This window comes from Miniopterus natalensis, chromosome 4, assembly GCF_054644295.1.
Source record: "Miniopterus natalensis isolate mMinNat1 chromosome 4, mMinNat1.hap1, whole genome shotgun sequence".
Classification (NCBI taxonomy): domain Eukaryota; kingdom Metazoa; phylum Chordata; class Mammalia; order Chiroptera; family Miniopteridae; genus Miniopterus; species Miniopterus natalensis.
In genome coordinates, this window is record NC_142084.1 from 16,113,229 (window position 1) to 16,215,469 (window position 102,241).

A 102,241-nucleotide genomic window follows, 5' to 3' on the forward strand; every position below is an offset into this window, starting at 1 on the left:
CTCAAATCAATAAACTAAACTTCCACCTTAAGATACTAAAGGGAAAAAAGAAAAGCAAACTAAATCCAAAGTAAACAGAAGGAAGAAAATAATAAGAATTAGAGTGGATATTGATAAACTAGAATATAGAATAAAGTAAATAATGATGAAACCAAATGTTAGTTCTTTGAAAAGATCAATAAGATTGACAAACCTTTAGCTAGACTGACAAAGAAAAAAAGAGAGAAGAATCAAATTACTAAGATCAGAAATAAAAGAGGAGACATTAGTCAGTTGTATTTATTTTCTATCTTATAGAATTATAAGATTATATTATAAACAACTGCAGGCCAACAAATTATATAAGGAAGATGAAATTTTAAAACTCCTGGAAAACACAAACTACCAAATTGTGTCACGAAGAAGTGTAAAAATATTAATAGACCTATAACAAACGAAGAGATTAAAGTACTAATAAAAAACTTCCCACAAGGAAAAGCCTAGGACTACATAGTTATTTAAGGAAGAATTAATATCAATTCCTCACAAAACCTTCCAAAGAATAAAGGAGGATGGAACACTCCAACTCATTTTGTGAGGCTACTGATATTTTTAAAGACCATGAATCATGGCCAGTGGTGAGTTACCCCGATAATACAAGTTTGTTTTATCATCTGAAAATCAATTAGTGTAATATCAATAAAAGATAAAAATCACATCATCCTACTGGTAGACATTTTTCTGTTTTCTTTTTGGGATATGGTGTGTTAAAAGAAAGGTAAAGGAACCCTAGCCAGTTTTGCTCAGTGGTTAGAGCATCAGCTTGTGGACTGAAGGGTTCCAGGTTCGATTCCAGCCAAGGGCACATACCTCAGTTGCAGGCTCAATCCCCAGCCACAGTCGGGGCACGAGCAAGAGGCAACAAATTGATGTCTCTCACATCGATGTTTCTCTCCCTGTCTCTCCCTCTCTCTCCCCCTTCCACTCTCTCTGGGAAAAAAAGGTGAATGACCAGTAAAGGTAAGAAATCAGTGAGAGCTGAACAAAGTCCTGCAAGTGAAGGAGGGTTAAGGAAAGAATAAAAGAGATAGGGAAAGGAATGTAATGGTTTTTTGTGGGTCTAGAAATAAGGCAAGTCTAAGTTTCTCATATTTTTAATTTGCTTTAGCTAAGGAATTATTTAGCCAGGCAATTTTAAGTTGGAAATACTCTACCAATTAAAGAAAGCCTATCATTGGCAAGCAAAAATAATATTTATTTTTTGTTCTAAGGTGCCTGAAAATGTACAATCTAGTCCACATCAAATGTTCTCCAAAGGAACCACTGTAATACCATATTGTACCTGGTAAAAACGTGCCACAGATATATGATCTTAAATTATCATGCAGAATTTCTGTATTCTCCAATTTTTTCTAAAATAGATATTCTTATATTCTACAAACAAAAGTATAAAACACGAAGGCTCTCTTAGTTAAATTATATTATAAATTCTCCTATGCTGACAAAGATGTAAATGTTGCCTAAAGGCCTTCCTACATTCCTTAAATTTGTTCTTACCAGAATTACTTATTTGATAAAAACTCAGATCTCTAACATGAATAAAGTTCTTCCCACATACCTTACACTTATAGCATTCCTCCCCTGTATGAATTCTCTGAGGTGAGTAATTTGATAGCCACTGCTTAAGGTTTCTTCACATATCTTATATTTATAAAGTTTTCATCAGTGTGATTCTCTTTTACATATTATGTATGTCTTCCTTACTAATGACTTTCTCACATTCCCTACATCCATTATAATTCACACCAGTATAAATTCTTCAACATATATTAAGGTTTGATGTCTCTCTCACACATCAATGTTTCTCACCCTCTCTCTCTTTCTCTCTCCCTCTCTCTCCCCTTTCCACTCTCTCTGGGGAAAAAAAGAAAGGTGAATGACCAGTAAAGGTAAGAAATCAATGAGAGCTGAACAAAGTCCTGCAAGTGAAGGAGGGGTAAGGAAAGAGTAAAAGAGATAGGGAAAGGAATGTATCTAAAATCCTTCATTCTTTGCAAAGAGTTCCTTACCAATATAAACACTCTCTTCTCCAGTAACTTGTTGATATATAGTAATTCTTTCCCCACTTTGATTACATTCATAGGGGTTTTTTTAACCAATATTACTTGATCTGATGTTGAATAAGTTGTCCATACAGTAAAGGCATTATTGAACTTCTTATGTTTGTATTCAGCAGTATGAATTCTCTAATATATAGTAAGTCTAAATATCTAACTACATTTACTATATTAATCAAGTTTCTCACCAGTATGAATTCTCTGATAATGAGTAACGTGTCCACATATCATAAAAGCTTTCCCACATTCCTTACATTCATAATTATTATCATCAGTATGAATTCTCTGGTTTGAGGAAAGAACTCAATTATGTCTAAAGGCCTTCCCACATTCTTTATATTTCTGTGAGTTCTCATCTGTATGAATCCTCTGATGTTTATTAATTTGTCCATACACAGTAAAGGCTTCCGTTCATTCTTTACATTCATAAAATTTGTAGCCAGTATGAATTCTCTGGTTTGAAGAAATAACACAATCAGGTCTAAAGACAATTCCACACTCTTTATATTACTATGGTTTCTCACCTGTTTGAATACTCTGATGTGAATAAATTGTGCACATGCAATAAAGGCTTCATTGCATTTCTAATATTTATAAGCATCTCACCAGTATAAATTCTCTAACATATAGTAAGAACTGAATTAAGCCTAAATGTCTTTCCACATTTCATACATTCATCAGGTTTTTCATCAGTATAAATTCTTGATGTTAAGTAACTTGTCCTCACACTATAAAGGCTTTCCTACATTGCTAATATTCATAAAGCTTATCAAACATGTAAATTCTATGGTTTGCGGAAAGAACTCAATTAGTTTTAAAAATATTCCTACTACTTATGTTCACAGGATTTCTCATCAGTATAAATTTTCTGGTGTTCACTAAATTACCCACGTAATGACTTTCTCACATTAACATTCATAAAATTTCTCACCAGTATGAATTCTCTATGGCGTAGTAAGGATTGAATTAAATTTATTTATCTACTTACTTACTTATTCTTTCATTCATTTTTTTAGAGAGAGGAAGAGAGAGAGAGAGAGAGAGAGAGAGAGAGAGAGAAACATTAATTAGTTACCTCTCATTCTGACCGAGATGGAACATGCAACCTAGGTATGTACTCTGACTAGAAATTGAACCCGCAACCTTTTGGTGTACAGGACAACACTCCAACCAACTGAACCATCCACCGAGGGCACGACTGAATTAAATTTAAACATCTGTTTACATTTCTTACATTCATTGTTTTTCCCAACCAGTATGAGTTCTCTGATGTTGACTAAATTGATATTCATCACTGAAGGTCAGTACACATTCTTTATGATTATATCATTTCTACTTAGAGCAAATTTTTTTTCTCAAATTTGAAAAAGATTATATTTATGATATTGGTTACAGAGTTTCTGTTATAAATTATGTGTTATAAAATGAGAGAATTCTATAAGCGGTCATTTTTAGAGATAATAATTTGGATTAAAAATTCTTTTGAGATACCTGACACCTTTCAAACATGCTCTCACACTTTCAGTCATTTCAAAAAATAGAGGCCTTAACTGAAGTGTATTACTTCTTAATCTGATTCCTTAATTCCTAGATAACATATTCAGTGTTCACTCTCCTTAATTCTGAGTCCAAAGGCTGTTGTGGAGATATAAGTTCCAGAACTAGAGTGGTATATCTCATACAGCATTCTCAGAGGAAAAAGTTTTACTAGTAAGTTAGTTTTGTGCAGCTTACTACTTACAACTTTCCAATAATCTCTTTTTTTAAAGGTTTTTAAATTGAATTTTAGAGAGAGGAAGTGAGAGGGAGAGAAAAAGAAGCATTGATGTGAAAGCAAACACCAATCACCTGCTTCCTGCACGCCCCCTACCTGGGACTGAGCCAGCAACCCAGGCATGTGCCATGATCATGTATAGAACTGGCAACCTTTTGATGCACAGGATGACACCCAACCCACTGAGCCACCCTGGCTGGAGCTCCAATAATCTTGTAAGCATAAAATTTCCCATATGAATATCCTCCCAATCAAAAATGCCTGCAATTGTTGGATTCTGACCCTGAACACTGACTAGGTGGACTACATAAATAAACTGAAAAGTAAAATCAAATAAGGTGGAAAAGCATTTTTATTGATTTGCTAGGGTAAATTAATAATTTGTTACCACAAATTACCACAAGCTTGATGGGTTAAAGCAAAAGAAATGTATTCTCTCACAGTTCTAGAGGCCAGATTATGATGTCAAGTTGTTAGTAGGCTCTAGGGGAGGGTCCACAGGGTGGGGGTGGTGACATTCAACTGACTTTCCACCCTAGAACCATGGCCTGATTTGTCTGTAACCTCACAGAGAAAACTTTCACATTTGTAAACACTACTGTGACTAGATAATCTTAATCTAATATTTAACAAAAAATATTTAAAGCTATCAATTTATTTAAATCAACACAAATAAATAGGAATTACCTCATGTGATTATGGAGGTTGAGAAGTCCCAAGATCTGCAGTCTGAAGGCCCTGGGAACCAGGAGAGCTGCTAATGGTGTGAGTTCCCGTCTGACTCTGAAGGCAGAAGAAAACTAATCAAAGACCAAGAGACAAAGAGAGTGAATTCTCTCTAGTTTAGCCTTTTATTTTATTTTGACCTTCAACAGATTGGATAACGCCCACCCACACTGAGGAAGACAATCTTTATTCACTCTACGAATTCAAATGTTAATCTCATCCTGAAACACCCTCAAAGACACACATAGAATAATGTTTAACCAAATATCTTGGCACCCCATGGACCAGGCAAGTTGGTACACAAAAATGACCAAGACAGTATGTCTTTGTTCTTAGAAGACAGGTACCTGAAGTATTTCAGTATGAGTGTTATGTGTTTAACTGACTGTTAAATGATTTAACATTTGTAATATTTATCTAACATTGTAAAAATCATTTAACATTTAATCTCTCTCATATATATATACATATATGTGTGTGTGTGTGTATATATATATATATACTATATAGCAAGTGTTAACAATTAGTGAACCTTAAGTGAAAGATATATAAATGTTCATTGTCTTATTCTTGCAAGTTTTCTGTAGATTTCATATTTGCAACAGTTGAAAAAGTATTGAGAATCTGACTTTTATTTTCCCCACTGTTACCCTGGTCAAAGTCATCATAATCTCTCATGAGGATTACTGAACTAGGCTTTTATCGTATCTTCCCGCTTTTACCCTTTCCTCCCTACATTTATTTTCAACATGCAGACAGATTGACTTTAACCATATCACTTCTGTCCTGAAAAAAGAAGTTCTAGCTCACTGTTTCACTCAGAGCACAAGGCAAAGCCTTACTGTAACACAGACCAAATTGTCTGGTTCTCCCACCCTTACCTCATTTCCTACAGCTCTCCTTACTATCTTTCTCTGCTTCAACCACACCAACATCAGTGCTGTTCCTTGAACACACCAAGCACACATCTTCCTTAGGGCCTTTGCTTTAGATTTTCTGTCTTCCTGGAATGTGTTCCCCCAGAAAACCACTTGGGTAACTTCCTCACTCTGCTTCAAGTCTTTGCTTAAATTGAACTTCCTAATGAGACCTACCATGATTATCCTATTTAGCTATTTAATATTGCAAGGTGTACCTCCCATCCCACACAGATTCTTGATCCTCTTAATTAGTTCTACCCTTTCTTTCTACCAAAACATATATTATCTTCATCTTATTAATTATAATTCACTTTTTATTGTCTTATTTGTTGTTTGTCTCTCCTTATAATAAAATTTCCTCAAGGGTTTGGCTTTTTGTCTACTCTATTCAGTGGTATATACCCAATTCCTAGAAGGGTGCCTAGTATAGAGTATATACTCAATACATATCTATTGATGAAGACAAATTATTATAATGAAATTTATATATTAATTTTGACCTGATATTTAAAAGGAAGTGAGCCAAGCCCTGGCCAGTGTAGCTCAGTTGGTTGAGCATCGTTCCTTGCATGGTAAAGTGCCCAGTTTGATTGCCCATCAGGGCACATGCCTAGGTTGTGGGTCTGATCCCCAGTTGGGGTGCATGCAGGAGGCAACTGATCGATGTTTCTCTCTTTCCCTTCCTCTCTCTCTAAAATCAATAAAGACATTTTTTTAAAAAAAAGAAAGTGAGCCAAGAATGACTCAACAGTTTATTGCTTTAGCAACAAAAACAGTAAAGTTGTCTTCAATTCAAATAGGAAAGACTGTGAGAAGAGCAAATTTGTGGGACAAAAATCAAGTGTGTGATTCAGATATATTAAATTATAGATGTAGCCCGGCCGGGCATGGCTCAGCGGTTGAGCATCGACCTAGGATCCAGGTGATCCAGGTTCGATTCCCAGTCAGGGCACATGCCCAGGTTGTGGGCTCAATCAATGACTCTGTCATCATTGATGTTTCTATCTCTCTCTCTCTCTCTCTCTCCTTTCCTCTCTCTGAATCAATAAAGATATATTTTTTAAAAAAAAATTTTTTTTAATTACAGATGTATATCAGTCATTCCTCATGGAAATGTCTAGTATGCAGTTGGATGTATGAGTCTGCACTTTGAGAAAATATTTAAATTGAAGTTATAAATTTGGAAATTGTTGGCAAATAATTTTAAATACCATTTAAATAATTTTTTTATTTTAAATTGCATTTCTTTTTTAAATTATTTATTTTTTACAAATATCCCTCTTTTCCCCCATTGATCCCTTCCACCCTGCATCCACTCCACCACCAGACCTTCTCCATACCAATGTCTAGGTCCACAGGTTATGCATTAAGCATATAAGTTCTTTGATTAATCTCTCCCCACCCACTCCCCCATCCCTGTCTTCTGTCTGAGATCCCTCAGTCTGTTCATGCTTCTGTGTCTCTGGATCTATTTTGTTCATCAGTTTATTTTGTTCATTATATTTGACATGAGTGAGATCATGTGGTACTGGCTTATTTTGCTTACAATAATACTCTCCAGTTCCATCCATGCTGTCCCAAAGAGTAAGAGATCCTTCTTTTTTACAGCTGCATAGTAGTCCATGGTGTAAATGTAACACAGCTTTTTTATCCACTCATCTACTGATGGGCACTTGGGCTATTTCCAGATCTTAGCTATTGTAAATTGTGCTATGAACATAGGGGTGCATAAGTTCTTTGCGATTGGTGTTTTGGGTTCCTTCTAGGATATATTCCTAGAATTGGGATCACTGGGTCAAATGGCAGTTCCATTTTTAAATTTTTGAGGAAACTCCACACTGTTTTCCATAGTGGCTGCACCAGTCTGCATTCCCACCAGCAGCGTACTAGGGTGCCCCTTTCTCCACATCCTCACCAGCACTTGTTTTTTGATTTGATGGTAGCCATTCTGACAAGTGTGAAGTGATAACTCGTGGTAATTTGCATCTCTCTGATGATTAGTAACTAAGCATTTTTTCATGTCTCTTAGCCATCTGTATGTCCTCTTTGGAGAAGTGTCTATTTAGGTTCTTTGCCCATTTTTTAATTGAATTTTCTTCCTTTTGTTAAGTTGTATGAGTTCCTTATATATTTTGGATATTAACCCTTTATCAGATGTGTCCTTGGCAAGCATCTTCTCCCATACAGTGGGCTCCTTTTTCATTTTGTTGATGGTTTCTTTTGCTGTGCAGAAGTTTTTATTTTGATGTAGTCTCATTTGTTTATTTACTCCTTTGTTTTTCTTGCCCTAGATGTATCAGCAAACATATTGCTACAAGAGATGTCTGAGATATTGCTGCTTACGTTTTCTTCTAGGATTTTTATGGTTTCATGCCTTACATTTAAGTGTTTTATACATTTTGAGTTTATTTTTGTGTATGGTGTAAGTTGGTGGTCTAGTTCATTTTTTTGCATGTACCTGTCCAATTTTCCCAACACTATTGAAGAGACTGTCTTTACTTCATTGTATGTTCTTGCCTCCTTTGTCAAATATTAATTGAGCGTAATGGCTTAGGTCGATTTCTGGGTTCTCTGTTCTGTTCCACTGGTCTATATGTCTGTTCTTGTGCCAGTACCAGGCTGATTTGATTACAGTGGCTTTGTAGTATAACTTGATATCTGGTATTGTGATCCTTCCAATTTTGTTCTTCTTTCTCAAGATGACCATGGCTATTTAGGGTCTTTTTTAGTTCATATAAATTTTTGAAGTGTTTGCTCTAGATCTGCGAAATATGCTGTTGGTATTTTAATAGGGATTGCATTGAATTTATAGATTGCTTTGGGTAGTATGGACATTTTAATGATGTTAATTTTTCCACTCCATGAACACGGTATATTCTTCCACTTGTTTATATCTTCCTCTATCTCTTTTTGTGACGTCCTGTAGTTTTCTGAGTACAGGTCTTTTACTTTTTTGGTTAAGTTTATTCCTAAGTATCTTGATTTTTTTTTTTTTTTTTTGCAATGAAAAATAGGATTTTTTTTTTTTTCAGTTTCTCTTTCTAAAAGTACATTATTGGTGTATAAAAATGCCATTGATTTCTTGGTGTTAATTTTGTATCCTGCTTCCTTGTCAAATTCATTTATTAAATCTAGTAGTTTTTTGGTGGAGTCTTTAGGATTTTTCTAAATACAATAACATGTCATCTGCAAATAATGACATTTTTACTTCCTCCTTTCCAATTTGGATGCTTTTTATGTTTTCTTCTTGTCTGATCACTGTGGCTAGGACTTCCAGTACTATGTTGAATAAGAGGGGTGAAAGTGGACACCCCTGTCTTGTTCCTGTTCTTAGGGGAAATGCTTTTAGGTTTTGCCCACTGAGTATGATGTTGGCTGTAGCTTTGTCATATATGGCCTTATTATGTTGAAGTATGATCCCTCTATTCCCACTTTGCTGAGAGTTTTTATTAGAACTGGGTGTTGGATTTTGTCGAATGCTTTTTCTGTGTCTATTAATATGATCATGTGATTTTTTTCTTTCAATTAGTTTATGTGATATATCACGTTTATGAATTTGTGAATATTGTATCAGCCTTGCATCCCTGGAATAAATCCCCTTGGTCATGGTGTATGATCTTCTTAATATATTGCTGGATGCGATTTGCTAAAATTTTGTTGAGGATTTTAGCATCTATGTTCATCAGGCTTATTGGCCTGTAATTTTCTTTCTTTGTAGTGTCTTTATCTGGTTTTGGAATTAGACTAATGCTAGCCTCATAAAAATAGCTTGGAATTGTTCCTTCCTCTTTGATTTTTTGGAATAGTTTGAGGAGGATAGGTGTTAGTTCTTCTTTGAATGTTTGGTAAAACTCCCTTGTGAAGCCTTCTGGACCAGGTTTTTTGTGTGCTGGGAATTTTTTTATTATTGCTTCAACTTCATCAGCAGTTATCAGTCTATTCAGATTTTCTGGCTCTTCCTGACTGAGTTTTGGAAGGTTGTATTTTTCTAGGAATTTGTCCATTTCATCCAGGTTGTCCAGCTTGCTGGTGTATAGTTGTTCATAGTATTTTCTTACAATCCTTTGTATTTCTGTTGGGTCAGTTGTTACTTTACCTGTTTCATTTTTTATGTTGTTTATTTGGGGCCTCTCTCTTTGTTTCTTTACGAGTCTGGCTAACGTTTCATCAGTCTTGTTTATCTTTTCTTTTTTTTATTCATTTATCATAATTGTTGAAAGTGTTACAGATATCCCCCCTTTTTCTCCCATTGATCCCCTCCCCCACACACACCCGCCCTCCTCCTAGGTCTTCACCACATTATTGTCTGTGTCCATGGGTTATGCATATATGCATATAAGTTTTTTGATTATCTCTCCTCACCCACTCACTCACCCATCCCTGCCTTCCCACTGAGATTCATCATTCTGTTCCATGCTTCTATGTCTCTGGATCTATTTTGTTCCTCAGTCTATTTTGTTTATTAGATTCCACATATGAGTGAGATCATGTAAAATTAAATCATGAAGAATCGGAAAACCTGAATAGGCCAATACAAACTGATGAAATTGAAGGAGTAATTTAAAAAAATTCCCAGCAAGCAAAAGCCCTGGTCCAGACGGCTTTACAGGAGACCTTTCTAATTCTTTAAATTGTAGGGTTAGATAGTGTTGATTTTTTTGTCTGGAAGATCTATTCAGTGAAGTCAGTGGGGTGTTAAAGTCCACGACTGACTGTATTGCTGTTGATTTCTCCCTTAAAGTCCTTAAGGTTATTACTGATAGGTCCTTATTTATTGCCATTTTAATTCTTTATGCCTATATTTCTCTCTCTATTTCTTATTATTATTACAGCAGTCCCTTTAACATTTCCTGCAATGTTGATGTGGTGGTGATAAACTCCTTTGGCCTTTTTTGTCTGGGAAGCTCTTTATTTCACCATCTATTTTGAATGATAGCCTTGCTGGATAGAGTAGTCTTGGTTTCAGATCCTTGTTTTGCATTACCTTGAATACTTCATGCCATTCCCTTCTGGCCTGTAGAGTTTCTCATGTGAGCTCCTTTGTAGATAACAAATTGCTTTTCTCTTGCTAGCTTTAATATTCTTTCTTTGTTTTGAATTTTTGGCATTTTAATTATGATGTGTGGGTGTGATCCTCTTTGGATTCTTCTTGCTTGGGACTCTCTGTGCCTCCTGAACTTGTGTGAGTTTTTCCTTCACCAGGTTAGGGAAGTTTTCTGCCATTATTTCTTCAAACAGGTTCTCTAACTCTTGCTTACTTTTGACCTCCTCTGACACTCCAATAATGTGAATATTGTTATGTTTCATGTTGTTTCATAGCTCCCTTAGACTGTCCTCTTGTTTTTTTAATTGTGTTTTCTTTTTGGTTCTCTGATTGAGTGATTTTTTCTACCTTGTCCTCTAATTCACTGATCCTGTCCTTAGCTTCCTCTAATCTGCTGTTTATTCCTTCCAATGTATTCTTTATTTCTGCTATGTTATTCTTCATTTCCTTCATAGTTTTTATATCCTTCTTCATTCTGTTGAGCATCCTTACAATCAGTATTCTGAACTCTTTCTGATAGATTGCTTATCTCCATTTCATTTAGCTCTTTTTCTGATGACTTCTCTTGTTCTTTCATTTGGGGCTTGTTTTTTTGTCTCTCCATTTTTGCTGCTTATTTGGGTTTGTTTCTATGTATAAGGAAGGCCTGCTAGGACTCTCAGTCTTTTTGGAAGGTCTCTGGTGCAGGCCAATGTCAGAGGCTGTTTGTAACTGGCCTTGAGTACCCTGTTTGGAGTTATCAACAACCCATGGCTTGAGGTCCCTTCTGTTAGGGCTGGGTGCATTTGAACACAACCAAGGTGCCCACCAAATTCTGCTTTTCCAAGGCTCATGTCCAGAAGCAGATCAGGCAAAGACTCAAAGCACTTTGAAGTCTACCTCTGCCTGAAGGCTGATTAATCTGATTCCTTAATGAGCCTCAGGCTATAGAAACTCCACGGGGTAGGGCAAGCAGTTTTCCAGTGGGGTGGGGCAATTGCTTCCCCCTCAAGCAAAAGCTGCTTGGAAGGTAAATGTCTGCCTCTGTAATAAGGAGGAATGACTCAGGGTGCCCTCTGAGCTCTATCTCCAGAGCCTATAACCCTAGATTCTCTTCACAGGGCTCCAGTCCACTCTGCCCTCTCTCTGCTATGGCCCAAGGTGAATGGCTGCATACAAAACTTTGTGTGTTGTCTCTTTAAGAGGGTGCCTGCATTTCCAGCCATCTCTCCCTGGCAGACAGAAACCCCTATGCTTTTCACAGCCAGATGTTATGTGGGCACCTTTCTCAGTTCTTGTGCTCTTGGCTGGGAAGCCCAGCCTGGGGTTTAGGCCCCAGAGTCCTCAGTGGGAAACCCCACAGCTGAGATATCCCTCTGGACCTTCAGCTACTGCCTGTGGGAGCCCAACCGGCCCTCTCCCACCTCTGCGCTTCCTACCAGTCTCTATGTGGTCTCCAGTTTTCCTCCTTGGTTATGAGGGTGCTCTCCGGCTCATCTTCTGTTGCAGTTGATTATTCAGGATGGTTTTTCTGTATTTTAGTTGTAATTCCAGTTTGGTCCCAGAAGAGTGTCAGCGTAGCTTCCATGCATCAGCCACCATCTGTAATCTCCCTTGTTTATCTTTTCAAAGCACCAGCTCTTGGTTTTATTGATCTTTTGTATTGTTTATTTTAGCTTCTATGTTATTATTTTCTGTTCTGATCTTTATTATTTCCTTCCTTCTACTTACTCTGGGCTTTTCTTGTTGTTCTCTTTCTAAGTCTTTAAGCTGTAGGGTTAGACATTTAAATAATTTTAAATACTATTTGAAATAATGACACTAAATTATACTACCACAGGAGCAGACTAAGTACCAAGTCCTGGAATACACATTAATGAAGGATTTTGTTCTATGAAAAACCATGGCAGGCTCTCTGCTCCTCTTGTTCATCAGACAGTTGAGTCTTCCCGTGCAGTACCAGCCGCAAACCAGTAATGTGATGGTGAAGATTGGAGTGAACGGATTTGGCCATATTGGGTACCTGGTTACCAGGGCTGCTTTTAACTTTGGCAAAGGGGATATTGTTGCCATCATTGACCTCAACTACATGGTCTACATGTTCCAGTATGACTCTACTCATGGCAAGTTCAAAGGCACAGTCAAGGCTGAGAACGGGAAGCTTGTCATCAATGAAAAGTCCATCTCCATCTTCCAGGAGTGAGATTCCACCAACATCAAATGGGGTGATGCTGGTGCTGAGTATGTTGTGGAGTCTACCGGTGTCTTCACTGCCATGGAGAAGGCTGGGGCTCACTTGAAGGGTGGAGCCAAGAGGGTCATCATCTCGGCCCCTTCTCTGGATGCTCCCATGTTTGTGATGGGTGTGAACAATTACAAGTATGACAACCCCATCAAGGTTGTCAGCAATGCCTCCTGCACCACCAACTGTTTGGCCCCTCTGGCCAAGGTCATCCATGACAACTATGGCATCATGGAGGGACTCATGACCACAGTGCTTGCCATCACTACCACCCAGGCGGCCATGGATGGCCCCTCTGGGAGGCTGTAGCATGATGGCTGAGGGGCTGCCCAGAACATTATTCCTGCTTCTACTAGAGCTTCCAAGACTGTGGGCAAGGTCATCCCTGAGCTGAATGGGAAGTTCACTGGCATGGCCTTCCATGTCCCCACCCCCAACGTGTCAGTTGTGGATCTGACCTGCTGCCTGGAGAAAGCTGCCAAATACGATGACATCAAGAAGGTAGTGAAGCAGGCATCAGAGGGCTCCCTCAAGGGCATCCTGGGCTACACTGAGGACCAGGTTGTCTCCTGTGACTTTAACAGTGACACCCACTCTTCCACCTTTAATGCTGGGGCTGGCATTGCCCTCAATGACCACTTTGTCAAGCTCGTTTCCTGGTATGACAATGAATTTGGCTACAGCAACAGGGTGGTGGACCTTATGGTCCACATGGCCTCCAAGGAGTAAGAGCCCCCTGGACCACCAGCCCCTGTGAGAGAAAGAGGCCCTCAGCTGCTGGGGAGTTCTTGCCCCAAATCGATCCCCCAACACAGAACGCCTGACCTCCATGGTTTCCATCCCAGACCCCCTGAAGAAGTTGAGGGGCTTAGGGAGCCCTACCTTGTCATGTGCCATCAATAAAGTTCACTGTACCCCCGCCACCCCAAAAAAGAAAAACCATGGCAAAGTGAACAGACAACAGCTAAAGAGAATATAGTTGCAATGTCTGAAAAAACAAACAACTAATATCTGGAAAATAAAGGAAATCAACAACAAAAAGACAGGAATCACAATGACAATACAGTCCACTGACCAAAATGGAAAATCAAAAGAAAAGATATACTATAAAAGAACGTCTCCCCAAATTAATCCTCATTATTAATATTTGTTGATAATCACAGGCATGAAATTAAAAGAAAGTGATATAACACTTCACATCAAAATGATATAACATTTATATCAAAATGCGAAAGACATGTGGAAAAGAATAGGGAAATAAAGGAAATCGCATGCATTGTTGTGGGGAGTGTAGTCTGATGCAGCCCTTCTGGAGACCAACTAGAGCTACTTAATCAAATTAAGTAGAATACTCTACAAACTATTAGTTTTATTCCAGTGTTGTATTCAAAAGAAATTTTTATACAGGTGCAGACAGGGATACAGGTATGAGGGTGTTGTTAATTTCTGCATTTTGTCAAAGAATGATTTTCAAAATATTAAAAACATAATTCTCATACAAATAGACAGTGAACTGGTCAATTTTACTTAGCTCATTGATAATGGAATTAGAAAAATGACAAAACTGGCCAAAAATAATACAATAAATGTGAATTTTAAAATTGGGGGATGGGAAGAATGCTAAAATATGATTGCTAAATTAAATTTTAAAATGATTAATGTTCACCAGGACAACAAAACTTTGATGGTTAATTGCTCTACTTGACAGATAAACCATCACCACATAGCAATCAGTTTTACAGAACTAAAAAAACTCTGGATCCTAATCAACTACGCAAACTAAGTTATGCCCCTGTCTAGTATAAGATATTTCTTAGAGAAGCTTGTAGAAAATGTCTTAAAATTATTTTGAACAGTCATACAGTTAACTTTTTGCTTCACTTCCATGTTTTGGATATTTTCTTAATCCCTCTGACTATGAATAATTCCAAAATATTATTCTTCATTATTAAAAGACTGTATTATGCAGGTTTTGTTGTGGTGATGGTTTGACTAGATTTATAGATGAAACAAAGGGTATTCACTAACATATAAGCCTTTGTATGGTCAATAAATCCAGAGCTATACAGTGCTGAGCCACTACTGGTCCATAGAATTAGCAGCTGTCAAAGTATCATGTAAGGAATCTAAATTGCATTTTCAATAGCCTCTGTCTTTCAGAGCTGTTGTCTTGTTTGTCATCTATTCCAATGTTAGAAAACCCAAACCAAGATATTCATCTCAATCAGGTTCTGTCTTCAGCACTAGTAAATGTGAATGATATATTCTTTTTGCTAGGTTTCCAAAATTTGCTAGAACTCCTGCCTGCTGATAAGTCACATTCCTTATTCTTTGTAAGGCTGATATCCATAAGCCCCAAAGAATAGATACCAGATGAGATTCTTAGATGAGCATCTTAGGCATTGGTTCCACATATGAAATACAATTCAAGCTTCTTGATGATGGGATTGTTATACTTAATAAAATTAAATCTGTTCTTAAATATTATACTTGTGGTCTTGGTTGCACAAATGATGAGTCAGATTATTGGACAATTTTTATCTGTGTGTGTGTGTGTGTGTGTGTGTGTTTTAAAGGGAAGATTCTGAATACAACAGAGAACATGGCAGGCCCTCGTGGTGGTTATAGTCTAGTGGGGGAAACAGACAATAGAAGATGAAATGAAACTACTAGTTATCATAGTTGATACCAACCCAGTTTGGTGGGGAAAGCAAGCATTAAAGGAATCAAAATGCATAGATGCACTAATAGTGCTAGGAAATTCTCATTTTCATGAACTGTTCCAACAAACTTGCTGTGATAGCAAGCCACATTCAAGAAATTCAATTCTTATATCCTGGAAAGAATGGCAAACTTGGAGACTTCTCCTGGGACCCTGGCAACCCTCCTTTTGAATTCAATCCTTCAGGGAGTAAAGATGGACAGTAGGAGTTAACAGCAACAAATGAAGTTATTGTTGAAGAGATTAAAGATTTAATGACTAAGATTGACATAAAAGGTCAACATATAGTAACTCTGCTGGCAAGATCCCATGCCAAAGCTCTTCGCTACATTCACAGAATGAACAAGGAGGTTAAAGATAATCAGGAAAAAAAGCCCTGGCTGTGTGGCTCAGCAGTTAACATAGGCCCAAGCCCTGAAGGGTCACTGGTTTGACTCCCATCCATGTACCTGAGTTGCAGATTTGATCCCCATTGCATGCAGGAGGCAATCAATGGGTGTGTCTCTCTCATATCAATGTTTCTCTCTCCCTCCCACCCTCCCTTCCACCCTCTCTAAAAATATCAATGTAAAAAATCCTCAGATGAAGATTAACCAAAATAAAAATAAAAATCAGGAAATGAAGTCAAGGATATTGGTGATTAAGGCTGCAGAAGACAGTGCATGTTATCATCTTTGCAGCACAGAAACAATATTTTGACTGATTCCTGTGTATTAGACTCTGATCCAGGACTCCTCCAATACACTTGTAACATCACAGGGGGACTGTAGTTGAAGGTGCCTCAGATGCCCTCCCTTCTGCAGTATTTACAGAGGGTTTTTCTTCCTTATCAGGATCAGAGATATTAGTTAATCCTCCAACCCACAATTCATGAGCTGTGTGCTTCTGTCACGCAAACCTTGTTGAAATTGGCTATGTCTGTTCTGTCTGCTTGTCAGTATTCTGCGATTTCAGCCCTATATGCACTACCTGTGAGACTGCCTTTAAGATTTCTCTAACTCCTGTATTAAAGGCCAAGAAAAAGAAACTAAAAGTGCCTGCATGATGATACAACTTTTCCCCATCTTTTGAGCTTTTATAAAAATTGTGTGTGGGGCAGTCTTTGTAGGAAGGCTCTGAAATAAATACAGATACACACACACACACACATATATATGTATATATATACATATATACATATATATGTGTGTATATATATATGAATTTTTAATGAAGTTTCTTAGAGCATATTATTCTTTAAAAATGATCCTCATCCTGTACTTCTGGGTGACTGATTTATATAAGGGAGTCATTCTATGCAGTATACATAACCTAAAATGTTTTCAGACTGATTTTTGTCCAGAAAAGGGGAAGAAAGCACACATTTGTGACTTTTTAAAATAGGGACAATCATTTGTCAAATCAGTAATTGATTATAGGCTTAAGAACTTATTACCCAAGTCTAGGTTCTGTCTGAAATGTTACATCTGAAATTTGAACACAGTGTTAAAAAAAGGGAAGTAACAGCATTAATCAACATGGAACATCTTATCTGAATCAACTGTTAACTTTGACAATAGTCATGTTAATAAAATCCTTATTGTCTAAATTGAGATTTAGCTTCAGATATTAGAAGTTATTTATTATTTTGTGTAACATTAGTACATGTTTAGACAAAGATATCCAAATAATAATAATAGCCGGTCACCGAATCACTTAGAAAATCTCATTTTAAATGAGTAAGGCGAGTGAGTACAGTAGCCTGGTAGCAGTTCCTTCTTCAAAAACAGTTGTGTGAAGCGCTCACTTGTGAAAGTTAATGTCTGGATTGTGAGGGGTACTTCCAGGGCAGGGGACAGGAGGACATTGGATTCTTTATAGTTAAGTGTCATCTACAAACTGAATTATTTCCTTTTTAACAGAGGAAAAGGAAAAAAAGCATTAATATTGGAGAACTGTTCTCTAGAAGCTTTGGACTAAATACTGAAAAGTTCTTTCAATTCAAAAGAAAAATTATTTGTAATTTCAACCCTAAAAAACATTTTTCTATGTAACCTTGAAGTTATTAAAAGTTCTTTTGAATTCCAGCATAGTGTAGGAAGGGTTCTCAGAAACAGTGGCTAGTTTGGTTTGTTTTTAAAAGTATGTTGAGAGGAACAAGATGGCAGCATAGATCCCTGCGGTCCCCGCACCTCCTACAACCACATCAAAATTACAACTAAAATACAGAACAACCATCACTCAGAACCTCCTGAAATCTGGCTGAACAGAAGCCCTACAACCAGGGAACTGAAGGAGCACCGAGACCAGGAAGAGGGGCAGAGACGCGGGTGGATTGGGGTGAATCTTGGAGACGGAGATGCGGCCGCGGGCCCACACCCGGTGCCACAGGGTTAAGCCCGGGTGGGAATCTCGGCAGTGGAGGCTTCCCGGAGGAGTGAGGGCTCCCAGCCCCACATCGGGCCCCCAGCCCAGGGTTCCAGTGCTGGGAAGAGAAGTCCCCACAACTTCGGTCTGTAAAACCAGCAGGGACTGTCTGTGAGGGTTGCGGAGGCTGCGGGAGTCCCGGTGAGCTCCTCTTAAAGGGCCGCGCATGGACTCACTCAGACACGCTCCCTCTGAGCCCAGCGCCAGGCAGCAGCCTGAAAGGACCTGGGACATTTGGGGGGGGGGGGGAACTAACCTGCCTGAAATCCGGGAGAGAGCTGGAGGGGCAGCTTCCTCCCAGGCAGAAGAGCTGGCAGAGGCCATTGCTCCTTTGGCAAGTCCTCCCTGCACACAGCTGGCAGGCAGGTGCCATGTTTGAATCTCCGGCACATGACTCACCCCTTTGGCCCCACCCCTGATTCCTGGAGGCCCTGCCCCTCCCTACTTGCAAGCTCATCCAGGCCATTTCCAGTGGCTTTTCTATGCTAGTGGCCTCTCGAGCCTCATGCTTAGGACTTTCCTAAAATCTCTTGAACAAATAGCAGCGTGCTCCATATGGCTTGATAAGTGGCCCCAGGCCTGGCACTAGTGGCAGCCTGCATTGGCTCATAGCTTGGCCTCTCCTGGATACCACCAAGCCCCGCACAAGTAGCAGCCAACTACGGTTTTCTGTGTAGCTCATGCTGGGTGGCCCTGGGCAAGGCACCGGCAGAGGCTGTCTTTGCACCTCCTGGGAGGCCTCAGAGACAGTGCACCTGGTGGGCAGACTTGACCATGCTGGATTACAACCCTACCACATCCACAAGTGACACACTCAAGGGGTGCACTTGGTGAACACCAAAGCTCCACTGAAGTAAATCCTGCTCCCTAGAGGTGTCTCCAGCACAGCATCTCTCTGGCTGTAGTTGCAGCTAGTCCTCACAGCCAATTGGCCTGAGGGTCAATTTCTCCAAGTGACACCAACAGCAACCAAGGCTCAACTACAATAGGACAGTGCACACAGCCCACACAGGGGAGCACCTAGAAAGCCCAGCTCAGGTGACTGGGGAGACTGAGCCACTGGACCCTATAGAACACCTACTACACAAAGCCACTCTACAAATTCCAGGAGACATAGCAGCTCTACCTAATACATAGAAACAAGCAACTGGAAGCAGCCAAAATGTGGAGGCAAAAGAAACATGTCACAAAGGAAAGAACAGAAGAAATCTCCTAAATGAAATAGAGCCAAGCAAGCTACTGGATACAGAGTTCAGAATAATGGTTATAAGGATATTCAAGGATCTTAGTAAGACTATTAAGAAAACAAATGAGGCCATCAATGACATAATAAAGTACCAATCAGAAATGAAGGCTACACAAACTGAAATGAAGAATAATTGAGAGGGAATCAACAATAGAGTAGAGGATGCTGAGAATCAAATCAGCTATTTGAAATATGAGGAAACAAAAAACACCCAACCAGAAGAGCAAAAAGAAAAAGAATCCAGAAATAGGAAGATAGTGTACAGAGTCTCTGGGACAACTTCAAGAGGTCCAACATTCATTTTATGGGGGTGCCAGAAGGAAAAGAAAGAGAGCAAGAAATTTAAAACCTATTTGAAAAAATAATGACAGAAAACTTCCCCTACCTGGTAAAAGAAATCGACTTACAAGTCCAGGAAGCACAGAGGGTCCCAAACAAGAGGAACCCAAAGAGGCCCACACCAAGACACATCATATTAAAATGCCAAACGTTAAAGATAAAGAGAGAATTTTAAAAGCAGCAAGAGAAAAGCAATTAGTTACCTACAAGGGAGCACCCATACAACTGTCAGCTGATTTCTCAATAGAAATCTTGCAGGCCAGAAGGGAGTGGCAAGAAATATTCAAAGTGATGAAAAACAAGAACCTACAACCAAGATTACTCTACCCAGCAAAGCTATCATTTAGAATTGAAGGTCAGATAAAGAGCTTCTCAAACAAGGAAAAGCTAAAGGAGTTCATCACCACCAGACCAGTACCACATGAAATGTTGAAGGGTCTTCCTTAAGAAGAAGCTAATGAACAAAAGAATCTGATAAACTAAATAGATCCAGAGACATTGATGCATGCAGCAGATGATCACATTTCAGAGGGAAGAGGAAAGGGGGGTGGAGGGTGGAAAGAGATTAACCAAAGAAGTTATATGCATATATGCATAACCCATGGACACAGACAATAACGGGGTGAAGGCCTGGGGAGGGGGTGGGAGCGAGGTGGAGGGGCTCAATTGGGGGGGGAAATGGGACACCCATAATACTTTCAACAATAAAGATAAATTAAAATTAATTAATTAAATTAAAAATAAAGTACGTTAAAAAATTGTGTATCCAATCTTGTACGTAAGTAAGATTTAAATTTCCTCTTTATACCATCTCAGAAGCTGAGTCTCATTTAAGTAACTTGGTAGTGTTTGGTTAGATTATTTTAGAAAAATTTTATATTATGGATTTACAATTTTATTAAATACACAAAGATTTTGGTGATAACTTTGCAAGTATTTGTTTATCCTTGAGCTTGAGAATCTGTGGCTTTTAAAAATAATATTTTGTATTTCATAGCCTAATTAAGCATAATGGAAATCACTATTTTAAGTCTAGGAAAGAAAGCATCATGTATCTAAAAGATAAATAATTTCAAGCAATTTGATAAGGTTATTTTTTATTGGAAATGTTTTATATATTTTCTTAGTTACGTTTGTTTTAACTGTTGTGTTTATGGTTTATTTTATACACATATTTATAATAAAACAATTTAAATTTTAAAATAAAAGTAAAATAAAAAATTTAAAAAGTCAGATTCTGATGGAACTTATTACATAAAAAATAAAAAGGAAGTTCTTGTTCCAAGGAAAATGGAGCAGTTACACTCCACCCTGTAGTTACATCCTTCCAGCAAACACAATTAGAAGTGCTAGATAGAATACATGGAGCAGCTATCTGAGATCTCTAAAAAGTTAATGTAGCATGCAGATTTGTGAAGGAGACCAAAATTTGAAATTCCACTAAACCAGCACTGCTTTCCTCTTCTGATACTGCCCAGCCCAAACTCAAAGGCAACCTGAAACCCAGAAGTGCACACCAGCTGAAGACAAGAGTTCTGATAGAATCTTTCTCTTTCTGGTCTTGGAACCAGAAAGAAGAGTATCAGAGTTCAAAGGTGGTTGTGGGGAGTTCTCTTTTTTTTCTTTTTTCCCTTTTATCCTGCCAAATCCCCAGGTACCAGGCAGGTGCCTAAAATTCTGAGGAAGGAGAACCCTTCTTTCTGACCAGAGGATCCATGGTCTCAAAAACATTGAACAAATTCCTGTTGCTTTTTAAATATCTTTCTATTATCTGTCTACTTGATCCTTAATGCAGACACCATCATGAGAAGTTCGTGGCAGAGAAGGGAAACTGAAGCCTCAGCTTTCAGACAGAAGCACCAGAAATAGAAGCCCCAGGGACTCATGAAGAACAAGGGAGATCAGAAGGGTGATCCCATAAAGTTGTGTATGAACTAATAGGCTTACCTCTAAGATGTGTACCCCTCACTCTAAACACCATGTCACAGACTTAAAGAGCTGAGGTCCAGCTGCTGTGGCCCAGCTGCCATGGCTCAGCGGTTGAGCATCGACCTATGATCCAGGAGATCGTGGTTCAATTCTTGGTCAGGGTATATGCCTGGGTTGCAGGCTCAATCCCCAGAAGGGGTGTGCAGGAGGCAGCCAATCAATGACTCTCTCTCATCATTGATGTTTCTATCTCTCTCTCCCTTTCTCTCTCCAAAATCAATACAAACATGTTTTTAAAAAATTATTTATTGAACACCCTCTATTTGCCAGGCATTTTTTTAGATCCTGGGTTTATAGGGATGAACAAAACAGACATAAACCCATGCTGCCTTTTTTTTTTTTTTCTTACATACTAGGATTTATATCCTTTGTCCATTATCTGCTGAGCTGCTTGTATGTATGTTATTTATTTCCAGTAAGTGTTAATATGTACTTGTTATAAATTTTCCATATTTTGAGATATTGCTTATGGTAATTAAACTATTATTTATATAGTGAAAGAAACCCAAAAATATCATGGGCTAGTGTGGAAATTTTTCTGAATTTTTACCATATTTCACTACATAATAAATTGGGTTCCAACCCAGACCACCTAAGGTACAGTATCACTTTCTGTCATTGAGATACTGCCTTGGAAAATCTGAGCAGCTCATGCTTTTCCATGCTGTACATAAACAACATGTCCTTTGTGAGGGAGATTCAGGGAAAGCTGAGTCTTTGTGATTGCCCTAAGCCTCCAAGCCTTGATCTTCTCCAGAACAGACACCATACCCTCTCACCTGCTCCTCACTCAACAGTTTCCAAGGCCATTAGTAGAGATTAGGATTCATATAGTTTTAAAAGGAGTCCACTGTAATTTCAGTAAGTTGTAAACAAGGTGGATTCTCTCAATTTTCAAAGTAATCTGAAAGGTATAGGGGACCTCATGGAAACTTTCTGGGTCTGCTTGGCTTGTGCCAGCAGTGACCTAACAAAAGCCCCTGGTGGATAGAAAGTATATTGCTAATCAAAGTGTGGTTCCCAAACCAGTTGACCTGGCTTCACCAGGGAACTTGTTACAAATGAAGAACCTTAGGCCTACCCAGACCTACTCTTCTGAATCTGTATTTTAAGAAGATTCTCAGGTGAATCATTGGTCCATTAAAAAAAATTTTTAATTTTTTAAATCCTCACCTGACGATATTTTTCCATTTCTTTTTCAGAGAAAGTAGAAGAGGGGGAGGGGGGAGAGAGAGAGAGAGAAAGAGAGAGAGAGAGAGAAACTTTGATGTGAGAGAGCCACATCAACTGGTTGCCTCCTGTACTCGTCCAGACTGGGGCAGGGGGCAAACCCAGAACCCAAGTATGTGCCCTTACCCAGAATTGAACCTGAGACCCTTTGGTGCATGGGCCAATGCTCTAACCACTGAACCACACCAGCCAGATGGTTCATTAAAATTTGACAAATACTTGTGTAATGGTAAAAAGCAAAGACTCTAGAGCCAGCTGGGACCCACCATTCACTTGCTGTTTAACCCTGGGCAGTTTTCTGTGCTTCAATTTCTCCTTCTACAAAATGGGACTAATAATACTACTGCACCTATGCTATAGATTTGTTATTTGGGTTAATACATGTAGCTAAGAACAATGTCTGGCACTTAATAAGCCTAATAATTATTAGGGGGGTGTTTTTTGGGGGGTGACTAAATTATTTTTATTTTTTATTTACAGTTGGCATACAATATTAGTTTCAGGTATGCAACCCAATGATTGGACATTATATAACTTACTAAATGATCACCCTGATAAATCTAGAACCCATCTGACACCATTCATAGTTATTACACTATTATTGACTAAATTCCCTATGCTGTACTTTACATCCCCATCACTATTCTGTAACTACCATTTTGTACTTCTTAATTCCTTCACCTTTTCACCCATCCCCTCAATCCCCCTTCCATCTTTCACCCAGTCTCCAAACCCCCTTCCTCTCTAGCAACCACCATTTCTCACTCGGTGTCTATGAGTCTGTTTCAGTTTTCTTTGTTCATTTTTTGTTCATTAGATTCCACATATAAGTGAAATCATATGGTATTTGTCTTTCTCTGGCCAACTTATTTCACTGAGCATAATACTCTCTAGGTCCATCCATGCTGTCACAAATGGTAAGATTTCATTCTTTTTTATGGCTACATAATATTCCATTGTACATATGTACCATAGCTTTTTTATCCACTCATCTATTGATGGACACTTGGGTTACTTATAAAGCTTGGCTATTGCTGCAATGAACATAAGGATGCATATATTCTTTTGATTTAGTGTTTTGGGTTTCTTCAGATAAATCCCCAGAAGTGGAATCACTGGATCATAAGGCAGATCCATTTTTTTTTTTGAGGAAACTCCATACTGTTTTCCATAGTGGCTACACCAATCTGCATCCCCACCAATAGTGCACAAGGGTTCCCCTTTCTCTACAGCCTTGTCAACACTTGTCAATTGTAGATTTATCAATAATAACCATTCTGATGGCTGTGAGGTGATACCTCATTGTGGTTTTAATTTGCATTTCTCTGACAGTAATGTTGAGCATCTTTTCATATGTTTATTGGCTTTCTGTATGTCCTCTTTAAAGAAGTGTCTATTCAGGTCCTCTGCCCACTTTTTAATTAAATTGTTTGGGTTTTGGTGTTGAGTAGTATGAGTTCCTTATAACTTTTGGATATTAAGCTCTTATTAGCTGTATCATTGGCAAATATGCTCCTCCATTTAGTAGGTTGTCTTTCATTTTTTGATGATTTCCTTTGCTGTGCAAAAACTTTTTAGTTTGATATAGTCCCATTTGTTTATTTTCTTTTTTTCCCTTATAAGAAGAGATATAGCAGAAAAAAATATTGCTACGAGAAATGTCTGAAATTTTACTGCCTATGTTTTCTTCTAGGATTTTTATGGTTTAAAGATTTATACTTAAGTAAGTCTTTCTTTGTGGATTTTTATACTTCATTTTGTTTATATGATGTATCACATTAATTGATTTGCAAATATTGTACCAACCTTGCATCCCAGGAATAAATCCCACTTGATCATGGTGTATGATCTTTTTAATGTATTGCTGGATCAGGTTTGCTTATATTTTGTTGAGAATTTTTGCATCTATGTTAATCAGGGATATTGGCCTATAATTTTCTTTCTTAGTAGTGTCTTTATCTGGTTTTGGAATTAAAATAAATCAGTTTGGGAAGATTGTATGTTTCTAGGAATTTATCCATTTCTACCAGGTTGTCCAATTTTTTGGCATTTGTTTGCAATATTTTCTTACAATCCTTTGTATTTCTGTGGTGTCAGTTTGTACTTCCCCTCTTTCATTTCTGATTTTATTTATTTGGGTTTTCTCTCTTTTTTCTTTATGAATCTGAGTAAGTTTGTCAATCTTGTTTATATTTTCAAAGAACCGGCTCTTGATTTCAGTGATCTTTTATGTTTGTTTTTTAGTCTCTGTTATTTATCTCCTCTCTATTAGGTTTGTTATACTGAACTGTTTTCAGAGCTTTGACAACCTGACTGCATCCATTCAACAAACTTTCCTGAGCTTTGCCTAGAGGGAGCTAGAAGGAGCATTAAATTCCAGAAAGTATCAGCCCAGTATGTCAGATTTCTACAGCCCTAGACTTGAGACCTTCTACCTCTGTTTCTTCCCCAAAAAAGTTCCTGCCTCACTTTTGCTTCTTCAGGCAAGTACTATGCAGAAATCTCTGCCTTTTCAGATTCAATTCATATCTACCCATAATGTTACTCTGGGTCCTCTAAGAAGCAAGAAGCAAGATGGAATTGAGCCCTAGCTGGCTCAGTTGGTTGGAACATCGTCCCTTACACTAAAAAGTTGCAGATGCAATTCTCAGACAGTGCACGTACCTTGGTTGTAGGTTCCACCCCATCAGGAGGCTAGAGGAGGCAGCCAATGAATGAAACATTCTCTCTCTCTCTCTCTCTCTCTCTCTCTCTCTCTCTCTCGCTCTCTTTCTCTCTCTCTCTCTCTCTCTCTCTCTCTCTCTCTCATTTCTCCTTCCTCTCTCTAAAAACAATAAACATATCCTTGGGTGAGGATTAAAAAAAAAAAAAAAAAGATGGAATTGAATGTCCAAGTGTTTTTAGAGAAAATGCCTATGAGAGAAACTAGAGAGTAAGGAAAGTTTGAGAGGAAAGCTGTGAGAACACAATGCAACTCTGACTTCAATGAAGGAGAGAGGAGAAAGGTTTGGTGGAAAGATCCAATATTCCCCAGCTGTCTAAGGAAGGTTCATCAGGGTGGTAGGGGAATCCTCAAACCAAAGTTTGCCATAGAGGAGCTCCATATCTCCCAGGGATGGACTTGCTTGAGTATCCTTGCTCTGCTCAATTCTTGACTGGTAACAACCTATGCAAAGCATGGCTTCTGCCTGAAAATTTGGTGGTGGATTTCAGAGCACAAGAGCTGGGGCCCTTGGTCAATTATTCTTCTTGTATTTGGAGATCCAAGAGCTTATTCTCATGGCTACTACAATCTCTAACTCATTCTCTTAGAGAATATAGTAAAAGTGTCCCCCCAGGTTTGGAACTGCCTCAAGAAAAAGTTATATATCCTTATGATCAGGTTTTTCAAAGGAAGTGACTGATACTGAGCCAAAAGTTCCTGTGATTCTAGCCTCTAGTCAAGGAGTAAGGGGAGGCATCAATGCCCTAGCCATTCATAGACCCAGCATCAAGGTTCTCACTGTAGTTTAGAGAGAAATTCCAGCAGTGGCACTCCATTCCATCTGTTTCATTCTATCAATGTCTATATTGTACCAGGCAAAATGCTGAGTTCCAGGGAATCACAGAGAATAAGAGAAAACAGACATATACACTGAAGATTCCTCTTTAAATTTTCCAGATCATATAACAAAGTAAACTTCCAATTTTTTAAATTTGAAACAAGTATGAGAAGACAGGATAAAAACAGCACCAACAAAGAAACTTCTGCAGTCTGCACTGGCATCTACACAGCTTGAAATCAATCTATCACTCCCTAACAACAAAACTACAGCTGCACAAACCAAAAACCAACTCTTCTTAGATCTCTCAGAGAACTGACGTCACAGGGCAAGTTGTTGGCCCCAAAACTGGGGAGAAAAGTGGATACAGAGAATCACAGCTTATCTGGAGAAGCTCAGGAGCAGAAGCCCTTGCTGGAGACAGTAGCTAGGACACTTGAATTATAATTGACAAATTGCTGGAGGCTCAGTATGCACTGGATTGAGAATTTAAATTCTGGGGCTCCTGTTTTAAGGGAACCCCACAGTTTCCTGAGTTCTATCTCCAGGAAAATCCCATTATGTTGCCAAGAGGAGGAGGGGGAAAGTAACCATTTAGAAATATATCCAGAGGGATCTGTTCTTTTTAACAAAGGTCTGCCCTCAAAAGAAATTATTTTACCAGAGCCTAACCCAGGGGGGAAGAAAAATATCCAACTCTAGTTCCTTCTAGTCTTTGACATGGAGGAAGGGTAATACTTCAATCCAGCTCCTCTAGCATTTTTGTCTACCTAAGAGAGGGGAAAAGTGATGTCACCAAGATCCCAGCCTCTATCCTTCCACTAAAATGAGTAATTAGATAGCTATCCACATATAAAAAAACCTCTGGGAACCCGGCCGGGCATGGCTCAGCAGTTGAGCAGTGACCTATGATCCAGGAGATTGAAGTTCAATTCCCGGTCAGGGCACATGCCTGGGTTGTGGGCTCAATCTCCAGTCGGGGGTGTGCAGGAGGCAGCCAATCAATGACTCTCTCATCATTGATGTTTCTATCTCTCTCTCCCCCTCTCCCTTCCTCTCTCTGAAATCAATAAAGATATATTTACCAAAAAAAAAAAAAAAAAAAGAAAGAAAAGAAAAAAAAAGCTCTGGAAGAGCTCTGGAGTCCACTTAAGAAACTCAGCAACAAAAAAGAACAAAAACAACTCAAGAGAAAGCACACAAAAGGGGAAAGAATACTCAGGGCCACAGCGAGCTCCAGCATACCCCCCCCCCCCGCTGGTGAAGATCATTCCTTGCTAAAGTGGGTCCATCAAATCTGGAAGAGGTGACTGCTTCTTCAAATGTGTAGACACCTGCACAAGGCTGCAGAGATTGTGAAGAAACAAGGAAATGTGACTCCACCAAAGGAGCATAGTCAACTTCTAGTAACTGACCCCAGAGAAATGAAGATACAGTAGTTGCCCAACAAAGAATTCAAAATAACAAATGCTGGCAAGAATGTGGAGAAAAGAGAACACTGGGTCACTCTTGGTAGGAATGTAAACGGGTGCAGCTACTATGGAAAACAATATGGAGGTTCCTCAAAAAATTTAAAAAAGAAGTACCATATGATCCAGTAATCCCACTTCTGGGTATATTTCTGAAGGAGATGAAATCACTATCTCAAAGAGATACCTGAATTCCCATGTTTATTGTGGCATTATTCACAATAACCAAGACAGAAACAACCTAAACATCAACAGATGAATTTATGTACATATCAATGTTATTCGGTCATAAAAAAGAAAATCTTGCCACTTGAGACAACATGGACAGAACTTGAGGGCATTAAGCTTAGTGAAATAAGTCAGACAAAGAAAGACAAATACTGAATAATCTCTTTTATATGTGGAATCTAAAAACATTGAACTCATAGAAACAAAGTAGAATGGTGGTTCTCAAAGGCTGAGGGGTGGGGGGAAGGGGCATATATTGGTCAAAGGGCACAAACTCAGTTTTAAGATAAGTCCTGAGGATCTAATGTATAGCATGGGGACTATAGTTAACAACAGTGTACTGTATACTGAAAGTTGCCATGAAAGTACAGCTTTAATGCTCTCACCATAAAAAGCTCTCACAGCACAATAAAATTAATCTAGAAATTGGTAACAGACAGGTGTAAAATCCCAAAATATGTAGATATTAAACAACAGATGTCTAAATAACATATGGGTCAAAAAAGGAGTCACAAAAGAAACTTTAAAATACTTTGAACTAAATGAAAATAAAAATATTATGTATCAAAGTTTGTGGGATAAAGCAAAAGCATTGCTTAGAGGGAAATTTATAGCATTAAATACATATACTAGAAAAGAAGAAAGATCTAGGATAAATAATCTATGTTTCCACATTAGGAAACAAGAACAAAAGAAGAGCAAATTAAATCCAAAGTAAGCAGACTAAAATTAAGCAAACTAAAATTAGAGTAGAAGTCAATGAAATTATAAACAGGAAAACAATAAATAAAATAAATAAAACCAAAATCTGATTCTTCAAAAATATAAATTAGATTGATAAACCTCTAACCTAATGAACTGAGAGAGAGAAAAGAGAAGGCACAGATTACTAACATTTAATATTGGAAATGAGACACCATCACTACTGATTCCATGGACATAAAAAGGAAAATAAAAGAATATTATGAACAACTCTACATCAACAAATTTGATAACTTAGATTAAATAGTTCAATTTCTTGAAAGATACAATCTGTCAAAACTCACACAAAGAGAAATAGGTAATTTGGATAAGTCTATACTTAGTAAATAATTTGAATCAGCAATCAATAACCTTCCAAAATAAAACATACCTGACCCAAATGGTTTCAAATTCTACCAAACACTTAAAGAGGAAATAAGAACCCTGGCTGGGTGGCTCAGTTGGTTGGAGCATCCTCCCATGCATCAAAAAGTTGTGGGTTTGATTCCCGTTAGGGCACATACCTAGGTTACCAGTTCAGTCCCCTGTGGGGGTGTGTGCATGAGGCAACCAATGGATGTTTCTCTCTCACACTGATGTTCCTCTCTCTCTAAAAATCAATAAAGAGGAAATGATAGCAATTCCGTAAATCTCTTCCAGAATAGAAGCAGAACATTCCTAATTTTATGAGGCTAGCATAACCCACATACCAAAATCAGACAAAGATATTATAAGAAAGGAAAATTACAGATTAATATCTCTTATGAACATAAGTGCAAAAACTTCAACAGAATTTTAGCAATCAAATGAAACAATGTATTAAAAAATTACACACTATGACCCAGTGGGATTCATTCCAGGTATGCAAGGGTGATTCAACATTTGAAAATCAATTAATGTAATCTATCACATCAATAAGCTAAAGTAGAAAAATTATATGATCATAACAAAAGATGCAGAAAAAAGCATCTCACAAAATCCAACATCCATTCCTAAAAAAAAAAAAAAAAAAAAAAAAAAAAAAAAACTTTTAGAAAACTAGGAATAGAGAGAAATTTCCTCAGCTTGGTGGAAAAAAAAAAAAAAGTCTAGGGAAAGTATACAGCTAATGTCATCTTTAATGATGAGAAACTAGATGCTTTTTCCTTAAGATTGGGTACAAGACAATGATGTCCCCTCTCACCACTTCCATTCAAAATCATACTGGATGTCCTAGCTAATTCAGCAAAACAAGGAAAGGAAATACAATACATACATATTGGGAAGGAAGAAATAAAACTACGTGTGCAGATGATATGATTGAGTGTATATGTAGAAAATCCCAAAGAATCAACAAAAAACTTCTGGATTTAATAAGCAACTATAGCAATTATTTGCAGGATACAAAATTAATATACAAAAGTCTATTGTTCTCTTATGTACCAGCAATAAACAATTGGAATTTTTTTTTTTTTAATCCTCACCTGAGGAGATTTTTCCCATTGCTTTTAAGAGAGAGAGAGATTGAGTTATGAGAGAGACACATCCATTGGTTGCCTCCTGCACTGCAACTGAGGTAGGTGCCCTTGGCCAGAATCACACCCAGGACCCTTCAGTCTGAGGACTGGCGCTCCAACCACTGAGGCAAACTGGCTAGGGCAAACAATTGGAATTTGAAATTTAAAACATAATGCCATTTACATTAGAACCAAAATAACTGAAATACTTAGGTACAAATCTAACAAAATATGCAAAGGCTCTCTATGTGAGGAAAACTACAAAACTCTGATGAAAGAAATCAAAGAAGATCTAAATAAATAGATATTTTATGTTCATTGATAGGAAAATTCATATTATTAAGATGTCAGTTCCTCCCAATATAATCTATAGATTCAATGCAATCCCAATCAAAATCCAAGCAAGTTATTTTGTGGACATTGACAAACTCACTCTAAAGTTTCTATGAAGAAGCAAAATAACATTGAAGGAGAAGAACAATGCCAGAGCAATGACACTGCCTGACTTCAAGGCTTAGTAGACAGCTACAGTAATACAGACAGTGTGGTATCAATGAAATACCATCTCAAACCTGTTTGAATAGCTATTATCAATAAAACAAGAAATAGCAAGTGTTGGAGAGGATGTGGAGAAAACGGAACCCTCGTGCACTGCTAGTGGGAAAGCAAATTGGTGCAGTCTCTATGGAAAACAGTAGGGAGGTTCCTCGAAAAATTAAGAATAGAGCTACCATATGACTAAGCAATCCCTGATCTGGGCATCTACCTGAAAATTTTGAAAACACTTATTTGTAAAAAATATATGTACCCCTATGTTCATTGCAGCATTATTCACAAAAGCCAAGACATGGGAACAATCTAAGTGTCCTTTGACAGGTAAATGGATAAAAAAGATGTAGTACATATATAAAATGAAGTGCTACTCAACCATTGAAAAAATGGAATATTGCCATTCGCAACAACATGAATAGGTCTTGAGAGTATCATGCTGTGATAAGTCGGGTGGAAGAGGACAAGAACCACATGATTTCACTCATATGTAAGATATAAAACAAAAAAAGCAAATGGAAAAACGAAACAAACTCAGACAGACCACAGCATGGTGGTTACCAGAGGGGAAGGAGGGGAGCGGGATGATGAAGAGGGGAAAGTGGGGCAAATGCTGTACATGGTGATGGAAGGAGACTAGACTCTTACTGGTGAGCCCACAATGGAATATACAGGTGTTGGATTATAAAGTTGTGTACCTGAAACTTACATAATGTTATTAACCAATGTTACCCCAATAAATTTAACTTTTAAAAGAATGTTAAAAAAGCCCGGCCAGACATGGCTCAGCGGTTGAAAGTCGACCTAGGATCCAGGAGATTGGGGTTTGATTCTGGTCAGGGCACATGCCCGGGTTGCGGGCTCGATCCCCAGTTGGGGGCGTGCAGGAGGCAGCCGATCAATGGCTCTCTCATCATTGATGTTTCTCTCTCTCTCTCTCCCTCTCCCTTCCTCTCTCTGAAATCAATAAAAAAATAATTTATTTTTTTTTAAAAAGGAGAAAATAAAAACCACAACACATATCAACTTGGGTTCCACCCCTCAAAAAGTGCCTTCTAATTGGAAAAAAATACACTTCATTCTACTGTTCTACCAACGATAGAGAGCACTCTTGAACTAAGAAACCTGCTAAAGCATCCAACAGCCTGCTTCATTTGCAATCGCCAAAAATGGAAAATAAAGACACTTCAAAATGAACAGAAAATGGCAGGCATAATATTACATAAAGACAACAAAAAATGAGAATAAATATTTAAAAAACCACAAAACAGGAAAACTGAAACACAACACTCCAGCCTGAATCAAATAACCTTAAACAGTCATTTGGTGATATGAAAAAATACTGTGAATCAAAAAAAAAAACACACCAAAAACAAAAGAGAAAGATCAAAGACAAGAGTTCATCAAATCGGGAGAAATGAAGAAAAAGACAAATCATATCAGGAAAATAATAGACTAAATTATAAGATGTCCAAGGGGAAGAGATTTTACTTAAAATATAATCACTGGTATTGAGGAAAGATATTGAAACAGCCAGAAAAATAAAATCAAGAAAGCAGAAAGAAGGATCAGATAGAAAATGCTAGGTACAGAGAAGATCCAACATATATTATATAGTCTCTGAAGAAAAACAAAATAATGGAACAAATGTAATATTAAAAATTATAATGCAAGAAAACTTTCTGGAAATAAAATTTGAATCTACACATCCAAAGGGTCTTCCATGAACCCAGGAAAATTGATATGGAATGGTCAACTCTGAGAAATATCTTAGAAAATCAATTAGATTTGAAAGAAAAATCCTCTGGGCCTTGGGCAAAAAGACAAAATCATTCATGAAAGAACAAAAATCAGGTTGGCATCAAGTTCCACAACAATAACAAAAGGCAACAAAAACAGTTTTTAAAAACTCAAGGAAAAGAAATGTGAACCAAGATTTTATATCCAGACAATCTGTCCTTCAATTACCGACGCTATAGAAAATTAGTTTTAAATATGCAAGAACTAACCCAGAAATAAATCCTCACTTATACAGTCAATCAATCTATAACAAAGGAGGCAAAGATATACAGTGGGGTAAAGACAGCCTCTTCAATAAGTGGTGCTGGGAAAATTGAAAAGATATATGCAAAAATAATGAAATTGAATCACTTTCTTATATCATATACAAAAATAAACTCAAAATGCATTAGAGGTTTAAATGTAAGACCTAAAACCATAAAACTCCTAGAAAAAGACAGGCAGTAAGCTCTCTGAAGTCTATCTTAGCAGTATCTTTTTGGATATGTCTCCTCGGGCAAGGGAAACAAAAGCAAAAACAAATGGGACTACATCAAACTAAAAGGTTTTTGCACATTGAAGGAAACTAGCAACAAAAGAAAAAAGACAACCTAATAAATGGGAGAAGATATTTCCAAATGATTTATCGATAAGGGGTTAATATCCAAAATATGTAAAAAACTCATACAATTTAACACCAAAAAATCAATTCAATTTAAAAATGTACAGAGGACCTGAATAGGCATTTCTCCAAAGAGGACATACAGATGGCCAAAAGACATGAAAAGATGCTCAACATCATTAATCATCAGGGAAATGCAAGTTAAAGCCACAATGAGATATCACCTTACACTCGTCAGAATGGCTGCCATCAACAAATCAACAGGCGCTCTCCCTCCCAGGAGCACCCTGGTGCCTTTGCTCTCCTCCTCCTCTCCCCGCAACCACCCCAGGCCTGTTATCTTTTCCTTTCTCTCTCCTAAGCTCCAAGGGCCCCCTTCTTTTGCCTCTATAACTTGTTTCCGGAACCCATTTCTTCTACTACCCACTTCTATCTCTGTGGCTTTCTAAATAAACTTTCTCTTACAGTTTGAAAATCAGCCAATCAATTAATTAATAAGTAAGTGCTGGCGAGGACATGTAGAAAAGGAAACTCTCATACACTGTTGGTGGACTTACAAATTAGTTCAGCCCTATGGAAAACAGTATGGCTATTTCTCAAAAAATTTAAAATAGAACTGCCATACAGTCCAGCAATCTCACTTCTGGATTTATTCTCACTTTAGATTTATTTTCTAAAGAAAATAACACTAATTTGAAAAGATAGATTATGCACCCCTGTGTTCATTGCTGCATTATTTACAATAACCAAGACATGGAAGCAACCTAGATGAATGGATGAAGATATGGTGCATATATACAATGGAACATTACTCAGCAGTAAAAGAGAATGGAATCATAAAAATGTTTTTTAAAAGACATGAAATCTTGTTATTTGCAACATGGATGGACCTTTGAGGGTATTATGCTAAGTGAAGTCAGATCAAAACACAAACACCGTATGATTTCCCTTATAGGTGGAATCTAAAAAAACACCACCAAAGCAAGTGAATAAACAAAATGAAGCCAAAACAGAACCATAGATATAGAGAGCAAGCTGGGTGATCACCGAAGGGGCAAGAGGTGGGGAAGGGGTAAAATGAATTAATTTTCTTCTTCTTCTTTTTTTACAAAAGCCTGTCCCAAAATTGTGCTAAAAACAAAAACAAAACCCAAGAGCAGAGTGTAGTGGTTAATGGATGGAAAGTTACTAGGGAATTTGATTAAATATCAAAGGGGGTAGAGGGACAATAAATAAACAAACAAACAAATAAATATTTCAGGAACTCAAATACTGTACTCAGAAGACTCTCTTGAGGAGCTGACTAGAGCATGAGCTCATCCAACTAAGAAATAAATGGGGAAAAGGCAAAAACTCAGAAAGCATTATGATGGTGAGCATTAAATATATTAAGTTGTAGATCTCCAACTAAAATAAAGGTAATTACAAGGATGGAAAAATAGTATGAATCTTTTTTTGGAAAAAACAATATGACTAAAAAATAGAAGTGATGAGAGAAGGGAAATTAATAAAATGACTGCATATAAGTAATAGAAGGGAGCCAAGATACAGCTGACAAACAAAAGAATACAGCCCAAGTAAGGAAAAGGAATTTGAGGACATTAAAAAAGATACAAGCATACAGTAACTATTGGAACAAAACCACAAGGATTACTAAACATCATAAAATTAATTTTAAAAGTTTTGTTTTGAGTTTTGTTTGTTTTCTAGCACTTCCATATTTTCTGGCACTACAAGATAATCTGGGGTTCATGTCTGTATTTCCTGCCCCAATATTAGCATTTCTCCAAGGAGTCCTGGTTCCTGGTCGAAAGAGAACTGAAAATCGGCTGGAAACACAGTCGCTTTGGAGTGTTGGGCAGGGGAGGAAATCTTAAAACAAAAGTAATCAAGGATGATTACTAAGAAAATGAAGAAAGCTGTGACAGCGGCAAAAGGGCTGGGGAGCGCCCGCGGGTCTCGAACCACTCCGCAGGGAGCGACAAGTAAGCTCACGCTCAGACGAAGGAACCGCTGGGCTAAAGCCAGCCCAGGGTAAGGGTTAACATTACATTCTCTTGACTGCTCAGAAAGACTTGACGTCACAATAAATCGACCACAGTAGCAGTAACCCGGAATGATTCACCACCCGAAAACTTGTCCAATCAGCTCTCCCCGCAAACCCCCCCCCCCCGCCCGTCGCCCCCGTTAGACACTTGGTGAGTGCCCATCTGAGAACACACAGCAATGACTCAGGTCCCCCTAGCCCCCGCCTTCGGGAGCTCTTCCATAGTAGCTTCCGGGATTATTCCTTCCTACCATGCAGCGGTCACCTGGTCCACCACCAATCTCCAGCCTCTGCGCTCCCGCACACAACCACACGGCGTCACTCTGTGATCAAATCAACTTTCACAGTGCCTAATAGGAGTGAAATCTTCACAAGCTACAAAATGTGTTTCAGGCCTTTTCTTGAACTTTGCAGCTAAATCCGATATATCATATAGCTCCTCTCCCAGGTGTTATATAGCATTACTTGTTCTGCTAGTTTTTAAAATTATTTTAAATCCCACATGAAAACCTTTTTATGTATAAGTAGCTAACCCTTTTCTTCCCACAATTCCTACTTTTCTCCAGTTAACCAGTTAGGATTTCAGTGTATATTCCTCCAGTCCTTTTCCTCAATCTCTGTACTTAACTATACATAATTTAGTTTTTGTTTTTTTAAAAAGTGTCTTTATTGATTTCAGAGAGAGGAAGGGAGAGGGAGAGAAACAACAATGAGGTTTTGATTGGCTGCCTCCCACAGGTCCCCCGCCTGGGGTGGAGCCCGCAACCCAGGCATGTGTCCTGACCAGGAATCCATCCAAGCTGGAAGCTCAGAACTCCTGAATCATAGGTCAATGCTCAATCACTGAGCCATGCTGGCAGGGCATACAAGTTTTTTGACTGGGGAGTGCTAATTGGGGATCAGTTTGTTGAGTAGTTTGTGTTTGTTTACTTAACAGTATGTTTTGGAGATCTCACCAGTAAATATTTATATATATATATATAGCAATGACAGCTTTATAGCCAAGTATAAACGTGCCAGTTTTATCTTAAATGTTTTGCTATTATAGAAAACAAAGCTGCAGTAAACATCCTTGTATGTATATATGTACACATAAGCAAGTATGTTAGGATACTTAAGAGTAGAATTGCTGGATTAAGATTCTTCACATTTAAATTTTTTGGAGGGGGTTATGGGAGGTGACTGAAGCCACAGAATCATCTGAAGCAATACTGATCTTTGTTCCCCAAATACTGTAAATGGCCATTTTACCAGAATGTAAAGTTCCACAATAGTTGGGGCCTCAATGCCTTGCCCTAGAAGATACTATGAGCCTAGACATGCTCAGCATCTCAGCACGCACTGAATAAGTGAACATATGTAGGCCAGTCACAGGCATATTCCTCAACCAGAATGAAGTTTCCATGAATTTCAGGGGGACCACAAACATCAATGAAGTTTCTCTTCTAGAGATTTGAGCTCTCTGGGATTGCTCTGTGCTCCTAAATTTCCATCCCACCGCCTTCCTCTGTTTTTCCAACTTACCAAGTTGAGTCCCTCCAAATACCCATGACCTAGAGAGGCCTCTTGGAGACTCAGACCACTTGCCAGTCCCAAGAGAATTTAAGAGAATCTGGAATTTAGAATTGCTTTTTAGTAGAGGTGGCCAGAGGTAATATTCCACTGTGCCAGAGATGATTTGAAGCCAACTTAGTTTCCTGAAAAATGAATACTGAACAATGGAACTCAGCTCACTGGAAACCTTCTCCAGCCTGCCCTGAGTGGGGGAGCAAAAGGACCCAGTTCACTAAGATCAATTCTTACCCAAGGACCTGTACAGCACATAATCATGACAAGGAAGGCACACACTAATCAGTCCGCATTTGGGCAACAAAAACCGTATGTCAAACTTTCAGCCAGGCCTTGAGACACATTCACAGCTCCCAATGGCAAGATTCAGCATTAGAAATAATATAGGCAAAAGACATGCCCAACAGCAAGGGAATTTTGTATGAAAGTCCAAAGGAATGAGTACTGTACTTTGGGGGACCAACAGGTGTTTTAGATGCTACATAAAGGATTTCAAAAAACTACATGGGGCAGAGAATGTAATCAAGCCATATGGTGACAGCCTTGTTAACCCAAATAGAGCCTGCTTTCCAGGGTACAGAACCTAAACAGCAAAAGTTATTACAGAATTCACCTGCTTGACGTTTTGTTTTAAAGGACTTTGTTTCCCCTTTGCATCTGTGGGACCTGGCACAGTACCCAATCCAAGGAATATCAAAGTTGTTTCTCCTTTAGTTAACCAGTCTATGCCATCTAATTCTCAAGTTAAACCAAAGTAGGGAAGACAGCTTCTCAGTGTTTTCCAATGGAGCTGGCTGGGAGGAAGGATATCACCCCTACTCCTCCTGGGAACATCTTTAATTATCATAATTTGGTGAAAGGTGCTATTGGCATCTGAGTAGAGGCTAGAAATACTGCTAAACATCCTACAATGCATAAGGGAGCCCACACAACAAAGAACTGTACAGCCCAAAATGTATACAGTGCCAAGAGTAACCCTGTGCCTAGCCTAACTGCAGTAGTAAGGAAATACTCAGTTCAACATGGAGCTCTGCTGTTCCTAAAACAAGATCAGCCTGGCTGGTGTTGCTCAGTGGTTGAGTGTCAACCTATGAACCAGGAGGTGAAGGCTCGATCCCTAGTCAGGGCACCTACCCAGGTTGTGGCCTCGACCTCAGTAGGGGGTGTGTAGGAGGCAGCCAACTGATGATTCTCTCATCATTGATGTTTCTCTCTCTCTCTGAAATCAATAAAAACATATTAAAAAAACATTTTTAAAAATACAATAAAACAAGATCAAAGGAGGCTAAAATTATAGGGAAAGTTTTGTTCAGACTCCTCTGGACTGAGATCCCATCAGAGGAAAATACAACTCATGCTGAAGGAACCAAGGGAAAAAGAGTGACAGGGCTCAAATAAAGGGAGAAAAAACTCTATATGGAAATCCTCAGTGTGGGAAGAAAAAAAATACACAGGGAAAAATATGGAGTGTTCCCACCAAATGTGAAATAGGCCCATCAATGCCATTTATTATACATGTTGAACAGCCTCTGAGACCCAAGGGCTCCCATATGAGGGTATTTTTCCCCCATTATCTTTTTTGCATCAAACAGGTTCTTCCAAGAGCCTGCTCACAAGGAAGACAAAAACAGAGTAATCCTCAATCAAATAAAACAAACAGGAATAGCTGAACAGTCTACATATGAAAAACAAAGGTTAAAAAACTCAGCAGACAAAAACCACACCAAGCACTCATCCCATTTAGTTTCCTGTTACATGCACTGAGGAAACCAAGAACATCAGGCCTCAAGGCGGTAATGCTCTGAGGTTTTAGTTCAGGCTCCCTCTATGTGACAGATTTCATGCACACACACCCACACATACTACTGACCCGGGCAGAAGTACACATGCATGCACAGGTGGCCAGAGGACCACAGTGGGGAATGAGGGAAGTGGGGGAGGTGGCTGGTCAAGAATATGGTATCAACTGGAAACAGGACCCAGAGAACCTTTCCGCTGCAGGCCAAGCAAGAGTCAAAATTAAAGGCAGAACACAGAATAAATGTAGGATGCTCAGAGAAGACTGGATAGATGAAGAGGGAAAGATGCAGGGAAAGTTTTGGGAAAGTAGCCTCAGAAGAGGTTTATCTTTATTGGGAACTCAGATGGGCAGAGGTCCTGTGACTCGAGCGATATACTGAGGCTGAAGGAACATGCCACAGCATTCCCTCTGCGTCCTGTGCTCTCTCTCTCCAGGTAGAAGGAAATCACAAACACCAGCCCTCCCCAGCCATCCCCACTGCCACTCTGAAGAACTTTCCCAAGTACTCCCCTCAAAAAATGACACCCCCCCACTCAAAGTTAAGCCCAGCAAAGGGCCAAGCACACAAGGCCTCAGTAACTCTTCTTGGTGGAACCAAAGCCAGAGAAGCCCATCACAGCTGCCATCTCATCATCCTCCTCAAATGTCAAGTCCTCCTCAGCCCTCCTTTTCTTCTCCTTCTGTTTCTCCTTCTTGTAGGCTTTGGCCTTTTCCTCCTGGGGGGGAAATCACTCAGAATCAGTTCAGACTCCTGAGCCAAACATTGTTGAAAGAGACAGATAAGCTTCAAGATTCCTTCTATTTTTAGGAGAAAATAGTTAAAGACAAGTAAAATTTCAAAAGCAAAGGAAAAGTCACAGTAAGGAGTATAAAGAACAAGAAAGAGAAGTTTTAGCCCGTGGAGAGCACGTCTCAATCCTACATTCCAGTTCATTTCTAGTTCTTAACAAGGTTGTAGGAGCAAAACCAATTAATAGCAACCAACATTCTGGGGAATGTAGCACATGCCAGGAACTGGTCTAAGTGCTTTAAGTATATTATATACTAAGATCTCTAATATGAGGAAACTCAGGTACAGACAGTTTATATAACTTGCCCAAGATTCACAGCCAGTAAGTGGAGAAAACAGATTTCTGATCCAGCCAGCCTAGTCCACTAGCCTCTTGGGGACTGGGTACATTTTTAATCGCCCCTGTAGTAAAAAATTTGGCTCAGGGAATCCAGGAAAAAAAGAAAGGTTTAGAGCCATTTCCTTCAACTCAAGAGAGTCCCAAACAAGGGCAATAAATGTTTCCCCTAATATACAGAAATTCAGAAGACAGAACTGTACTCTGGGAGCAGCAGTGGAATGAGAAAGTCAGCCTCTCCCTGGCCAGGTGACTCAGATGGTTGGAGTATTGTTCCGTACACCAAAAGGTCTTGGTTTGATTCCCCGGGCAAGGCACATACTGGGTCAGGAGGCAACGGATCGATATTTCTCTCACACTGATGTTTCTCTCTCTCCCCCTCCCTTTCCCTTCCTCCTCTCTCTCTAGAATCAATTAAAAAAAGATTTGATAATAAATACCAGTTCCTGATTTTTAAAAAAGTGAAAGTTAGCCTCCCTGTGCTCCCTAACATAAAATTCCAGGCTGAGGGAAGGAAGAGGGGAGGACGGGAGAGCCTTACTTCTTCTCTGAGCTCCTTCATCCTTTCCTCAAAATCATAATCCTTCTGCTTTTCTTCCATCTTCTTCTTATTGACTTCAAAACGTTTCTTCACCTGATCCAAGGTAGAACGTTCCACACGCATAGACATGCCCAGGTTTCGCTGATCTGGGTGGGGTCAACAATGAAGTTACGGTCATCAAAATATCCTCAGCACCTTCAAAGTCTTTTCCTGACTTTTTTTTTTTTGAGAAATTTTCAAAGAGTTTCTTTAGGCCGAACTGACAACATATGCCAGGAATCAAGATCTCAAATGATTCCTGCTGACATTTTCCTTTTAAACACCTTCTTATAAAACATATAGCAAAAATAATTATAGATTTTAAAAAATTTCCCTTGGCTTTACTTTTTCTCAGAACCAGCAGCCCCAGATTAATGGGATACAAATGGCTTTAAACTTCCCTTACTGAGGAGATGCATGTCAGTGGGGATAGCTTAGCCCAGGAGACCATGGTTTGGGCTTGTTGAGCACCTAAAACAGTGTCTCACTTCATAGCCTCTAGAAACATTAGATAATGAAGTAAAGGATGGCTTGTGCGCCCAGCCAGTGTGGCTAAGTGGTTGAGGATCAACCCATGAACCAAGAGGTGAACAGTTCGATTCCCGGCTGGGGCACATGCCTAGGTTATGGGCTTGATCCCCAGTGGAAGGCGTGCAGGAGGCAACCAATCGACGTTTCTCTCTCATCTATGTTTTTTATCTCTCTGCCTCCCCCCACCCCAAAAGGCTTGTGCTGAAACAACTGAAGAATTCCCCAGGCATTAAAGAAAGGGCCCCCAAAAAAACCACCCTTACCTCCACCCCCCACTCCAAAGCCTGATCCCAGCCCCCGTCACAAACTACCTCCAAGCCTTACGTTTCTTTCCATTAATGTGATCCAGGAAGTTGATGGAGTCCTTCACAACACAGTCACAGACATTGCAATAATATCTAGCAAACAGAAAGAAATAGCACTTGAGTCAAATCTGGTTGTAAAGATTGTACTGTTTTCAACCAAGAAACTCCTATTTTTAGGTAAAAAGTCTTTTTAGAAGGAGGTACTTCTCATTTCCATAAAGCCTTAACTCTTGGAAAATTGTGGCAACTAACATCCCAGACGGCCCACAATGATCCCCACCCTCTAATATTTCTACTGTGTGTAGTCCCCTCCCAATTTGTACCAGGGCTAGTCTGTGTAATCAACAATATGTCGAAAGTGATGCTGCCCTGGCTGGTGTGGCTCAGTTGGTTGAGTGTCTCCCATGCATAGAAAAGTCATCAGTTCAAAACTCAGTCATGGTATATACCCAGGTTGCGGGTTCTATCCTATCAGAGTATGGGAGGCAAATGATCCATGTTTCTCTCCAACATCGATGTTTTTCTCTCTCTTCCCCTCTCCTTTCCTCTCTCTCTAAAAAGTGATGCTATTTCACTTCCAAGATTAGGTTATAAAAAATTTTTTAAAATATGGCTTCTGTCTCAGTCTGTCCAATGTGGATCACTCACTCTGGGGAAACCATTTGCTTTGTTCTAAGGACTATGGAGAGGCCCATGGAACAGAGAACTGAGGCTGCCAAGCCATAGCCATGTGGCAGAGGCTGGAAGCAGATCCTCCAGCTCCACTTATATCTCAGATGAACACAGACCCAGCAGCCACCTTGACTGCACCTTTGCGAGAGACCCTGAGTCAGAACCACCTAGGTAAGCCTTTCTCAGATTCCTTACCCACAGAAATTATAAGCTATTTGTTGTTTTATGCTGCTAAGTTTTGGTTTAATTTGTTAATTTACATAACAATAGATTACTTCTAGAGAGGGGAATGACAACAGAACTGTCAGAGAACTGTCACTCTGCTCTCTGTGTTGCCCTCCTGCTGGAAAACCTAACTACAAAAGAACGGGCAGAACAATGAAGAGTTCTTGTGGGACTCCTCTCCCTATAGGTTATAGTCTTGGTCTAGGAAGGAAGTGCACAACTAAGCAATCCATAACTAACTGCCTTTACAGCCAGTCTGGAACCTCAACTGCCTTATTCATCATCAATAGCTCCTAGGATCCCATTCAAGCTCCACCTAATTTCTCCTCAGTAGTCCTTTCCTTCTGGCAGGAGAACAAATTAACCCTTTTAAGATATTAAGTAAAACTTACAGTGCTAATATGAAGAAGCCTACAGAGTGAACCCTCCCCTAGAAATATTATAATGTTAACCTGAGACATTGGGAGGCAAGGCAAAATAAATCTAAGGATGGAATTACAGGCAACAATGTTGTTACCTTGAAGCCAGGAACCCTCCTCAACACTTCCTAAAACCCACACAGTCTATTAGACCTACTCCTGGCTACAGTGAAAGATGAAAAGCCACTCACCCTCCCATCTCAGACTGTGGTGTGGTCTTGGTAATGACAATTGTCTTCCCAAGCTTGGATTCCAGGTCCACTTTGTAGTCCCTATGCCGGAGAAGCTCCCGCTTGACTGGCTGCACTGGTTTTCCTGAAATATAATGGGGAAGGAAGTCTCTTCAATATTGCAGTTCCTTAACCAGAAAGGAAAAGATATGAATGAAACCCCAAATCCAGAGGTTTACTCTCATTTCTTTTTTGAAACCTGAAGCAAAGGACACAACAGGTACTTCTAGCAGCAGATAATCTGAACAGGAAAAATTATAAGCAATCCTTAACTCACTAGAGCGTTTCTCCACTTTAAAGCCAACAAGTCTAAAAGCAATGTTTTCTACTCATTGATAAAGTGAATTGAAGGGAGAAGTTCTGAATTTTTACAAAAAGCAACCTTTTAAAAAAAGAGCAAGGACACTCAATAATGTTTTCAGATATTCCAAACATAACACAGAATGGAATCTTCTGAGACCTGGGGAAGTTTTTAAAAAGGGGACTAACACTTAGGAATTACCTGTTACATGCCAAACACGATTATTATATAACTTACATGAAAACCAAAAGGGCTCTTGTGTGCAAAGTGGCATGGAAGTAAAGTGAAAGAAGAATGTATAAGTTTGAAAACAAATGAGAAAAATCCAGTATTTCTTTTTGTATAGTGCAATATCTATCTTGGAGAGGTGCACCAACTCCCTGACATTGTACAAGGCACAGAAAACAGCACTACTAAACACTAGCAAGAAACAATCAAACCTTCCCTGTCCAGTATCCTTACTCATCTCAGACTACAGGAGAAGGTTGGCCCAGCAATGTTTTTCTCCCCATTAAGTAATTTCAAGACCGAGATTCTTCAATAACAGTAATGCGCAGCAGCAAAATACTCCTCTTGACTTCTCTGTCACTACTAAGGATCCCACTCTTTTCAGGAAAGTACTAAAACGAGCCAAGCAAAGGGAGGGCAAGGAAGCACAGCACAACAGAGCTGGAATACACCTCAAAATCACTTCAGTCCATCTCCTTGCTTTTATACATTAAAAAAAAAAAAAAAAATCGAGGACCAGGAAGGCTGCGCTCTGCCACAGGTTACACAGCTTTTAAGAGGAAAATGCATTTCGACTCCCCACCGCCTCTCCAAGCACTGAAACGCCTCTACGATACCCTTAGCCCTTGATGGAGCAGGCACCCACCATCCTTCTTTTCTCTCTCCTCCGTGAGCCTCTTCTCAGCAAGCTTCTCATATTCATCTTTGTCCCACTTGCGGCGAAAGTCCAAGTTTTTTGTCTGTGGAGATAAGAAGCGCTCAGGAGTCGTCGCTAGTCGTGGCCAACGCCTGAAGAAACCGCATCATCCCCGGCAAGGCGGCCCCGGGACCTGTCGAGAGCGAAGCCTCCCCGGACCGCACCAGGAGAATGAAGTGGCCTCAGGACCCCCAACCCGGGAAACCTCCGCGATTCTACCGACCCTGCGCCAGAGCGTTATGGGGCCCCAGAACCGCAAGGAGGTATCGGGAAGCCAGTCCGGTGTAGGATATTCCGCGCGGAGAAACCACCCCCTACCCTCCACCCGCTTCAAGCCTCTTCCTACACACATAACACCTACCCCACTGCCCGACGCCATCTTCACCGCGAAGTGAATGGGAAGCCGGAAAATGTCGTAAAAAGCAACCTTAAGCCGTAAAGCAAGGTTATCCTCCAATAAGCTGTGAGTCTCGTGTTCTAAGCGAGCTAAAGACTGGAGGGCTACAAAAACAGACTAGTCAGACCCGCCTCTGCTCCAAGAAACTGGCGCATGCGCAGGGAGAGTATGAAGCAACACGGAAGTAAGGGCGCCTGCAAACATTTATTGCCCCAGCCTTCGGAAATAACCATGGAAGAGCTGTTAAACTCATCTATTTTACAAACGAGGAACAGTGCCCTCTAGTCTAATTAATTTTGCGTATATTGCCGAGAGTTCCTAAACCTTATTTAAGGCTGAGCGCTGTTATTAAGGCTTCAGGTGCCCCATTTACCAGAATGCAATAAAGATATGCCCCCACATTTTCAACACCGAAGTGTTTGCAAAGGCTGCAGCCTTCCCAACCCATACTGGAGACGCTTTTTGCACTTTCGTCTCTTTATCTTGAAGCAACGCTATCACTCTATGGTTAACTCACTAGGGAAGGCCAGTTATCAGCAACACTCTAGAGTGAACTCTGGCAGATGGCTCACTATATGTTGATTTAGTGACATGAGTGTATCTCCAAGTTGGGGTTAGGGTGGAGGAAACTCTGCAGGGAAAACTATGGCTGCTTCCTTCACTGAATACAGAGCATCACCCCAGGGAGGTTACTCCTCCTTGCTCAAGATTAGAATTCTCCAGTGTATACTCGAGCATTTTCTATGGCCTATGCAAAACAATCCCTTGATAACAAACTACCCAAACTACTACATTAAATATTTTATTTAATATATTATCCAACCACTTCTAGAACAGCAATCTCCATGGCAGGACATGAAATAGAGCAGAGATTCTGGCACAGAAAATGGTCTCCAAAATCTCAAAAGATCAATCTTGGTCAGGTCACCTATTAAGTTCAAAATTCAAGATTATTAAACAGCCTTACCCTGCTATTAACAGTGGGTGGGCTAGAGACATTCCACATCAATATGGGCACTGCTATGCCCTTGAGATAGCATCTCTGTCCTCAAACAAAGCAGATAGCAGCCACTGCCGCGCCTTGTTGTCTCCCCAAAACTTGGACAGGCCAACAGCAGGTTGTGGACAAATTCCCCAGAATTTGATTCAGAAGCCACAGTGGAAGGCTAAGTATCTAACTTCTGATCTCAATAGTTCAGAATCCTCTCAGCCTGAAGTGACTTTCCCAGAGCCTTGCTCATGGCAAGCATTTTAGCACCTCTTGGCAGCATTCAATGGCACATGAAATCTGTCATCAGTCTCTGCAGTTATAGCATGTCTCTTTCACATACCAGCCATCTGCACCCATGCAGAACAGCTGCTCAGAATAGCCCAGGAGTCCTCAGGGCTTTCTACAGTTCTTTACCCAGGAAGGATGGAGGAGACAGAAGCACTTGTCACCCATCCTGGCCAGCAGTTGTGAAGCCCATCAGGAACTCAGTCCTAGATGAAACATTTTCTACAAAGAGCAGCAGATGACAATAAGAAAAGGATCAAGACTCGAACAGTCGCTTCTGAATTTCAGCCACAAGATTTTCCCGTTTAATGGCCACCTGAAACATAAGAGAACCCTCATGTGACCAACTAGAAAGTGATACTAGCTACTTAGCCATTGCTTTTCCAGATTCATTTTATTCTGTATCGCTCCCACTACTTATGCAACCAGTAGGGAGTAGTGTGGGCTACAAGCTGACCTGAAGAATGTACGTCTTCAAGACTAAAGGAATTCAAAGGCCTAATCTGTCTATTTTGTTAATTAGTCTCAAAATACCCATTGAAATTTCATGTCCTTTTTCTGCCCACCCAGCCAGTATCATTGACTACAATGGTTGCCTAGGGTGGGTCTTCATTCATCTTTATCACTATTAATTCTAGAGATATTTCCTCAGCCAGAAACATATTTCTTAAAGAATCTTAAAAAGGTAGAAACGACAGTTCAGCAATGGCTCAGTGGTTGAGTATCGACCTATGATCCAGGAGATCTCGATTAAATTCCCAGTCAGGGCACATGCCCCAGTTGCAGGCTGGAGCCCCAGTGGGGTTGTGCAGGAGGCAGCCAATAAATGACTTTCTCATCGTTGATGTTTCTCTCTCTCTCTCTCCCCCTCTCCCTTACTCTCTCTGAAATCAATAAAAACATAATTTAAATTAAAAAAAGGTAGAAACACTTGGTCCCTTCTATTTTTGCCCCACTCACCTCCTCCCTGCTGGCCACTGAACGGAGCTTGATGACACCTTCCTTCAGTTCTTGCTCACCAATAATGACTGCCAGTGGAATGCCCATGTTCTCACAGTAGTGTAGTTGCGTTAGTAATTTAGGGTTTTTCTTATATAGCAGCTCTGCCTGAAAAAGATAAAGGTAGAGTAGGGGATTTAGAAGTGACTACACCACTCCAGCCCCAGAAGTGAGCATTTCCAAAGAAACAAGTAGCTAGCCCTCCTACCCAAAGAAGACACTCTAGTGAAGAGTTGAAAGATCTTGAGTTCCACCCTAGGCATAAAGTAGAAATGGGCCTGGTGCCTAAACTCCACATATACCTACATTGCACGAATATTAGCTCCACCATACCTTGATCCCAGCATCCCAAAGCTCTGCAATTAGCTTCATCCGTTCTTGGAGAAAATTCTTCTGTGGAGTGGCCACAAACACTTGGGTCTCTGTGGTCCGTATCTTCTCACCAAAAGTCTGATAAAAGAGAAAGAAGTAAAATAAAAACTTCCTTTGCACCAGTTAACTCCAAAAAAACAGGACAAAAAGAATCCTAAGAAACAGTCTAGCCATGAACAGTGTGGCTCAGTGGTTAGAGTGTTAGCCCACGAACTCAAGTGTTGAGGGTTTGATTCCCAGCCAAGGGCACATATCTGCGTTGCAGATTTGATCCCTAATCCTGGTAGGGGTGCATGAGGAAGGCAACCAATTGACATGTGTCTCTCACATCAATGTTTCTCTCTTTCCTCCTTCCCCTCCCTGCCTCCCTTCCACTTTGTCTCAAAAAGCAATGGAAAAAATATCCTTGGGTGAGGATTAAAAAGAAAAAAAAGAAAAGAAAAACAGTCCAACCACACCTCCAGAAACATGAGAGTTTTTAGGCCTCCAGTCCCACTCCATCCCTACCTAGGACCTACCTTCATCCTCTGCTCCATGATGGAGAAGATTCGCTCTACTCCAATGCTTAGCCCCACACACGGCACCTTATGGCCCTTGGCGTTAAACATGCCCACTAGCCCATCGTAGCGCCCACCAGCAGCCACACTGCCCACATTCAGAGGCTCTTCCTTAGCCTGAGTTGGGGTCTGTAGCAGCACTGCCTCATAGATCACTCCTGTATAGTAGTCCAGACCCCGAGCCAGGCTTAAATCAAAGGAGATCTGTGTGAACAAGGCTACAGTCAGTCCCAGACAAGACTCAAGACCCTGAGAAGCCCAGAGCTCAGCAGGAGGTCCATATTCAACTCAGCTTACCTTCTCTGCAATTCCAAATACAGTCAGATATTCAAAGAGCAGCTTCAGGTCCCTCAGGCCCTCTAGGGCCTGCTTGCTCTGAGACAGTCTGGGATCCTGGAACATTTGCTCTACCAAGGACAGCCCACCTGGGAGACATGTGGGGAGAAATAAAGCCTGTGCTATTCACCCAGATGTGTTTCATCCAAATTTAACTTTAGTGTGTTCCAGGTAGTCCTCATTTTCTTAAAAGAAAGAAAAGAAAAAAAGCCCAGCTGGTGTGGCTCAGTGGTCGAGCTTTACCCCATGAACCAAGAAGTCACAGGTTCAATTTCTGGTAAGGGCACATGCCTGGGTTGCAGGTTCAGTCCCTAGTAGGAGGGGTGCAGGAGGCAGCTGATGGATGTTTCTCTCTTTTTGCACAGCTACAGAAAGGAACAGCTTCAGAGGTAGAAGTTGTACACATATTACCCTTATTCTGGTTCTGTCATATAGCTTTAAAACTCTGGTTCTTACCATGACATTGGACATAGTCCCCAATTCGGTCAGCCACTTCAGGAGCCAGGCCTTTCTTTGCCACCATCTCATGTCTCACATCTTTCCAAGATATCTGCACAATTATTCAAACATTAGCCCTACCCTACAATCCTTCTTTCTCTACTCAGAAAAAGATATCTTACTTTCATTCAGTATGTATGTCATGAGTAGCTAAAACTAAACTCAGTAAAGGCACCAAAGTCATAGGCAGCTTAGGAAATCCAGCCACAATCCCCACTGCATAGCAAATCTCAGATCTTGCTTCAGAATATCTCCCTACCTCCCTCACTTCCAGCCACCATCTCCTTATTTTTCCTCTAAGGGTATAGATTTGAAGGCAGGGCAGGGCAGAAACTCTGATGGAGTCTACTGAAGCATGTCTTCTTTCTTACCTTGTCGAGTTTGTCGATGGAGGAGCAGACGGCACGGAACTTGCTTTCAGGAACACCACAGATGGCAAACATCCCATCCAAAATCCGTCGGTCATTGACCTGTGAACTCAATGGAAGTAACCCAGTGCCTTGTCAATGCTCTTTCTCTCAAAACAATGACAGTCCTTACTCTCCTGAGTCATAAAAGAGATAGAAAGGAAATTCTACAGGATGACTGTTTATATATATATAAAATGCAACACGTGTACTAAGAAAGTCCTAGAGCTGCAGGCTTAAAGGCTGAGCCATCTGTTTAAGGACAGCATCAGGCCAAACCCACTCTTCTCCCCTAAGACCTCAGCCCTGACCTCACCTTAATAAGAAAGTCCCCAAGCTGCAATCCATTTAGGATTTCACAGATGATCTTCAAACACTCTGCATCAGGAATCATAGGGTCAAAATCACCAGCAATGTCAAAATCCTATAGCAAAGAAAAAGACAGGAAAAAAGTCTCCACTGAGCAGCCAGTTCTCAGGTTGTGGCCCTCAGAACTGTCAAGCCATGCTGCCTCCTTCAGGTCACTTACACACTGGCAGAACTCCCTGTAGCGGCCTTGGACTATGGTTGGGCTCTCCCGTCGCCACACCTTTCCAACATGGTAGCGTTTCATCTTCTTCAGTTTATTCATGGCCATATAACGTGCAAAAGGGACCTCACATAAATAGGTTAAGGAGGAAGGACACTGCACCCAAAGCTTAGGCCCAGCGTAAAGACATTAGGGAAGACTGGGCCCTTATCAACTGGATCCTGTTGACTAGGCTGAGAACAAGCACCCTGTCTTATTTCCCACTGTCCCCAAGGCTTAGCAGTACTTGGCAGTCAATATATGGGGAGGGCAAAAATAGGTTTACAGTTGTGAGTATGCAAAACAGTTTATTCTTGTATTATTATTTATTAACTATTATATTATTTATTTGTACTATAACTGTAAAACCACTTTTGCCCACCCTTGTATACTGAATAGCGTCAAATGAAGGAATCCCACCTGACAAAACTACAAGTTCAGTAGAAGGTAGGGGAAGCAAGAGATAGAAATCACCCAGGAACTTCAAGTCTGGGCCATTCCCTCCCATTCAGATCAATTCTCTACCATCTCAAAATAGTCAAGCTTTAGAACCTCGATTTGCCTACAACTTCTATGTCAATATTTCTTAAAGTGTAGGTCAAGGACCATCTGCATTTTAATTACCCAGGTGCCTGTTAAGAAATGCAGACTGATGAACCCCACTCCAGCTACAGAAGTAGGAATAGTTGGAGCTGGAGGCCAGAAACCTATGTTTCTATAAGTTTCCCTAAGGGATTCTGATACACATTAAAGTTAAATGACAGTGCTCCAGGCCAGGCTCTGCTGGCAGAATTGCCTTCTGGTTTAAAACTAGAAGTAAACCCTGTTGCCAATAGAACTATAAAGTCCCAGAGTCATTCTTGTCCCTTTTGTCAGACAAACCCCTCTGGGTTTGGAAAGGGATAAATCAGGCTCCAGCACTCAGAAGGATACAGTAAGATCATAGCGCAGAGACAATAGCTCTCCACCCTGATCCTTCAGATCATAGATGAGCCCAGAATCCTCTCCATACTTCTCAGTGAGCATTTCCTGCAGGAGTCAAACAGAAAGTACCACAGTTCAAAGGAGGACTCCAGAATACAGGCTAGAAGCCCTTTGGGAAACTGAAGGCAGGTGAAAAAATGGAGTTCCGGCACTTTTTCTCCACTTACTTTTAGCTCAAATGCTGGGGTATCCAACCCTTTTGCTCCATGACGTTTAAAGCAGCTAACAATTATATTAAGTATTTTCTCCCTCACAACCATCTGCTGGGGACTAAGATCTCTGGTGCCCTAAAAACCAAAAGTAGCCACAGTGAGAACAAGTCCATTTAAGACAAAGAGTTAAACTACATCAATAATCTAAGGTGTGGAGTAGAAATCTCTTTAAGTTTAGATAACTCTTAGTGCCAGTACCACAAGAATAGTGAAAATGTTTTTTTCTTTTAATTAGTCTAAAAGGACTTTCAAAGGGGTCAAGAAAAGACAAGCAGAACAGAGGGCAGCCCTCCAAGGCACTCTAACGGGACAGGGTGGGGCAAATCAAATTACCTTTGGGGTCTTGATAATAAAATTTGATTTCTCTTGATGTGGTTTCTGTTGGGATGTTAACACAGCCTCTGCAATCTGGCAAAAGAAGAAATGTGAGCTCTGGTTCCTCTCAAGACTAGCCAGCCCTATGATGTCATTATTCCTGTGGACCACCAACCTGCAAAGAGCTTTGGCCCTGAACAACAGGAAGCCTGAACACTATTTTATCTACCCCAATCTCAACCTCTTTTCAAAGACCCGTGTTGTAGCTGCAATATATATGTAATAAGCATGAGGTCAGGTCTTTACTATACAAACTTTGTCTGAAAAAGTTTAAGTATCCAAAAACAATGAAGACAAAGATCAACCCACCACTACCACCACCCACCGTCTAGGGGTAGGGATTAGTATATCTTTTCCAGGTCTCAGTTCCTATTCAAAGAGTGAAAATAACTTTTAATAACGTAACATTAGGCTTGGAGGCAGGGGAAAAGTAACCTGAAGACAGAAGAGAGCCTGCCCAAGGACACAGAACATGTCTTAGAATGAACAGGAATAGATTACCCAATTGAACTAAAAAAACAGATTGGTACGATGCTGTGACTCAAAATTAACAGATCCAAGCCCTGTTGCTCATGACAGCACAGAGCATCTGTTATAAAGACAAAAGGGTCTTCCTACCATGAAACAGAATCAGTGATTTTGTTTATTACCAGCAGGCTGTATGCCCTTCCAGAAATATAGAGGATGTGGTAGTTCTATACTTTGGTGGATTCTCTCCTCCAAAGGTAGGCAATTCAAGTCCACAATCCAAAATCAAAAAAATCTCTGAAAACCGAAAATGGTGTGGGTTGTTTGTGTGTTTGAGACTCATTCTGAGGTAAATTCTAATGTGAACTGTCTACTTATGGTCGTTAATTATCTCTGTGGAAATATTCATATATTTTGCTTAAGAATTTTTGTTTTTGACCCCAACACGTTCAAATAAGGATCTGTGCACCTATATTAAAATGGTCCCTTTACGATATCCATAGGTAGATCATCTGAGCATGCAGTTTCTGTTTCCTCAACTGTAAATGGAAATAATAACCCCAAACTCTCAGGAGTACTAAGAGGATTAAATGACAAGGCATCTAAAACGCTAAGCTCAGTATAGTGGGCATTCAGTAAAAAACCAATTGTATTGCTATTGGAGTACAGGCCGCGAGTTCATCCTTCAGACCTGGAGATCCTGCCCCGACAGACAGGAGCTATCTCAGGCTGGCTCACCTGGCTATGAGAACGGACCGCCCCGATGCACACAACACGCGGAGGCCTCAGGATCTGGCCAAGCAGCGCAGCCCAGGCCCTCCCATGCAGGAGTCCGAACTGGGGCATTGTGCAGCAAGAGGCCGGCTTTCCGCGACAGCAGGCAAATGACCTAGGAACGAGGCCGGTCGGACCCCAGGAAGAGTGCACAGCGTGGTGGAGGTAAAGCCCGAGCTCCACGGAAGCAAACGAGCGATTCCAAACCCCGCAAAGTAGGTCCCGTCATATCAGGTATCCTTCTCAGCTTCCGCACTTCCTGTAGAAGCCGGAAGTGGCTGTTGCGCTCTGCGGAGGCTCTCTAGGCATGCGGGCCAGCGTCTCGGTAGCCGGAACTCATCCGAGCTGAGGCTGTGGCGAGGCTCGCGGACCCAGGCGTCGGTCCTCTCCAGTTAGCAGCCAGTATGGCAGAGCGCGCGGCCCTGGAGGAGCTGGTGCGACTTCAGGGAGAGCGTGTACGGGGACTAAAACAGCAGAAGGCCAGCGCTGAGCAGGTGCGACCCAGGCGGCCGGGGAGGGGCCAAACCCTGACAGGGAGGACATAGAGCTGGGGCGGTCTGCACAGAGGACACGGATGTGATGGAGAAGAGATCCGGCTGGTAGGGAGGACGAGTAAGGTGGTGAGGTAGCCGGGGTAGGACTCGAGAGAAGCAGAGCTGGGCCTGGGGACAGAGAGATGTTCCAGATCCTGATGGAGCTATACTGAATGGATGGCTGAGGGGGGAGGGGAGCAGTAGATGTGATAGCCCAGCGCCTACTTTTTCTTCACAGATCGAGGAGGAGGTGGCAAAACTACTGAAACTGAAAGCACAGCTGGGCCCTGATGAAGGGAAACAGAAGTTTGTGCTCAAAACCCCCAAGGTAAATATCATTCCTTTAGGGAGCCTCTGAGAGAGTCCCAAATTTCACTCAAGGACGCATGTGCCTGCTTCTCTGAACCATGTCACTAGATACCTGAAATGCTGCAGAGAAAAAAACAGTTGCTGTGGGCACCAGGCTGAGTTGGACTCTACCTGTGTCATTCTGGGGTGGCAAAGTAATGGCAGAAACTAAGCCTTCTGGGTGCTTAGGGGAGTCTGCCTGCTACTGCTACTCCTTCTTTCATTCAGTAAATACTTATTGAATGTTTACTGTGTGCCTGGCACTGTACAAGTCAATGAGTGTAGCACGATTAACAATATAGCCTGCCTTCATGGAGCTTACATTCTACTGAAGGAAACAGACAAATAATAATACAAATAATCTCACACGTGGGTATGTAATTACAAGTTGTGATTAAATGATCTAAAGAAATAGTAAAGATATCCTGAGCAAAAATAAGGGAAAACTGGGGAGTCTGAGAAAGCCTGACCTAATAGATGAGTGGGAGATATCCAAACGGAAGAGTATGAGAAAATAGGTCCAGGTAGAGTAGGGAAATTCTGAAGCAGGAAAGAACTTTGGTAGTTTCCAAGAACTAGAAAAAAACCTGTATGACTAGACCCAAATAGAGGAGAGTAGAATTGGGTTGGAGATTTCTAGCTCAGACTGAAGGATTTAAGTTCAGATGCTACTTTCTATAACTTATATAAAAAGAACTATTTACCCCTTAATCTGGGTTCCCTTGCACTTTACATATATATATCTCTATTATTGCATTTATTGCTGACTTACTATTTTTAAAATGTTTTTATTTATTTCAGAGAGGAAGGGAGAAGGAGGGAGAGATAGAAACACTAATGATGAGAGAGAGTCATTGATCGGCCTCCTGCACGCCCCCTACTGGGGGATCCAGCCCAAAACCTGGGCATGTGTCCTGGCAGGGAATCTAAGGGTCACCTCCTGGTTCACAGGTAGTGGCTCAACCACTGAACCATGGTGGCCAGGATATTGCTGACTTTTAGTTATTCACATAGTTTATGATGAGAGGCTGTGACCAGGGGCCTGGAACTAAATAGGTCTTCAGTGAATGTGTGTGAAATTGAACTTCAAAGGAGAGGGAAAATGATCTGTCTTCCTTATGTTGAGGTGTCCCCTTTTAAGATTAATTCTTTGGGCTCCTAAATTCATTGAGCTGTTCCTCATTTCAAAGGTTAAGGAGGCAGTGTAAAATCCCAAGGAAGTGATCATCAATAGTTATTCAAACTATTAGGTGAAAAGACAAATGGGGAATTTATAATAGGGCAGGCTGGCCTCACCTAAATCCAATGATTAACCTTAACGTCGCTAAAAGTAGGACAAGACATCCTCCTCATGTGATGCAATAAGAAGTACACAATAGTACCTATGAAGTATTCTTGCTAAGAAAATCTGAACCTGAATCTAATCAGGTCTTCACACCTAACTACCAGTTTGCTGGAAATATGGGAGATGGACAAACATGTTCAATGACACATTGAGTATATTGTTAACTAAATCTAGAATGTGAACAATTCCTTAAGACAAAGGACTCAATTTCCTCAAAAAATAAATGACATTTTTTAAAAGGAAAGGAAACTGTTGTAGATTAAATAGACATGAGCTATATCAACCAAATACAATGCATGGACTTCATTTAGAATCTGACTCAAACAAGACAACCATAAGACGATATTGAGGTAATCGGGGAAAATTAAACATGGATGGGGCATTAGATAACATTAAAGGGTTGGTGTTAGGTATTTTTTGGCTGTATTAAAGGTATTGTAATGTTTGGGGTTTTTTGGGTTTTTTTATTGATTTTTTTTAAAGATGCCAATTTCAGAGAGAGGAAGAGAGAGAAACATCAATGATGAGAGAGTTATTGGTCAGCTGCCTCCTGCACGCCCCCTACTGGAAATCGAGCCTGCAACCCCAGGCATGTGCCCTGACTGGGAATCAAACCACGATCTCCTGCATCATAGGTTGATGCTCAATCGCTGAGCCACGCCAGCCGGGCTTAACTGATTTTTTAGGGAGAGGGAGAAGAGAAAGAGAAATATTAGTCGGCTGCGTCCTGCACTCCCCGTACTGGGGATCCAGCCAGAAGCCCAGGCTTGTGCCCTGCCGGGAATCAACCAGGGACCTATTGGTGCATGGGGCATTGCTCAACCAACTGGGCCACACTGGCCAGGGCAAGTTTTTTTTTTATTCTTTATGTGTTAAAGAATCACGCTGAAATATTTATGGGTGAAATGATAAGATTGATGTCTGGGATTTACTTTAAAATTCCAGAGGAAAAAAAATGTTGAGGCTTGGATAAAATAAAAATGACAGATGTTTATGGTAGATGAAGCTGGGTAATAGATACATGGTGGTCTATTGTACTAGTCTCTGTAATTTAGTTTGAAATTTCCCATAATATGATGTTAAAAGAAAATGAGATGATAGTGGAGAGTTGATATCCAGTTTAGTTTGTTGAAACACATTTCTTGACATGTAATTTATATTAATAACAGAAAACTCAGTATCACGGGGACAGTACTCTTTCAAGTGCTCTTCATGGTCAAAATTATTTGCATAATGTTATTTGCCATATTTTACTTCATTTGCAACAAAGATGCAAAAGCACCAGTAAATGGAGCTGCTGGTGCTGTCTTAGCACAAATCACTGGCAACAAATTGTACTAATAGCCATATGTTCTTTACTTTAATGCACTCACAGTAAAAAAAAAAAAATCAAATCCGTTTCACTTAACGTCCTTGATAAAACAGTAAACATTATTAACTTTATTTAATCTCAATCCTTGAGTACACTTTTTAAATACTCTGTGATGAAATAGGAAGTCCATACAAAGTACTTCCACTGCACTCCAAAACAGGGAAATACTGGTTCCATTGGGTGAGTTGTAAGCTGAACTAGCTACTTTCTTTAGCCGACACCTTTTTTATTTGAAGGAAGAACTGAAAGATAAACTATTACTTTAAAGATTAGGGGTATTTGGAAGACATTTGCACAAAAATGAACAAAGTGAGCCTTGTCACTTCTAGGAAAACATTTCATAATATTTGTTGCAAGTGATAAAATTCAAGCAATCAAGTGAAATAATTTTAGAAAACTTCTATCTTCCACTTCGAGCTTGACAGCTTCCCAATACTTACAGACTTTCCTGGTAAGATCTATGGTGATATTAACAAATCTGGTTTTCTGATATTATATAATGAAGTGAGTGAAGATCTGTGTAACTGTTATCAATGAACCAATATTTTCCAATAACCAGTGTATGATGTTATAAAATCATGCATGGATAAAAGATCCATTCAAAGTACAAGATAGAGTAGTAGATACTTTTTTAATTGTGGTAAAATATACATAACATAAAATTTGCCATTTTAACCATTTTTAGGTATACAGTTCATGGCAGTAAGCACATTCGCATTGTTGTACAATCATCACCAGTATTTATCCCCAGAGCTTTTTTATTTCTTAATCCTCATCCAAGGATATGTTTTTTTATTGGTTCTAGAGAAAGAGGAAGGGAGAGGGAGAGAGAGAGAAACATCGATGTGAGAGAGAAACATTGATCAGTTACCTCCTGTATGCACCCCAACTAGCAATTGAACCTGAAACGTAGGTACATGCCCTGACCAAGAATCGAACCACAGCCCTTTGGTGCATGGGACCACGCTCTAACCAACTGAGCCACACTGGCCAGGGCCCCAGGATTTTTTCGTCATACCAACCAGATTCTGTGCCTATTAATCTGTAACTCCCCGTTCCTTCCTCCCTCCAGCCCCTGGTGACTACTGTCCTACTTTCTGTCTCTGTAAATTTTGGGTACCTCATGTAAGTAATGGATTTTAACATAATTGTATGAAAAGTTCATTGATGTAGTTTTGATTCCACATTGCAACCCATCTTTAAGAAACTACCACCTGTTCGGGTGTACTTTGAGAAGAATATCTATAGTTAGCTGAAAAGTTTATTAAAGTATTCATTCCTCTTTTTACTATTACACATCTGTGTAAGACTAGATTTTCCTTATATAGTCGACCAGAACGATATTTCACAACAGCATTGAATGCAAAGAGCATATATGAGAATCCAGCTGTCTTCTATTAAGCCACACATTAAAGATTTGCAAAAATGTAAGTTAATGCCAGTCTTCTCACCAGTTTGTTTTTTTGTTTTGGAAAGTAGTTACATTTTCCTAAAATATTATTTATGTTACCATGTAGTGGATTTACTGTTAGAGGAATTAATGAATATTTTTTACATATTTGCAGTTTTAATTTCTAATACAATAAATATTGATCGGCATAATCCACTTTGGGGTCCTTAATAAATAGTACAAATGTAAAGAGATCCCGAGACCAAAGACTTAGGAGTAAAATCCCAACCTAAAAGCTATTATCTGGAAGAATAGAGCTCTAGTGCTGATTCCCATGAGCCTGCTAAGTGGCCTTAAGTAATGATTTAACTTCTCAACATCCTCTGATTCACCTATAAAATGTATCTGCCCAGCCCAAGTCGTAGGGCTATTAGAAAAAATGAGAGAACAAATAGTATTCATTAGGATTTTTTTTTAAGTTAGATTGGGAAAGGATGTTACTTGTAATTTGGAGTTAAACTAGTTAAACCCGTTTGAGTTGGCTATGTGCCTGTCATCTGGTAGGTGTTTCCTATTAGGCAGAGAGATGTGTTACTTTAGAAAAAGAGTTTTAGGAAAATTTCTCAGAGAATAGAGTTGTAAAAATTCTAGAGAACAGAACCAGTCTTAAAAGGGAAGGGAACTTAGAAGGATGATAGCAAACGAATGTGGTGATTAATACGGAATGTGCTTGTTTTACACCTTGGTGGCCTGTAGGGAAATCGAAGTTTGGGGCAAGATCTGTATTCATCATTGCTGAGGTCATGCTTTTATATTTATAGACCTTAATTCTTTTTTTCAAAAATTCCACCCCGGTTCTTCGGCTGATTTGACTCCAAGGGCACAAGAGACTACAATCCTCGGCAGATGGCAGTTCGGGAGAAGGTGTTTGACATAATCATCAGCTGCTTCAAGCGCCATGGTGCAGAAGTTATTGATACACCTGTGTTTGAACTGAAGGTGAGGGATGGGTGAAGAATTGCATGGTGGAAGAGTGGATATGTGAGCAAGAGGGTGACAAGAGAGTGAGGGCCCAAAGGTTTCTCTCCTGTTTGGGACAAAGACCAGTATTTTCTCCAATGAGAAAGGTGATGGGACTGGGTTAGAGGGCAAGGTCCTGGCTTTTCATTTACCTTGCTTATGACCAGCGGCTTTCAAAAGAGAGTCCTTCTTAGGAGTAGAAGTTGTTTCTGCTTCCATATATTGAATTCCATGGCAACTATATTGAGATGTTTTCTAGACACATGCAAACCATATATATAAAGTATAAATACGCAGCCAGTCTCCTATTAAATGGACCCTGAGATTGTTTCCAGTTCTTTAATAAAAGACCAGATGCATCACTCCCTGCTTAAACCCCAGAGACTCCCATTACATTTATAAAAAAAATCCAAACTCTACTCAGGCTTACAAGGCTCTACATGATCTGGCCACCGCCTACCTGTCCCACCTCATCTCATGCTATTCTTCCCCTTGCCCACTATGCGCCTTTAGTCTTCTTTCTATTCATGGCACATACCAAATATGTTTCTGTCTCAGGGCCTTTGTTCTTACTCTCCCCCTTTTGTACCTGAACTCTCTCTTCCCCTAACTCTTTGCATGATTTTAATTTCATATTAAATTAGAGATTGCAAGCCCTGGTCGGGCAGATCATTTGGTTAGAGCATCATTCTGATACACCAAGGTTGTGGGTTCAATCCCCAGTCTGGGCCCATAAAAGAATCAACCAGTGGCCCTACCTGGTTTAACTCAGTGGTTAGAGCATCGGCCCTCGGACTGAACGGTCCCGGGTTCGATTCCGGCCAAGGGCACGTACCTGAGTTACAGGCTCAGTCCTCAACTCAGCCCCCGTTGGCACACAAGCAGGAGGCAACCAATGGATGTGTGTCTCTTACATCAGTGTTTCTATCTCTCTTTCCCCTTTCCACTCTCCCTGAAAAGCAATGTAAAATATAGCCTTGGGTGAGAATTTAAAAAAAAAGAATCAACCAATGAATGCATAAATAAGTGGAACAACAAATCTTTCTCTCTCCCTCTTTCCCTCTCTTCCTCCCTTTCTCTCTCTCTCAAATCAGTTTTTTTAAAAAATACATGATATATCGGTGTTTTAAAGAAATTAGAGATTGCAGATTTTTATTTTCAGATCACAGCTAAAATGCCATTCCTCAAATAATTCTCTCCAACTGCCCTGTCTAAAGTAGCCCTGATCTCTCCTATCAAACTTTTGATTTCCTTTAGAGCAGCTTTCACTCTCTGAAATTACCTGTTAATGTTTTCTTGCATTAACATATTACCTGTCTCTTCTCACTAGTGTAGGTGATCCATGAGGACATGGACTGCCTTTGTCTGATTCACTGACATATATTCAGTGCTTAGAATAGACATTAGTGGTGGGCATTTATCTGCAGGCTAAATTCATAGAAATGGAATTGCTGGGTCAAAAGATTGTACTCATTTATATTTTTACCAACTGTATTAGTTTTCTAGGGCTGCCATGACAAAGTACCATACATTGGGTGGGTTAAAAAACATAAATTTATTGTCTAGGAGCTAGAAGTATAAGATAAAGTGTCAGCAGTGTTGTTTCCTTCTGAAGGTTAGAGCATCATTCTGATACACCAAGGTTGTGGGTTCGATCCCCAGTCTGGGCCCATAAAAGGGATCTGAGAGAAGGATCTGTTCCAGGCCTCTCCATGGCTTGTAGATGTGTCTTCACATCACCTTCCCTCCGTCTGTGTCCACATTTCCTCTTTTCTTTTCAATCCTCACCTGAGGATATTTTTTCCATTGCTTTTCAGAGAGAGTGGAAGGGGGGAGAGGAGAGAGAGAGACTCATCGATGAGAGAGAGAGGCACCGATTGGTTGCCTCCTGCACTCTGGGATCAAGCCTGCAACCGAGGTACGTGCTCTTGGTTGGAATCAAACCCGGGACTCTTCAGTCCGAAGGCTGACACTCTAACCGCTGAGCCAAACCAGCCAGAGCTCACATTTCCTCTTCTTTCTTTTTTTTAACAGATTTTTCAATTTTACTTTATATTTTTATTGATTTCAAAGAGAGGAAGGGAGTTGGGGGAGAGAGAGAGAGAAACATCAAGGATGAGAGAGTCATTGATCGGCTGCCTCCTGCACGCCCCCGACTGGGGGTTGAGCCCGCAACCAGGGCACGTGCGCTGACCAGGAATGGAACCTCGATCTCCTGGATCGTAGGTCGTTGCTCAACTGTTGAGCCACACCCTTCCAGGCACATTTCCTCTTTTTATATGGACACCTATTATATTGGATTAGAGCCCACGCTAATGACTTCATTTTAACTTAATACCTCTTTAAAGACCGGTCTCCAAATACATTCATACTCTGAGGTTACTAGGGATTAGGGCTTTAAGATATGAATTTTGTGGAGGACTAACTTGGCCTGTAACACCAACCAATGTATGAGTTTCTGCTTCTACACATTGGGGCTTTTCAGGCTTTTTAAACTTTCCCAACTAGTAGGTGAAATAAGTTACCATCTTGTTGAACACATCACAGTAAGGACTGCTTTTGACATTGTTCAAATTTCATTTGTTATAAAAACATTTATGTTTATTGATCTAATCCACTCCTAGGAGTTGTCCCTCAGAAAAGATATTCAAAAGAAAAATATATGTTCCCAAATATATTTATTGAAATGTTATAGAACATATTAAAAAATTGGAATAACTTAATCGTATAACTGTAATCCTAGGAAGGAAGGAGATACAGAGCTGCTTCTCACTGGAATATTATGCAGTGAAATATTATTTAAAAATAATATTTCAACTCTGTCACAAAATTAAAATAGCGATAAGCAGAAAACAAAATTGGTGTTTCCTTTTGATTATAACTAAATTTAATACATAAGCATTGGAATAGAAAGCAGAGAAAATATAGACAAGTAGATTTTTGTTTTCAAAACTTCCTTTTAAATTGTTGTATTTATCATTGTGACCACGTTTCTTTGTTTTCTTCAGGAAACACTAACTGGAAAGTATGGGGAAGACTCTAAGCTTATTTATGACCTGAAGGACCAGGGTGGGGAGCTGCTGTCTCTTCGCTATGACCTCACTGTATCTTTCTAAACGTGGGCTCTTGACGATTTGGATTGATTGGCCTTCACTGGGCTGGGGCTATTTCTAGCTCAGGTTTGGGGATAGCCACATATGAGTGGGATCAAACCTGATGCCTTTGGCAATCAGGGAATTATTTCTCTAAACCAGGAGTGGGACTTCAGTTAAACAGAGCATAGTCTTAAAAGTTTTCTGAAATCTGAGTGAGACCTCAGCTTTATGTCAGGGCCCAGTTCCCACTCTACCAGCAATGCCCTGGTTCCAGAATACCTCTCCTTCCCCACCCAGTGCACAAGGTTCTCAACTGACCAACAGCGTTTCCTTTATCTCCAAGCTATGCCAGAAGATATCTGCCCACAGATCCCACACATGGGGCCCTTTTTCCGCTCCCTGGCCAATGTGCCCAGCCCCCTGCTGTGCTCAGCATAGCCCAGGGTGGAGACACTACCAAAGTGAAAGGAGCCTTAATCTTTTTTGAGACTTCAGCTGCCTGTGATAACAAAGTTGATTTTTTTTTTTCTGATGTTAAAAAATGCTATTAATCTTATGGGTGTTGGTTTAACCTGTGCAGGGAGGGGCTAGACCCTAGTTTCTGCTGGTGATAATCACCTTCCAGACTGTGCCAGAAAGGGCTTTCCCCTTAACTGTTTGTCATCAGGTTCCTTTTGCTCGGTATGTGGCAATGAATAAACTGACCAACATCAAGCGCTACCACATAGCAAAAGTGTATCGGCGGGATAACCCAGCCATGACCCGCGGCCGATACCGCGAATTCTACCAGTGTGTGAGTATGTGGGTAACTTGGCTCTCCCTCAAGCCGGTAGAATCTACGGAGTGCTCATGCTGTCCTGAGTAAACTGAGTGCCCCAGAGAATGCTAACCCTTAGGTTTCTTTGATATTTTCATATAGATTCCACAAAGGCTCCGTGGGAAGGGGAGATGATTCTCCCCATTTTACATATCAGTAAACTGGATTCTCAGGATGAAGAGATCATAGGGATAGGAAAGGCAAAGTCAGCACTAGAAGTCTTGGTCCAGTGCTCTTTATATTAAACCACAGTGATAGGATGACAGTAAAGGATGAGGAAATTGGATTTGAGATATCCAGTCATCCAGACTGGTGGGCAGAGCTTCTGAACAAACAGAAAATGACCAAGGACTAAGGCTGTATATTTGCCTCCCCCCCCCCCCCCCATGTGGAAGGAGGAAATAGGGAAAGTAGATGAGTGAGAAGATGAAGGAATAGCCCAGTAGAGGGAAAGGAAAGCAGAACTAGAAAGAGACCCAAGAATGCTGGGGTTTTCCTCTGGGCACTTGGTCACAGAATGAAGAACGGGGTCTGTGCCTAAGTACAAACTGGCCTTCAGAGAGAGAGCAGAGCTCCCAGGAATCCCCCCTTAAGAAACCCCCAAGGACCTCTACCTACCTCTCCCCCTGCAGGATTTTGACATTGCTGGGCAGTTTGACCCCATGATCCCTGATGCAGAGTGCCTGAAAATCATGTGTGAGATCCTGAATTCACTTCAAATTGGCGACTTCCTGGTCAAGGTCAGTGCTGAACAAGGCTAGGAGGGCAGAGTTGGGCCTGTCCTCTCACAGAAGGGCTTTTGCAGAGGGACCAGTAGCCTAAGTGGCCAAGGCTATTGAGGGTCATGTAAAGAGATTCTCTCCTCCCTATGCCTTGGGTCCGTGCAGGTGAATGATCGGCGCATTCTCGATGGGATGTTTGCAGTCTGTGGGGTTCCTGATAGCAAGTTCCGCACCATCTGCTCATCAGTGGACAAGTTAGACAAGGTAATAACCCAAACACCAGACTCTTATTCCCAGATCCCTCCCTGCCTTGAGAAATGGAAAACAGGAGTGGAGGGGGCCTGCCTCTGTGGCCACCAGGGAAAAATTAGCCTCAGGATGTGGGTTGAAGGGCGGCTTCTGCTCCAAGACTGCACCCAGAGGAGGGCCCATACTTGTTCTGTGGTGGGGAAGGTGCCCAGAGGTCCCTGACTGGTATCTGTCTGCCCAGATGTCCTGGAAAGAGGTAAAGAACGAGATGGTGGGAGAGAAAGGCCTCGCACCTGAGGTGGCCGAGCGCATTGGGGCCTACGTCCAGCAGCATGGTGAGGAATGAGCCCTGCCTCCCCAGCAGCCACCCTACTACCCTAAAGCGTAAAGTTGAAACTCTTCTTGCCATGTGCATATATGTGTAGGAGAGAGACAGAGAAGTGGGCGGGGGCAGGGGGCACACATGTGCAATCCAGGCAAAAAGATATAGAATCCCCACCTTTTTCTGCCTGTCATTCTGGCTCACAAATCTGTCTCTCCAGGTGGGGTATCCCTGGTGGAACAGCTGCTCCAGGATCCTAAACTGTCCCAAAACAAGCAGGCCTTGGAGGGCCTGGGCGACCTGAAGCTGCTGTTTGAGTATTTGACCCTGTTTGGCATTGCTGACAAGGTGAGGCAGGTTGGGGATGGGAGCCCCAGCTGAGTTCTGGGGCTTCGGGTCCTTGGTCCTCATCTGGTACTGACCATGTTCCTGTCCCCACAGATCTCCTTTGACCTGAGCCTGGCTCGGGGCCTGGACTACTATACTGGAGTGATCTATGAGGCAGTGCTGCTACAGACCCCAGCCCAGGCAGGGGAAGAGCCCCTGGGTGTGGGCAGTGTGGCTGCTGGAGGACGCTATGATGGGCTGGTGGGCATGTTTGATGCCAAAGGGCGCAAGGTGCCATGTGTGGGGCTCAGCATTGGAGTGGAGCGGATCTTCTCCATCGTGGAACAGAGGCTGGAGGTGAGTACAAGATAGCCTGGCAGGTGGTGGCACCCGAGCCATCCTTGATTCCCAAGGGGCCCACTTTGGGCAAGGAATGTCTTTGCAGAGAAATGGAGAAAAGATGGGCACTGCTTCATAGACTCCCACCCCATTAAAGGCCAGCTTTATGGATCTTTGATCATTCCTTTTGTCACAAAATACCTTGTTCTGGATCTCTACTTCCCTCAGAGCTGTGAGGAATCGAGGCTGTATATCCAACAACCCAGTTCCTCCTCACAATACAGAATACTTAATATTTTACTATCGTGTGCCAGGCACTGAGTTTAGTGCTTTTAGTGCATTATCTAAGAAAATTCTTACAACAGCCCTCTGAGAGTAGCTACTTTTACTATTTACATTTTTCAGATGAGAGAACTGAAGATTATAGATTAAATATTTTATCCAAAGTCATGAATCTTTTAAGTGGCTGAGTCCATTTGAATCCCGGCAGTCTTAACTGCGAAGTCTTGTTCCTGACCATGCTGTGATAGTCTCTGAGGGGGAAGCATGTGCCTAAGGCCCTGAGATCCCTCAGATGGCTGTCCTGACTCTTGCACCCAGAGTAACCCCAGGGAAACCCCTCATGGCTTCAAGTGCTCTCTTGCTGCTGCTGCTCTTGCCTGGCTGGTTGCATTTCATCCCCTGGAAAGTGCTTTGGCAGTAACCTTCCCACTGCTTCATCCTTTTCTCTAGACTAGAAACCACCATGTTTCTCAATTGGCATCTTACGTTGTAAAAACTGTGAAAACAGTTTTCCAAAAGACAAGGGGCAGCAGCAGCATCCTCCCTCCCCCCATCCACACACACCCTGGGTTGTACCCTATGGGCTATACCCTCTTGACTGGGTGGATAGTAAGTGGGAACTAGACATGCCAGGGGTGATTGGGGTGCCTGATGGGCTCACAGTATCACTTCTGTGTTACTGTTCTTGTGGGCCTTTAAGGTAGATGGAGATAAGCTAGAAGTTACTGTAAATAACCTATCTTTGCCTTAGCCCTAGGTAATTTATCCTGGAACGTCATATGTACAAGCCAGTCAGTTTATTTCTTATATCATCTAAGAGCTACCGTATGCCCAGTTCCTAGATGAGAAGACTGGGTCCCTGCCCTAATAGAGCTGGCTGAGTTGGGTCTGGTATTAGAATCCTGACACGGGCTTGCTCTCTTTGCTCCTTGAAGGTGTTATAAAGGGTAGCCCAGCTCTCTGACTCTTATTTGCACCTTTCCCAGGCATTGGAGGAGAAGGTACGGACCACAGAGACACAGGTGCTTGTGGCATCCGCACAGAAGAAGCTGCTGGAAGAGAGACTGAAGCTCATCTCAGAGCTGTGGGATGCCGGGATCAAGGTACAGGAGGCAAGCCCCTGGGTGGCAGCAAGCAGGAATGCTGGGCACAGACTAAATAAAAGCTCACCCATAGTCACCCTGCTATTCTGTGATTTCTTGGGGTGGAACTAAGAGGAAGGTAACAGCTTGGGCCCCCAGGAGGTTATCCCTGAGGACAGCAGGAGTCCACCTTCATCTTCTGCCTGGATCCCCTGCAGGCCGAGCTGCTTTATAAGAAAAACCCAAAGTTACTGAACCAGCTGCAGTACTGTGAGGAGGCAGGCATCCCACTGGTGGCCATCATCGGTGAGCAGGAGCTCAAGGACGGGGTCATCAAGCTCCGTTCAGTGGCCAGCAGAGAAGAGGTAAGTAGGTGGGCAGGAAGGCTGAGGGGCAGGGAATGAATGCCATTTCAGCAGGCCAATGCCTATTCAAGACCTGAGCGAAGGCCTGGCATTCTTATTAGTAACCACTTGTAAAGGACATAAGGGCTTTTAACCTGTTACTAGGGTCCTGGTAGGGTAAGATCTCCATCCCCACGAATACCCTGTGTCTCTGGCTCCCCCAAGAAGCACTATTGGGTTCCTGCTCTCCGCTGAGCCAAGCCTGATGACCAGAGGAAGGAGTGGGCACTCAGGGAGCAGTGGAGTGGAAGATACTTATACCACTTTCTTCCCCCATCCTGGCCAGGTTGATATCCGAAGAGAAGACCTTGTGAAGGAGATCAAAAGGCGAACAAGCCAGCCCCTTTGCATCCGCTGAATTGAGCAGACTGTCCGAAGAAAGTGGATGGGCACTATTTAAGGCTAAGACAAAACTCTGCATGTGTACTTCAACAGCTTTGTACACTTCCAGCGGGGGAACCTGAAGAGTAGTCAAAAAAGACTTTTTATTCTTATTATGACTATTCACAAGCAAAAATGGCCATGTACTGCTCCATTTTCCATAGGAGGCCCTGGGGGCTCAGTCCAGTCTGGCTCCTGGGAAACAAGGACCGGGCCTGAGATAGCCTCCTCTGCAGGGCACTACACCAGGTGAAGGGACTGCTCCCCACAACCAGTCGCCAAAGATGCAATAAAATATCTCAACCACTGGAGCCTGTGTCGCTATTGCCTAGCCCTGCCTTCCCTGTCAGACAGAGCCTGATGGCTTTAGTGGTGGAAAATGGGGAGAAAGACACAGCAGGCCCTTGCCGCGAGGTGAAGGGTGCCCCCTGCTTCCCTCCTTGCCGGTTTGCCCCCCGTCTCTTAGGAGCTGAGGTTGCCTGCAAACTCTACCGCTAGGGTTTCTAGCTTTCACCTGAGGGTCGCGGCGCACGTGCGGCCGATGCCCCCACCCCCCTATGGGAGGCGGGGTCGTGCTCAGAGCCAATGAGAGTTTGGTGGGTGGAGGGGTAGGGAAGCTTCCAGAGGCAGATAGGGAGGAGGTTATAAAAGGGAGCACCGACGGACCAACAGTAGAGCCATGCAGTCCAAGCGGGAGTATGAGGTAAGTGGCAACGAGGGGTGAACGAGCCCCACCTGCGCAGGGATTGGGGGTGCCTGGGGCCGCAGCACAACAGGCGAGTGGGGGCGGGTGCTGCGATCCGCCATTCCAACCTGCCTCTCCCCTTCAGCTGTGGTGTGAGAGGGTGAATCCAGAGAACAAGGCGGCGCTGGAGGCGTGGGTCAGGGAGACGGGCATCCGCCTGGTGCAAGTGAACGGGCAGAGGAAGTATGGCGGGCCACCCCCAGGTACACTAGTCCCAGCCCTATGCCTGCTGGGGGGCTACGCCAGCCTCGACGGCCCCGACCAGCCCTTTGGGGGAGGCGCCTACTCCGAGTCTACATAGTCAGAAACCCGTAACTGCGCGTTACCCCCTCCCCCAGCAGCCGTGGAAACGTCTATGGCTTTCCACCCACCCGCCCCCTCGGGAAAGGCAGCCAGTCTTAAGGCACACACCTTCTCCATGCCAGCCCCGTTTTTGTTGTTACCTAATTATGCGAAGGACTCGGGGTGTGGGTGTGGTACCCATTTCACAGACGTGTGCTCTCGTGGTCCCTGGGCCCCAAACCCGGAAAGTCCCGGTGGATGACGGCGCCCCCTCCTTCCCCCAGGCTGGGTGGGCAGCCCGCCGCCGCCCGGGTCGGAGGTATTTATCGGTAGGCTGCCCCAGGACGTGTACGAGCACCAACTGATCCCACTGTTCCAGCGTGTGGGCCGCCTCTACGAGTTCCGCCTGATGATGACTTTCAGCGGCCTGAACCGCGGCTTCGCCTACGCCCGCTACAGCTCGCGGCGCGGGGCCCAGGCCGCCATCTCCACGCTGCACAACCACCCCCTGCGGCCGTCCTGCCCGCTGCTCGTGTGCCTGAGCACCGAGAAGTGCGAGCTGAGCGTGGACGGGCTGCCGCCGTCTCTGACCCGCCGCGCGCTGCTGCTCGCGCTGCAGCCGCTGGGTCCAGGCCTTCAGGAGGCGCTGCTACTGCCCAGCCCCGGGCTGGCGCTCGCGCAGATCGCGCTGCTCAAGTTCTGCTCGCACCGTGCAGCCGCCATGGCCAAAAAGGCCCTGATGGAAGGTAGGCGTGGAGGCTGCTGGGGGCCCGCTGGTTGGGGCAACAGTGTTCTGCCAGAGACTTGACCTCTACAGTCAGCAGGGCGGGTAAAGTCGAAAGATCTTAGGGTCAAGAATGCCCGAATTTGCGACCTTATACTATTTGAACTTAGGTTTTATAATTTCCAATGCCACTGCCTAAACTTAATACTTCCTCATATTATCTCCTTAGTCCTTAACATGCCAATGAAAAATACACACAATGATCTCCCTCTTTAGGGAAGAGAATGTTTTAAGAGAAGGGGACTTGCCCAAGGCAGTCATGTCTGTTGTGAGAATTGAGTACTTAGCACATTCCTTGATTCTTGGCAAGTATTCACAGTAAAGGTTATCAGTGTTATGGTTATGTGGTAAAGCCAGCATCAACCAGTACCCCTCCAAGAAATTTTAGAAGGTAGCTGTTATTACACCCCCTTTACAAATACAATGAAGCCTTAAGTTATTTTGCCAGCAGTCACACCACCTGGAAATGAGGTGGCTAGAAATTAAAACAGGCTTGTGTGACTTGACTCCTAAAGACACACAGGGACAGGGGGCTTGGGCCCAGGGCTAAGACCTGTCCTTGTCTCTGCCTTTTTCCTGCAGGGCAGTCACGCCTCTGTGGGGAGCAGGTGGCTGTGGAGTGGCTCAAGCCAGACCTGAAGCAGCGACTCCGCCAGCAGCTTGGCCAGCAGCTTGTGGGTCCCTCACTGAGGTGCCTACAGCCAGAAGGCAGCCGATTGGCCCTGGCTAGGGACAAGCTAGAGTCCCAAGGGGCTCGAGCTGCCTTGCAGCTACTGTGCCAACAGATGAAGCTAGGTAGCCCAGTGTTCCTCACCAAGTGCTTGGGCACAGGTCCTGCTGGCTGGCACCACTTCTGGTACCAGGTGGTGATCCCTGGGCATCCGGTGCCCTTCAGCGGCCTCATCTGGGTTGTGCTGACCTCAGAAGGGCAGGATGGGCATGAGGTGGCCAAGGATGCTGTGTCTGCACGGCTGCTGGAGGCACTGAGTGAGTCTGGGGCCAGCCTCCTCTCGTCTGCTGGGGCACTGAGTGAGTCTGGGGCCAGCCTCCTGTGGTCTGCTGGAGCTGAGGCAGGTACCATGGTTAAGCAGTAACCTCATCCTCTCCACAGGCAGCCTGAACAAATAGGCAGAGCCTGAGTCCTCAACCCAGCAGGCCTGGGCAGCCACCACCTGATCCCCAAAAAAGGAGGAGCATGGGCCCTGCCCTAGGCCTGACACAGCCTCCCAGCTGGGGCACAGCCCCAGGGCACTTGGGGACAGCTCAGATTTGGCTAAGTTGTGGTGAGGAACCTTGCCCTCCCTCTCCCAGCTGAGTATTCCTTGGCCTTTCTCTGTGTGACACACACAGTCTCCTCCCACAGCTTAGCATGAATCTTTGCTTATTTTCTTGATTTGTCTTTCTTGGTTTTTATTTGGGGGATGGCTGAGCCAAAGGATCAGAAATCTGCCTTTTGTCCCCACCACTTGGCATTTTGGTTTTGGTGTATGTGTACTGTTGGTTTTTCTATGCTAGTTGTATTTATATTAAACCCCTGGTTGGTGTACACCTGTGTCCGTGCTATCTTGCCCCCTCTGTGGGCTTGTCTTACACGCGGAGAGTGAGTAGCTCTCCTTCCCCACAGTCCCGACCCTCTGTTTGCCCATCACCTTATGCTATACAAGAGGGTATAATAAATTCATAGCCTCTGGCGATCCAGTCCAGGAAGCGAGACTCTTGCCCAGTGAGGACCTGTCTTGAGATTCAGCTCATCCCCTCAGTCACTGTCGTCCTCACTCTCCTCTTCCTCCCTTTCCTCTTCCTCTTCCCGCAGTCCCGCAAAGAAGTCATCCGTGCTCCAAGCCTTGCTACTCAGCGCCCGAAGCGGCCCTCCCTTTTTTTTGCGCCGACGGTAGTCATCCACTACCACAGCCCGCAACTGGGCCATGTCCCAAAATTTGAGGCACTGGTCATGGCCACTGCTGGCCAGGAAGCGGCCGCAGTGGGAGAGGGCCAGCTCCTCCACAGGCTCCCCGGCGTGCTGGCCCACGCTGCCCACCACTCGGTTCGGCAGGATGTTCACAGCCCTGGGCAGAGAAAAGAGTGCTGGGTATTGGCTGGTTGGGCCTACCCTTCCCGTGACGCTAAGGGCCCGGCTTCTCTCTCACCTGATGACTCCATCGGTGGACCCAGTGCACAGCAGACTGTCAGTGACTGGAACCATGCAGTCAATGGACTCGGCTCTCAGGGCAAAGCGGTCACTTGTGGCCCCAAAGCCATTCCAATTGAAGAGGTAGATGGTACCTTCACTAGAGCCACAGACCACCTTCCTCCCACACTACAAGGAAATAGGACAAGTCATGTTTGTGGAGCCATGTCAGACCACATCCCTAGCACACCGCCATCCCACCACACTCAGCTGTACTTTCATGATTGTGACAGAGGTCAGGTCTCCAGACTGAGGTTCTGAAAGCAACTCAAACCGGCGTCGCTTAATATTGAAGACACCAAGGCAGCCATCCCCACTATAGAGAAAGCAGAGCAGCAGGATTGGCCAGAGGCTCCCACTGAGCGAGACACTTAATGAAGGGAAGGGAGGGAGGCAGCTTTGAGGCTGTACCTGGCTGTCAGCAGCAGCTTCTTGGCGGGGTCCAGAGCCATATCAGCAATGTACTCCTCATGCTGCCGCATATCCATTAAGGGGCCATCCTTCCGCTGGTCCCAGAGCCGGATGCCACCTGTGTCATCCCCAGTGGCCAAAACATTCTTATCCACCAGCAGCAGACTGTTGATAGGGGCACTAGAGATACAGATGCAGAAGTTCTTGGAGCATCTTTGTCCCAGTAGGGAGGTACAAGTCTTGCCCCCTCACCTCAACACACAATTGGCTTCCCTTACCCATGAGCCTTGGAAATGCGTCTTTCCAGTCGGCCCTGCTCCACATCTAGAACATGGATGGCTTTGTCCTTGGAGACAGTAACAAGTTCTGGGGGGAAAGGTCCAGGTCATGGTGCTGCTCACTGCTTATTTCCCACCACCACACTGCTGGCTACCTTCCCTAAATACTCACTCTCCCCATCTTCAGAGAAGACCACAGCACGGCAGGACTTGAGGTGGTGACCTGAGGACCAGAGCTCCTTGGTTTCTCCCTCTTGACAGGAGTAGGAAAAGCTGGGGAGAGGTGGAAGGGAGTGAATGACCCCAGATCCTGCTTGGGATACATGGAATGTACCAGCTAGCCGACCTTCCACCTACCTAGGAGTTCCTGCTAATCTACGTCTAAGCCCAAGGAGCTAATCATCCCATTTTTACATTTTCAATGAGCTTCAAATATTAGGTCTTGTTCTCATTTGATAGACATTAATTCAAAGTACATGTGCTTGGGACTTTGTGAAATCACCACCCCCCTTCTTCATCCTTGCAAGCCCCCGCTGGGGAAAAGATTAGGTCTGGACCACTGTGAAGTCCCAGAAATATTTGTTAAATTTATGACAGAAGGACAGCCCTAGAAGTTGGAAATGCAAAGATTAGTAAGACAGGGCTCTTGCACTCCAGTTCTGCAGGAGCTAGAGTCACCATAAATTATGGCACATTGTGACCACATACTGAAAAAGAGCCAGGATCAAAATGGAGGTGGAATAGAGAGGCACTCAGCAAGGCAAGCACCTGTCCAGAGCGTATCCCAAGTGCCTGCCTCAGAGCAGATCTTCAAAAGCGCTGAATGAATTAAGTGCTTAACTGCCAGGGAGTTCCAGGTGGGCAGAACAGGGTCTACTTATCGTCTGCTCTATCCCACTGCCCAGCATGAAAAAGCTGCTTAATAAACATTCACTTTTTTTTTAATCCTCAATCAAGGATATTTTTTTCCATTGCTTTTCAGAGAGAGTGGAAGAGAGAGAGAGAAACATCAACTGGTGGCCTCCCGAATGCCCCTCAACCCCCTTAGCACGGCCAGGGATAGAGCCTGCAACTGAGGTACGTGCCGTTGGCCGGAATCGAACCCAGGACTCTTCAGTCCTCAGGCTAACACACTAACCACTGAGCCAAACTGGCCAGGGACAATCATTCATATATTTTAGTGGATGAGACAAGCATTCAAATAAGTATACAAACCAATGTATGATTACAAGCCATTATGAACTTCATGAGGAAAAGACATCTGGTGCCAAGGCAGCACCTAATTTAGTCTATAATTCAGTAATCTAATTTAGTTTGGGGCAAGGAGAAAGAGTGAAGAGATGCTGAGAACTTAGGAGGTACAAGTAAGGGGAAAGGAGTTTCAGGCAGAAAGAGTAACATGCAAAGGAGCTGAGGCTCAAGATACATTATATAATCAAAGAACTTACATGCTTAATGCATCATCTATGGACAAGCATTGGTACAGGGAAGGCCTGGGCGGGTGGATGTGGGGTGGAGGGGATCAATAGAGGGGGAAAGGGGATATCTGTAATACTTTCAACAACAAAGACAAATTTAAAAATATATGTAATAAAAAAAGATACATTATAAAGGTAAGGATAAGTGAGCACTGAAAGAAAGCAAAGGGGAAAGCAAGCAAGGGCCGGAGGGTCAAGCAGTTTAGACTTAATCCTAAAAGCAAAGGTAAGCTATTGAAGGGTTTTAATCAAGGACATGAGGTGGTCGGATTTGTGTTTTCTAAAGATCAATTAAAGCAAACACAAGCAGGAAGCCCTGTTGAGCTTGTTTCAGGCTCAGTATAATAATCGGTGGGAAATGGTGCCCTGAAAGCCGCCTTGTTCTGCTCCTTACTGTCTCTGGGCTCCGAGACATTACAGCCACTTCGTCTCCCTTTCGGTTCTTTCAAGAGATTTGTGTGGTAACTTGTTGAAAGCCGAAAGAACGAATCAGACCAGATGAGTCTTGCAAAATTTCTCTCCCTGCACTCTCCTCTCCCCGCCCAGCTCCATTCCTGGGTAGTTCCCAGCCCCCGCAGCCCCCGCAGCTCCCACGTCCGCTGCCCCGCGGCACTTACACAAACACGTCCCCGTCCACGTCCCCCGCCGCCAGGAGGTCGCGGGACGGGTGGAACGCCAGCCCGCTTGCAGGCGCTTCCAAAACGATGTCTTCAGGGGTGTCCCGGATCCGGGCCGGGACTTCCGTGGAGTCGGAGTCCTCCTGGTCGTCCCCATCCTCCGCCGACCTCTCCTCACACGTGTGATCCATGCACCCGAGGACTCCGAGTGGCGCAGCGGCTGACCGGTGAACCCCAGCACCAGTCACCCGGCAGAAGTAAGCGGCTCAGCGCACAGCTTCCGCCCGGGCGGGGCGGGGCGGGAAGTGGCGCCAGGGCGTCCGCGTAACCCGGAAAAGGCGATGGCGCAGCTGGTGTGGGTGGAGCCGACCTCAGTGCCAGACCCGCATGGTCTGCGGTGTTCCTGTATCAACACCGTTGATACCTGGACTAAACGGCGGACGCAGGAGTTTGTCCTTTCCCCTCATCCTGACTGATGCTAAATTTGGTAGACAGCCTCCCTGTCTACCTAAGAAACATCCAAACTTAGAGAATTTTTACGAGTTTGAGCCAAACTGAGGACGTGGGGGAGCAAGATCTCAACTGCTGTAGAGAGTAAGAGTTTTGCAGCAGCTTTTATGCATTTGAAATTAAGGAGGGAATGTAAGGAAGATTACATGAAGGTGGGAGAGAGCAAGGTGGGGATGGGATTATGGGATTGTTAGATTATGTGTGCTCTTGAGGGTGGTTATTTCAAAGGTGTATTAACCTAGATGCACAGAAACAATGGATAGTGCTTCCTTAAGGTAAAGATAAACCTTTTACTAAAAAATTATACGCCCAGGCAGTGACTACCCATCATGACCTGCCCATTTGAGAATTTATGATCAGATGACACTGAGGCTACTTTTAATAGAGCCCCATTTTTTAGTTCCCATCCCACAACCAGTAATGAGGATTTAATGGCCTCAGGATCTGAGAGAGGGACACCAGTCGTTCATGGCTTGGTGAAATCCAAGACCATGACAAGCCTCAGCCAGGTTGGTCAGGAAGCAGCAAAAGCCCATGCCACAAGAATTTCACACAGTGGGTGGTGGAGGGCAGGCAGCCCTCATATGCATGTGCTGAAGTTGCTGCCCTCTATGCACAACCCCTTTATGGCTGAAGAAACAGCACCCTACAGTTAGGCTGCAGACTCTCAGCAAGCCAGGCCAGCAGTACTCAGCGCTAGCAAGGAGCTGAAGAGGAAAATGGGCACAGCAGTTGTTTTGGACATTCCAGTTAACAGAGGTTCCACAAGTAGGTGCACCCTGTATGGTGGGGCAGACGAGGAGCTCCTGTGGCTGAAGAGAACCTTCTCACATCACTGTGGTACTAAGCTAAGACATCTTATATGCTGACTCCCAGCCTCCTACATGAGAGCTTAAAGTGAGCGAGGTTCGGGACCTCAGAGAGGCTATATGCCCTCTGTGTGACTGGAAAAGTTGCTGTGTGTTGGGAGGCCTTGTCACAGTGCTATCAACCAGAGGGTCTTAGTCACTTCCACAAGGATTTGGTGGTACTTGCAGAAAGTGATTTTAAACTGGCAGTCAATCTCCAGGTCTCGATCTTTTTTTTCAATCCTCACTCAATATTTTTTCCACTGCTTTTCAGAGTTGGGGAGACAGAAACACTGATGTGACAGAGACACATGGACTGGTCGCACAGGGCGACTGGGGCCGGGGATTGAGCCTAAAACCAAGGTATGGTGTCCTTGGCCAGAATCGAACCCAGTACCCTTCAGTTCACGGGCCGATGCTCTAACCACTGAGCAAACTGGCCAGGGCCCAGGTCTTGATCTTAGAGTCAGTTCTCTGTGACCTTTTTCCTAATTGGGACCACTGCCTACAACCATGAAACTTGGGTGTCATTTACTGTCTGAAATCAGCCATTCTAGGTGCTCTTGCAGACAAGACTCAATTTCAGCCTTCTTAAGTGCCCCTGCCCTATCAAGATTAAAGTGACAAAAGGCAATGGCTGAGGTGACCCTTTAGCTTTCTTTGATCTGGTGAGCCCACAGGTTTTAGGCTCAGAACAGGCAGTGGCAGCTAGGGATCCAGTCAGAAAATGGTGACCTTTATTTATGAGTACCAGACAAAAGTGTTGGCAATGAGCAGATAGCAGGGAAAAAGCGGGGATGGAGTCATCAGGGAGCCCACCTGGGCATTAGTAAACTTTTCAGGGTGTTGAAGGGCACACCAATATCTTCGGGCCTAGCACAGGGGTTCCCCAAGGCACGTCCCCAAGGTATCCCTTCAACCGGGGAAGCAGTGACGTGTTTGGAATTACTAAGCTCCCAGGAGGGCATAAATACATAAACGGTTTCTGTTCTCACAAATGATTTTCATCAGGTATCTTCATCTAGCACTCAGTTGTGCACAACTTGGGAATCAGACTGGCAGCCACTGGACTGATCCTAATTCCCAGGGAATCTCTGCCCTAAGAGTAGGGCCCCAAATGGGCCTGAATGAGTCTGAAATTTGAGACCAACCATCCTTACATTACTCTACCCATCTCTTGCCTATCAGTGAGGGTCATTCTATTCTCTCCTGGCTAAACATCCTTACTATCTAAATATCTAGAACCATAGCTCAGGAAAGGACTGAGCTGACTTTCTGCATTTGATTTTATACAATCAGTAATTAATATTGCTCAGGGGCTCTGAGTCAGGGGTGCTCAATCTAGAAAAGACAACAGGTTAACCAATTTTAATGGAACCAAGTGATTATATGGTAATATTTTATATACATACACACACAAACCACCTTGCAACTTTTTTGGGAATTGTAGAAAGCAAGCAGTGGGGAGCATGTCCTTGTAAAGACTCTTCTTGGAGTTGTAACTGGAGATTAGTATTTTGGCCTTTTCACTTCAACCCTGAAATAATAGGAGAAATGGGTCAGCATAAGATCAATAAACTAAGCAATTACCCAGTCCCATAGAGGATGAATAAGGCCACTCACCCATCAGCTTCCATCTTCTTCCTCTTCTCAATGATCTGCAAGAAGTAGTTATATCGATAGTTATGCTGCCAGTCTAAGCTCACCTGAGGCCCAAGGCTGATCTCTCTCCTTCCATAGCTCTCCAACCCCTTGCCTGTTCCTGGATTGGTGGACCAGTGTCTACTCCCAGCCAAAGCTCTCCCACCAGAGAGGCAGTCCCACTTACTGCACTGATCTTTTTCCACTGGCGATCAAGCTCTGCTTTGTCATTGGTTTCCTTGAAGCGCCTGGTTTTCCGCCCTTCAGACATTTTTATGCCATATTGGAATGCAGCCCTGAGGGGAAAAAAGGGGAGTTGAGGGAAGAAGACACCAGTTTGCATAGTAGTAACAAGGTGTTCCCAGAGGGCCCTGTAAGCAGAGAAGCTATTTGGAAATGTCTCAGCCAGACTACACCCTCTAACCTGGTGTGGGCTAGCCCACCCATCGCCATCCCTCTCCACACACCCTGGCCATATTTAGTACCAACTCACTTGGGCAAAGCTTCCTTGTTGTTCATATACTCGCTGTATTCTTCCTGGGTATCAAAGTCCCAGCGGCCTAAGGGGCCCTTCTTGTTACCCTGTTGCAGGACAGAATGAGAGACAGGGAAGGGAGAGATGTCAGTGGAAATGGAATTTTAACCCTTGATTAAAGCCAGGCTCTTTCACAATCCTAGATTTCATCATTTATAAATCCTACTCTAACAAATAATAAATGCTTACTATATACTGATTATGTGCCAGGCATTATTCTGAATACTAAATACCTATCTTATTTAATTCTCTCAAAAACTCTATTAAGAGAAAATATATTTCTCTCCATTGTCCTGATGATGAAACTGAGGCATAAGCAGTAAAACAAGTTGGCATGGTCACAAAACTAATAAATGGCAGAGCCAATGTTAAACAAGGTTCCAAGATGGAATTAAACCACACTCTTAACCACTGCAATGCAGGGAGAACAAGGAAAAAGTAGATGGAATTCCTTTACCATTAGTGGTGTGTTTGCTGGGTTTTAAGAGTTGGAAGAAAATTCCAATAGTGGCTGGCGAGACTAAAATTCAGTTATTTTTCAAAAGACTGAATTTCCTTTTGCCCTTTCTTATGCACTGAAGACTTACTGTCTAGAATAGAAATCAAAGCCTGGCACTTTGTAGGAAATAAAAAGAAATATATTTTTGGCTCTATCTCATTTGAGTTTTGTACAAACACTTTGAAATAGTTAAGCTGTCCATGACCCCACAATGTCTCTGATCCCATTACTGCAGCTGAGAGAAGCTGAGGACCAGTTAATGAGACACAGATCTTTCGGGTGGTGGGGAAAGGGATACGTACTAGAGAGCAACTGCCCAAGAGACCCTCCCATGCTTCCAACTCCATACCTGGTCCATTTTGCTGTAATCAACCTCCTCATCACTGTCAACAGCCATGTCATCCATCCTAAAGAGAAGCAACAATTGAACAGATGATGCAGATCTAGACTCCTACGCTTCATCAGGAAACCTACCAAATAAGACTACATGCCTAGGAATGACGACCCCCCTAGACCTACCACTGAGAGCCTAACAGAATAGTTAATCCAATAAGAAGTACCCCTGGATCCCAGCAAATCAAATTTCCACCTCACCCAACTCCCTCCACCCCAACTTGTCCTCTAATCACCCCAGCCTCCCTTAACAGTCTCACATACGTGGCTGGGTAGCACTCAGCATAACTGTTGGACATGCCAAAGAAATCTCCCAGCTGCTTCTTGTCCTCTGGCTTCTTCAGCATATGCTATGTTAAAGAAAATAATTCTGCCTGTAGCAGAAAAGCTTCAAGCAGGAAGGACCAAGGGCTAAAAGCTCCAACATGAAAACTCTAAGGAGCCCTAGACAGTTTTTCTCACTGGTTAGAGCATCAGCCCTCAGACTGAGGGTATCGGGTTTGATTCTGGTCAAGGACATGTACCTCGGTTGCAGGCTCGATCCCCAGCCCTGGTTGGGGCACATGCAGGAGGCAACCAGTTGATATGGTTGTTCATCTAGCATGGATGTTCCTTGCTCTCTCTCCCCCTTCCACTATCTCTCCGAAAAGCAATGGAAAAAATATCCTTGGGTGAGGATTAAAAAAACCCCCAAAAACTCTAAGGAGATGACTGGGAACTTGAATGGCTCCCTGAACAAGGAAAAAGTCACAGTGACTTCATTTGGGTCAAAATTCAACACAAAAGGGGAGGAGCGGGGTTGTGGGAAAGCAGGGAGGCAGCTAGAGTTGGAATGAAAAGATAACAATTCTCTAGAACCCAGAAACATATTGAAATAAAGGATATGATTCCGTGCCTTCCCAGCCAGCGGAACCAGCAAACTTTTCATTGATCGATTTGATCAACTCCTTGGCAGATCCAGGTCCTGAGGGAAAGAGAACTCTATTAAGACACTGAAATGAGAAATTTACCTCTTCCCTTCCAACCTGTAGCTTTCATAAAAACATTTTTTAAGCAATAGAATTTTCATTAACAAAATTTTAATCAAATCTCAACTACTAATGCACTACTCTGGTTGATGTGGGGTAGTGTGCTCAGAATATTGCCCACTCAACCTGCCTCACATCATCAAGACTCTACAGCAGAAGAATTTATATCTAACAGAGCAAAGATGCCCTGTCACTGCCCAGGTAGAGGGAACTCCAGACTTACCTTCTGTCTACTCCATAGAGCAAGACATGGATCTTGTGAGAGCTCAGAACCAAGAACTCCCCCAATCCCACCCTTGCCAGCTCTGAGCTCTAGGTGAGACTCTCAGCCCAGGGGAAAGCAGGACTGCTAGAGCTAATACAAGATGCGTTGGATACAACTCACCTTTGTCAACATCCATGGGCTAGAAAGAAAACAGAAACTGAAGTCAGTATCACCATGAGGGATTCTCAATCATTCTCTACCCCCCAAGTCTGAATCAGTTCCCTACCCTCCGTTGTCCCCCTTTCCAGGATGGTTCCTATTCTGGGTTAGTTGACCCAGTTGCTTTTATGGAGCCATGAGGTGCCTATATAACTGTACCTGGCTGGGCCGGCACAGAGACAGGCAAAGCTCTACCACCTGGTATCAGGGGCCGCATCTCACCTCATCATCCACTTTGGGCTTCTCAAAGTAGCTGTGCCTCTTCTTCTCTTCCTCTCTCTCTCTGTCCCGTTCCCGCTCCCGATCTCGTTCTCGTTCCCGCTCTCTGTCACGGTCTCTGTCTCTATCCCGATCACGCTCCCGTTCCCGGTATCTTTCCCGCTCCTTGTCCCGAGGTGTCTTGGTTGTGGAGGGCACATAATCCCCAATGTCTTCAAATATACTAAGAAGACAGAAATCACTAGCTGTCAAAGTCACACAAACTACCCCTGGACATTTCTCTAGATTTTCATAACAAGGCCTCCCCAAAATGCTGAAGACAAGAAACACAGAGCCCCCTTCCTCCCTCATATCAGGTCACAGGCTAGGATACGTACTTCATATCAGCTTCAGGGGGTTTCTTCTCTTCCAGCTTCCCTAAAATGTGAAGAGAGGAATGAGGAAAACTCATTAATTCCCACTCAGCCTCACCATCTCTCTTATTCTTAATGCCCACCCACCCCTTTTTTTAATCTTCACCCTAGGATATTTTTTCCATTGCTTTACAGAGAAAGTGGAAGGGGGTGAGAGAGAGAGACATAGATTGGTTGCCTCCTGCACACACCCTGATCGGGGCCAGAGATGGAACCCAAAACTGAGGTACCTGCCCTTGGCCGGAAGAGCCTGGGATCCTTCAGTCCCAGGGCCGACACTCTAACCACTGAGCCAAACCGGCTAGGGTTTCAATTCCCTTTTCAACACCTGTTCAGAAGATGGGACAACAAAAGCTACCCATACTTTCCCTTCTCATGTCTCAAAATTAACCACTGCCTCCTGGGTGGGTCAAACAGACAGAAACTAGATATAACCATCCTTGCCATGCTCCATTGCTCTCATTTTTCTCTGTTCCCCAGGAGCCTCCCAGTGTTCTGGAGACAGAAGGCTCCAGGAGACTTTGGCTCCATCCTCAAATGCCCCTCCAGGGCTAAGGTTTATCTCCCTAACCCCCAGGTTACCTTTGTCCTTCTTCTTGAGCTTCTTGTTGCGGGTACCCTGCCTCAGGTAGGAAAGAATCTGGGTGAGCTTGCTGATGACAATGTCATTTGTAGTCAGTGTGGTCTGAGCCTGAAAACCCCAAGAAGCAAGAATGTTATCCCACTGAGCAGGAATCTCTTCATTTTTCATTCATTCACTAAACAAATTGAAGGATGAGTTAGAATTAGCTAGGTAAAGACTAGGAAAGGAAGTGTTGTGGAAGGACATTCCAAAGAGATGAAACAGCATGCAAAAAGGCCTGGGTCAAAAGTGATTCTAGCACATTCAAGAAAACCAGGATGACTGGAGAACAACCAAGAGGGAACCATGGTGAAAAAAGGCTGGAGAGACCAAGAGATGCAGAGGTTCATAGGCCACAATCAAAATTTTGCTTTTTTTTCAAATAGTGAGAAACTAATGAAAGCTTCTAAACTATGGTGAGACAAAAATTCCTGTTTTGAAACTAGGGTAGTGGAAGGTAATGACTAAAAAGTACAGGGTTTCTTTTAGGGGTGATTAAGAAAAATTTTAATATATTTTTATTGATTTTCAGAGAGAGGGAGGGAGAGGGAGAGAAAGAGAAACATCAATGATGAGAGAGAGTCAATGATCAGCTGCCTCCTACACATCCCCTTCTGGCAATCGAACCCACAACCCAGGCAAGTGCCCTGACCGGGAATTGAACCGCGATCTCCTGGATCACAGCTCGATGCTCAACCACTGAGCCAAAACATTTTAAAATTGTTTTAAAACTGATTGCAATAATGGTCACACAATTATATGAATATACTAAAAGCCATTGAATTATACACTTTAAAAGGGCAAGTTGTATGGCATTTGAATTACATCTCAGTAATAATTAAAAACAAAATATTAGAAGGGAACCAGCGTGGAAGTGGAGAAACCAATTAGGAACCTTTTTTAAAAAAATTCTCACCTGAGGATGTTTATTGATTTTAGAGAGAGAGGAAGAGAAGGAGAAATATCGATGTGAAAGAGAAACATTGATCGGCTGCCTCCCATATGCACCCTGACTAGGGAAATCAGACCCACAACCTAGGTAGGTGCCTTGACCAGGAACTGAACCCACAATCTTTTGGTGTGTGAGACAACGCTCCAACCAACTGAGCACCCACCAAGGGCAGAAGCCACTTTTAATAGTTCCAGCAAGAGATGATGGCTTAGACTAGAATGTTATTGGTGGAGATGAAGAAAAGTGAATGGATTCTACTGAGATTTAGATGAAAAGTGGACAGGACTTGGTAATGGGTTAAATGTGGTCAAGGAGGCCGTGCAGAATTGAAGCTGTTTTCTAGGTTTGAGACTCATGTGAAAGGATTTCAAGATTCGGGTTACTCACCTCCATGGTGGGGCAATCCGCTTTGCTGCGGATAAGAGTGGTGGGAATGTCTGTGTCAGCATACTCATCATCCAGGTCTACCACATAGGCCATGCGACCCGGCAGAAATAGCTCATTCCGCTCATATGCCTTGCTTTTGAAGAGCATGCGGTAAACATTGCGGCCTATGAAGAGGAAGAGTAGCAAACAGCTAATGAGAACCTTCTGTAACAGCAGCTGCCATTTACTGAGTGCTTACTCTGTGCCAGTTATCATGCCAAGTGTTATGCATGCTTTGCTATGCTTCATTCAGTCTTCACAACAGCCCCGTGAGGTGAGCATTATCATCTCCTTCTAAGAATACTAAAGCTGAGAGTTAAGTTGATACCTAAAGTCATATAGCTACCAAGTGACAAAACAAAGAATGAGGCCCAGGCAGTCTAACTCCAAAGCCTGAGCTCCTATCCACTCTTCTCCACTGCCTTCTCAAGGGTAAGAAGACAGAGAAAAATCAGTTGAGAGAAAGGGGAAGCATATCCTGCCCAGAGCATTAAATTCCCTACAATTCACCTAAATGCAGAGCCACTAGTGTAGAAACTCTGTACTCACCCAAACGTGTTTTAAATTCAATTTTATTTTCAGGATCTTCGTCTTTCCTGAAAAGACAAAAAAAATATTTTTGCTAAGTATGTTCCTACTTTATGTCCCACCTATCTAAACCCTCAAGTTCTCCCTAATATTTACATACTTGGTTTCCTTCTGGGGCTTTTCCATTAGCTCTTCCTCTTCTTTCTCTTTGCTGGCAATCTCAGCTCGTACCTAAGAGGAAAATGATAGGGATGTAATCGTTTTACACATATTTACTGAATACCACTATACCACACTGTGCCAGGAACTAAAAATTCAATACTAAACAAGACAATATAATCCTTACCCTAATGCAGGTAAAGCAGGACAAACAAATTAAACAATTAAACAACAAAGTGTGATAACTGCAGTAATAAGTGAAATAGCAGAGGTATACAAGAGTGCAGGAAGTGGGAGGTGAGGAGTGGAGGGACTTAACCACACCTTGGTGATCAAGGAAGGTTTCCCCAAGAAAATAAAATTGAAGCTGAGACTTGAAGAATGAGTAGCAATTAGTCCTACAGAGGATCCACCGTTAGCCCTTGTAGATAGTCTGAACTAACAGCAGTTTCCCTTCCCACCTTGGAAGGCCCCTACAAGAGCATTCACCATTCTAGTATTACTCTCCACTCACTCACACCAAGACTCACCTTTTGAAGCAAAGCAAAATCCAAGCCTTTCACCAAATGGGTGTGTTCCATGTCACCACCCAAGAATTTGGACTCCTGGATCAACTGTCTTCTCTTCTCTGCAGCTGACTTGTCCCTGTGTAATGAAAGAGGCCATGTTAGAACAGTCCTGTGTGGGTGGCAAATGCCTCCTGAAATGGCTTGATGTGGGCTCAAGGGAAGAGAAAGTGTGAGGAAGCATTTGTATTGCATTTGTATGACTCTGGGATGCTGAGGAAACCATGCCCTGGCCCCCTCAGTACTCACGCCTCAGCAGTGGGGCCCACAGCCCTGTAGTTAGCCGTGGTGCTGATCAGCTCAGTTTCCTCATAGTCTTTATTCACACCATCTCGCCGTTCCTTGGCTCGGTCCCGGTACTTCTCTGCTAGTTCTCTCTCTCTCTCAATTTCTTGTTGGCGAAGCTTGGCATAATAACTATGACCAGAGAAAAGGAAATGTGTAAAGCTTATCAGCTGCTATCCGAAGATAAAAGAACTATTCCTGTTTCCCCATACCTTCATCCAACTCTCTATGGTGAAAGCTCATATGTGTCCTGATAAAACTGCTAGTCACCTCTTGATAGTCCTCAAAATCAGTCCTTGATAGTCTTATAGCATCTTCCAGTTCACATATAACATTGTTCCATCTGCCACCTCAGGATACTCCATCTGTCACTTTAGAAGTCTTTAATGCCACCCAACTCCACATCACTGAGTCTCTGTAGGTATGAGACTTTTCTATACAGCAACCATGAAGTCATTCGAATTATTATCACCTTCCAGATTTCAACAGAAAATCATTCCTTGCCAGTCCTCCCCCAGAAGAGAGGAAAGCAAAGTACAGAACCAGAAAGTTTAGTATCATATAAATAATGATGATGATGATGACAGCAGCAAAGATTTATTGGGTGGTTACTATATGCCAGGCACTGGTATTAAGTATTTACATGTACTATCACAGTAGATCCTCATGAAAACCTGATAAAAGTTTTTATTACTATCTCCATTCTATTCTTGATAATATTGAGGATTAGAAAAATTAAACAAAATGCTAAGGTTACTTTGCTAGAAACTGGTAAAGAGATTAAAACACCACAGGTTGACGACTCCAAACCGCTAAACTACCACTCACATATCACTCCTCTCTACTATGAAAGCAGAGAGCGTTGTGACAATAAAGGAAATCCTCAGTCTCTAGTCTAACTAGTCGTCCCCCCCCCCCCCCAAACACTATCCAAATTAAAACCCAACACTACCCTGGCCAGTGTGGCTCAGTGGATAGAGCATCAGCCTGCACACTGAAGGTTCAAGGGTTAGATTCCCAGTCAAGGTCATGTACCTGGGTTGCAGGTTCCATCCCAGGCCCCAGTTGGGACAAATGCAAGAGGCAACCAATCAATGGCTATCTCTCAATCTCTCTCTTCACCCCCCTCCCTTCCACTCTCTCTAAAAATCAATGGAAAAAGATATCCTCGGGTGAAGATTTACCAAAAAACAAAACAAAAAACCCAACACTCCGCCAGCCTTCCTTCACCTTTTCTTTTTTCTCCTTCGTGCAGCTGGGTCTTCATCCTCATTGTACTCCCTTGGCATCCTAGAAGAGAAAGAAATTCACTGATAGCAAAATATTGCCATAGCCCCAGAAACCCTAAGTGGTCTTGAGGACTGAATAAAGGTCTAGAACACTGACCAAAGCAACAGCTTCAATCAGGCAGAGATCCAAGTTAATATTTGTGCTGAGTGGTTCTTACTTTAGAGAACATCACAACCACCTGAAGGACTAACAAAATTATGTACCCCCAAATATCTGCCCCAAAATATCTGCCCATTCTGCTCCATGGGGCGAGAATGGGCCCAGAAATTTGCCAATTTAAGCACCAGCAGCAACTCTAGTGCAAGTGGGTCAAGGAACATACTCTGAGAAAAACTGAGATACCAGAACATCCCAGGCTCCACTGGAGCTTCAATCTCCAAAGAGAAAGAATCAGAACCACAGGCTTCAAAAAGAACTACCCTTCCACTTCCTAAGACATCTAGACCAGGAGATTTTCTGTAGGAAGGAGATGGAAGACAGACTGGATCATCCCAGAACTTACTCATGGTGACGTGACTTGGAGGGTGGTGCAGAAGTAGGTGCAGCCCTTGGGGTCATAAGAAGTTTCCTGAAGTCTTCATTGGTAAGTTTTGATCTAGAAAGAAAAGATTTTAAACATTAGTACCCAATAAGAACTGGAAAAGAAATATGCAAAAAACATGGTTCATTTTACTGGAACTGAGGGAAATACAACTTAAAACAAAAACACATGGCCCGGGCCCAGTAGCTCAGTTGATCAGAGCATCATCCTGATATGCCAAGGTTTTGGGTTCTATCCCCAGTCAGGGCACATACAAGAATCAACCAATGAATGCATAAATAAGTTGAACAACAAATCAATGTTTTTCTCTCTCAAATCAGTATTAAAAAAATAAAATAAAATGCCATGCTCTGGCCAGTGTGTTCAGTGGTTAGAGCACTGGCCCTCAATCCCCAGCCCATCAGGGTGTATACTGGAGGCAACCAACCAATCAATGTGTCTCTCTCACATCCATGTTTCTCTTTCTGCCTCCCTTCCTTCCACTCTCTCTAAAAATCAATGGAAAAATATCCCCAAATGAGGAGTAACAAAACAAACACACACATGCCACCTCTAATGCATCAGTGTTAATTTTTAAAGTTTGATAAATTAACTGAGTGAGAATTTAAGAAGTGGATATTCTCATATACCACTGATGGAATTTAAGTTAGTAGAACCTATCTGGAGGGCAATCTGGCAGTATCTATTAAAATTTAAGTGCGTACATCCTATGACCAAGCAATTCTATTCATCTATATATGGCCAATTATTGACTAACATGTATAAAAAGGTCTGTAAAGACCCTGGCCAGATAGCTCAGTTGGACAGAGTATCATCCTGATACTCCAAGGTTGTGGGTTTGACCCCTGGTCAGGGCACTCTCTGTCTCTCTCCCTCCTTCCTCTCTCTAAAACCAATCAATAAATAAGACAAATAAAAAGGTCTGTAAAGAAGGTTCAGTTACAACTTTGAAAATAAAAACTTGTCAACAGCCCTGACCAGTGTGCATTACCCCACACACAGAAGGGTCAAGTGTTCAATTCAGGGTCAAGGGCATGTACTTGAGTTGAAGATTCGATCCCCAGCCCTGGCAGAAGGCAACCAATCTCTCTCATATCGATGTTTCTCTCTCTCTCCACCCCCCTCCCTCCCTCCCTTCCACCTCCCTCCCTTCCACTGTCTCTAAAAATCAATGGAAAAAATATCCTCGGGTGAGGATTAAAAAAATAATAAAAACAAAAAACTTGCAAACAACCTAAATGGCCATTAACTAGAAACTAACTAAATGGTGACACTGTTTCCCAAATGTAGAAAAGATAGCACTGATGGTACAAGAGATCATTTTAATTGGTACAGTGACAAATTTTAGTCAGGTACCTTTTGAGCCCTCTTCCAACTAGGGCTCTTTCTTAGACTGCTGAGCCCAGTTTTAGCAATGGAAAAAAGCAAGTAGAATGGTGTTACACTATATAATACCATTTAACTTAAATATTTTAACTCACAAAGCAATGACATATTTTCCTCAGATATACATATATGTATATAAATGTTCTTTAAAAAAAGTAGGGGGGGGGAAAATACACATATGCCCAGCCAGTGTGGCTCAGCAACTGACCATTGACCTACGATCCAGGAGACTGAGGTTTGATTCCATGTCAGGGCACATGCCAGGGCTGCGGGCAGGATCCCCAGCAGGGGGCATGCAGGAGGCAGCCAATCAGTGACTTTAATCATTCATCATTGATGTTTCTATCTCTCCCTCGCCCTTCCTCTCTCTGAAGTCAATAAAGATATATTTTAAAAAAGATACACATAAAAAACAAACACGGTGGTTACCTCTAAAAAAGGGACTGGAACTGGGGATTTTATCAAAGAAAATTTTACACTTATTTCTGATGGTTTAATTTTCTATAAAAATTCCTATGTAATGTGTAATTTAAACATCAGCTTTAAAAACTAGCACCCTCGCTGCCAGAATTTCCCATCTAATACTCTTATGAAGTTGACCTGATCCAGTTAAAGGGGTAAGTGGTACAATTTTTTGACCATCCTTGCTGACAAGACATTCAGAATTCCTTTATCATCACCACCACCACCACCCTACTCATTACCCAGCTTATTCCCATGGTCCTAGATCAAAACACTCACTGGTGGAAGGAGTGAGGATCATCCACATCGTGGCCATCTGGGGCCAAAGGGTTGGAGAACGGCTCACCTAAGAAAAACAATTAGTATAAATTTAATCAATCTCTTCTGTGTCAGGTCCTGTGTAAAAGTTGGGGATTTAACAGTGAACAAGGCAAATGTGCCTTCCTGTCAAACTGCTCACAATCTAGTGAGGAAGAAAGGCAAAAACAGCGACAGTGACGATCCAATGTAGCAAACACTGAAGTGGAAAAAAACAGTTGTGGGAGCCGAGAGGAGGGGACCACCCTAAACCAGCGCTGGATCAGCAAAGGCTTCCTCAGGATGACACCTAAGATACCACGTGAAGGATAAATTAGCGCAACCCAAGATTAAGTGGTACGGGGCGGGGGGAAGGGGAGTAAAGTTGACAGATCAACCCCATCTGTCGTCATTCGGGGCAAAGACGAGAATTACAGTCTGGGACTGCCCGGCGTCACTTGGGGCCCAAAGGCTTCGCCAGGCTCTAAGCGTCACTCCGGCCCGCCTCGACCCTCACACTCACGCGCACGATTTAAGGCCAAAATAACGCTCCAAAAGTCCCGAGTCCCTCAAAGAAGAAAGGGCAGACGACCCGAAACTTACTATCCCGCTCCGGCATATTGCCCGCGGTGTCTTAACGCCACCAAGGCCCGCGGCTCCAACAACAACAAAGTAGCTATAGCCTTTTCCCCACAATGCACCTCCAGAAACAACCCACAGTGCCTTGCGTTCCGCAGTCTTCCGCCCGGAAACTGGAAGAGACACAGCTGGTGCCCTACGGAGTATTTCTTAGCATTTGCTAAGCTTGACCCCGCCCCCTTGCGACAGCCAAGCTATCGCGGGGACTGGGAGGTCCGTGATTGGTCGGTCTGGAGAGCTTGGCCGGAAGGCCTTGGCCTGGGGTTGTGTACTAGCGGGGATGGCGGCGGCTGCGGCGAGTCGTGGAATACGGGCCAAGCTGGCTCTGCGCGAGATTCGCATCCACTTATGCCAGCGCTCGCCTGGCAGCCAGGGCGTCAGGTGAGGCGCAGCGTGGTGAGGCAGGCAGGCGGGCGGGCTTCGGGGCGCCGGGGTCATGACCTCGACCTCCCGGGCGTTTGGGAAGGTCCGCGCCCACACAGTACGCGCGGCGCTTTCTCGGGCCCGCAGGGACTTCATCGAGAAACGCTATGTGGAGTTGAAGAAAGCGAACCCGGACCTGCCCATCCTAATCCGAGAGTGCTCCGACGTGCAGCCCAAGCTCTGGGCCCGCTACTGTGAGTGCGGGACACTGGGAGTCTGGGACACTGGTGGGGAAACAAGGGTCTGAAAAGAGAAACCGCCGCCCAAGGTCAAGCAAAAACTGGTGGAGACTGGAACTCAGACTGTGGCCTTGCTTTTGACCTTGTTGCGAGTAAGGAAATTTATGTTCGAAGGGTTGGGTTATAGGATGCTTTGTGTCCTGGGTATCAGCCGTGTGGAGTTGGGCCAAGTGCTTCATAGGGATCAAGAGCTGTCATTTTTGTAATTCAGAAGAGGTTTCAGACAGGGGAGAAGAGGTGCTAGTCAGTTCTACTCAATATAGGTCCTTCCAAATTATGTGTAGGCAGTGCTAGTCCAGGTAGTGTGTTAGAATCTCAATAATGAAAACTTAAAATAATGGTTCTGTGTTGAACACTTAATGCTAGGCTCTGTGCTGGGTGTTTTCGTACCTAAGTCTCATTTAACATTCATTATATGAGGGAGTTATGTAGCTGGATATAACAGGGTTGAGCCTTTGTGTATGTTCCCCTTCTTAGAATGCACTTCTGCCGGACATCCACGGCTGGCTCATTATTCAGGTTATTTTCAGCTCTGAATTTAAAAATACCCTTCAAAAAGGCATTCCCGCCCTAGCCGGTTTGGCTCAATGCTTAGAGCGCCTCCCAGTGGACTGAAGGGCCCCAGTTTCGATTATGGTCAAGGGGCCGTTACCTCGGTTGGGTCACGTGCTTGAGGCAACCAATCAGTGTGTCTCACATCATGTTCCTCCCTCCCTCCCTCCCACTCTGTCCGAAGAAGCAATGGAGAATATCCTTGGGTGAGGATTTTAAAAAACCCACAGCATTCCCTGACCAGCTATGTAATATTGCCCCCAGCTCCTTTTTATCATATTACCTATTCCATTTGCCACAATCTGAAAATTACTTCTGTGTTGCCTAACACATAGTAGGCATGCAATAAATGTTTATACATACTGAATAGTGGTATTTTAATCATAGTTTTTAAAAATATGTTTTTACTGACTTGAGAGAAAGGGAGAGGGAGAGAGAAACATTGATAGGTTGCCTCTTGCATGCCCCTTACTGAGGATTGAGCCCACAACCTGAATCAATAACCTCTTGGTGCATGGGTGGGAGCTCAACCTCTGAGCCACACCAGCTGGCTTAATCATGGTTTTTAACACCTTGTCTTAGGAATGTCTGGAAAAAGGGGGAAGTCACACCTAAGGCAGATCGGTTCTAATTTTGGACATCTGTAGCAATGCCATGCACTAAAAACTGAAAGAGGAAACAGGTTCTTCCAAAAACCAGTAGACTAGAAGAGATTGATTCAAATAGCTATAGTGCATTATAGTAGATAGACTATGGGAACCACAGAATGGGTACGCAGCCAAGGCTGGGTCCATGCAATGCACTGCTCATATGGTTAATAAATACCTACTGTGCCCCTTAGCACATCCCTGAAACACCTTCCTTACCATTGTGGCCACCCACAATCAGCCAAATTTCTAGTTGGACCTGGGCTTCCTAGATGTGTTTGAGACCAACTGGATAAATTCTAGGTATACCAAATCCACCTTGGTCATCTCTTTACTACCCTTCCTGTCATAACAACACTGTAAGTTGATGACAAAGACCTGTTATACTTTGCTAGCCCCCATAGTGCAGAGTGGATACTTAGTTACCTCCTTTTCTCTCCAGCATTTGGCCAAGAGAAGAATGTCTCTTTGAACAACTTCAGTGCTGATCAGGTAACCAGAGCCCTAGAGAATGTGCTAAGTGGCAAAGCCTGAAGCCTTCACTGAAGATTAAGAGCAACAGCCCCATAGCCTGGGCTCTGCTGGACTGAGTACAACATGGAAAAATGTGTTCTCCTGTTCTTTATAAAGCTTGTGCTGTAAGATGCTGTCTCAGGATGTTCTTTACCTCATTCCACCCTCTACCCCTTATTGTGCAACCACTGAGGCAAAGCAGTTTAATATAAAAATAAAACTTTATTCTGTCTCATCAAAAGCCACCAGCTACTAAAGCAAAATAAAGCAAAAAGAGGAAGAGAGATTCCAGCGCCCCAGAGTAAGTGGACCACACCCACTTCCTTCTGTTCCTGCCTGGACAGTGCTGAGTAAAAGGAGAGTTGGAGTCCAAAGGTCTTGGTTTAGGCTTAGGTGTGGGATCAGGGAACACGAGGCTTCATTAAGGGTCTCCATGGGCACAGAAGCTGGGGAGCTGGAGAGAGGTGTAGGGTAATGGAGTGACACTGAGAAGCAAGGTCACCTATGAAGAGCTGTCTGCTGGAGAGCATGCACTCGATCCTGGAGCTGTGCTTCCTCCTCGTGCTTTTTAAGGGCCTGCAGCCCTGATTGCTGCAGGAAGGCCTGGGCAGCCTAATGGCAGGGAAGAAAAGGACTCAACACCTGGGTCTCTGCCCTAACAATTCCCAGAGCCTTATGGGTTAGCCCACCTCTTCTTGGGAGAGGGTACATTCCCAACAAGAGGATGTAGGCTCTACCTGGAGCCCACATAGGCTACCCAGGTCCAGAGAAGTGGCTATAGTTAGAGCTGGAAGGAAAGGGGCCAAGGTGAGACTAGAGGCTTCAGAACAAAGGGAATTGATAGCCAGGGCCAGAAACCAACCTCTGGCCGATAGAGGAACAGCAGTTGCAGCAGCTCCAAACTCTGGCCTACTACTTCAGTGTCAGAGAAGGCCAATGTGTCCAGCAAGGAGGGGAGCAGGGGCCCTGGCCACAGATGCCAGCAATAAGCAGGACCCTTCTCTGCAATGTTGCACAGAACTGTGAGCACCTGTAGACAGATATGTATATACACAGTCCCCACAAAGGATGAAAGCCAACGACAGCAAAAAATACAGAGTGCTGACCATATGCCCAAGGCACTGTGCCAAGCAATTTTATAAGCATGTTCTACAATCCCCACAACTACCCTCAGGTAGTACTACTATTCCTAATTATAAATCATGAAACTGAAGCTTAAGGTGGTTAGTTGATTTGCCCAAGGTAGTAACTAGTAAACCAGCTTAGGGACTCACTCCTACATGGGTCTAACCCTGAGGCCATCCATACCACAACACCTGCCAGCTCTAAGCTAAGGGCACTTCTGAGCTCCCACTGTTTACACTTCAGCCACTAGACCTTGGACTCAAATGACTCCAATACTTACCAATACGCTCACCACGTTAGATACTGGCAACAACTGCAAGAGAGGCTCGATCAGATCCAGGGAGAGCAAGGAGGTACAAAAGCTAGGGCTGTTTGCTGGAAGAGAAAATGTCAGGGTGAAGTCCCCCTAACTGCAGCCTGAAAATGCCCCCTCTCAATCCTACCCACCTCAGTCCAAGCCACAAGGGAGTTTTCCCAGTATCTAAAGGTCCACGCCTGGGCAGATTATGGCTCTTACCAGTGAGGTTGTTAAGGAGCCAGAGGCCCTCAGGAAGCAGGCTGGGCTGTTTCTGGAGGAAGAACTGCAGAAGGATAAATACAGATACCACAATACGCTCATCTCTGAGCTGCACTTGCCCTCCTCCAGCCTCCACAGCTGCCTCTGTTAGCAAGTTGCTTAGACACCGAAGCACAGGGCACACCAGCTGCAAAGACAAGTTGGGGGTCACGTATAAAGAGGAAGGGGCTACCTGCACACTGGAGGAGGAACACAGTAGAAAGAAAGGTTATGCAGATCTTGACCTGTCCTCTTCACGTACCAGCTCCAGTCCTGCATCCTCAGATCTCTGGACAGTCCCAGCCAAGTGGAGCAGTAGCAGCCCCAGAGTGGAGACAGCCCCATGGGTGATGAGCAAGGCATTGTTGACCTGGCTGGGCAACAAGAAGCAAGTAGTTACTACTCAGCCATTTCCACCTTTAAGCTTGCAAACAGCCTAGGTCTGTGGGTTTCCTGGGTTCCAAGAAGAGAAGACCATGAAAGGATGAAAACTACCGCAGCAATTCCAGAAACCAAAGTTCAAAAACCTGTGTGTCATGAAGGGAAACCCAGGGTAGGTCTGTGGCTCTTTCCCAACTGGCCTGTTACCTGCAGATGATGTAGTGAAGACACCAGGCAAACTCCACAGCGACCCCAGAGTTCAGCTTTGGGCCAGGTTGCAAGAGTCTCAGCATGTGCTGGGGAAGAGAGGAGGCCAGGACGGAACTGTAGGCAAAGCAGAGCTGTGAGTAGGAACCACAGAAAGCAAGATGCCTGTCACTGTTCCCAAACCCTAATAGCAGGTGGGAAAGTATCATAACCCAAAGTCCTTCCAGCCAGACACATGGAGTTAAATGTGCAAAAGCTTTGGAACCAGGCTTGATCAGGTATCCAGGAGCTACACTGCACATCTGGAGACACACTTTTACTTACGGGATGATCTTCTTTGGAGCTTCTTTAGCTTGCAGGAGCTGGGACAAGGCGTACCCAAGAGCTTCTAGCACAGTCAGATGGGGGGACTAGAAGGAGACAGGGTAGGGATCCGTCTCTGGAAGCTAAGCCAGAAGATTTCCTGAGACTTTTCTACCCCTCAGCGTATCCAAGAGCTTCTAGCACAGTCAGATGGGGGGACTAGAAGGAGATAGGGTAGGGATCCATCTCTGGAAGCTAAGCCAGATTTCCTGAGACTTTGAACCCCTCAGCATAGGGCAGAGGCTGAAACTGCCTAAGCAAAGCAGCTGGGGCATGTGGAAGGAAGTGAGAGGAGGGTTGCCCAGGGAAGACAGAAGGTGGACACTGACCTGGATGCAGTTAGCCAAGGCTGGAACAATGCCCTGTGGCAGGAGCTGCCTTCTCCCAGCTTCACTCTCCACAATCAGGTTACCCAGTGTATACAGACAGAGCTCCTGAGAGCAGGACAACAAAAGCACTGGGATTGGCCCTTGTCAGGCTGGGGTGGGGGTGGGGATGGGAAGGATGGAGCAGCCCTGTCCTCGAGGCACAAGGGGGTGGAAGCTCATGGGTGTATGTATGGCTGTGGGCATCAGGGGAAACAGGTTTTCTTCTCCCTACCTGCCAGCTCAAACTAGACCCAAAGATACAATTTCTAAACTCAAGCCAAAAACAAGTTAGGAAGTGACAGGGCTTACTATAAGGTCTGAGCTGTGACCGGAGAGGTAGGTGAGAAGGTAGGAAGTAGCTGGCAGGCAGGCCTCGGCCACCGCAGACTGCTCGGAATGAGAGAGCTCATGAAGGCATCGAGCCGCCTCAAGCTGCAACAGGGCGTGGTTGCTGGTCAGGAGCCCGACCAGGGTCCGCATGCTGCCCTCCAGCCTACATGAGTACCAGAGCCCTGTTCAGCCTGTGGCCCCTCCCCTCCACACTCCTCAGAACCCCAGCCACCCACTCACACCAACCACACTGACTTGATGAAGGTCTGCTGTGTCTCTGGCTGCTGCAAGCCTCTGCGAAGTTTAACCAGAGCTCCCTCTCTCTCCTTTTCCTCTGTCCCCCGCTGGGCTAACCACAGGAACTGCTGGATCTGGAGCCCAGGACAGGAAAAGATGGCAACACACAGTTGCCGGAAAGCAAATCTTAAGCCCTGCCCTGCCTACTTTACCTGTGAGCCCTCCATTATCATTCACACTAATATGACTAGTAAGTGCCGACACTGCAGTAGAGTGGAAAGTAGGAACCAGGACTGGGCTTAATACCAGCCCTGCCACTTACTCTACAAAGGACCTAAACATCATTAGTTTCTCACCTGAAAAAAATGTGAATAACGTCTATCCTGCTTTCTTATAGGGCTATTTCAAAGACAATATTTAAACCTCTCAGCCAGTCATTCTCCCATGCAACCTAAACTCTTAACAGCAGCTAGCATAACATGACTTTTTAAGACTGCCAAGATTTTGCACAATCTATTTCTCTGCCTTGCATACCCTCCCCAGGTCCTCCACTCCCTTCAGATTTCTGCTCCTGTCACTGCCTTTGGGAAGTTAGCTCTTTCTGGCTTCCTGTGGCAGGCTTAAGGGTTTCTTTTGTGCCTCATGTCCCCTTCATGGGCTGTCAACACTTCAGAGAAAGGGACTTTATGCACCGTTTCTTGGCATAAAGTACACAATAAATGGTATACCCAGGGGTGTGTGCTTTGTTAACTGTATATGTAAACATAGACAATACAACACAGGGGATGCCCAATCCTTGCTGAATGAATAAATGAACTAAAATTCATTCACTTATTCAATAAATACTGAGCATCTACTGTATGCCAAATACTACACAGGCATCTGAGTTTTCAGTGATGACAAAGAGGGTCTAGGTCCCCGTAAACTTAAAATCTAGTTGGAGAAATAATAAACGAGCCAACAAATTAGACAGGGTGATTAATACTCTGTAAACAGGCTGTCAAAAACAAAATACCAAAAGGGACCCAGTTGACATGCAGCAAGGCAAAGGCCTTGAGACAGAAAAGGGCCTGGTATATTGTTCCAAGAACTGAAAAGGGGTCAGTTTGGCTGAGATGAGTAAGCTGATAAGGTTGAAAGTAGGCAGAGGTTAGACCTGGCTGAACTTTATAGGTCACAGGAAGGACTTTGGTATCAATATAATTCCGCCACCACCACTGGTCTCTGTTTTTAAAAGAAGCATCTAACTGATGTATGGAGGAGCTTGAGGGTGGCAAGCATAGATGCTGATGTCCCGTTAGGAGGCTGCTGTAAGTATCACGGAAGGGTGGTGGGAGTTGCGACGGCGAGGCACGTGAAGACTTCAGAGTTCTTTAGGAGGTAAAAAAACGGCTAGGACTTGAAGTATTGATGTGGGGATGAGGGTTGGGATGGGGTGAAGGATGATACCCCAGTTTCTGGCTTGGCCCACTGGAGGTTTTGAAGGGACCTCGTTCAGGTTTGGGGACGGACCTTGAGTACGAGAGGAAGGAATTTGGCGCCGGCCAGTCCGCGCGTCACCACGCCCCCTGCCCCCTCACCTCCGCCTCCCCGAGGATCAAGGCCTCACATCCCCCTCCGGCTTCCTCTGGGGTGTCGTCTCGCAGCAGCCTTTTGCTGACCAGATGCTGCTCCCTCCGCGCCTTTCGCAGTGCTAGGGGCAAAGGAGCCGGCTGGGGGCAAAGGAGAGGCACCCAGGACCCAGAACCCCATCTCCCCGCGACAGCCCCATCCTCCCGTGCTCCCTTGCCAGCCCGCACCTGCCTCCCGCTCCCGCCGGCGGCGCCGTAGCTCCTCCACCCCGCATCCCACCGGCGGGAGACGGCCCCGCCGTCGGCTTAACATGTGGAGCTGGAGGAAATTCGCACCGACGGGAAGGCCGGGAACGCAGCCCCGGTGTGGAAGATGGCGGGGACCGCGCAGCCGCCGCACTAGGCGGAAGGGGAGGCAGAGCAGGCGGGGCTCCGCGCGAAGGGAGGCGGGGCTGAGGGGGGCGGGGCCAGGGGCTGAGGCGGCGGAGGGAGGGGGAGGAGGGGGGAGGGGAGGAGGGGGGAGGGGAGGAGGGGGGAGGGGAGGAGGGGGGAGGGGAGGAGGGGGGCGGGGCGAGTCGATAGCAGAGGGATGGGATCTGGGCTGAGAGCCGGGAGAAGGCGCCACCTCCTCCTCTCCCCAGCACCAGGGCAGAAAGTAGGGTGGTGCTGTATTCAAGAAAGAAAAAGTAACTCAATCCCGACCCCGACCGCCCCAGGCCAGTAGGGTCACCTTCCTCTCAGCAAACAACCCCCCACTCCTAACACACCCTAGAGGAACATTCAAAACTAGCCTGAGCTCTAGGAAGATATGGGATACCATTTCACCAATAACTTATTGTTTTATTGGTGAAATGGTATCTGCACCCCCCACGACCCCACCCCACCCAGCACCCGTCCCACTGACTAGTGAATGTTCGCAGTAACAATTATCCCCATTTTACCGCTGAGGAAAATGAGACAAATATAATTAGTTAACTCTTCTGCATAAAAGTGAGTCACAATGTTTTTATTTATTATTTATTTAATTTAAAAATATATATATATAAATATCTTTATTGACTTCAGAGAGAGAGAGGAAGAGGGAGAGAGAGACGTCAGTGATGAGAGAGTCATTGACCGGCTGCCTCCTGCATGCCACCGACTGGGGATGGAGCCCACAGCCCAGGGAAACCAGCCGCGATCTCCTGGATCCTAGGTGGATGCTCAACCACTGAGCCACACCTGGCTGGGCATTTATTTAATTTTTTAATCATCACCCAGTGACACTCTAACCACTGAGCAAAACTACCTAGGGTGCATTATTTTTAGAATAAAGTAATTCACCAAATTTTGAGCACCACTAATTTACCAGGTACTGGGGAAACACTGGTGAGTTTAAAAAGGTGTTCCTTGCCCTGGGCTCCACCATTAGAGCATGGGCCTGCACACTGGAGGGTTGCGGGTTCAGTTCCTGCCCCAGTCGGGGTGCATGTGGGAGGCAACCAGCCGATGTGTCTCTCTCACATCCATGTTTCTCTTTATATATATATTATATATATATCTTCCCCTCCCTCCTTTCCACTCTCTAAAAATCAATGTAAAAAATCCTTGGGTGAAGATTAACAGCGACAACAAAAGCAGAAGTTCAGAAATCTGAGGCCCAGAAGCTTACCCAAGTCTAACAACCTCAGTGACAGATCTGGGATTCCATGCCTGACTGCAGGGTCAGTGTATTTTAGTGTATTTAACACTACGCTATTTTAACATCTTGCTCCTGGAGATGTCCTGTTGACCTTGTTGACCTTGTTGGGGGCCAAGAGAAAGGCACCATGTATTAGACAAGTGGGGTCAGACTGGACCTGGGCTGGCTTCAGCATGTACTTGAGTTCAGGCTAGGAAAGAATTCAGAGCCAGGGCTCAAACTATAAGAGAACATTCATTTGGAAAATCGCAGAGGTAGAAGTAATTTGTAGAAGAAATAGGCTTAGGAAACAAGTTATAGAGGCAAAGGAAGGGGCCTTGGAGCTTAGAAGTGAGGAAGGTAAAGGTGAAGCTCCTGGGGGGATGGGGAGGGGAAGGGGAAGGGGAAGGGGAAGGGGAAGGGGAAGGGGAAGGGGAAGGGGAAGGGGAAGGGGAAGGGGAAGGGGAAGGGAAAGATGCCCCTGGTCCCTGGAGGGAGAGCTCACTGGGTCCTCTGTCCTAATTGGTTTAAGGATGGAGATTTTAGGGGAGGTCCCAGGGCACGATCTCAATAGAATATTCAGCAGTTTTCCAGGTGTGTCCTTTCAGGGTCTAGGTCTCCACTGATTGATTGGTCAGCACCCGGGCAGCGGGTCATTATTCAATGCAGCTGGTCATGGCATTGCTTGTCTGGTTTTGCTGTCTGGGGCTGAACTACAACTGAGGCCTACATTTTATCTCTAGGGAGGAAAGGTCAGGGAGTCCAAACTGCAGGGCCATCGATATTCTAAGGGAGGAAAGGTCACCCTGGGCACGAGGTCCCACCTACCACTGTCCTTGGGTAGGCACCTGAGGCTTTCCACCCTGGTGACCTTCTGTACCTGGCCCATCGTCCTTGCTCTGCTCATATCTCTCTAACTGCCTACCACAACCTGGCCTGACCTTGGACATGGCTCAGGGTATCAGAGCATTTCCAACAGGACACACAGAGGGGAATGAGGCCTCCTTGTTCGGATTGGGGACAGATGTGGAGCTACTTCTGGAAAATAGAGGAATTCAAACTTTTTTCAAGTAAGCTCTATACCCAGAAATCCAGAGGTGCAGAACTGTGAGGACCATGTAAAAGTGATCAAAAAACTTCCATGGCTGAAAGATTTTTTTAAAATAAAGGGTTTTTTGAGCCATATGGTAGCCAGAAAAGGACCAAGTCTTGGGGAATGACGTCTAAACCACCATGGCTATGTGGAGAAGGCAACAAGTCCACTATCCTGGGGTTGACGGGCTCTTTTATACATTGTTTTGTGGATGAAAGAGGTAAGTTCTTTAAAAGAATTTACATTGCTTACAGATGAGGGGAGGTGAGAAAAGTGAAATGGAGACAGTTCTATGATAGGTGCACAGTCTGTAAAGAAGAAATATTTACTACTTAAAAAAAATCCTCACCTGAGAATGTTTTTATGGATTTTTAGAGAGAAAGGAAGGGGAGCGAGAGAGAGAAACATTGATGTGAGAGAGAAACATCGATCAGGTTGCCTTTCGCAAAAGCCTCGGCCAAGGATCAAACCCACAACCTAGGCATGTGTCCTGAGTGGGAATCAAGCCTGTAACCTTTGGTGTACAGAATGAAGCTCCGGCCAAGGCAAAATATTTACTACTTTTGCTTGGTTACAGACAAAGTCCTGAATATTCATGTGTATGCAGGATGTGATGGTCTGTGGTTGGATAAACTCCTGGAGGTTCATTCAAAGCTCCAACATACGTTCAGGAATTTGAGCAGCCTTTTGTTAGTTGGTCCACAGCTATGAACTGGTTAACTGTCCCTGTCTCTTTCTGTCACTCTGTGGCCGCTGTAATTTTATTTAGAACATATCAGAATTTGTTTTCTTGTCAAAGGATAAACCCCACCCCACCCTCTGGGACACTTGCTTTTTTCTTGTCAAAATAAGTGTGTTACTAACTAATCCTTATGCAACATAGGTCCAGCCTTTGTCTCCTAGGCCACAGGAATCGTGCTGGGGGAGGGCAAGGCAGGATGAGGAGCAAGTGAAAGGGAAAACTGTGTTACAAATATGTAGCTTGTTAGTTTCCGGATGGGGAAATGAAAACAGCAAGGGAAAGGGTGGCCTGGCCAATGTGTTTCTGTTAAACACCTCTACTTAAGAAAGCTATTACTTTCAATTAACCTTTAAAAGATGGCGTTTAAAAGACAGCATCATACGAACTCCATACATTTTCCAGGATCAACTGTACAAATAATGGTTTCTTTCCTTTTGCCTATAAAAAAGAAGGTATATGCTTCGGTTTCTGAGTATTTAAAAAAAACACACAACTGATTTGAGAGAGAAAGAAACATTGATTTGTTGTTCCACTTATTTATGCATTCATTGGTGGATTCATGTCTGTGTCCTGACCATCCCCCTACAACCCTGGCCTATCCAGACCACACTCTAACCAACTGAACTACCCAGCCAGGGCTCAAAAGCTGTAACTTTCTTTCTTTCTTCCTTTTTTTTTTTTTTTTAATCCTCAACTGAGGATATTTTTTCCATTGATTGTTTTTTTTTTTAGAGAGAGTGGAAGGGAGGGGGAGAGAGAGACAGAGGGAGAGAAACATCATTGTGAGAGACACATGGAATGGTTGCCTCCTGCACCAGTTCCTACTGGGATGGGGATCTAGCCTGCAACCGAGGTACCTGCCCTTGACTGGAATAGAACCCTCCACTCTTCAGTCCACAGGACAACGCTCCAACCACTGAGACAAACCAGTTAGGGCGAAAGCTGTAACTTCCTTAATCAACAAAATTAGACAAAGAGCAAGTCAGGAAAAAAAAGGGAGAGGGGGGAGGAGAGCTGTTCTTCACGTCAACTTCCTTCTCTTGAACTTAATTCGAGCCCTTCAAGTCAATAGATGACGTGTGCAATCTCTTCCACAAAATACTGTAACCAGCTAAATATCAGAGGATATTATTCAGGGCATGAGACTTAGGTGGTGGGAGGTTAATATTAACCACCAAGACTAGGGAAAAGTCAAGAGAACTACCCATGTTGAGTCGCCGGGATATAGGCGGGGGAGGAGGCAAGAGTCCTGGTGGGAGGCACTGGGGATCTGCCTTTCTCCATACCCACCACACAAGCCTGGGGCTCCTGAATCATCTAGACAATGCCTGGGGCAGAGCACACTAGAGGTCCCCGCAGGATGCTTCCTGTTAATGCCATTCCTTCTAGCAACATCATTGCAAAATTTCCCCGAAGCATGATGAATGTAGTGATGAGAGGTGGGGAGTGACCAGAGTTCACAGAGGAGGGAACAGAGTGACATTCCTGGGGTTACATAAACTCTCAGAAGCTGCCAAAGAGTGTGTGGAGCCTGGAAGCCAGCGGGTGCAGCTACGCAGGAAAGGAGCTGAAGCCCTTCCCAGCGTCCACCAAGGACGCAGAGGCTCTGAGGACCTATCGACCATGGTGAGGGTAGGTGGTATTGGGGCGAACGGGGGCTACTCCTGAAGTCCCAGGGACCCGCTGGGGCCACCCTGACCTCCGCTCTCTTCCCAGGTGCGAGCGCCCTGCCTGCTGCTGCTGCTGCCGCTGCTCCAGGTCTGTGCGACCGCCCCAGAGCCCTGCGAGGTGGACGATGAGGATTTCCTCTGCGTCTGCAACTTCACGGATCCCGAGCCCGAGTGGTCCAGTGCCTTGCAGTGTGTGAGTGCCGTCGAGGTGGAGATCCGCGGCGGCGGCCGCAGCCTGAAGCAATTTACACAGTTCGCCAACACCGACCCCAAGCAGTATGCTGACCTGGTGAAGGCGCTGCGTTTGCGGCGACTCACGGTGGGTGCCGCCCAGGTTCCTGCTGTGCTGCTGGCCGCCCTCCTGCGTGGGCTCGGGTCCTCGCGTCTCAACCAACTCACGCTCGAGGACTTGGAAGTGACCGGCACGGCGCCGCCGCCCCCTCTGGAAGCCACCGGACCTGCGCTTTCCACCCTCAGTCTCCGAAACGTGTCGTGGGCAACAGGCAGCGCCTGGCTCGCGGAACTGCAGCAGTGGCTCAGGCCGGGCCTCAAAGCCCTGAACATCGCGCACGCACACCCGCTCCCCCTTTCCTGCGCGGGCCTCCGCGCCTTCCCCGCCCTCACCACCCTAGACCTGTCGGACAATCCGGGACTGGGCGAGCGCGGGCTGGCCGCGGCTCTCTGTCCCGACAAGTTCCCCGCCGTCCGGCAGCTGGCGCTGCGCAACGCGGGGATGGAGACTCCCGGCGGCGTGTGCGCGGCGCTGGCGGCCGCGCGGGTGCAGCCGAGCCACCTGGACCTGAGCCGCAACCCGCTGCGCGCCGCCGGCCCGGGCGCTCCCGGGTGCGCCTGGCCCGACGCGCTGAGCTCTCTCAACCTGTCGTTCACGGGCCTGGAGCAGGTGCCTCGAGGGCTGCCGGCCGAGCTCAGGGTGCTCGATCTCAGCTGCAACAGGCTGAACAGGGAGCCGCGGCCAGGTGAGCTGCCCAAGGTGAGTAGCCTGTCACTGGACGGGAATCCCTTTTTGGACCCTGATGCCGACAAGCACCAAGAAGGCCCGAAGAACTCAGGTGTGGCCGCAGCCTGTGCGCCTTGGACCCTGGTCCTGGGGATGTTAGCAACTAAGGCGCTGCTTCAAGGGACCAGGGCCTAAGGCCCAGAGGAGACGAATGGATTGGCTCAGAGTGCCCTGGCTCCAGAGGAGCCTCGCGAGGACGTCTCGACCAACCACTCCTCTGCCGCATCTTCTTCAAAATCTTAAACAGCTGTCCAAGTCGTTCACTGTACAGATGTTTGCTGGCTGTCTGCTATGTGCTGGGCCCAGTGCTGGATAGGGAATCCATTACACTGAGACTTTCTTTATGCCAACTCCCCAGAAACCATACCTGACTACATAAAGAACTTCAAGGGCAGAAGAGTCAGGGAAACGTTGCCCGTCTAGGGCTGTGTGGAAGAAATAAGGGAGTTTCTGTGCAATCCAGGCTTTGGGAGCAGATTACTGGCACCTGTGTTAAAGGGTGTTTGAATAATAAACGCAACTAGGAAGATACAGAATGTTTCCCTTCAGGTGCATTTTCCACAATGGAGCTGGTCCCTTTCAAAAATAATAAGACCCAGACCCATTTGGTCTCCCTCCCTCCCTCCCTCTCTCTCTCCCTCTCTCTCTCTCTCTCTCTCTCTCACTCTCATGTCTGAGAGAGGAGGGACAGCTATGCCACCTGTCCTACATAAACTCTGAGTTCCATAATTTTACGATCCTTCTCATGCTGTGGCTTCCACTGTGTCATCTGATGAGGAATTCTGGCACTGGGAAGTGATACAAGATGCTGTCATTAAACAATCTCTCTCTGAACCAGGGGTCCTGTGATGGTGTTAACATACGTGTGTACTGTATAACTGCTTCAGGCCTGCTCTTTGATTTGCAAATAGGATAATACCTTAGACCTTCGAAGCTTCTTAGACCTGTCACAAAGCAATTAACAGGATGTGCCCCCTG

At 43.7% G+C, this 102,241-nt stretch overlaps 9 protein-coding genes and 2 pseudogenes across 11 annotated transcripts; 6 read left to right on the forward strand and 5 right to left on the reverse strand.

The window, feature by feature from the left end:
* The first annotated feature begins 12,520 nt into the window (after nucleotides 1-12,520).
* LOC107538003 (glyceraldehyde-3-phosphate dehydrogenase pseudogene) lies at nucleotides 12,521-13,531 on the forward strand (annotated as a pseudogene).
* Nucleotides 13,532-14,970: 1,439 nt separating this feature from the next.
* LOC107537992 (general transcription factor IIH subunit 3-like) lies at nucleotides 14,971-16,548 on the forward strand (annotated as a pseudogene).
* Nucleotides 16,549-38,218: 21,670 nt separating this feature from the next.
* On the reverse strand, nucleotides 38,219-44,671 carry ZMAT2 (zinc finger matrin-type 2). 2 transcript variants are annotated; one of them, XM_016214141.2, is made up of 6 exons: nucleotides 44,233-44,671; nucleotides 43,821-43,914; nucleotides 42,607-42,730; nucleotides 41,119-41,192; nucleotides 40,225-40,370; nucleotides 38,219-39,272 (listed from the first exon to the last, which is right to left on the reverse strand). In XM_016214141.2, exons 1-6 carry the CDS (start codon nucleotides 44,248-44,250, stop codon nucleotides 39,129-39,131), a joined length of 600 nt encoding a protein of 199 aa, XP_016069627.1. In that variant the 5' UTR covers nucleotides 44,251-44,671; the 3' UTR covers nucleotides 38,219-39,128. The 2 variants fall into 2 exon arrangements, with proteins under 2 accessions (XP_016069627.1, XP_087672453.1); XM_087816327.1 differs by lacking the exon at nucleotides 44,233-44,671 and adding an exon at nucleotides 44,095-44,155.
* A 383-nt stretch (nucleotides 44,672-45,054) lies between these two features.
* On the reverse strand, nucleotides 45,055-52,338 carry HARS2 (histidyl-tRNA synthetase 2, mitochondrial). The gene is made up of 13 exons (XM_016214139.2): nucleotides 52,059-52,338; nucleotides 50,811-50,885; nucleotides 50,433-50,552; nucleotides 50,215-50,310; nucleotides 49,243-49,368; nucleotides 49,030-49,137; nucleotides 48,678-48,776; nucleotides 48,265-48,358; nucleotides 47,770-47,897; nucleotides 47,434-47,676; nucleotides 46,877-46,993; nucleotides 46,505-46,651; nucleotides 45,055-45,860 (listed from the first exon to the last, which is right to left on the reverse strand). Exons 1-13 carry the CDS (start codon nucleotides 52,164-52,166, stop codon nucleotides 45,801-45,803), a joined length of 1,521 nt encoding a protein of 506 aa, XP_016069625.2. The 5' UTR covers nucleotides 52,167-52,338; the 3' UTR covers nucleotides 45,055-45,800.
* A 104-nt stretch (nucleotides 52,339-52,442) lies between these two features.
* On the forward strand, nucleotides 52,443-66,190 carry HARS1 (histidyl-tRNA synthetase 1). Its single transcript, XM_016214142.2, has 13 exons — nucleotides 52,443-52,588; nucleotides 52,866-52,955; nucleotides 57,962-58,081; nucleotides 61,111-61,206; nucleotides 61,865-61,990; nucleotides 62,647-62,754; nucleotides 62,902-63,000; nucleotides 63,227-63,320; nucleotides 63,528-63,655; nucleotides 63,749-63,991; nucleotides 65,242-65,358; nucleotides 65,556-65,702; nucleotides 66,028-66,190. Exons 1-13 carry the CDS (start codon nucleotides 52,499-52,501, stop codon nucleotides 66,097-66,099), a joined length of 1,530 nt encoding a protein of 509 aa, XP_016069628.1. The 5' UTR covers nucleotides 52,443-52,498; the 3' UTR covers nucleotides 66,100-66,190.
* A 611-nt stretch (nucleotides 66,191-66,801) lies between these two features.
* DND1 (DND microRNA-mediated repression inhibitor 1) lies at nucleotides 66,802-69,291 on the forward strand. The gene is made up of 4 exons (XM_087815888.1): nucleotides 66,802-66,825; nucleotides 66,953-67,070; nucleotides 67,434-67,895; nucleotides 68,516-69,291. Exons 1-4 carry the CDS (start codon nucleotides 66,802-66,804, stop codon nucleotides 69,025-69,027), a joined length of 1,116 nt encoding a protein of 371 aa, XP_087672014.1. The 3' UTR covers nucleotides 69,028-69,291.
* Nucleotides 67,702-74,879, reverse strand: WDR55 (WD repeat domain 55). 2 transcript variants are annotated; one of them, XM_016214143.2, is made up of 7 exons: nucleotides 72,906-74,879; nucleotides 70,983-71,083; nucleotides 70,811-70,898; nucleotides 70,533-70,712; nucleotides 70,338-70,437; nucleotides 70,081-70,250; nucleotides 67,704-69,999 (listed from the first exon to the last, which is right to left on the reverse strand). In XM_016214143.2, exons 1-7 carry the CDS (start codon nucleotides 73,094-73,096, stop codon nucleotides 69,690-69,692), a joined length of 1,140 nt encoding a protein of 379 aa, XP_016069629.2. In that variant the 5' UTR covers nucleotides 73,097-74,879; the 3' UTR covers nucleotides 67,704-69,689. The 2 variants fall into 2 exon arrangements, with proteins under 2 accessions (XP_016069630.2, XP_016069629.2); XM_016214144.2 differs by lacking the exons at nucleotides 70,811-70,898; nucleotides 70,983-71,083 and having other exon boundaries at nucleotides 67,702-69,999.
* Nucleotides 74,880-75,605: 726 nt separating this feature from the next.
* Nucleotides 75,606-87,676, reverse strand: IK (IK cytokine). The gene is made up of 20 exons (XM_016214147.2): nucleotides 87,533-87,676; nucleotides 86,912-86,978; nucleotides 84,746-84,838; nucleotides 84,184-84,243; nucleotides 82,918-83,085; nucleotides 82,633-82,747; nucleotides 82,104-82,174; nucleotides 81,965-82,011; nucleotides 81,377-81,540; nucleotides 79,998-80,106; nucleotides 79,380-79,419; nucleotides 79,006-79,225; nucleotides 78,745-78,763; nucleotides 78,217-78,295; nucleotides 77,596-77,676; nucleotides 77,288-77,345; nucleotides 76,398-76,486; nucleotides 76,092-76,200; nucleotides 75,887-75,921; nucleotides 75,606-75,800 (listed from the first exon to the last, which is right to left on the reverse strand). The coding sequence occupies exons 1-20, from the start codon at nucleotides 87,546-87,548 to the stop codon at nucleotides 75,773-75,775; spliced, it is 1,668 nt and encodes a 555-aa protein (XP_016069633.1). The 5' UTR covers nucleotides 87,549-87,676; the 3' UTR covers nucleotides 75,606-75,772.
* Nucleotides 87,677-87,797: 121 nt separating this feature from the next.
* On the forward strand, nucleotides 87,798-90,071 carry NDUFA2 (NADH:ubiquinone oxidoreductase subunit A2). The gene is given in 4 exon segments (XM_016214161.2): nucleotides 87,798-87,949; nucleotides 88,079-88,185; nucleotides 89,872-89,948; nucleotides 89,950-90,071. Coding segments are annotated over 4 exon segments (318 nt in total). The 5' UTR covers nucleotides 87,798-87,848; the 3' UTR covers nucleotides 89,983-90,071.
* Nucleotides 90,072-90,144: 73 nt separating this feature from the next.
* Nucleotides 90,145-95,457, reverse strand: TMCO6 (transmembrane and coiled-coil domains 6). Its single transcript, XM_016214149.2, has 12 exons — nucleotides 95,309-95,457; nucleotides 95,090-95,202; nucleotides 93,528-93,643; nucleotides 93,252-93,435; nucleotides 92,904-93,008; nucleotides 92,536-92,621; nucleotides 92,212-92,328; nucleotides 91,886-91,997; nucleotides 91,585-91,771; nucleotides 91,348-91,442; nucleotides 90,805-90,972; nucleotides 90,145-90,554 (listed from the first exon to the last, which is right to left on the reverse strand). The coding sequence occupies exons 1-12, from the start codon at nucleotides 95,391-95,393 to the stop codon at nucleotides 90,441-90,443; spliced, it is 1,482 nt and encodes a 493-aa protein (XP_016069635.2). The 5' UTR covers nucleotides 95,394-95,457; the 3' UTR covers nucleotides 90,145-90,440.
* Nucleotides 95,458-100,125: 4,668 nt separating this feature from the next.
* Nucleotides 100,126-101,398, forward strand: CD14 (CD14 molecule). Its single transcript, XM_087815889.1, has 2 exons — nucleotides 100,126-100,207; nucleotides 100,292-101,398. Exons 1-2 carry the CDS (start codon nucleotides 100,199-100,201, stop codon nucleotides 101,396-101,398), a joined length of 1,116 nt encoding a protein of 371 aa, XP_087672015.1. The 5' UTR covers nucleotides 100,126-100,198.
* The last annotated feature ends 843 nt before the right edge of the window (nucleotides 101,399-102,241 follow it).

Bases quoted from the DNA above. Each gene is read 5' to 3' on its own strand.
- ZMAT2 (XM_016214141.2), bottom strand. The intron at 42,731-43,820 runs GTGGGTGCCTGC...ATTATATTTCAG, and splicing joins GGAGAGAGAAAAGAAGGATG to GAAAACCAGTGCAGCCAGTC. The intron at 40,371-41,118 runs GTAAGGCTTGGA...GACCCCACCCAG, and splicing joins TCACATTAATGGAAAGAAAC to ATCAGCGAAACCTGGGCATG.
- HARS2 (XM_016214139.2), bottom strand. From the start codon at position 52,166: ATGCCCCAGTTCGGACTCCTGCATGGGAGGGCCTGGGCTGCGCTGCTT. The intron at 50,553-50,810 runs GTAATTTGATTT...TTTGGTTTTTAG, and splicing joins TTATTATCAAGACCCCAAAG to GGCACCAGAGATCTTAGTCC. The intron at 48,777-49,029 runs GTGAGGTCAGGG...TTGAGTTCACAG, and splicing joins TTGGGGACTTTCTTATTAAG to GTCAATGACCGACGGATTTT.
- HARS1 (XM_016214142.2), top strand. From the start codon at position 52,499: ATGGCAGAGCGCGCGGCCCTGGAGGAGCTGGTGCGACTTCAGGGAGAG. The intron at 52,956-57,961 runs GTAAATATCATT...TTTGACTCCAAG, and splicing joins TTGTGCTCAAAACCCCCAAG to GGCACAAGAGACTACAATCC. The intron at 58,082-61,110 runs GTGAGGGATGGG...TGTTTTCTTCAG, and splicing joins CACCTGTGTTTGAACTGAAG to GAAACACTAACTGGAAAGTA.
- DND1 (XM_087815888.1), top strand. From the start codon at position 66,802: ATGCAGTCCAAGCGGGAGTATGAG. The intron at 66,826-66,952 runs GTAAGTGGCAAC...TCTCCCCTTCAG, and splicing joins AGTCCAAGCGGGAGTATGAG to CTGTGGTGTGAGAGGGTGAA. The intron at 67,071-67,433 runs GTACACTAGTCC...TCCTTCCCCCAG, and splicing joins GTATGGCGGGCCACCCCCAG to GCTGGGTGGGCAGCCCGCCG.
- WDR55 (XM_016214143.2), bottom strand. From the start codon at position 73,096: ATGGATCACACGTGTGAGGAGAGGTCGGCGGAGGATGGGGACGACCAG. The intron at 71,084-72,905 runs GTAAGTGCCGCG...ACCTCTCCCCAG, and splicing joins GTGGACGGGGACGTGTTTGT to CTTTTCCTACTCCTGTCAAG. The intron at 70,899-70,982 runs GTGAGTATTTAG...CTTTCCCCCCAG, and splicing joins CTTCTCTGAAGATGGGGAGA to AACTTGTTACTGTCTCCAAG.
- IK (XM_016214147.2), bottom strand. The intron at 79,420-79,997 runs GTAACCTGGGGG...TTCACATTTTAG, and splicing joins GCTCAAGAAGAAGGACAAAG to GGAAGCTGGAAGAGAAGAAA. The intron at 75,801-75,886 runs GTGAGTGGCCTT...CTATTATTTCAG, and splicing joins AAGAAGATGGAAGCTGATGG to GGTTGAAGTGAAAAGGCCAA.
- TMCO6 (XM_016214149.2), bottom strand. From the start codon at position 95,393: ATGTTAAGCCGACGGCGGGGCCGTCTCCCGCCGGTGGGATGCGGGGTG. The intron at 91,772-91,885 runs GTACGTGAAGAG...TTGTCTTTGCAG, and splicing joins AGGATGCAGGACTGGAGCTG to CTGGTGTGCCCTGTGCTTCG. The intron at 91,443-91,584 runs GTAAGAGCCATA...TTTCTCTTCCAG, and splicing joins GCTCCTTAACAACCTCACTG to CAAACAGCCCTAGCTTTTGT.